General features: G+C 48.2%; 2 protein-coding genes, 1 non-coding gene and 2 pseudogenes across 6 annotated transcripts; 4 read left to right on the forward strand and 1 right to left on the reverse strand.

The window, feature by feature from the left end:
* Window positions 1-14,935: 14,935 nt before the first annotated feature.
* On the forward strand, window positions 14,936-23,054 carry BBC3 (BCL2 binding component 3). Of its 4 annotated transcripts, none has more exons than XM_059666029.1 (4): window positions 14,936-15,219; window positions 17,894-18,182; window positions 19,551-19,744; window positions 21,967-23,054. In XM_059666029.1, the coding sequence occupies exons 2-4, from the start codon at window positions 17,909-17,911 to the stop codon at window positions 22,081-22,083; spliced, it is 585 nt and encodes a 194-aa protein (XP_059522012.1). In that variant the 5' UTR covers window positions 14,936-15,219; window positions 17,894-17,908; the 3' UTR covers window positions 22,084-23,054. The 4 variants fall into 4 exon arrangements, with proteins under 4 accessions (XP_059522012.1, XP_059522011.1, XP_059522009.1 ...); XM_059666028.1 differs by lacking the exon at window positions 14,936-15,219 and adding an exon at window positions 15,792-15,883; XM_059666026.1 differs by lacking the exon at window positions 14,936-15,219 and adding an exon at window positions 16,864-17,690.
* Window positions 23,055-24,573: 1,519 nt separating this feature from the next.
* On the forward strand, window positions 24,574-24,680 carry LOC132217731 (U6 spliceosomal RNA). Its single transcript, XR_009448989.1, has one exon. It is a non-coding gene; the product is annotated as a U6 spliceosomal RNA (small nuclear RNA).
* Window positions 24,681-30,509: 5,829 nt separating this feature from the next.
* On the reverse strand, window positions 30,510-108,777 carry SAE1 (SUMO1 activating enzyme subunit 1). Its single transcript, XM_059666075.1, has 9 exons — window positions 108,609-108,777; window positions 91,055-91,166; window positions 83,036-83,209; window positions 80,810-80,952; window positions 79,437-79,536; window positions 67,200-67,305; window positions 45,364-45,508; window positions 35,365-35,434; window positions 30,510-31,510 (listed from the first exon to the last, which is right to left on the reverse strand). The coding sequence occupies exons 1-9, from the start codon at window positions 108,704-108,706 to the stop codon at window positions 31,418-31,420; spliced, it is 1,041 nt and encodes a 346-aa protein (XP_059522058.1). The 5' UTR covers window positions 108,707-108,777; the 3' UTR covers window positions 30,510-31,417.
* LOC132217168 (small ribosomal subunit protein eS27-like) lies at window positions 55,336-64,506 on the forward strand (annotated as a pseudogene).
* On the forward strand, window positions 64,526-65,244 carry LOC132216697 (large ribosomal subunit protein uL1-like; annotated as a pseudogene).
* Window positions 108,778-109,047: the final 270 nt, after the last annotated feature.

A 109,047-nucleotide genomic window follows, 5' to 3' on the forward strand; every position in this document is an offset into this window, starting at 1 on the left:
ACTCTTTGATGTGACTTTGATGCCGGAAGTGGGGTTGCAGTGGGGACGTGATTATCAAGAAGGGTGAATAACCCCTGGTTGATTTCTGAACAAAACATAGTACAATATTTCCTAGAAAGTAGTTGTGGCCCTGGCCGGGTAGCTCAGTTAGTTAGAGAGTCATCCCCATACGCCAAAATTGTAGGTTCGAGCACCCGTCAGGGCACATACAAGAATTAACCAATGGCCGAAACCGGTTTGGCTCAGTGGATGGAGCGTCGGCCTGCGGACTGAAAGGTCCCAGGTTCGATTACGGTCAAGGGCATGTACCTGTGTTGCGGGCATATCTCCAGTAGGAGATGTGCAGGAGGCAGCTGATCGATGTTTCTCTCTCATCGATGTTTCTAACTCTCTATCTCTCTCCCTTCCTCTCTGTAAAAAATCAATAAAATATATTTAAAAAAAAAAAAAAAAAAAAAGAATTAACCAATGAATGCATAAAGAAGTGGAACAACAAATCGATGTTTCTCCCTTTCTCTCTCTCCCTTCCTCTCTCTAAAAAAAAAAATTTTTTTTTAAGTGCCCAGCCGGCGTGGCTCAATGGTTGAGCGTCAAACTATGAACCAGGAGGTCAGGGTTCCATTCCCGGTCAGGGCACATGCCCAGGTTGCAGGCTCGATCCCCAGTGTGGGGCATGCAGGAGGCAGCCGATCCATGACACTCTCTTCCCCCTCCCTCCTTGAAATCAATTTAAAAAAATTTTTAAATATATTTTATTGATTTTTTACAGAGAGGAAGGGAGAGGGATAGAGAGTTAGAAACATTGATCAGCCGCCTCCTGCACACTCCTTACTGGGTATGTGCCTGCAACCAAGGTACATGCCCTTGACCGGAATCGAACCTGGGACCCTTGAGTCTGCAGGCCGATGCTCTATCCATTGAGCCAAACCGGTTAGGGCTCAATAAAATTATTTTAAAAAAAAAGTAATTGCATCCATGGGAAATTCAGGCTGTATTAAAACCAGGCAAATCATATTTTGTTTACCAACCACAGAACGTCTCAAATTTGAGAGACTGACACTATCAAGAGCTGAGGAGGATTTGGAGCAGCCGGAACTCTCATCCATTTGGGGCCAGGGCATAAAATGCTCCAGCCACACTGAGGGCTCTTTGGCAAGTTCTACTCCAGTTCACACACACACACACACACACACACACACACACACACACACACACCACGTACTCTATGAGCCGGCCAGGCCCCTCTGAGAGACTGGCCAACGGAAATGCACGCACGTGTTCACCAAAAGGCATGTCGCGTGCCAGAATGTCCGCAGCTGCTTTAACATAATAACCCCTCTTATGGGCTGATTTGTGTTCCCCTCCCCCCCCCCCAAAAAAAATCTATATGTTGAAGTCCTAACCCCCTGTGGGAACCACGCCAGAGTCCCCAGATAGTCAAGGCTGATCAGAGTGTAGAGGCCGTGTCGACAGTACGCCCGACAGCCAAGGCCACTCTGAACATGGGGAGCTTAATCAAACGTTCAGGACTGAGGTACCACAAGCAGGTGCAAGGACAACGATGATGGCATGCTGCACAGGCGAGCCTTGCCGATGCCTGATGATCGATGTCACGGCTGGCAACTGGCCTCCTTTGTCTAAGGAGCATGAAAAGTATGTGACTGAGGCCAGAGAGCTCAGACGGAGCAGCCCTGAGGTCGTTACTATGTGAGGCTGGGGACCGGCCAGCATGCGGGGCACGGGGACAGGGGAAGCTGCTGAGCCGGAGCGGCTCGGAGAGGCCACTGAGGCTTTCGCTCGAAGGGAGAGCTCAGCTACAGTTGCTCTGCAAAGCTATAGGTCTAGACCAGCGGTTCTCAACCTTCTGGCCCTTTCAATACAGTTCCTCATGCGGTGACCCAACCATAAAATTATTTCCGTTGCTACTTCATCACTGTCATGTTGCTCCTGTGATGAATCGTCATGTCAATATCTGATCTGCAGGATGGTCGTAGGCGACCCCTGTGAAAGGGCCGTTTGCCCGCCGAAGGGGTCGCGACCCACAGGTTGAGAACCGCTGATCCAGAGGCAGCGTGCGGCTGCTCAGACAACAGCTGTGGGTACAGAGACGAAGGCTACTGTGCAGGGAAGATATGCACTTACCAGCCGATGTGCTGTTGCCTGAATGGGCTTTGCCGTGAAGAGCTGTCTTGTCTAATGGCTTGTGGCCACTGGTTCCTACAATAAGGACTCAGTCTTTTTTTTTTTTTTTTTTTTAAATATATTTTATTGATTTTTTACAGAGAGGAAGGGAGAGAGATAGACAGTTAGAAACATCGATGAGAGAGAAACATCAATCAGCTGCCTCCTGCACATCCCCTACCAGGGATGTGTCCGCAACCCAGGTACATGCCCTTGACCGGAATCGAACCTGGGACCCTTCAGTCCGCAGGCCGACGCTCTATCCACTGAGCCAAACCGGTTCCGGCAGGACTCAGTCTTTTTTACTTTTAATATATTTTTAATGATTTCAGAGAGGGAGAGACAGACAGAAACATCAATGATGACAGAGCCTCATTGACCGGCTGCCTCCTGCATGACCCACACTGGGGATTGAGCCCGCAACCCAGGCATGTGCCCTTGACCGGAATCAAACCTGCGACCCTTCAGTCCACAGGCCAATGCTCTATCCACGGAGCCAAACCAGTTAGGGCACCCACAGTTTCTCATGGCTTCTCCGTCTAAGACCCGGCATCCAAGAAGGTCCAGCCCTAGGCAGAGGGGCTGGGGCCCAACAGTTAGTGCAGTGGGCAGGGTTCAAGAAGGAATCTACCGCTGACACCCCCTGTGCCTCAGAATGTGACCTTATTTGGACACAAGCCTTTTTACAGAAGGAATTAAGTGAAAATGAGGGTGGGCCCTCATCCACTATAAGAAGAGATTAGGCCCGGCCAGCGTGGCTTAGAGGTTGAGCATCGACCTAGGAACCAGGAGGTCACGGTTCAATTCCCAGTCAGGGCACATGCCTGGGTTTCGGGCTCGATCCCCAGCAGAGGTGCAGGAGGCAGCCAATCGATGTTGATGTTTCTCTCTCATCCATGTTTCTATCTCTCCCTTCTTCTCTCTCTAAAATCAATAAAAACATATTTTTTTTATTTGTTGTTAATCCTCACAGGAGGGTATTTTTCCCATGCTTTTCAGAGAAAGTGAAAGGGAGAGAGGAAGGAGGGCGAGAGAAACATCCATGTGAGAGAGATGCATGACTCCCACACGTGCCCTCAACCCTTTGGTGCATGGGCCCGGGGCTCTAACCCCTTGCAACACCAGCCAGGATCATATCTATATCTATCTATATCTATATCTATATCTATATCTATATCTATATCTATATCTATCATCTATATCTATATCTAATCATCTATATCTATATCATCTATATCTATATCTATTCTATCATCTATATCATCTATATCTATATCTATATCTATATCTAATCTATATCTATATCATCTATATCTATATCTATATCATCTATATCTATATCATCTATATATCTATATCTATATCTATATCTATATCTATATCTATATCTATATCTATATCTATATCTATATCTATATCTATATCTATATCTATCATCTTCATCTATATCTATATCATCTATGCCTATATCATCTATATCTATATCATCTATACCTATATCATCTATCTATATCTATATCTATATCTATATCTATATCTATATCTATATCTATATCTAAATCTAAACGTATTTTTTTTCATCTAGAATTAGTCTATAATCATCAGGCTACAACATGAAGATCTGGTAGAAATTTGATAGCCAGGCAGGCTGATTTTCACGGTTCAAGTTTTCCATTCACCACCAGAGGGCGGCATGGCACACTCCCAGCCGCTTTGGCGGTGGGACAGGCATTCATTCAACAAATAGTTCCAGAAACATAAAAGCTACTTTGTATTGTACCGGGCCTCGTTCTAGTTTGTAGATGTGTGCAATGGGGCTTCGAATGTAGAGCTGTGCCGGGGGCACGTCCCTGCCGCCATGGAGCTACTTTCTCCAAGAGGAGGCAGACAGTAAACAGCTGAACAAATTCATATGCAATAGGAGTGATGTGGAGCAAAATAAGGAAGGGTGAGGGGACAGAGATAATCCGGGAAGGCTTCTCCGAGGAGGTGACATTTTGAGCAAAGACCAGAATGAAACGCAGGGGCAAGCTAGGTGAACATGGGGGTGTCCCAGGGGGAGAAAGGGAATATGATGGCTCCATTCACCAGCTGTAAGATGGAAAGGGAGACTGAGGCAGGCCCAGCCAGGCCTAATAGGAGGCAAAGGGCAGCACATATTCTGAGGCCAGCTGCACAGTCCGAGGTAAGGACAAGATAACCTCTTATGCCGAAACCGGTTTGGCTCAGTGGATAGAGCGTCGGCCTGCGGACTGAAAGGTCCCAGGTTCGATTCCGGTCAAGGGCATGTACCTGGGTTGCAGGCACATCTCCAGTGGGAGATGTGCAGGAGGCAGCTGGTCGATGTTTCTCTCTCATCGATGTTTCTGACTCTCTATCTCTCTCCCTTCCTCTCTGTGAAAAATCAATAAAAAATATATTAAAAAAAAAAAAAAGATAACCTCTTATGCGGGAGGGGAGGGGTAGGCAGGGAGGCAATCAGGGGGTGCTGCCTGGAGGAGGCAGCTTAAACATCAAGTAAAGTGCTGAATGATGGTAGGTAAAATGCTGAGAACAGTGCCAGACACACACTACATGTGTTTGCTATTATTGCTATTATCCATTGACTCCACAAATAGCTACTGAGCAAATTAAAAAAAAAAACACCTAAATAAGTAATAAATAAACCTAAATAAATCCAGAATCCTGCCCGACCGGTGTAGCTCAGTGGTTGAACGTTGACCTATGAACTAGGTGGTCACGGTTCGATTCCCGGTCAGAGCACATGCCTGGGTTTCAGGTTTAATCCCCAATGTGGGGCATGCAAGATTGATGTTTCTATCTCTCCCTCTCCCTCTCTGAAATAATAAAATAAAATAAAGTGTGTCTTTGAAAAAAAAATCCAGGATCCTACCACATCTCCCACCTCCACCTCCTGCTTCTCAGAATAGTCAAAAGGATTTAATGAAGTCAGGCACACAGTAGGTGCACAGAATGTGAGAGCTGCCGTTATTATTATTATTACCTCGGCTGACTCATCCTTCCAGCTGCTTAGGTCAAAGGTCAAACTCAGGACCTCCCCAAACTCTTCTTGCCCCCGCCCACATCCACACCCAATGCCTCCACTAATCCCCAACTAATCCACCTTCAATCCGACCTCTCCTCTCTGATTCTGCTCCCTGCTCTCGACTCAGTCTGTTTTCCACTTTGGCCGCCAGGGGGCGCGTTTTAGAACTAAATTTGCTCACGTCCTTTCTCTGCTCAGAACCTTCCTGTGGCTCCCACTTCACTCGGGGTAAAAGTTCAAGTCTTCCCCGTGATCCGACCCCCTCTCGGACCTGCCCCCCCACACCTTCTCCCTCCCCTCAATCCCAGCTCTTTCAGCTGCTCAATAGGTCCTCGCTGTCCTGGACCTGCCTGCTCTGGCCTCAGGACCTTTGCACCTGCCCTGACCTTTGTCTGGGCCGCTCTTTGCTCCCTCACTTCCTTTGGACCTTTACTCAACCATCACTTTCTCAGGAAGACCTTCCTTGGACATCCTAGTGAATAAGACCACCCCCAACACTCTCCAGCCCCCTTCCCTGCTTCCTTTTTCTACTTCAAGACTCACTTCGGCCCTAGCTGGTTTGGCTCAGTGGATAGAGCATCGGCCTGAGGACTGAAGGGTCCCAGGTTCGAATCTGGTCAAGGGCACATGCCCGGGGTTGCGGGCTCAACCCCCGGTTGTGGGTGTGCAGGAGGCAGCTGATCAATGATTCTCTCATCATTGATGTTTCTATCTCTCCCTCTCCCTTTCTCTCTGAAATCAATAAAAATTTTAAAAAAAAGACTCACTTCGTATTGTTGCTTGTGTCTTTCATTGTCTGTCTTCCCCAGACCAGAGTATTAGCGCCATGAGGACAGGGATTCCATCTGTTTTGTTCACTGCTGTATCCCCAGTACCCACAACAGTGCCTGCACAGAGGACGCCCTGGTAAGTCCTTGAATGAATGAATGAATGAATGACCACTGGCCACCTTGTTGGTTACAAACATCCCCTTTTTTCCCCTTGGAAATCCAGAGGCTCCATTGCCCTGCTATGTGACCTTAGGAGGCAGACCTCAATTCTCTGACCTCAGTTTCCCCATTGTAAGCAGGATTTAAAATAGCCTCTATCGCCCTGGCTGGTTTGGCTCAGTGGATAGAGCGTCGGCCTGCGGACTGAAAGGTCCCAGGTTCGGTTCCCGTCAAGGGCATGTACCTGGGTTGCAGGCACATCCCCAGTAGGAGGTGTGCAGGAGGCAGCTGATCAATGTTTCTCTCTCATCGATGTTTCTGGCTCTCTATCCCTCTCCCTTCCTCTCTGTAAAAAAATCAATACAATATATATTTTTGAAAATAGCCTCTATCTCATGGGATTGGGGTGAAGACTAAATGGGTCCAGATTTGCCCCATTTCTGAGCGGGCCCTGAAGAGCAAAGGTGGGCTTTTTTCTTGGCGCCTGCGCTGCCGCCTTTTGCCACGAGGGGGCAGCAGGCGCCCGGCGGATTCGCCCTAGCGGTCCGGCGGGCTGAGTGAGGAGCCGGGGGTAACTCGGCGGAGGAAGCTGATGAAATCCTAGCCAACTCGCAGTGAGCTCATCCCGCCCGGGCGCCTCCGGAAGCCACGGGGCCGCCCGGCCTCCGCCTGGCCCGAGTGATAAAGCCCGGGTGCCGAACGGAGGAGGGAAGTCCTTCCTGAAGTCTGCCCTGCGTGGGGCCTGCGGGAAGGGGCAAGGATGAAACAGAGAGGCCCGGGCAGTGGTTCTCAACCTTCTGGCCCTTTAAATACAGTTCCTCATGTTGTGACCTCCAACCATAAAATTATTTCCGTGGCTACTTCATCACTGTCATGTTGCTACCGTGGTGAATCGTCATGTAAATATCTGATCTGCAGGAGGGTCTTAGGCGACCCCTGTGAAAGGGTCGTTCGACCGCCAAAGGGGTCGCGACCCACAGGTTGAGAACCGCTGAGAGGGGGTCCCCCCTGGCTGTCTCCGCAGAGTGAAAAGTGAATTCTGAGCCTGGCTGTGGGAGTGAGGGCGTAGGGGGAGGGAGGTGGGGAAACTGAGGCAGAAGAAGGGGTGACAGACACAGAGAGGAGAGACAGCCTGGGCAAGGAGATGGAGGGACAGAGATGGAGAGAGGCAGAGACCGGAAGAGAGAGTTGGGGGCGACAAGGAGAGACAGAGATGGTGGAGACAGAGGCACGGAGAGACAGCGATGGGCGGTGGCAGACAGAAACAAAGGTAGCGCGGGGGACAGGGCACAGAGGCGGAGAGACACCCACGGAGAGGCGGAGGGACCTGGCCCAGGGGCCGAGATGGGGCAGCAGGGGCCGAGGTGACCGAGGAGGAGCCGAGGGGAGCGGTGAGAGCAGGGGAAGCCAAGGAGGGGCGTCGGGGTGGGGGGCGCCCACAGGAGCGGCCCGGCGGGAGTTGGGGGCCTCTCCCGCGCAGCCCCAGCCCCAGCCCCGGCCCCGCGGCGCGGCCGAGCCGAGTCACCCAGTTACCGCAGGACTCGCCGGCTTCTCACTGGCGCGGCCGCGGCCAATCAGAGCGCAGCGCCGCTGTTCTCAGGCTGGAGGCTGGAGACGCGCACCTTCCCCGGCACCGCGCGGCACGGACACACACACACACACACACACTCACACACACGCGCACACACACACATACACACACGCACGCACACGCACGGTCCCAGACACGCAGCATCGCCCCCCCCCCCGCAATCACAGTGACACACAGAGTGACATACACACGGTCCCAGGAACACACAGACACACAGACACCCCAAGTCACAGGGACACAAATACAGTCCCGGGTCACACAGCACTGCCCAGACCCACAATCACAATACACAATGACACACACATGCAGTCTTGATGGTTTTAGTCCCCAGAACACACAGTATCAGCTACAAACGTGATCACAGCGACACCCTCATAAACCACAGTTTGTCCCAACACACACTATCACAGTGACACACACAATCACAACAATGGCATGATCACGGTGACTCGCTACACTGCACAGACGCACAATCTCATTAATATGTCCGTGTATATAGTCCCATGGACACACAACATCACTCTGACAAACACAACTACAGTGACACACATTTACAATGACACACAACACTGCAAGATGCACATACTGTATAACACCGTCCCACGGACACACAATATTTCTGATGACAGTTATGCACTCAGTCCCCCTATACACAGCATTGTCCAGACACACACAATAGCTGTGGCACACATGCACATCTACCCCCTGACACACGGCAAAGCACAGGAACACACACCCTCATAATGCACGCAACATAACACAATGTCACTGACCTACACAGCGACCCATGCAATCCCATGGACATATCATACACACACCACCACTACCATGGCATACACACACAACCCCACTGACACACAGCATGACACAGACACAACCATCGTGATACAAGCACATGGACACAGCAATACCCTGGTACATACAACCACACTAATACAATACAATGATACCCCATGTTCACAGGCCTTCCTGCTAACACATCATTGCCACACTTATACAATCCCAATGTCACACCAACACGCTCACATGGACACACACCGTCTCCCCCATGCACGCCAGCACACTGCACAAAACAGCATGCTGACACAAACAACCCACAGACAGACACACCATCGCACTCACACACAGGACTCCAGCACATCACCTGATAGCACACTGACACACAATCACAGTCACAACTGCCCGTGACACAAGGGACGCACGTAACATGCTGACACACAACACCATCCCACTGACACACACAATCAACTGATGCACTGACATGACCACACACACAGCACCCTGACACAACCACCACCCTCCCTGGCATATGCCAACACCCTGACACCCAGCACACCCACTCCACAAACTTACAGAGGACTCTCCAACACCCAAACACAGTCACACAAACACCCCCCGCCCCCCCCCCCCCCGCCCTTGTCCCAGTAAGATGTGTGTGATGGTGATGTGGGATCCTGGGGGAGGGGATGCTGAGTAGACGTGTGTGTGTGTGTATGTGTGTGTGTGTGTGTGTGTGTGTGTGGTGTGCATGTGCTCATGCCTCCCCCTCTCGGCCCTTCTCGGGGGGCGGGGCTGAGCGGCAGCCGCTGTTACCGGGTAAACTTCCCCGCCCCCCCCCAGCGCGGCCATTAGTCAAACCCCCTCCAAGATGATGTCATCGCCTCATTCTGGAGGCTGAGTAATCCTCGGCTCCGCCCCCCCAGGTACCGGGGAAGCAGCGGGCTGCACCTGGGCTCGCCGGGGCCGGGCGCGGGGGGAGCTGGGCGGCTTTGGGTCTCCCTGGCATGGGGACCGAGGAAGTTGAGCCTCCCCGGAGTGGCCCGGGGGCTCACACCAGGGACCCTTGAAGCTGGGGTCCCTGTTGGCCAACTAAAGGTTCTGGGGGGCCGGATCTTCCAGACCCAGGGTCCTGGGCACCCCTGGACACACGTTGGACTGCTATGAGAGGCTGGGTCACCTGGCCAGGTGTCTGGAGGGGGTGGGTGGGGTGGCTCTGAGAGACTCAGGGCTTCGACTCCAGGGTCCTTGGCACTATGAGGCCTGGCACCCTGGGGTGGGGTGGAGGTACGTGCCACGGAGTAAAGGGAGTGGCTGTGGTCAGGCGCCTGGGAGATCAACAAGCTGGACCCTGGGGGAGGGGAGCTGGCGGGTGGGCACCCTGGGCCGGGCAGGTGGTCATCTGAATGAAATGGACTCCTGGGGTCCGGCGATGGCTGGGAGGGGAGGTCGGCGGGGGCGAGGGTCTCCCAGCATAAACACAGCCAGGGCTGGGGTGCCGCTGGGACAGAGCCCGGGGACCCAAAGGCCTGAGTCCTGTTTCCGGTGGAGGCAGGGTGCTTAGTTCTAACTCTCACAGCATCAGACAGGCCTGGGTCCCTTTCTGGGGGCACCCTCAGCCCGTGTGTCCTGGGCTGGCAAGTGAGCACCCCCTGAGGAGGGAACTCACATCGTCTCTGTCACAGGTCAGGGAGGGCCTGGGTTCTTTGGGGAGGGAGGGGCGCCCCTACTTTTATGGGGTCAGGACGCCTGGGTCCTTTTCGGGGGGATCCTCAGTTCCTGTTTTCAAGAGCCACGATGCCTGAATCCTGTTTGGGGGTTCAGCCAGCTCCTGTCTTCATGGGGGTCAGGAGGCCCAGGCCTCCAGGGAGGGGAACGCTGGGTCCCCGTTTTCCCAAGGCCCACCCACCCCAGCGTACCTTCCCGGGGAGCGGGGCGGATATGGAGCCCCTGCTTCCCACCCATCCCCAGTGCCCATCCCCGTCCGACAGTGAGGGGCGGAGGCGGGAGCACCGCAGCCAGTCCGGACTCACTCGGGCCGGCTGCAGGCTTGCAGGCCGTGCGCCTGGCAGCTCCCGGGGGCCCGGCTCCCCGCACCCCCCCTCCCCGCGCCGAGGGCTCCCCCAGATCTGGGCATGCGGGCGGGCGCGGTAGCCACCAATGAGCGCGCTCGCCGTCTCCGGGAGCCGGGCCGGCTCTGCCCGCCTGGCATTGGGCACGCGGTGGGCAGCGGCGGGCGGGGCCTGGGGGGTCCTCGCGCCTGGTTGGGCCAGGCTTGTTGCTGGGTAACGGGGCGGCGAGTTTCCCCTGGCAACGGCGGCGGGTACCGCTCACTGGCTGGCCGGGAAGGAGGGGGGGCTCGGCGCAGGCAGGCCCCGCAGACCCCAGCAACAGCGCGCTGCCCCCGCCCCGCCAGGGAGCGGTAACCTTCACACGCGCCGGCCTCTCGGACCCCGCGGACGCCGGCGCCCCCCGCCCAGCCCCCACCGGCTCCGGTCCAGCCTCCGGGCTTCACAGTGGGGAGGTGGGGGGGACATGCAGGAGACCCCCCCTCCTCTCCGCGGAAAGCCAGGACCCAGGCCCTGCAGTGAAAAGTTAAGTCCTCCCCAACTCCCTCTCGCCGTGCCGAGAAATCCACTTTTCCAGAAGGGCCCGCAGGAGCCTGGGGAGGGGCGCGGGTCTGCAGGGAAGTAGCTGGGACACTTCTGTCTCTAACCAGCACTTGGCACGGAGGCTGCTCCCGCCGGGGCACCGCGCCCCGTGCCTTACACAGGTGCACTCATTTCACCTTCACATTTCAGGTTGGGTCCTATGCTGATCTCCTTTGCACAGATGAAGAAACTGAGGCACAGAGAGGGGAAGCGACTTGATCAAGACCAGCGTTTTGAACCCCCAGTGAGGGCGTTTCATCACCTCGCTGTGCTGTGCACGCCTTTGAGAGACGCTGCTATTCAAAATGAGAAGCTGTGCACTTCAAGCGAAACCCCACCGGTGGCTGGCCCTCGGGCCACTGGTTTGAGACCCCCGCCCCAACCTAAGGGCCATAGTTTAAAGTCCTTGTTAGACGCTCAGAGAGTCAGGAGCCCCCTCTCTGGTAATAGGAATGCTGGGTAACGTGTATGAAGCACCCACTTTATTTTTATGGACCTCCTCACTGCAAAATCCCCCGAGATAGGGCCCTGTGTTGTCCCAATTCACAGATGTGGAAGTTGAGGCACGGAGACAAGGCCACTTGCCCAAGGTCGCACAGCCAGCAGATGACAGAGCTGGGAATTCTAACTCCGGCCATCTAGACCCAGAAGCCTCCTTGGTGAGCTCAGCCTGTCGGCTGTGGGGGACGGGCCACAGCTGTGGGCCTGGTCCCGGAAGATAGTGTATCATCATTTGGAACAGGATCTGGACTAAATAGTGGGAAGGATCGTGACTGGTGACACTGCTTATGGCCTGGTGACTCCTGGCCTTTTCCTGGTCCCCCCCTCCCCCCCTCTCCTACCCACCCAGTCAGATTCCTCCAGTTCTTCACACTTATTTTCTGCTCAGAAAATCATTCCAGTACATCGGGCCTACTGGTGTTTAGTCTTAGACTGGGCAGCTTGAGGGCACTGACCAGTGAGTGAGGGGTACTGGCCGGACCGTGAGCTAGCCCAAGGCTGAGGCCTGCCTCTCTCTTCACTTCATCACTGCCAGGCACAGAGCAAACACAATACCCAGTTGCACGAGTGATAAATGCTAACATTTATTAGGCGCCTACTACATGTCAGACACTGCATTCAGTGACTTCCATGCATGATCTCAGTGGTTGAGCATTGACCTATGAACCAGGAGGTCACAGTTTGGTTCCTGGTCAGGGCACATGCCAAGGGTTGCAGGCTCCATGCAGGAGGCAACCCATCAATGATTCTCTTTCATCACTAATGTTTCTATCTCTCTCTCCCTCTCCCTTCCTCTCTGAAGTCAATAAAAATATATTTTAAATAAATACATAGAGCCGCATTTCTCAAATGCCTTTAAACTCATTCTTTTAAATATATTTTATTGATTTTTTACAGAGAGGAAGGGAGAGGGATAGAGAGTTAGAAACATCGATGAGAGAGAAACATCGATCAGCTGCCTCCTGCACACCCCCCACTGGGGATGTGCCCGCAACCCAGGTACATGCCCTTGACCGGAATCGAACCTGGGACCTTTCAGTCCACAGGCCGACGCTCTATCCACTGAGCCAAATCGGTTTCGGCTAAACTCATTCTTTAAAGTAAAAAATACACTTTCTTTGTGTTCTCTTTCGCAAAACAGTATTTTCCTTTGACTTTATGATTTTTTTTTTTTTAAATGACACTCTATCTCGTATTGTTTTCAGTCTGGTCAAGAGCCATTCAAGTTGCAGGTAGAAGGAACTGACTATTAAAGAGCCCAGGGAAGTATTTGGGGGGATAGACATGCTCTGAATCTTGATTGAGATGGTATACAAGAGTGTCCATTTTTCACGCCTTACCAACTACCCTCTGAAAAAGTGAATTTTGTTGTGTGTACATATATCTCAATAAACTTGAATAAAAACAATAGGATCCACGAAAGTGATTTCACAACCCACGGTTTGCTCATGACCCACAGTTTGAAGGAAGGAGGGAATGAATGCATGAATGAATGAATGAATGAATGAGGAAAGGGAAGGAAGGAGGGAAGTCGAACCAGTCCCCCAAATCTAAAGTTGGGAGAGTTCAAGTGAGGTCTGCACGTCCTGCGTCCCCTGGGAATTTGTAGGATCTGGCCCTGGTGGAAGCGAGCTGGAGCACCTGAGCTCAGGACTGGCACCTCTTCTTGGCCCGCTCAGTGCTAGGCGCTCAGAGGCAACAGCCTGTGGTGACGTGGTTCGGGTAGGGGTGTGGCAGGGAGGGAATGGAGAGTTCGGGGGAGACAGAGCCCAGGGCCCTGGGGGAAGAAAGGACAGGGATGAGCCAGCCAGGCTGGGTGGGAGTGACTATGGGCAACTGAGAAGGAACAGGGAATTGAAACCCACAAGACGGGGTGAGAGTCCGTGCAGGGGCTGCCCGGGCATGTTCGCGCCAGGTGCCTGGGGTTCCGTCTGGCCCTGGGTTCCCTGCCAGACCCGTGGCGAGTGTGACCCCGTGCGCCTGCTCCAGCGTGTGAGCCAGTGAGCAGCCACTTGTCACAGGTTGTGATTGTGACTGTGTGTTGGAGGCCAGTTCGTTTCTTTCCTTTTTAAATACATGTATTTTTTATTGATTTCAGAGAGGAAGGGAGAGGGAGAGAGAGAGAGCTAGAAACATCAATGCTGAGAGAGAATCATTGGTCAGGGATGGAGCCTGCAACCCCGGCATGTGCCCTGACCAGAATCCAACCATGACCTCCTGGTTCATAGGTCATGCTCAACCACTCAGCCACACTGGCCGGGCATGGCCAGTTTCTTTCTGTCTGACTTGATCTATGTCTGTGAGGGTCAACCTTTTTTAAAAAATATATTTTTATTGATTTCAGAGAGGAAGGGAGAGGGAGAGAGAGAGTCACATCAATGATGAGAGAGAATCATTGATCGGCTGCCTCCTGCACGCCCCACACTGTGGATCGGGCCACAACCTGGGCACGTGCCCTTGGCCGGAATGGAACCAGATCCCGCAGGCCGTCGCTCTATCCACTGAGCCACACCAGCCAGGGCTGTGAGGGTCAACCTTGGCCGGCGTTACTGTTGTCAGCTGCGAGCTGGTGTGGCTGTGTCTGTGTGCGTCCCCGGGTGAGTGTCATCTAGGTCACGCTGTATGTCCGGGTATCCATGACAGCTGTGTGCGCGTGGGTGCGCGCGCACTGGCGGGCCCGCTCAGTGGGAATGTCACGAATGTGAACGCGCTCGGTCAGTGTGTGGTCTGGATGCGCTCATCTGGGTGGGTGTCTGTGTGTACATATATCTGTGGGTGTCGTTCCCACTGGGCCCGTCTGCCTGTCCCGCAGGCAACTGTGTCAGAAGTCCGCCTGCGTCCCTGTGCCCGGGGTGTGTGTGGGCACCTGCCCCAGGTGAGTTGTGACTGTGTCTCCGCGCCCCTGTCCACGGTGCGCCCGTGGGAGTCCCGGCCGCGCGTCCGATCGGCTGCTTCCCGCGGCCCTGCCAGCACGTGACTTTGTGTACCCGGAGCGCGGTTCCGGGGTGTGTGTGTGTGTGTGTCTGTGGGTCCCAGTCAGTGTGTCAGTGTGTCAGCGTCCCTGTCCGGCTGTCCCGCCGTCGCCCTGGGCCAGGCCCCGCCCCGCCCCCGCTGCAGGGAAACCCCCCGCGCCGAGATCGGGGGCGCGGCCCGCGCCAGCAAGTCCCGACTTGTCCAGGGCGGGCGGGCGGGGCCGCGGCGTCACGCGGGGGCGGAGCGTGGGACCCGCCGGGCGGGGCGGGGCGGGGCGGGGCGGGGCGGGAGCAGCCGAGCGGCCCAGGATCCGCCGGGCAGCCTGAGACGCGGCGCGAGCCACATGCGAGCGGGCGCCTGGCGGCCGCAGCAACAGGATCGGCAGCGGCGGCCACGACGGGGACGCGCCTGCGGCTCGAGCAGCAGCGGCGACAGCGACAGCAGCAGCCACTGCAGTTAGAGCAGCAGCAGCCGCCGCCGCCGCAGGGAGCGGCGCTTCGCGGGCGCGCCCTCCTGAAGGAAGCCGCCCGCCCCCATCACCGCCCCCTCTGGCGTGTTCATGCCCCCGGGGTGAGTGTGCTCACCTCGAGTCCCCGCGGGCCGCGATTGGCCAGGCCGGGTGGGCTCCCTGGAGGAGGTGGCGGGAGTGCACGCGGAGAGCACTGGGGGCGCACTGCAGCCCCACCGCCTGCCTCCCTCTCTCCCCACCCTCTACCCCCACCTGGGACTCTGGGTTGGGGTCGCTGGGCTGGGCTGGGGTCGCTGGGCTGGGCTGGGATCGCTGGGCTGGAGGCACTAAGGTCCAGGAGCGCAGGTGCCTAAGCGGTCTGGCGGGTTTGTTTACAAACAATGGGGTGCGGGCTCGACAGCGCCCCCTGGCGGTCAGTGCGGCCCCGGGGAAGTGAGTCGACCCCGACTGCCCCGTCCCCCGCAGTCCGCAGTCCGGGAGGGGGGTGGGGGTGGGGGTACGGAATGGAGGGGCGGCCACACCCCGGGCGCGCACCCGCTGGGGGCGGCGACAGGGGGCGGCTTGCGGCCGCGGAGTCTGCGGCTCCTGCGGGCGGGGGCTGCGCCCCAGCAACAGCCGGTTATTGGCCCCGCGCTCGCCTGGCGGGCGGGGCGGGCGCACGTGGCGGCGGCGGGGTTGGGGGGCTGTGACAGCGCAGGGGGGCGTCTGGCCCCGCCGTGGGAGCGCGCGTGTGCGGGGTTGTGGATCTGCAGGTGTCTCGCCTGGGTGTGTGCGTGTGTCTGGCTCCGAGTTTGTTGCTGGGGTCCGCAGGGAGTGGTGGTGTCCGTCCGTCCGTCCGGGGGAATGTTGGGGCTGTGGCCGCTCGGGGTGTGTGTGCGGGTGAGTCCCCCGCATGTGTGTTTGTGTGGAGTGCTGTCTGTGTCCGCCCTGCCTGAGGGGTGGGCTCTGTTTATTGGGGTACCCGTGTGTGTGCTCTGTGAGTGAGAGTTGTCTGTGGATGCTGTTTGGGAGGGATTCTATGGGTCCGTGTGGTGGGGCGTGCTGGGCTGTTGTGTGTTGTTCTGAGTGAGCCGTGTCTGTGTGCTTCTCTGTGTGTCCTGCCCCGTGTGTTGTTTGTGTGTGCTCCTGTGTGGACTGCCTGTGGCTGTGTATGTCTCCGGGGCATGTTTGTGATGAGTGCCTGCTGAATGTGGTGCCTGCTTTCCGTCCAGGTGTCTGTGAGTTCTGCATGGTGTGTGTGTGTGTGTGTGTGTGTGTGTGTGTGTGTGTGGTGGGGGGTTGTCTCCGCCTCTGTTTGGCTTGTATGTCTGGCATCGGTGTCTGGGAATTGAGGACCGCGTCTCTGTGGGGTCTGTGCAGTGCAGTCAGTGGGTGTTGCTGGCAGCCTCTTGCATGGGGCTTGTCTGAGCCCGTGTGTGTGTGTGTGTGTGTGTGTGTGTGTGTGTGTGTGTGTGTGTTGGGTCGGAGGGGTTTGTCTCCGCGATCGGCTGGCTCATGTGTGTCATGTGGGCTGCGTGTGTGTAGTGTTTATGTCGGTCACGTGAGACCACTGTTTTCTGTGGGAGCTTTAGGTGTGCGTGCTGCCAGGGCGGTGCGGGATTAGAGTTGGCTGGTGTGTGTGGTGTGTGTCCGGGACTGACAGTTGGTGATGGTGTTTTGAGGTGAGGGGAGGAGGGTGGGTGGATGTTCTCTTCTGCTGTCGTGTCTGTGTGTCGTTGCTGGGATGTGTGGGGATGCGTCTGGGTCTGCTGACATGTGTCTGTGTGTCCTGGGGTCTAAGAGTTGGTAGGCAAGTAGGCGTGTTTCCGTTGTGTTGGTCTGTGTGAGTCCGTGGGTGTCTGTTCTGTGTTGATATGTGTGTGCGTCCTGAGGTGGGCATGCCTTATCTCTTGGGTGTAGATGTGTTTGAGAAGTGTGTGTTTCTGTCTGTGCTTGTGTTGGCTGCATTGTGTGTGTCAGCGTGCGTGTGTGTCAGTGTGTGTGTGTGTGTCCATGGGCATATCAACAGTGGGTCAGTGTGTGAGATTCCGACTACTTGTGCATGGCGGGGGGATGGGTTGTGCCAGGCAGCATGCATTGTTTGTATAGCTCTTGTGATGGTCTGTGTGTTTACATTTGGTCAGTGTTCCTATGTGTGTGTGTGTGTGTGTGTGTGTGTGTGTGTGCGTCCTGTGTACTGAGTAGCAATGTCCGACACTGGGACCATCTCAATGTTTCTGTGCAAATGGGAGATGAGGTGGGAGGTCAGGCTGGCCAGTCCTGCCTGAGTCCGTGTGTGTGTGTGTGTGTGTGTGTGTGTGTGTGTGTTGGGGGAGCCATCCCAGTGCCTGGCTGCCCTCCGTGTGTGCCCATCACTGTGTCCCAAAAGTGACCCCCCCCCCAGCCCATGTCCTGTTGGGTGAGTTTGTGTTATGGGGCCATCAACCCTCACACTCACACACCCGACAGCCCCCTGCATCTGGGTCCTGCATCTGGCTCTTGAACTTGCTGTGAGAGCCAGCCTGTGCCGCCCTGTCCCTCATGTGTGCCCATCACCATGTGTTTGGGAGGCTGCCGAGCCCTGGGTCCCTCGGTGGGTGTGTATCTTGTGTGACCATCACACATACCTCCCTCTGGGCCCAGTGTGCGTGGAGGGCGCCAGCCCTGCCCTGTGTGTGCTCATCGTGGTGTGCAGGAGTGGAGGTGCCTGTGGACCCTGTAGGGGGTGTGTGTTGTGGGGCCCTGGTGACCCCGGCACTTGCCGGCTGACGGCACCCTTCTCTTCCTGTCCTGCAGGCCCCAGGGAGCACCATGGCCCGAGCACGCCAGGAGGGCAGCTCCCCGGAGCCCGTAGAGGGCCTGGCCCGCGACGGCCCTCGTCCCTTCCCACTCAGCCGCCTGGTGCCCTCAGCTGTGTCCTGCGGCCTCTGTGAGCCCGGCTTGCCGCCTGCCCCTGCCACCCCTGCCCTGCTGCCAGCTGCCTACCTCTGCGCCCCCACTGCCCTGCCCGCTGTCACTGCCGCCCTAGGGGCCCCCCGCTGGCCTGGGGGTCCCCGTAGCCGCCCCCGAGGCCCGCACCCCAACGGTGAGTGCCCACCCCACACCGGGATGTTGAGAGCCGGGAGAGAGACACTGAGAAACTGGCCAAGTGGGAGCGGGTGGGGGGAGGTGGCGAGCTGGCCGGGCCACAGGGAGGGTGTGGCCAGTGTGGTCTTTGTGTTGCAAGAAGCAGGAAGACGGAGTAGGAGGCTGGGGGTGGGGGAGGCCGAGTGGGAAGTCCCTCCTGGAATCTGACTGCAGTCCCTGAGTGGCAGCCCGTGGCCTTTTCTGGGCCTGGGGCGACAGCTGCTTCCCAGCCCCGCTCCCCTCGTCTGGGTGCCCTCAGCCCCCTGGGGTTGCAGTGAGAGAGCGTGTGGGCAGAGAGGGAGGATGGGCACTTCAGGACTTTGGGGAGGGGTCGAGGGTGGCCTTTGGCCATTATCTGGGTCTTTGGGGCCAGGGCCCGCCCTCTATGCGGTCCAGGAGGAAGGAGGGGGGAGGGGCCATTGTGTTGGGAAAGTGGGTCTGTGTGTGGAGGGGTGAGCCTCGGGGCGGGAAGGGTTAAAGGTCCCCTGCCTGATGGGCCTTTAACCCCGTGGTGCCCGGCAGCCCCATCCCACCGGCACTCACTCAGAGGCGAGGGAAGACTGTCCCGGTTTCCCTCCAGCCCCACCCTGTCCCTGGAGCCCGGGGAGGCTCGGGGAGAGAGAGAAACTTCTCCAAACTCAGTTCCCTGGCAGTGAGGCAAGATGGGACTCGATTCCAAGACCAGAGTCTCAGGTGTGGAAACGGAGGCCCTGATGTTTGGCTGTAGGGACCCCCGGGGTCAGGGCCTGGGGTGACAGGAGGAAGAGAGGTCAGAGGAGGGGGTGGGGCAGAAAGGCATCTCCCGCATCCCAGCCCCCCCACCCCCTCCCGGCCGGGGCGCCGAGCAGCCCGCCTGGCCTCTGGTCAGGGCCCTGCCACTTCCGGGGGTGTGGCCTCCCTGCGGTTGGACACCAGAGGGCAGGAGACCTGAGGCTTGTGACTCCGGGTGTAGTCAGTGCCCGTATCCCCGAGTGACCTTGGGCCACTTCTCCGCACGGGCCTCAGTCAGTCCATCTGTGAAATGGAGCAGGCAGTGTCTGCAGTGGAGGTGCTCAGTGGGGATCAGAGGAAGGTCCTCCAGGCCAACCCGGGCGGGACAGGCGCCTCCAGAGAGGCCGCCCCGGGACCTCTTCTCGCCCTATGGTGCCTGGGGAGACACATGTGGCTCTAAGAGCGGGAAACGGAGCCCCTAGAGACGAGCCGGGGGCCGAAGAGAAATCGGGCGGTGGGGAAAGGGAGACGCAGGCCCCGGCTAACCGGTCCCTCGGGTGCACTTCGGGGCCCGCTGAGGTCATGGGCGTTGACCGTACCCCTCGGCTTTTCCCAGGTCCTCAGCCCTCGCTCTCGCCCGCGGAGCAGCACCACCTGGAATCGCCGGTGCCCAGCGCCCCGGGGGCCCTGGCGGGCGGCCCCACCCAGGCGGCCCCGGGCATCCGGGGGGAGGAGGAGCAATGGGCCCGAGAGATCGGGGCCCAGCTGCGGCGAATGGCGGACGACCTCGACGCGCTGTACGAGCGGCGGGTGAGTGCTGGGGGAGGGGTAGACGGCAGGTGGGACTTCCCGCCGGGAGGGGCGGCGGGCGGCCCCGCCAGATGTGCGGCAGCTGTTGCCCTGCGCGGCGGGGTCGCGCCGGGGACAGGCCAGTGGGAGGGGCGGCGTGGCCGCGGGGCTGCCGAGCGCCCGCGCGGCGGCTGGCACAGCCCGGGCCGGGGCGGCGGGAGCGCTGCGGCGCGCCCGGGCCGCGGCCGGGGGACTGAGGGCGGCGCTCGCCCGAGCGGCTCATATATCCCGGGCTATTTATAGCCGGTGAGTCAGCAGCGGCGGCGCGGCCGCGCCCGCCCCGCCCACCCGCCGCGCGGCAGGCGGCGCGCACACCGCTCCCCCGGCCGCTCGGGGGCGGGGCCTAGGGCTCCGCCCCCGCCGGAGGCCCCGCCCCCGAGCCCGCGGCCCCGCCTCTGATGAAAACAAAATATTGGAAGCCTGAAGCCGAGAATAGAGAACACGAAACATCAGGGCGTCCGCACGGTTCTGTCCGGCCCGAACACGACACCCGCACTGCCTGCTTATTCAGAGGAGAACAAACACCGGATGTTGTGAAGCCCCTTGCTCCCTCCTGACCCCGTCTCTTCCCCCGCTCCCCAAGGAAACTCTTAGATTGGGGGTCCCATTCCTCTGCAGGTGTTGATTCTTTTTTTAAAAAAATATGTTTTATTGATTCTAGAGAGGAAGGGAGAGGGAAAGAGATATAGAAACATCAATGATGAGAGAGAATCATTGACTGGCTGCCTCCTGCACATTCCCTACTGGGAATCGAGCCCGCAGCCCAGGCATGTGCCCTTGGGTGGAATCGAACCTGGGACCCTTCAGTCCGCAGGCCAGTGCTCTATCCACCGAGCCAAACCAGCTAGGGACAGGTGTTGATTCTTTACTCCATATTTACCAGGCCACAAATCATGCCTAGGACCGTGGGGTGTTTTTGGCATAATATACGGGGTGTCCCCAAAAAATGTATACACACTTTAACCGCTGATAGCCCCATTTTGAAAGTGAAATGTATTTTAATAAACGCTTCCTTTATAATTATTCAAAGTGTGTGTATACATTTTGGGGGGGATGCCCTGTAGATATAGTGTGTGTTTCTCTCCAAACTTGGTCCCCTCTCCATTTATACATGAGCTTCACCCATATGGGCAGGAGAGCTTTGAGTCCCTCATTTTCCGTGGATCAGCATCTACTGTCCGTGTTCATTTACCCATTGTTGGGTCTTTAGGAATTTTTTAAAATGTTTCAAATTTGATTTATTGGCTTTCTTTTTGGCTGCCCTCCTGTGTCTCCACGGGACATGCCTGGGTGGTCTGCCCACCCTCAGCCTTAGTAAATTGGTGCTTGCTTGCTCACCCAGGTGGCTGTGGCATGGAGCCCCTGGAAGCCGTGTGATGGTGGCAGGCCTTTTAACTGGTGCCAGTCTGAGGTGTTCCCTTTGCTACCTCCTGCCCACAGGAGTTGGTGGGAAGTGATAAGGAGGCAGGTCTGGTACCAGGCACCCTACCCCAGGCCCATTAGGACCATCATTAGGATGGCTTATCTGGCCTCGTTCTCATCTCTGAGATGGGCTTCTCTTCCCAGGTTCGGGGTGGGAGAGTGCTGTAACGTACCTTTCATTTTTACTGGTGGGAGTCTTGTGTCTAGCTTCCTTCTTCCCTAACACGAGCTGGGAGGGTCCTGGAGGCACCCCAAGTCCTCATGCTCTCCCTAGAGAGAGGGCAGGGGTCATGCTCTTCCTAGAGAGAGGGCAGGGGTCAGCTTTGCCTGGACGACTTCTGTGCAGCCTCAGCGCAGGTGGTGAGCTGTTCCCAGCTCTCCTCCGTCCACAGATTGTTCTAGAATCCTTGACTGTGGGCTCCCTGCTCCCTTCTCTCCATCTCGCCAGCCTCTGAGGGGAGGGCAGGATGGGCTGCAATCCAGCCCCGCCGCTCAGCCCCATGGGACTTTGGTTGGGTGACTGTCTCACCCGGCAGTCGGTGACGAGATCACAGCTAATATGCACCGGACACTTGCTGTCCTCCCTCGAGGTGACGACATTGGCCCAGATGGGCAGAGGAGCTGGGATTTGGGCCCGACTGACAATAGCAGCAGCTGCTTCGCAGGGTTGTTTGAGGATGTAGCTCACTCGTAGACCCCCGTGCCGCCCTCCTCCCTGCCCTTGGACCTGACCACTTTCTACCTTCTCTCTCTTTCCCCAGAGGCAAGAGGAGCAGCAGCGACACGGCCCCTCGCCTTGGAGGGTCCTGTACAATCTCCTCCTGGGACTGCTGCCCTTGCCCAGGGGCCGCGGAGCCCCGGAGATGGAGCCCAATTAGGTGCCTGCACCTGCCTGGTGGACGTCGGGGACTTGGGGGGCAGGCCCCTCCCACAGCCTGACGCCCTGGCCAGCACAGGGGACATTTTCTGCACCATGTAGCATACTGGACTACGAGCCCTGCCTGTCCCAGGGGCGGGCCCGGGCAGCCACTCCAGACCCAGCCCCGGCCCAGCCTGGGGTGCACTGTCGGAGATGTGGACTCCTGGGTCCCTGGCCGAGAAGCCAGGGGAGAGAGGGCTGATGGACTCAGCGTCTGAAGGCGGCGGTGACCGAGGGGGTGGGGACTGAGCCGCCCGCCTCTGCCGCCCACCACCATCTCAGGAAAGGCTGCTGGTGCTGGCTGCCCGTTCCAGCTGCAGGGGGGACACTGGGGGGTCCCTCCCAGTGCTCCTTCACTTTGGGCCTGGCCTCAGGCCCCTGGTGCTTCCCCCCCTCCTCTTGGGGAGGGGGCCCGTGAAGAACAAATGAGCCAAACGTGACCACTAGCCTCCTGGAGCCAGAGAATGGGGTGCATCTGACGGCTGCCCCAGCCCGGCGCCCAGCCATCTTCCCTGAGCCAGCCGGCGGGTGGTGGGCATGCCTGCCTCACCTTCATCTGGGGGTGGCCAGGGGGGCCCAGACTGTGAATCCTGTGCTCTGCCCATGACCACCCCCCTCCATCAATCCATTGCATAGGTTTAGAGAGAGCACGTGTGACCACTGGCATTCATTTGGGGGGTGGGATATTTTGGCGGAAACCGCCCCAGCCTTAGTCCCCAGGGCGAAGCGCTGGGGGGAAGAGGGGAGTCAGGGAGGGGGAGTCTCAGAAGAGGGAGGAGTCTGGGAGTGGGGAGGGATGGCCCAGCCTGTAAATTACTGTACATGCGCTGCTGTAGATACCGGAATGGATTTTCTGTACATGTTTGGTTAATTTTTTTTGTACATGATTTTTGTATGTTTCCTTTTCAATAAAATCAGATTGGAACAGTGGATCCTCTCTCTGCTCTCCTTCCCCGCCCGTGACCTGGGCAGAGCTGCTGGGTCCGGCCGGGGCCCACGGGCACCCCTGTCCGCAGCTGCTCCTCAAGGAGCCGGGCGCCCTGTGTGAGCCCAGCCTCCTGGGCGCCTGTGCCGCTCCCACTCAAAGCAAAGTCCCGTGAGGGTGGGGCTTGGGGTACTTTCCCAGTGATCTCCCCCAGATACAGTAGGTCGTGGGGGCTCCGTATTTACTGAGTGAATGAGTGACCTGCAGCTCATTCAGCAGCACCACCGGGAGGAGTCCTGGGGAACTTGTCAGTAATGAGACGCTGTCCCTGCTCTCATGACGGCACTAGGTGACAGGGGAAGCAGCGACATAGCGAGACAATAGCGCTGCCTAAGGCCCAGCACACGGCCTGGCACCAAGAGCTGGTGTGGACTTAATATAAGAAGGCGGCCTGGGTTACCTTCCTGACCGCGGCACTGGCCCATGCTCTTCTGTGTCCTCTCCATGCAGGACTGGCCCACACGTCGATGAGAGAGAATCCTTGATTGGCTGCCTCCCGCAAGCTCCACACTGGGGATCGAGCCTGCAACCTGGGCATGTGCCCTGACGGAGAATCAAACTGTGACCTCCTGGTTCATAGGTCAATGCTCAACCACTGGGCCATGTGGCCGGGCAACATTCGCATTTCTTATAATGTATTTCTGCTGGTGACGAATTCTCTTAGTTTCATCTGAAAATAGTACCTATTTTCACTGGTAATAGACTTCTACATTTGTTTACTTTCAGCATTAAAATTTTTTTTTTTTTTTTTATTTCAGGGAGGAGGGCAGAGGGAGAGAGAGAAACATCAATGATGAGAGAGAACCATTGATTGGCTGCCTCCTGCACACCCGCTACTGGGGATCGAGCCCACAACCCCAGGCATGTGCCCTTGATTGGAATTGAACCCGGGACCCTTCAGTACACAGGCTGACGCTCTATCCCCTGAGCCAAGCCAGCCAGGGCCTTTCAGCATTTTAAAAATGTTGTTTTGGCCGAGACCGGTTTGGCTCAGTGGATGGAGCGTCGGCTTGCGGACTGAGGGGTCCCGAGTTCGATTCCGGTCAGGGGCATGTGCCTGGGTTGTGGGCACATCCCCAGTGGGGGATGTGCAGGAGGCAGCTGGTCGATGTTTCTGGCTCTCTGTCTCTCTCCCTTCCTCTCTGTGAAGAATCAATGAAATATATATATATTTTTAAATATAATTATTTTATTTATTTTTTTCCATATATTTTATTGATTTTTTTACAGAGAGGAAGGGAGAGGGATAGAGAGTTAGAAACATCGATGGGAGAGAAACATCGATCAGCTGCCTCCTGCACATCTCCTACTGGGGATGTGTCCGCAACCCAGGTACATGCCCTTGACCGGAATCGAACCTGGGACCCTTCAGTCCGCAGGCCGACGCTCTATCCACTGAGCCAAACCGGTTTCTGCCAATGAAATATATTAAAAAAATAAAATAAAAATAAAAATGTTGTTTTGGTGCTCGCTCCGGCAGCACATATACTAAAATTGGAACTATACAGAGAAGATTAGCATGGCCCCTGCGCAAGGATGATACGCAAATTCGTGAATCGTTCCATATTTAAAAAAAAAAAAATGTTGTTTTGGACCATGGCCAAGGAGCTCAGTTGGACAGAGCATCATCCTGCTATGTCAAGGTTGTGGGTTTGATCCCTGGTCAAAGCACAATCAAGAATCAACCAATGGCCCTAGTTGGTTTGGCTCAGTGTATAGAGCGTCGGCCTGGGGACTGAAGGGTCCCAGGTTCGATTCCAGTCAAGGGCACATGCCTGGGTTTCGGGTTCGATCCCCAGTAGGGGGCGTGCAGGAGGCAGCCAATCAATGATTCTCTATCATCATTGATGTTTGTATCTCTCTCTCTCTCCCTTCCTCTCTGAAATCAATAAAAATACATTAAAAAAATCAACCAATGAATGCATAAATAAATGGTATAACAAATCAATGTGTCTCTCTCCCCCTCTCCTTCTCTCAAAATCAATAAATACAATAAATAGCACTGGCCAGTGTAGCTCAGTTGGTTGGAGCCTCATCCTGTGCACCAAAAGGTGGCGGGTTTGATTTCTGGTCAGGACACACACCCAGGTTTTGGGTTTTATCCCTGGTTGGGGCCTGTTCAGAAGGCAACTGATCAATGTTTCTTTCTCACGTTGATGTTTCTTTCTCTTCCTCTCTCTAAAATCAATGAAAACCATATTGAGAATTAAAAGTGAAATCGATATATTTAAAAGATGCTGTTTCACTGTCTCCATTTCTGATGAGAAAGCCGGGACCATTTGAATCCTAGTTCCTGACCCCATGTATGTTGGGTCATTTCGGATTGCATCCTGGGAGGTGATGTTGTAGACATTCTGGATCTTTTTTTTTTTTTTTTTTTAAATATATTTTATTGATTTTTTACAGAGAGGAAAGGAGAGAGATAGAGAGTCAGAAATATCGATGAGAGAGAAACATCGATCAGCTGCCCCCTGCACACCTCCCACTGGGGATGTGCCCGCAACCCAGGTACATGCCCTTGACCGGAATCGAACCCGGGACCCTTCAGTCCGCAGGCCAACGCTCCATCCACTGAGCCAAACCGGTTTCGGCGACATTCTGGATCTTGTTATCACCTCCCAAGGATGTGGCTGTTTTAGTTTCAGGGGATATTTGTGTTTGCTAGACTGAAACTGCGGCAGTGGCCACGGCTCACCGTTCACTTCAGCCCTCCTGTCTGCCCCACGCTTCACAGTCCAGGGGTCGGCAGGAGTCCCGGGCTGAGTTTACACACACAACTTGTGTTTCTCCTCCCTTGGCATTTTCCTCCCCAGTAGCTCTGGTGACTCTCCCTCCTCTGGTTCTTCAGGTCAGTAAGACAGCTGGCTTCCTACCGCAGTCCGAGCTGCCTGGCGCAGAGCAGTGCCTCAGGTTAACGCGGTGGGACACACACACACACACACACACACACACACACACACACACCAGAAGACTCACCTTGTGGCCAGCTCTTCCTGCAGTTTTCAATTCCCCCCTCACATCCACCTGCCTTTGGTCACTCTCCAGAGCCATCTAATAGTTGTTCTTGGGTAGGGTTTCTGTTTTTTGCTTTGCATTGTCTAGAATTTACTCACTCACAAGCGGGGTTATCTGTTAGGAACTTACTCCACCGCACAAGAAACAGAACTTTGGTATCTTCTTTGGAATAGAACCAAATCTGTCATATTAGGAGGGAAAGTGGGGAGTCCTGCCCCACCACCCAGGTCAGATGGAAAGAGGCAGACACCCAGGGCCAGAGGCCACTTTTTTTTTTTAAAATACATTTCTTTATTGATTTCTGAGAGGAAGGGAGAAGGAGAGAGAGAAACATCAATGATGAGAGAGAATCACCGATCGGCTGCCTCCTGCACACCCCCCACTGGGATTGAGCCCGCAACCCAGGCATGTGCCCTTGGCTGGAATCGAACCCGGGACCCCTCAGTCCGCAGGCTGATGCTCTATCCACTGAGCCAAGCCAGCTAGGGCCAGAGGCCACATTTTGTTAGCAAAGTCCAAAGGGGTGGGTTGCTCCGGTCTGGGCGGCTTTCTCCCTTGGAACCGAGGTGCAGGCCAGTCCTGCAACTTGGCAGAGCTGAGGCTGAGGACCTTGGCAGTGAGGCCCTCGGCTAAGCCCCTGCCCCTGCCAACTGCAACCTCTAGCAAGCTGACCCCGAACCACCTCCAAATGCTCCCTCCTGCAATGGCTGCTTCTAGAGATTTACTTTTCATTGTTCCTTTTTTTTCTTCCGTAAAAAAAAACATGACCGTGTGCCTTTGTCAAACTTTCAATCCTGTGCTACATGCATGTACTATCTATGCAAACAACAAGTGAGCGGTACAATGCTACCAGCCCACAGCCTTTTGGAAAGAATCACCATCTCAAATGCATTTATATACTCTGTAACCTGAGCATCTGGCTTTGGGCAGTCTTTCCCAAGTGTGTACAATGAAAACAGGCTCAATGTCACTCAACAGCAGCCTGATTAAATAGCTTATGCTTCATCTGTGGTTTTGGAATTTGATGCCTGATGCACTGACAAGGATCTCCAAGGCAATGAGAAAAAGCAAGTTGCAGAAAAACATTTATAAATATGCATAATAGCAGGTAACATAGAGCAATTTCTACTCAGAGAACATAGTAACTCATTTAATTTCCAAATATCAGAGGAATATACAATTACCCCATTTTATAGATGGGGCAACTGAGGTACAAAAAGGTCACTTGCCCAAGGTCACATAGCTAAGTGGTAGAGGCTGGACTTGAACCTGACAGCCTGCCTGTAAGGATTCTCTCAGTGGTTGTGAGGCGTGACCTCTGGGAGCTGGGTATGAAAGGTGACATCCCTAACCGACAAAAAGCAGCTCACGTTTCTCTCCAAAATCCTGAGTTTAGCTGTGAAGTCAGCTGCTCTTGCCACATGGCCAACATTGAGCTGACAGGCTGTGACGCAGGGGGAGGAATCTTTTTTACTCATATGCTGGTATGTATATGTGTGTGTGTATAATTTTTATTGATTTCAAAGAGGAAAGGAGATAGAAACATCAACGATGAGAGAGAATCATCAATTCGCAGCCTCCTGCAGGCCCCCCACTAGGGATTGAGCCCAAAACCCAGGCATGTGTCCTGATGGGGAATCGAACCATGACCTCCTGGTTCATAGACCGATGCTCAACCACTGAGCCGGATGGGCTTATGCTGGTATATTGCTTGACAGTTTTAGTACAAACTTAAAAACAAAATCCACCTGCCCCTCTGGACCCAGCTGAAGGTCCTCCCCTCGCACTGGGGCTGCCCAGTGGTCCTCAGTGGTGACTGCTAGGCCTCAGGAGCTGTGAAGGCAAAGCCCGTCTCCTCGTCCTCACCGAGGTCTTAAGCCAGCCGTGGGCAAACTACGGCCCGCTTGAAATGAATATAACTAAAAAAAAAAAGACCGTACCCTTTTATGTAATGATGTTTACTTTGAATTTATATTAGTTCACACAAACACTCCATCCATGCTTTTGTTCCGGCCCTCCGGTCCAGTTTAAGAACCCATTGTGGCCCTCGAGTCAAAATGTTTGCCCACCCCTGTCTTAAGCGATGCCACGACGTGTTTCCTGCATGTCCCGCACGAAGGCCTTCCCTGCCAGCTGTTTGGGTGAAGCGGGTTCCTCATCTGCAATCTTGTCACAACAGTATCTACCCCCATGGGGCTGCTATGAGGGTTCAATTTAGCTAAAGCACAAGCATTTTGGAAAGCAGCAGGCAGGGCCCTAACCGGTGTGGCTCAGTGGATAGAGCGTCAGCCTGCGGACTGAAGGTTCCCAGGTTCAATTCCGGTCAAGGGCACGTACCTTGGTTGCGAGCACATCCCTAGTCAGGGGTGTGCAGGAGGCAGCTGGTCGACGTTTCTTTCTCATCGATGTTTGTAATTCTCTATCCCTCTCCCTTCCTCTCTGTAAAAAATCAATAAAATATATTAAAAAAAAAAAAAGCAACAGGCAGGTAGTGTGACATGCTAGCATTATCATTAAACTCTTTGACCTGAAGACTACCACCTAAGCTTTCCATTTCACCACCTGTAAAAGGGCGAACAGGACACAGCTCAATAAATAAACACGTATTTACAAAAGAAACTGACCATGGCCTTGCATTGCAAGAACGTGGGGCTGTGACGGAACCCAGAGCTTCCTGCTCTAATCTTTCACCTGGTCCGCTGCCATGTTCCATCTGAGCCCCTCAGCACAGTAAGCACTGACCAGAATCTGGCAACTGCGCAGGCAGAGCGGGGTGTGCAGTGGAGAAACCTGGCCGCCCCGAAGCCAGCCCGTTTCCCTTCACCCGGTAGCTCCGGCACCCCAACATGTGGCACTTTCAGGAGCAGACCCTCCTTCCCACGTGGCTACATAGCTCCTGGAGGCACTAGAAACCACGGATAACCACTGTGCACCTCCTGGAGACTCAGGGAAACCCACTTTATGATAATACTGATGTGTACTATGGGCGAATATGCAATTTGAAGAAACGATAATAAAGACATTTCTTGCCCGGGGCTGGCAGCTGCCAGCACCACCTCCCTGATTCCCGAGGGCTCCCCTCTGGATGACTCAATCTCCGCCACGAGAGGTACCGGGCGGAAAAGTTTGAAAGCCTCAAAGATTCTACAATGACAATTTTGTTTTTATCCATCCGGACCTACCTGCTCCCCCTTGTGACCAAGGCCCCACATTGCAAAGTAAAGGAAATAATTAGCTCAACGTTTCTAACAGGGTGTGAAATTCACGCATCAATAACACCACTGACCTTAGTGCCTGACAGGCATGGGGCCCACAATGGGGCCCCTCCAGAAACGCAGCCCTTGCCTCACCCAGGGCAGGAGCAAAGGGGCAGGACTGAGTTCTACCTCCCAGAGACCAGCTCTCGTTCACCAGTGCAACAGGATTAAAGTAGAAAGGAGCCCTAGCCGGTTTTGCTCAGTGGTTAGAGCGTCGGCCTGCGGACTGAAAGGTCCCGGGTTCGATTCCGGTCGGGGGCATGTACCTGGGTTACGGGCATATCTCCAGTAGGAGATGTTCAGGAGGCAGCTGGTCGATGTTTCTCTCTCATCGATGTTTCTAACTCTCTATCTCTCTCCCTTCCTCTCTGTAAAAAATCAATAAAATATATTTAAAAAAAAATAAAGTAGAAAGGAGCCCTAGCCGGTTTGGCTCAGTGGATAGAGCGTCGGCCCATGGACTGAAGGGTCCCGGGTTCGACATTGGACAAGGGCAAGTACCCCAGTTGCAGGCTTGATTCCCGGCCCTGGTCAGGGAACGTGTGGGTGGCCACCAATCAGTGTTTTTGTCTCCCCCCTTCCCTCCACTCTCTCTAAATATTAATGGAAAAATATCCTTGGGGGAGGATTAACAACAACAAAGGAAAGGAGCCCATTCATTCATTCTAACTGGCCGGGCCCAAACCTCACTCATGTTTACATCGAGGAGGAACCCACTCAGACGTGGTGTTCCGCGGACAGCTCTGACTGGTCCCAGCCGTGGGAGTGGGGCATATTGCTTAAGGTCAATTTCAAAAGGAGGCCATCGCCACGTTCACTCTGTGCAAGGCCTGGCACAGAGGCGCTCCACTACAGGTGGCATCGGTGTCACGCTTCACTCCTTTCCCACTGCCGTTCCTGTCCCTGCGCCCAGCCACTAGCTCGCTGAATTCTCAGCACACAGCTGGAACAGAGGCTTCCATGCGCCTCTTTGCTGTGATACCCAGAAAAAAGGTGGCAGGAACCATGTCGGAGGTGAGAAATCCTAGTCCTGTTAGAGTCTAGTGGAATTTCTTCAGGTTTCAAAAGGCAATTGGGGGATCACTCCCTGTCAGAGGAAGTTTCAAATGTGGAAGAAAAACAAACAGATCCTAAAGCAAATAACTTTATTTCTACCATTCCTTCTTAAAGGACCAAGGGAATCTAGAAAATATAAAAAAAATCAAAACACAAGCAGCTGCCACTCAGGGGTAACGAAGGACGACACAGCCCTTAAATGCAACGGGCTCCCGCGCCACAGCAGCGCCGGCTGTGAACAGCACAGGCTCCTCCCTCCCAGCGGCCCCCACAGATCAGAACCCCAGGGGCGGGGCCTTCAGAACAGGTTTCCTAATATTCAGCCCGAATGCCCTAGAGGACCCGGTGCCGGTTCCTCTGTCCCGCAGCCCAGGCTGGACTCACTAATCCTCAACTAACACTCGGGACCCGCGCACCAGAGGCCACCTGTTGTTTTTCAGGATTTCGAACTCCGGAGGAAATACACCCGCCTGCCATGTTTTTCCTCCCGGGGCACCTGTCTGCATTTGGAACTGCGGTTCCACTCGTGTTTCATGGGGCCTGGGCCTCATTCCCCCGAGGCCATGCTCCCCGCAGTGTGACAGCGGGCGGAGGAGAAGTCCAGGAAGGTGGCGAGAGGCTCCCACGCAACCAGGTGTGCTGGTCCCTGGCGGTACCCAGGGGTGTGGCGATGTCGTGACGGCACCGGGACAGAGAGGCGCTGGAGGGCACCTGCAGGTGCTGCCCGCTCAGCGGAGCTGGCAAACAGTCCTGCGCGGTGCGGGAGGGAGGCCGCCGGGCCCTCCGCCCCCTCATGTGCAGCAGCTGTTGGTGCTCGCGAGGAGCACATCTGCACGACCTCATTGTTCACAGGAAAGGGTTTGCGTTGGTCCAATGACTTCACTCTTCTCTCGCCGAGAGGTGCCGTGGTGGGAGGAAGGGCAGGGAACGCAGGCGGGCACGCTGGGGGTCGGCATCTTCAGGGCTGCCGTGTGGGGGGTTCACTTGGGGCCGAGGCACTCCACAATCCCGTTTCCCTTCATGCCGTCAAAAAAGAAGAAGTTGTTGTGAGGTGGGTCCCTTTGAGACAGGGCCTGGGGAGAAAAACAAGAGGGTTCAGCTCACGTGCTTTAAAAGGGACAAGATGGAGGGAAAAAACCCAGACCAGACCTTCCACCAGCGGTGTGGGCAGCGGTTTCTCAATAGAGGTCGATTTTGCTCCCCAGGGGCCATTTGGCCATGTCTGGAAACTTTTTTTTTTTTTTAAATACAAGCGAAAGTTTATTTAGAGAGTCACAGAGGTAGAAAAAGTGAGCCAGCTGGGCTGCACAGGCTCAGGAAACAAGTTTCAGAGGCCAAAGAAGGGCCCCTGGAGCTTAGGAGAGAGAAGAGAAGGCAGAGGCAAGACGCCCAGGGGAAGGAGCAGGGAAAGGCTCCCGTGAGCTCGAGCACGGAGGCCTTCTGGATGGTCACATTTCTGCGCTGGCCTTTGCCAGCTGTGTGCCCTTGGAGAGGTGACTTAGCTTCTCTGAGCCTTACTTCCCCATGTAAAGCACACATAACAGATGTACTATCCTAGGCACTGAGAGGGGTGAGCCCTGCTAGTATGGCTGAGCGTCAACTCAGGCACCAGGAGGTCCCAGTTTGATTCTTGGTCAGGGCACATGCCCGGGTTGCAGGCTTGATCCCCAGTAGGAGACAATTGATCAATGATTCTCCCCTCTTCCTTCCCCTCTCTCTAAAAAAACAACAACACAACAATAAAAACGTATTTTTTTTTAAAGAAAAAGAGATGAGCTCAATCAAAAAAACTTGTATGCATATATGCATAACCCATGGACACGGGCAATAAATAGTGTGGTGAAGGCCTGGGTCGGGGGTGGGCTAGGTGGTCAATGGGGGGAAAAAGGAGATATCTGTAATACTTTCAACAACAAAGATTAAAAAAAGAAAAGCGAGATGATATACCTCAAACCCCTTCACCAGTGCCTGGCATGAAGGAGCAGCACCTGGCGAGGTGCAGGGGTAATTGTCATGGCTGTGACAGAAGGGCAGCGATTCCCTCCAACACACCTCGCTGCGGCTTCCGGAGCCCTCGCCTCCCGGCCGCAGGACAGGCCTGGGAGCAGCTCTTCAGCCACAGACACGATGACTGTCTCGTGGGGTAAACAGACGGACACGGCACTTTTTTTAATCCTCCCCCGAGGATATTTTTCCCACCAATTTTTAGAGCGAGTGGAAGGGAGGGACCCAGCACTTTTAAGGATAGGGTCAGACAACCTGAATTCACAAGCTGAGTCATGTGTGCACAGCTCTGGGCCCATACGTGCCGGTGATCTAAGAGGTTCTGAACCCAAACAGGGCTACCATCACCTTGGCCAGCTTCTAGGCAGTGGGTCCCAGGGAGCTCCATGGTGTCACTCATAAGGCACGATCTCACTTACAAGGTTAGAAATTGCTCTAAACGTCCTGAACTTCTCCTTGAACTGAGCGCCAATCCCAATCCATTTCCTCATCTGTCAGTGGGACAACTGTACCTACTTTAAGGGGCTATTCAGCCACCTGTCCAAGGAGATGTGTTAGCGTCTAATCGCGTCAGGTGTAGTGCTAGATCCTGAGGAGGGGGCTCGGATCTGACAGGCTCGCTCCTGCCTGCTAGGGTTTCTGGGAGAATGAAATGCGACCAGTCTTGTAATGTACCTGGCACAGCGCAGATGCTCAGTAAGTGGGAGCTGCTACGACTAATGGGGGCCAGCACCCCCTGCCAATGGCTGAGGATCCCAAGCCCTCAGCCGGGTGGAAGGCCCAGGAGCCCACAGCCAGAACTCCTAGAGCCTGGAAGGAACCCAACTTACGGGTTACAATGCGGCCTACCCTGGAGCCCGAGATGGCCACTGTCACGGTCACCTGTACACTGAGTGCAGGGGCCCTACTGTGGACGGGGAAGGAAGGACGACTTCCACCTAAGGGAGCATGGCACCGGAGGACGTGGGCAGAACACATGGTGTCTGAAATGCAGAAGGAAGGAAACAGATGATTCCAAGGGGACAGAGTTTACATTTGTCCCCCACCTCCTAGTGTTCACTTTCTGACGGTCAGATGGCCTCTCAGGAGAGCCTACCGCCAGCTGACTGAAGGCTGACCTGTGTTAAGCAGGGGGAGTGGAGTGAGTGGTGGGGACCAGACAGCAGGGCACGGGGTGAACATGGGGCAAAAGGTAAAGTGCTTCCCAAGCCAGATGGGGGCAGGAGGAGATTCCAGACACGCCCAGCAACCGAGAATGCAGAGCGCTCTGGCTCGCTGGGATAAACAGAAACAAGACGCTGGCAACAGCTGTCCCCAGCAGGCGGCGAGGAGGGGGCTGCATTAGAGGTTAGGACTGGGATGCAGAGAAGCCGCTGCAAGCAATCGGGTCAAGGCCACCTGCTTTGACCCCAAATCTCCATCCCATACGAAAAATCCAGGGAGCGGCTTCTCATGGGATGTGCAGAGTGAGCCTGGGGGTGCAAGGACAGCAGCCCTGGGTCCACACAGACGCAGAGCCGCTGGACTGGGTGTCAGTTTGGGACAGTGCCTGAGGCATGATGACCAAGTGGGGAAGAACACAGGCCCAGAAACCAGACTGCCTAGGCTCGAATCCTGGCTCCCCACTTCCCTGCACCTCCACCCCACTTTATACATCAGGGATCACCACACTTCTACCTCTGCGGCTGCTGGGAGGATAAATTAGTTCATCCATGTAAGGAACAGTCTCTGTATGGCACTGGTTATCTATTACTAGAGGCCCGGTGCATGAAATTTCATGCACTGGGGGGTGGGGGTGGAGGGTGGAGTCCCTCAGCCGGGCATGCACCTCTCGCAGCCCGGGACCCCTGGCTCCTTACCACCCACCGCTGCTGCACTGGCCAACCGTAAGCCCGGCTTCTGGCTGAGTGGTGCTTCCCCTGTGGGAGTGCACTGACCACCAGGAGTCAGTTCCTGCATTGAGCGTCTGCCCCCTGGTGGTCAGTGCACATTATAGCGACTGGTCGTTCTGCTGTTTGGTCGATTTGCACATTAGGGTTTTATTATATAGGATTATATAGGATAGGATTATCACTACAGGCCACAAGAATACCTACATTCCCATTCCCACCTTCTGATTCTCCATCACTGCACTTTGTCATGGACCAGCACAACGCTGCCCACGGAGAGGACAAAACACTGCAAGTCCATGAGCACCGAGACCCTGACAAAGGCCACTCTAACGTCTTTGGGCAAATAGCAAAGTTCCCAGAGGAAGTAAAATTTTTTTGAGGGTATGCTATAGCTTTAGCAGCCCAAATGTTCTTCCAGAAGAAATGAAAAATGCTGCCCTAGCTATGGCCCCAGGTAAGACACTTCCCCTTGGAGAGTGCCAATGACAGCTACCCAACATGTCACAGGCCCCCCTTGCAGCGCCTGTGGGCTCCTGCACAGGCACAGGCACTGGTCCTGGCTGTCCGCCTCCTCTGTAAATACTACGGGTCTACGGGTGGGATTAACAAGAAGGAACTCTGGGGCCATGGTGATGGACAGAGAAACCCTGTCGAGGAGAAGAGCACGGACTGGAGTCCCTCTCAGGGCCTCAGCAGTGTCCTTCCTTAAGAGGGCATCACGACAGCACCCACTTCCTAGAGCCAGGAGAAGCAAATAGTTGGCCAACAGCATCAGCACCAGCCCCCTGGGCAGGTCAGCTGGGATGGGGGGCAGTACTATGTCCAGCTCTGGGCTCAGCACAGAGCGGCACTCAGAGGTCATTTGCTGAATGCCCACCTGGGCTGGAAAAGGGAAGGAAGGGGAAGGGCGGGGCATGAAACAAGGAAGAGCGGGGTCAGAGAAACCAGGGAGCCCAGAGAGCCCAGTGCCCTCTCGGCACATCTACAAGGTGTGCGGGGGATGAACTGTCATCTCCACAGCAACTGCTTACCTTCACGATTTCCTGGGCCAAGACCCCTCCAACCACTGCACACACAGGAGCCATCTCGGAGAAGCAGAACCTAGAAGGGAAGACAAGTGAAATGAACACGGAGGAACAGAAAGGGGGTAGGACATGTAGAAGGGCCAGCAAAGGGCTGCCTGAATGAAACATCTGCCAGGGAGTCAATCCTGACAGCAATGCTAATGCTGGCATCTAGGCGTGAAGGTTAAATCCAGTCCAGGGGTCAGATGGTGGCTGGGAGACCTTTGAACCTTGGCAGGCAGGAGCTGTTTCACAACACTTTTTTTTTTTTTTTTTTAGGTTAAAGGAAAGACTATATCTGTGCATCCTAAAAATAAGGTCCTTCAAATATCAGATGTGTCAGTGCCCCGGTCACATTCTAGCAATTCTATCCTTACCCACAATGGGCGGTGGGTTCCATATGCTATTCCCAGACACAGGTCAGGGAGAAGGCCTGTGGTAACATGCAGGAGGCATGGGAAATTTGGGATCTGATATGAAAGTATGGGGATAGAAAACAGTCTTCACTACCCACATAGATGCCAGCCCTTCTTGGGCCAGAGGACAAATGTTAGCTGATACTGTCATCAACCCTTCAAATCACCCATCCTGGGTAGCTAAACCCTATCTCCCACTACTTCCCCGGTTCCTAGCCCTAAACTCAAAGATATTTCTTAAATGAACAAACTGGGACATAGACAAGTTGCAGCTTCCCAAAGGAACCCTATGGTCAAGAGACCACCTCCAGCCCTGGCTAGTTTGGTTCAGTGGCTAGAGCTCCAGCTTGTGGACTGAAGGGTTCCGGGTTGATTCCAGTCAAGGGCACATGCCCAGGTTGCAGGCTCCATCCCCAATGTGGGGCATGCAGGAGGCAACTGATCGATGATTCTCCTTTTAACATATATACATATTTTTATTTCAGAAATGAAGGGAAAGGAAAAAAGAGATAGAAACAGCAATGATGGGAGAGAATCATTGATTGGCTGCCTCCTGCACGCCCCCCACTGGGACTGAGCCCACAACGCAACCCGGGCAAGTGCCTTGACGAGGAATCAAACCATGACCTCCTGGTGCATAAGTCGACACTCGACCACTGAGCCATGCTGGCAGGGCTAAACATATACTATTTTAAACCCAAATAATATCAACTATTATTCATTCCACACTATAATCTGATGGATATTTAGACTGTTCAACATTGCAATCATACATCTGGGTTCTGATACATTTTGCCCCTTTAAAAAAAGCCCTTTAGAAAGGCTATTATCACAACTTCCACCTTCCACCAACTTCTACCTTCTACCTCCCCACCCCAACCCCAGCAAGGATCAGCACTTCCTCTGTTCAGCCAGAGGTAACTTTTCCTACTGTTTATCAAGGTCTATTATAGAACTATAAGACATAGAGAACTATCACAAAGAAACACTATCACTCAGAATTCTACTATTCAAAGATAATCAAATGCCAGAATTTCGCCGAAACCGGTTTGGCTCAGCGGATAGAGCGTCGGCCTGGGGACTGAAAGGTCCCAGGTTCGATTCTGGTCAAGGGCATGTACCTGGGTTGCGGGCACATCCCCAGTAGGAGATGTGCAGGAGGCAGCTGATCGATGTTTCTCTCTCATCGATGTTTCTAACTCTCTATCTTTCTCCCTTCCTCCCTGTAAAAAATCAATAAAATATATTTAAAAAAAAATGCCAGAATTTCCCCTTTTATTAAAAAACAAAACAAAACAAAACAAAACACGTATTCTCTTGCCAAAACCGGTTTGGCTCAGTGGATAGAATGTCAGCCTACGGACTGAAGGGTCCCAGGTTCGATTCCGGTCAAGGGCATGTACCTTGGTTGCGGGCACATCCCCAGTAGGAGGTGTACAGGAGGCAGCTGATTGATGTTTCTCTCTCATCGATGTTTCTAACTCTCTATCCCTCTCCCTTCCTCTCTGTAAAAAATCAAAACAATATATATATATAAAATAAACAAAAACAAAAAACACACACGTATTCTCTTGTGATCATGCCACACAGTGTAATATTCTGCCTTTTCTCTCTTAAAGTATATTATTGTGTCCTGGCCAGGTAGCTCAGATAGTTAAAATGTCTTCATGATACACCTAGGTTGCAGTTCAATCCCTGGTCAGAGTACATGCAGGAATCAACCAGAGTGCATAAATGAGTGAAACAACAAATCAATGTTTTTCTCTCTCAAACCGATAAATTAAAAAAAAAAAAAAAATCAAATTTAAAAAATTTAAAGTATATTATTATTCTTATTTTTGTTTGTTAATCCTCATCAAAGGCTATTTTTTCCATTTATTTTCAGAGAGTGAGTGGAAGGGAGGAAGGGAGGGGGAGAGAAAGAAAGAGAAACATAGATGTGATAGATGCTTCAACTGGTAGTTTACCCACATGCGCTCCAACCAGGGTCAGGGAGCAAACCTGCAACCCAGGTATGGGCCCTTCACTGGGAATCAAACATGAGACCTTCCGGTGGGCGGGCCAATGCTCTAACCACCAAGAATACTGGCCACAGCTAAGTATATTCTCTCAACTAAATGCTAGCAAACCAAACCAGTAACATATAGGAAAACTTCTGCAACTCGATACAGGGCATCTATGAAAAATTCATAGCTGTCACCTACTCAATGGTGAAAGACTGAAAGCTGCTTTCCCAAGATCAGGAACAAGATACAGATGTCGGCTCTCACCACTTCTACTGGACATTGTACTGAAGTTCTAGCCAGGGCAGTTTAGGAAGGAGAAGAGAAATAAGAGACCACAGATTGGAAAGGAAGAAGCAATACATATTCACAGATAACATGATCTGGTATATAGAAAATACTAAGGAATTCACAGAAAAATTACTTGGATGATTAAATTAATTAGCAAGGCTTACAGGATATAGAATAAACATACAAAAATCAATTGTATTTTTATACATTAGTACTGAACATTGTAAAAATGACGTTAAGAATTCCACTCATAGTAGCATCCAAAATAAAATATTTAGAAATAAATTTAACAACAGAGGTGTAAAACAAATTTTGAAGACTACAATATATACCTGGAGAGTATTATGCTAAGCGAAATAAGCCAGTCTGAGAAAGACAAGTATCACCTGATATCACTCCTATGTGGAATCTAATGTACAAAATAAGTTGATGAACAAAATAGATCCAGAGACACAGAAGCACAGAGCAGACTGTGGAATCTCAGAGGGAAGGTGGGGGCGGGTGGGTGGTAAGTGATCAACCAAAGAACTTCTATGCATATATGCATACCACATGGACACAGACAATAAGGTGGTGAAGGCCTGGGTCGGGGGGCAGGGGCGAGCTAGAAGGGGTCCATGGAGTAAAAAAGGAACATACGTAATACTTTCAACAATAAAGATTTAATTAAAAAAACAACAACTACAATATATTGTTGAAAGAAATAAATGACCTAAATAAATGAAAATATATCTCATGTACATGGATCAGAAGACTTAATAATGTTAAGAGAGCAATACTCCCCAAATTATATATCTGACAGAAATAACTATATCAAAATTCCAGGTGCCTGTTTTGTAGAAATGGCAAAATCCATCCTAATATTCCTATGGGAATACAAGAGATCCAGAATAGCCAAAATAATCTTGCAAAAAGAACAAAGTTGGTCCTGGCCAGATGGCTCAGTTGGATGGAGTGTAGTCCCATATACCAAAAGGTTGCAGGTTCGATTCCCAGTCAGGAAACATATTTAGGTTGCGGGTTTGATGCCCAAAGTGTGTACAGAAGGCAACCAAACGATATTTCTCTTTCACATTGATGTTTCCCTTCCTCTATCTCTAAAATCAGTAAACATGTCATCAGATAAAGATTAAAAAATAAAATAAAATAGAAAGTTGAGGAATTCATGTGTCCCAATTTAAAAACTTACTACTAACAAAGCTATAGTAATCAACATCACATTATATTGGCATAAAAATAGACACACAGCCCTGACCAGTGTGTTCAATGGTTAGAACGCCAGCTTGCTCTCACATCGATGTTTCCTTCCCCCTCTCTCTTCCCCTCAACCTCCTCCCATCCACTCTCTCTAAAAAGCAATGGAAAAATATCCTTGGGTGAAGATTAACAAAAATCAAAAAAAGTAACAAAACAAATCAAACAACAGACATACAGATAAATGAAATAGAACTGAGAGTCCAGAAATAAATACATACATATATGGTCAATTAATTTTTGACCAGCGTGCCTAGACCACTCAAGGGGAATGAAAAAGTCTTTATAACAAATGGTACTGGGACATTTGGGTCTCCACATACAGAAGAATGAAAGGGAGCCCCTACCTCACAGCTTGTACAAAAGTTAACTTGAATATGGATCACAGACCTAAATGTGAAAGTTAAAACTAGAAAACTCTTAGAAGAAAACATACAGGAATAAATCTTTATGACCTTAGATTAGGTGGTGTGATATCAGAAGGATGTGTGAAAAAAGAAAATAGATAAATTGTATTTCATTAAAATTAAACTTCAAAGGATACCATTAAAGCCCCAGCCAGTTTGGCTAAGTGGATAGAGCATCGGCCCATGGACTGAAGGGTCCCGGGTTCAAATCCAATCAAGGGCACGTGTGGGAGGCAACCAATTGATGTGTCTCCCTCACATTGATGTTTCTCTCTGTGTGTCTCTCCCCCTCACTTCCACACACACACACACACTCTCTCTAAAAAAAAAAAAAATAATAATAATAATAATAAAAATTAATGGGAAAATATCCTCGGGTGAGGATTAACCCCCCCCCCCCAAACACACACACAATACCAACTAAAAAAACCCCACACAGGATACCATTAAGAAAGTAAGAAAACAATCCACAAAATGGGATGAAATCTTGTTAGTTATATATGAAAAGAGGACTTATATCTAGAATATATAAAGAACTCTTGTAAGACCCTCCACCAGCAAAAGATTACAACTCACTTACTGTGATACTCAAGTTATTACGGTGGTCTGGAACCCTGAGCTCTCTATCTCTGAGGTATGCCTGTATATTATATTGCTGGGAAAGGCAGGAGTACAGGAATAGAGAATGGATCAGCTACTGCTGGTGGGGAAGGGGCTGACTACAACAAAGCACCACAAGGGAACTTTCTGAGGTGATGAAACTTTCCTGTATCTTGATTGTGGTGATGGGTACCTAACTCTAGGTCTTTGTAAAAATTCATGAAACTGTAAAAATAAAAACAACACACACACACAGCTCTGGCCAGCATGCTCAGCGGTTAGAGCGCCAGCCCATGAACCAAAGGGTCTCGGGTTTGATTTCCGGTTAAGGGCACATACTTGGGTTGCAGGTTTGATCCCCGGCCCTGGTTGGGGTGAGTGTGGGAGGCAACCAATCAATGTGTCTCACACTGATGTTTCTCTCTCTCTCCATTCCCCCCTCAACTTCACACCCTTCATTCTCTCTAAAAATCAATGGGGAAAAATATCCTCAAATGAGGATTAACAATAACAACAAAATACACATGGTTCATAGAACTGTGTAACAAAAATAAATAAATTTTGCTGTATATAAGCTTTAAAAAACATATGAGGAAACAAAAATGAATTTTAGCCCTAGCCAGTTTGGCTCAGTGGATAGAGCGTAGGTCTTCGGACTTAAGGGTCCCGGGTTCAGTTCCCGTCAAGGGCACATGCCTGGGTTGCAGGCTCGGTCCCCATTGCGGGGTGTGCAGGAGGCAGCCAATTAATGATCCTCTCTCATCATTGATGTTTCTATCTCTCCCTCCCTCTCCCTTCTTCTCTGAAAGGAATAAAAAAAAGAAAAATGAATTTTACTGTATGGGAGTCTAAATAATGGAAATTAAATAAGACAAAACAAACATCTCAAGAAGCAACCAGACAAATCCAGAATATGAGATACTCTACAATATAACTGGACCAGACTAATAATAATAATAATAATAATACCAAAAAGTGGTAAACTGTTCTAGATCAAGAGTTGGAAAACTGTGCGTGAAAAATCAGACAGTAAATTTTTTGGATTTATAGGACATATGGTCTGTTTAAACTCTTTAAGTCTGCTGTTGTAAAGTTGTAAAAACTCTACAAAAGCTGTCACAGATAATACACGAGTAGGTATGAAATGAAACATTGTTTACAAAAACAGGTGGCAAGCTATAGTTTGCCAGCCCCTTGATTAAGAGACACAGAACCAAATGCAAGAGATGAATTTGGATGCAGTATATTAAAGCCTCGTGTCTGTATCATGCTCCTCTCCCCCAAAATAAAAGCAAAATATTAGCAACTGAATCTAGCTGAGCGGTATATAGGTATTCACTACTATACTAATCTTTCATTTTTCTGTATGCTTGACATTTTCCATGGTAAATACCATTTTAAAAATTGATTTTAGAGAAAGGAAGGGAGAGGGAGAGACAGAAACAGAGAGAGAGACAGAAACATCAATCGGTTGCCTCTGCATCACAACCAGAGATTGAACCCACAACCTTTGGATGTACGGGACGACACTGCAAGCAACTGAACCACATTGGCCAGGACAAAAAGCATCATTTTAAATCCATGCATAATATTGCATTGTCCTGCATTTCTTTTTTAAAAAAATTATTGACTGATTTTTAGAGAGGGAGGGAGGGAGGGAGAGGGGGGAGGGGGGGGAGAGGGAGAGAGAGAGAGAGAGAGAGAGAGAGAGAGAGAGAGAGAGAGAGAGATTTCTTCTTCCACTTAATTTATGCATTCATTGGTTGATTCTTGTATGTGCCCTGACTGGGGATTGGACCCGCAAACTTGGTGTATCAGGACGATGCTCTAACCAACTGAGCTACTTGGCCAGAGCTATCAATAACTCTTTAATGCTTCTCCAATTTCTCTTTTTTAAAATATAATAAGTATGTTTTGTACATAAAAGTTTGCTCAAATTATTTCTTTAGGGTATAATCTTATTAGTAAGGGGAAGAATTACTGTGTCAAACAGGGAACATTTTAATGATTCTTGATACATATTTCCAAAGTGTTCACTAAAAAGGTTGCAACTTTTCCCACCACCCTTGTTAACAATAAATGAGTCTTAAAAAAAATCTACAAAGGATTTTATTGATTTTACTTATGCTCTGATAGAAAATGTAGAAGACACAGTACCAGTGATCAGTAATTTTCCCTGGGTAATGGAATTACAAGTGATTTTCACGTTCACCTTAGAATTTATTCTGTACTGATTTTTCCATAACATGTATATTATTCTGTATTTTAAAAAAACAGTTAAGTTCACAAAAGGACAAATTCATAAATGTATGAATCCATTTATACGAGATACCTAGAATAGTCAAGTTCATAGAGGTAGAAGACAGAAGTTGCCATGGGCTTGGAGAAGACAGAAAGGGAAGTTAGTGGAAGGTGGTGGTGGTGGTTGTACAGCAATGTGAATGTACTCAATGGTTAAGATGTTATATTTTATTTGTGTGTACTTAACCACAATAAGAATTTTAAACAGTAAAAGTTATATTTACATATATAATTTATGAATGTTCATCATAAACATATATAATAGTGAAAAGCTACAAACAACTTAAATACCCTCTGATAAGGTGATGGCTGAATAAATAACCATGTGTCAGACAAGGACATGGATCTGTATTTTGACATAAATAGGCATGACATGCTGAAAAAAGAGGGTGATTGCATGGAAAATCTGATTTCATTTTGACTTTAGAAAGGAGAACACGTATGGGTAAATATACTCAGAAATCTGTGAGTCTAAACCCCGAAATGTTAGCTGTGGCTACTTCTCAATGTGGGACCGTGGGTGATCCTTTTCTTCCCTTCTACATTTTCTGGCAACAGGCACCTGTGACTTTCCTAATCAGAAAAGCAATAAAGCTCTCTAAAAAGAGAATAAATAAGGTCACATAAAGGACAGCGCAAGCACACCAGGACAGATGAGGGAAACGGAGACTTGTGCACAGCCTTCCCTACTCAAGTGCGCAGCCCTGCTCCGAGCTGGCAGTGGGCAATCTGTGAGGGTGCCTGAGCGGCCAGACACCCCATCCCATGTCAGGCCTCAAAGAGCCACCAAACCCCTCTTACTTATAGAGCAATAGCAAGGGAACACCTGAGCACACGAGGACCCAGACATGGGAAAGTGGTTTCCGCAGAGCAGGTGGGAGGGGGAAGGAAGCACTTGGGAGAGAAAACCAGCCAGCAGCTAGTTAGGCTGTTAGCAGTTAGGTGGTGGCTTTCTCTTCTGCGGAGCAGGGCCGCGGCCACTTTCGCGACAGAGCCATGCCACTCACTCTAAATGCCCAAATTAGTCAGCTGGCTGCATACGCACGGCCAGGCACGGGTCTGCTTGGCGGCCTGGTCTCCCTGGCAGCGTCTCCTGCAAACGGAGCCCTGCATGAGCCAGAGCAGGTACCACTTGCTTTCCACGTACTGTCCTCCCTTTACCAAGACATGCGTGCACGGCTGGGAGCCCAGCCTGCAGTGTCATTAGCCCTGAACTCCCCGTACAACTGACCAAAGCACCCCAAGGCTACTGCTGGTCCTAAACCCGGTGGGGTCTGCTACTGTCTAAACACGGTGCCCAGACACGAGAAAGAAACGACTGGAGAAGGGACTCTGATTCACTTTATTGCTAGAAGAAAACCAAAGAAGCACGCTACGACCAGATTATATGGTGAGACTTGGGTGAGGTCTTGGTTGGCTACTTACTAAAACCTTGAGCAAGTGATAGAGAAATCTTTCTGAGCCTCAGTTTCTTCATTTAAATAATGGGAAAATAATCACACCTCAAGGGGATATTGTGGCAATTAAATGTGGTAATGCATAGAACGTCTTCAATACGTGGTACTGTTGCCATTAGCTATATATATAAACCTTGGATTAGGCACTTAACTTTCCTGAACTTTAACTTTTTCTCACCTATAAAAAGAATTGTTGTGAAGAGAGAACATGTACATAATACATGCTCAATAAATTGCAGCCATTATTACTGCTGCTAAAGGTTAGGCACAGCAAAGCAATTTAGGAACTTTTCCCTAAGACAATGAAAGAAAACAAGAGTGCACTGACGATCTCAGAACTGCCTGGAAGGGGCTCCTGGCCTAGTCACTGTTTGGACTTCTCCAATCAGACTGGTCACCAAGGTGAAAACCTCCAAGTGCCCAAGAGAGAGGATGCTGGGAACACAATTGTCCTTGCTGCTGAGAGTAGACACTGGTGAGCCATCAATGGAGGGCACTGGGGTAATACCTACCAAGTAATAAATCACTCTACTGACTCAGCTACTCCCCGTCTATCAATTTACCCTGCAGGTGCACCTGCACACACAAGGCCATATACTGCAGCATACATGGTAACAAAAGCCTGGCCACAACTCGAGGCTGCAGGGGACTGGTTCAGTGACCGCTACTGCTCCTGTGCTGGAATACTATACAGAGCTGGGAAAACGAGGGAGGAATCTATGTACTGACCGGGAAACACCCCCAGAAGACACTGAAGTGAAAAAGGTAAACAATAGTGCAGTGGTTCTCAACCTTCTGGCCCTTTAAATACAGTTCCTCATGTTGTGACCCAACCATACAATTATTTTCATTGCTACTTCATAACTGTAATGTTGCTACTGTTATGAATCGTCATGTAAATATCTGATATGCAGGATGGTCTTAGGCGACCCCTGTGAAAGGGTCGTTTGACCGCCAAAGGGGTCGCGACCCACAGGTTGAGAACCGCTGCACTAGTGCATACAGATTTTACACTACCTTGAATTTTGAACCATTTAACTACTGAACAAACAATCTGCACGTCTCTTTCTCACACGCTGTGGCTACAGCAACGGAGAGGCAGAGGCCTGCGAAGTTGGCAGAACGTGGCCCAGGAGGCTCCCCTCAGGGCTTTTGGTCTCATAAAGCACCTCCCCAACTTAAGGCAAATACGCAGATGTTTATCAATCCAGGCCAAACTAATAAATGCGAGACCAACCTGACAAAGTCTTCAGGAAGCAGGTCAGGATTAACACCCAGGGAGTCAAGCACATCGTTTCGAATCTGGAGCAACAGCTCAGAATCTTCCCCAAAGGTATCACAACTAGGGTCTCTTCCCTTATCCGTGCGGAACTTCAGGAGCACTGGGGAAGGAAAAAGAAGGAGGTTAAAAAGCAAGTCTTTTCATAATAAATGCCCGTCGATGTGGAGAATTAAGTGGGTTTTTTTTTTCATTCTCTAGGAATTAGACATTAATTAAAATGTGGGCCAAGTGAAAGGGAATACACGTTTCATTTATTCAACAAATACAGTCAGAAAGGCAATCAAATAATTACAAAGATAACTACCATGACTGTGATGAGTGCCAGGACGGTATAGCAGAGGGTCTGTACTACCCACACGGTGGTGCCGGGTAAGGCTTCCCCAAGGAAGCATGACTGAGCGAATGTGTTTGGGGAGAAGCGGGGAACTTCCAGCAGAGGGAAAAGGCCTGACTCTGGCCCAGAAGAGAGGTCAGGGGCGGGAGGCATGCATTCTAGGCATCAGTTCAAAGGGCTGCTTCAGCCAGAAAGGCCAGCCAAACGCTCAGACTCATCAGACAGGCAAGTCATTGCAAACAAAACCTCCCTTAGTACAACAATTCATCAACCTCCAGAAACGAGTGTTTAATTTTGCTTTTGAACCAGAGAGAGGTTGAGAGGATGGCGGCAAATCAGAGCTACTGTGAAACAAGACTCTAACAAGCCTTGAACTTTTAGCACAACCAAAAACACACAGGCAGGAGCATGATAAGGTCCATCAAATGCCAACCCCTTCTACTCCACTGCACTGTCCACAATGTTCACTGCGAGCTGGGCAGGCGGTGTTCTTGTTCCCCACGTGCTCCCCAAGGCAGGCGCACAGCGGTCTCTAGGGCCCTCCTCCATCTCCTCCTTGTCACACAAGAGCGTGTATCAGCGGAGACAGAGACAAGTGGATCCCTGGCTGCTATGAGATAGCACCTCGTATCTGGAGGGGACTTTACAGTTTACAAAGTGCTTCCATTTAAGTTTCATCATTATTTGCGAACTGAAAAAGTGAACTGATTCGGCAAATTATACTCTCCATCAGTACAAGGGGCGCCTCCCTAAAAATAAAGGTGGACTGAAAACCCAGGCAATTGCTGTGAGGCTCTTTAAAAATGCATTTGGAACTCACCCCAGAATAAGAAATGAGTCCTTCTTTCTACTTGTTTTCTTAAGACTCACAGAGTTCTGGTGATGAGCAGCCTGGGTTGAGAACCCGCTCCAAGAAAGAATACACATTCACTCACTCAGCCAGCAAGGCCAAGCACTCACCGTGTGCCCGGCAGACCCAGGCATTAAAGGTGCAAGGGAAGGCGAGTGAGTCTTGGTGTCTGCACATGTGAAGGCGATGGGGAGAGAACAGAGAATTCAGGAGTCACAACAGATGGTCCAAGTCTGAGACGTTCATAAAGGGATTACAAAGTATTCCAAGAAGATCCGAAACCACAGAGGCCCAGGTAGAAGACATGGCCTGCTCCTGAGCTATGCCGTTCTCGGTGCCACAGCCAGAGAAAGGCCCCGGTCTGCTTCTCTGGCAACTTTCTAATGCCCAGGTCGGGCTCTGCACATCGCAGGTTTAAAAACAGGGGCGCGTGTACGTGTGCTCAGGACGCCTGTTTTGGACACGGTTTGCCATCTGGAAACATGACTCTCCTCTTTTCAAGAACACAGCTCCTAGAACCCTCGATTGTACCGAATCACTTGGCAGTCAACTCAAGGCCAATGACCATTTGGATGCTACTAAACTGATCTGCCTTCACCTGAGCTTAGCTTCTACCTCTGCAGATGTGTTGCTGGAATTCCATTTGGAGTAAATAAATGCAATCACAGAAGCTTTTGGGGGAGGGTGGAGGAGACTGCAGAAGAGGCAGTTAATCCCCGTTTAGACCCAACCTCCTGTCCAACAGTGTCCTGTGAAGACAAAGGAATCTGGAAACCTGCTAGTCTAGTCCAGCCAAAGCAGAGGGTACTGGAGCAAACTGCACTGAACGTCAGCGCTGCTCCATCTATCGCTTCTGAGAGGACAGAACCACAAACCCAGAATGAGTGTCAGCGTTGCCTGAGCAGATGACAGACGCAATGCCAAGTACAGCCGCTCATACTGCACAATTCAAGGCTCAGTGGCAACCACGTGGACAGGGAGGCTGCTTAATTTCAGGCCGTCAGGGTGGCGGACAGCAGTGGGGGCCCCACATGGTGCCGCCCATGTGATGCTCTCATTTCTTTGTCACTGGGACAGAAGCATCAACTGTCATACAGAAGGAAGAAGAGAGGGTCATTTTTTCAGCTCTCACCACAATGCTGTTCATCTTTTGGCTAAATATAAGCCCTTGGAGAAAGCTCAAACCATCCTAATAGTAAAACCAACAGTGCCTAGTATGTGCCAAGCATTTTACATAATTAACACTCAGCCACAATAACCTGGTGAGGTAGGGAGGTCCTCTTACTCTCCTTACTTTATAGGTGGGCAGACTGAAGTTCAGAGAGGTTCAGTGGCTTGTTCAATGTAACTGTCAGTAAGCATTAGTGCAGAAATGCCAACTCTGGCAATCAGCCTCTGTGCTTCTTAACCCTAACCGAATCCAGGAGAAACGGCAGGACCATCAGGAATGCAGCCCCAAGGATTCCAAGCGGTCTGGCTCTTTGCCCCTCACCTCAGAGGACTCCCATTCAACCACATTTTTATGCATTTTCCAGATAGGCCCTGCCCTCTCTCAACTGGTCCATTAATTTTAAGTTACTAATTCAGTGGGTGAGAAGTGAAGGCGGACGCCATACGAAACCTTGCCCATCCATCTTCAGAGAGTAAGACCAGTTTCATCTCAGAAAGAAGTAAGATGGCACTAGCAGGAGGAGTGAAGGCGGCCAGCAGTTGGCCCCGCTGTTTCTCTGGTGCAGGCCGCCTGGATGAGGGCCGGCAGGCTGGCACCAGCCAGATACCTCGCTGACCACATCTGAAGTCCTCTCAGGGCCTCTGGGAAGGAGGCCAGTCAGGCCACTTATTTGTAGCAAAGCAAACAGAAGCTGTATTTTTCACTCTTTTTCGAATGTCAGCACTCCAGTTAGCGGGGGTGGGAAGAAGCCCATGTTCTGGACAGGCAGCAGTCTCAGAACTGACCCTAGCCCCTGACGAGTTCTTGCTTATTAAATTCTCCTCTTTGTTCTGCTCTCCACCCTCCCAAATAGCCAGACACACACACACATCAGTGTTGACTCTGCATTTCTGAAGAGCACCTCCCCACCAGCTTCCAGATTATAAAACTGTCCCCATTAAGATCAAACTCAGGAATGGAGAGCTGCTCTGCCAAAAGATGACTCATTGAATCGCATCAAAACAGTGCACAAAATGAGAGTCCCAAACCTGATTAACTTCATCTGAACCTTTTAATTAACTCAGGTTGCTGAAGTCCAGGAAAATGACATTTATTGCTACAGATGACAGGCTTGTGTCTCTGCTGAAGTTCAGGTCTTGCCCATGTAACAAAAAAGACAAGCACCTTTTCATGTACTAAAAGGAAAACTGTGTACATGTGATTAACTACTAATTCTGCAAAAAGAAATGAACTCAAATTCATATTTATTCTGAACCAGAATACCAGATTGCTATGACTACAGGAATTTGGAAAGCAGTATTATTAATCACTGTATTTCTTTAGACAAATATCTTATTGCATTTAAACAGTGTGATTATATTTAGCATAATCACTAAGATCATCGGAAAAAATAGTATTTTTATAGGAAATAAAGTCAATGTTGCAAATAAGCCCCAACTCTATTTCTGTCCCCCAAAACAGCTCAATTAAAGGGGAAAGCTACATCTATATAAAAACCTCATTTGCCTGACTGACAACTAAGGCTTTGTGTGTCAGGTACCCCTGCCTCAGTCTCTGGCGCGCTCCAACCTATCGATAACCCTTCTCCCGTGCACTCTGGAAACGTCCTGGAAACCAGCTCTATTTCTGTGTTACATAAACTTCCAAGAAGATAGTTATCCTCTTAGACAACTGCCTATCTTCTAAGGCAAAACACTAGGTCTGACATGTAGTTAACTGTTCATTCAATAAGTACGTACTAAGCATGGCTTTGTGCCAGGCCCTGAGCTGGGCAGGTGAGAGCACAATGCACACTCTGCCCCCACAGAGCATTTGGTGAGGGTGGCAAATCCAAACTACTTATCCTATCTAATAAAAGAGAAACATGGTAATTAGCGTACGACCGCTACCCTTCCCATTGGCTAATCAGGGCTATATGCAAATTAACTGCCAGCCAAGATGGCGGCCGGCAGCCAGGCAGCTTGAAACTAACATGAGGCTTGCTTGCTTCAGTGACGGAGGACTCCAATGTTCCCCGCCTGCCACTGCAGGCCTCTGAGCTGCAACTCTAAGCAACTATGTAACAAATATAGAAGCTAAACAAAACCCGCCAGGCTTCAGCCAGCAGGATCGCAACATTGTAAGCAAAGGCCAGAAACCTACTTTAAGCAGCGGAGGCTGAAGAGCTGGAGCCAAGCCTCAAAGCTAAAGCTGGCCCAGAATAAAAAAGAAAAAAGAAAAAAAGGAGCGGTTGGGAGCTTCAGTCACCCCCAGCCTGAAAACAGCCCTCAGCCCCTCACCCAGACTGGCCAGGCACTGCAGTGGGGACCCCCACCCTGAAGGGTGTGTGACCAGCTGCAAACAGCCATCATCCCCTCACCCAGGCTGGCCAGGCACCCCAGTGGGGACCCCCACCCTGATCCAGGACACCCTTCAGGGCAAACCAGCCGGCACCCACCCGTGCACCAGGCCTCTACCCTATATAGTAAAAGGGTAATATGCCTCCCGGCACCGGGATCAGCATGACAGGGGGCAGCGCCCAAACCCCCTGATCACCCTGCGGCTCTGTGTGTGACAGGGGGCGGGGCCACAACCTCCCTATCCACCCTGCTCTGTTCGTGACAGGGGAAGGCGCCCCAACCCCCTTATCAGCCCTGCTCTGTGCCTGATAGGGGGGAGCTCCCCAACCCCCTGATCGCCCTGCGGCTCTGTGTGTGACAGGGTGCAGCGCCCCAACCCCCTGATCGGCCCTGCTCTGTGTGTGACAGGGCACGGCGCCCCAACCCCTCCCCCCGACGGGCCCGGCTCTGTGTGTGACGGGGTAGAGCCATAACCTCCCCATCGGCCCTGCCCTGAGTGTGACAGTGGCGGCGCCCCAACCCCCTGATCGGCCCTGCTCTGTGGGTGATAGAGGGCGGCGCCCCAACACCCTGATGGGCCCTGCTCTGTGCGTGACAGGGTACAGAGCCCCAACCCCCCTGATGGGCCCTGCTCTGAGTGACAGGGGGCAGTGCCCCAACCCCCTGATTGGCCCTGCTCTGTGCGTGACAGGGGGTGGCGCCGCAACCTCCCCATCGACCCTGCCTTGAGTGTGACAGGGGATGGTGCCCCAACCCCCCAATCGGCCCTACCCTGAGCATGACTGAGGGTGGCATCACAACCTCCCGATTACCCTGCTCTGAGCCCGACCAGGGGCTGCACCTAGGGATTGGGCCTGCCCTCTGCCACCCGGAAGCAGGCCTAAGTCAGCAGGTCGTTATCTCCCGAGGGGTCCCAGACTGCGAGAGGGCACAGGCCGGGCTGAGGGACCCCCCCCCCCCCCCGCCCGCGAGTGCAAAAATTTTTGTGCACCGGGCCTCTAGTAAGTTTATAAAAGGCGGGAACCAGAAAAGGAGCTCTGAGTTATGAGGGTGGATTGGGGCAGTGTATGTAGCAGCCAGGCTCCCGGCCACGGGGCAGGACCACCTGCTTTTCTCAGGTGCCCCCCGGCCCCCGCCCCCACCAGCCCAAACACCGCTGCCTTCTCTCTGCGAGGTCCTTCCTAGAAATGGGCAGGCAGCAGAGGACAGTAGTGAGGAGCTCGGCTCTGGAGCCAGACTGACTGCCTTGGCTGGATCCCCTACTTTTCCACCTACTGGCACCTTGGGCAAGTGACAATGTCCCTGGGCTTCTATAAAATAAGAATCCTAAGAGCACTTACCTTGCAGGGTTTAAGGATTTCGTGAACTAATCCACGTAGTGCACCTAGGACAGCGCCACGCACAGTGTGAGAATTCAGTAAGTGCCAACACTCCAGGATTGTGGCTACTCTTCCCCAGTCGCCATCAACCCAGCTCACCTGCCCCTTGGAGCTGACATGCTTGTTTATGCGGACCTTCCTCGGTTAACTGAGTTCCCACCACTAATGCAGCTGTGAGCTCTGGAGACGACAGGGACTCTCAATCTCCATTTATCTTACAATCATCTGTGTAAATTCACTTGTACAAGGACTGGCCTGCTTCTCCCCCCTAGATGTTTGCTCTGTGGGGCAGAGACCATTTCTATTTTGTTCACTACTATTTAGTTAATGCCTAACATGAGCGTGCCCCCTGGTAGGCACCAAGAAAGTAGGCTTCATGGGAAGCCTAAATGTTTGGGGAAGGAAGACAGTCACACGTAAGGGGCGAGGGCTCTCAACCAGGCCTGCTCTTTTATTAATCGAATTGAATAGTTTCAGGAAACCCAAGATGGATTTCTTATCAAGTATTTACAAACATGCTAGACATGGAATACCCACCGAGAAACAAAAAAGATACACAGCACACCACGTCTGCCCTCAGGAGGGAAACAAGATGGGAGTCCAGCTTTCAAGGCCATGCCTTTGGTCTAAAGGTACAGAATAGCCAGCCCCCGGGCATGAGCTCAGGGAGGGACAGGGCTGAACTGGGAAGGCGGGAGCACCTCAGGAAGCCGCTTTTCCGGCATCCGGTCATCTGTTCACCCCGGCGCCACAAACTCCCCCCTTCATGTACCTCACCCTTAGTTTTTCTCTTTAAGCCAGAAACTTAAAAGTATGTGTGTGGCCCTGGCCAGGTGGCTCAGTTGGTTGGAGCATTATCCCTTACACTGAAAGGTTGCAGGTTCGATCCCCAAGAGGGGCTGGTATGGGAAGGCAACGGATCTGTTTCTCCCCCCACCCCCCTTCGCTTCCACTCTCTCCAAATTCAATGAGCATGTCCATGGGCAAGGATTTTTTTTTTAAAATGCCAGTGTATTCATTCATTCATTCATTCATTCATTCATTCATTTTCATCCACAAACATGTCTTGAGCACCTGCTCTCCACCCCCACATTCAGTACAGAGCTGTGCTGGGGACCCAGAAGTGACCCAGATGGCACCAGGCCCTGCCCTTGAATGCAGAGCTCAGAATCCACGGAGAGCACACTCTTAGCCCCTGCATCATGGGCTCACAGCACTGGGGTCTCTCTCTCCAGAGCATCACTTCCAGAGTGGCTCCCCCGAAGACTTACTCTGAAATGCCCCCTTGGGCTCCAAGTCCTGGCCACCCTTCAATGCAACCCAACCTATGACCTCATCATATATCAGCTCAAAACAGAGAACGAAAGCTGTCGCTTGTTATTTACATTTCAATCTCTTCTGAAAAGAATTTGAGGCGGGCAGATGAAGTTGTTGATGGGGGAAAGGAGAGTACTTTTTCTCAGAAATGACCTGAAAACAGATGCCAATTTTGCCTACCAAATTAAAGACCAAGATTACTCAACCTAATCAAGAAGGCCGGGGTTCGGCTCTGTCACCCAGAGCTGGTGGAAGTGTGAGTGCTCTGCATACATGTCTTGAGAATGACATGAGAATGTGGTATTGAGGATCTTTATAAAAGGCCATTGCCGCTCTGGCTGATCTAGCTCATTGGATAGAATGTTGGCCTGTGGACTCAAGGGTCAGGGGTTCGATTCCAGTCAAGGGCATATTGCCTGGGTTTCCGGATCGATCCCTAGTGGGAGACATGCAAGAGGCAGCCAATCAATGATTCTCTCTCATCACTGATGTTTCTATCCCTCTCTCCCTCTCCCTTCTGCTCTGAAATTAATAAATACTTTTTTAAAAAGGTCACTGCCGCCCTAACTGGTTTGGCTCAGTGGATAGAGCATCGGCCTGCGGACTGAAAAGGTCCCAGGTTCGATTCCAGTCAAGGGCATGTACCTTGGTTGCGGGCACATCCCCAGTAGGAGGTGTGCAGGAGGCAGCTGATCGATGTTTCTCTCATCGATGTTTCTAACCCTCTATCCCTCTCCCTTCCTCTCTGTAAAAAATCAATAAAATATATATATATTTTTAAAAAAGGTCATTGCCATGTTATTTATACTACAGAAAATATGGAAATAATCTCACATCCAATAATAGGGTGGCTTCATATGATACACTGACAGAATGAATATTATTCAGCTACTAAGATTATGTCTAAGCAGTTTTTAGTCAAGATTTTTGCAACATTTAGTTTCTTAAAAAGGCGTTTGATATCCTACATTCAGAATACTCCTCTATGTATAACTGTTACCATCCCCATTTTAAAGGTGGGAAACTGAGGCTTTGGAGAGGCTCAGGATCACAATGGACTCAAAAGTCACTGCACTGCCAACCTCTATGTTATACTGTCTCCCTAGGAACAGAGACAAGACAGAAAACATGCTTATTGTTAAAAATCACTTCAAACAGGTTTGGCTCTCCACCCTACAGCCCACAAGTTTGGAATAACACAAACTACCCATTAAGACTCTGCAGCCAAATGTTCTATTTCTCCTCTAAAAAGTGTCAAGTGGTTCCTGAGCTTAACTCTCATCTTTCAAGTAGAACATTCTGCCTAGTAAGAAAACACTGCAATTTACAAAAGAAGGGGACAAAAACTCTAAATCGCAGAGGTGAATTATGTAGAGAAGGACAGCGCTCCATGCCCAGTGCAGGGCCCCTCACGGCTCAGCTTGGCCAACTGCACCCCCTACTCAATAACGAGTCTGACAGAGCCCTCTCCATTCAGACCCACCCTGTCCGGTCACAAGCAGCAGGGAGACAGGGTCTTTTCTCCAGCCCAGCACTTGAGTGGCACATGACCTTGACTCTGGGCATCTGCTGCTCTCTGCCAACCACTCTCACCGAGGGAAGATGGCACAGGACATTCCCGTGACAGTTGTCTGACACTCAGAGAAAAGATGTGAGGCTTTAAACAAGAATCGCAGCTGGGCTTGGGGCCCGAGAGCTGCTCAAACAGGCTAAAGCTGGGGGTGGGGGAGATGTGGGCCTGCAGAGAAAAAACAAGGCAGGTTGCTGACAATGTTGCCCATTATTGCAATCTGGTCTCCTTGGGCCTTAGTTTCCCATCTGCAAAAGTGGATTAAGAAAATGTCACAAGGTTCTTGTGAAGTTCAGATTTGAAAAACTGGACATACTGCTATTATTAGTGATGCTAATAATTAAAAGCTGACTGAGCGCTCTGAAATATGCAGTGTTCGGTGATGCTTCAACACTTTCTAAGTGTGGAGAACTTGGACAAATGACTTAACCTCTCCAAGACTCAATTTCTTCTTGTGAAAATGGGATGATCACAATAAGATCTGCTCTCGTGAGGGCGCTGTGAAGATTTAATGTGATCATGATGCACAGAGAGTGCTAATCAACAATTATCAATACCCAATGTGCCAGATCTTCATTCAGTCCCTGTGCCCTATGAGTCGGTGCTCTCACCACTCTACCTGCTGATGGCTGAACAGCACTGTGGGTCACCTCTGCCCTCCCGTCTCTGCATGACAGTGCCTCCTTCCTTTCTGAATGACTGTGGTCTGCCTTCTCTCTACCACTGATAGATAAAGCAGTGGCACCAAAAAAAAAACAAAACAAAAAAAAACCCAAAACCACTGTTTTTTCTTTCTCCCTCCCTACAAATTATTTTTAAACTCTGTGGTCATGACAGCAGCAAATCAACAAGTGCTCAGCTGCTGCCCCATTATCGGAACCCATTTCCCTGTGGCTGTCTCCTCCTCAGCAGTTCTTGTCATTGCTGGGACCAAACACCCCCTGGGGAGCACTAGGTCCAAACGGCAATGGCTGCCTTCGGCCTGGTTTACAAAGGTGACAAGTTCTAAAATAAGAAGTTCCTTCTGAAGAGAACTGATCACCAAATCAAGCTGAGGTCTGGAGACAAAGTCAATTAAAAAAAAATCATAAAAACAGGGAAGTTGGGAGTGTACTGGGGGCAGGCAGATTTGAGGAAGGAGGAATTAAAGAAGTTCCCTAAAGTCTACCTACAACAATTAAAAAATTACAAAGTGTCCGCCGACAGGAAATCTTGCAAAAGAATCCATGCAGTGGTGAGGTATAAAATGCTAGAAAGTTCTGGAAGAATATGCAAGAAATGGCAGTTTCCTCTGAGGTATCTGAATATTTTACTAAGTTGCCTTCCTTACCTTTACTTACAACTTAGAAAAGGAAAAAATAGAACTATTTCTAAGGCTCTCCTGTACATGACCATTGGGAAGAGAGGACTGTCAAAAATCTCCGTTTCTATGAGAAAACAGAAGCCATGAAGTGGGGGGAACTTGCTCAAGGCCAGGAAGTATATGGCAGAGGTGGGACCTAAACTTCTTTCTTCCAAATCCAAATCTGGAGACCTCAAGGCTTTGGTGACTGAGAAGGTTCTACTGGCAGGACAAAGCAGACGTGAACTCCAAACTCATTTGGCTAGATTTATGAACCAAGAACAACCGGTCATCTTAGAAAAGATACAAATTCCCCCCAAGGAGGGCCTAGGCCAGTGATGGCGAACCTTTTGAGCTCGGCGTGTCAGCATTTTGAAAAACCCTAACTTGACTCTGCTGCTGTGTCACATATAGAAATTTTTTGATATTTGCAACCATAGTAAAACAAAGACATATTTTTGATATTTATTTTATATATTTAAATGCCATTTAACAAAGAAAAATCAACCAAAAAAATGAGTTCGCATGTCACCTCTGATACACGTGTCATAGGTTCGCCATCACTGGCCTAGGCTGACCTCGCGAACTCTAGCAGAGATAGGAGCTACTGGTTAGTGACGGGCCCTTGCTGCCTGGAGACAAGGAGTTAAAGGAGAGCAGAAGTGCTCCCCAATCCTGTGGATGGTTTAGGCATAGTCCTGCAGCCAAACCTTGGGGTTTAGAGATACTTCCTGTCTTTCAAGTGTGGCACAGTGGGAAAAGGTCATGGTCAACTATGCAAATGAGCACCACCTAGATGGCTTTACATAGGCCTCAAACCCTATCCTATACAATGAAAGCCTAGTATGCTAAGTGTCCAACCGTTCATTTGACCAGTCGCTACGAAGTGCACTGACCACCAGGGGGCAGACGCTCTGACTGGTAGTTAGCTTGCTGCTGGGGTTGGGCAGATTGGGACTGGGCGAGACAGGCTGGACACACCCTGGAGCCCTCCCATGGTTCCTTCCCGGCCCCAGTTGTGCACTGGGCCTCCAGTCCTATATAATAAAGAGGTAATTAATAAAGAGGTAATATGCAAATTAATCCTCACGCCCTTACAAGATGGCTGCCTACGACCAGGCTGGCAGGAAGGGGGGTGGGGGGACGGACGGGCAGTAAGGGGTGACCAGGGTGGGGGGGGGAAGGCAGTTAGAAGTGACCAGGCCGGCAGGGAGGGGGCAGTTGGGGGCGAACTGGCCAGCAGTGTGGAGCACTTAAGGGCAATCAGGCTGGCACACAGAGGCAGTGAGGGGCGATCAGGCAGCTGAGTGATTAGGAGCCAGTGGTCCAGGATTTTGAGAGGGCAGTCGGACATCCCCCAAGAGGTCCCAGACTGCAGCGGGTGCAGGCTGGGCTGAGGGGACCTTCCTCCCCACCCACCCCTCGTGCATAAATTTCGTGCACCGGGCCTCTAGTAAATTAATAAAGCCTTAAGAATTGGCAAGATTCATCATGGCCAGAGCTGCTTCATGGCTAGTGTCTGCCCAGGCACCAAACATGTACCTGGGTCGTGGGTTCACTCTCCTTCCCCAGTTGGGGCATATGCAGAAGACAACCAGTCAATGTGTCTCTCTCACCCACTCCTTCTCTCCCTCCCACTCTCTCTGAAAAGCCATGGAAAATATTGATTAAAAAAAAAAAATTGGCAAGATTCTCCAAACAGGGCAGGTGATCACAGCAATCAATCAATCTACATCTACCAAGCCCTGTTCTGCGTCAGGCCTGTACTGGACAGTCAAGAGATGAGGAGCTACGGTCCCTGCCCTCAAGTCAGTCCTGTTGTCCAGAGGGTGGGATGGGATTTCAGAGGAAGAAAACCCAACTCAGACAAGTGAGTCAGGTTTTGGAGGTAACACCAGAGCTGAGCAGTAAAGATAAGAGGGAAGGACCAAAGCAGGTATTCCAGGGGGAAGGAATATGAACGTGTATAGAAATGAGATTGACAGCATGAGGTGACAGATGTTTGGGGGATAACAAATAGTCTGACATGAGTGTAGGGTTCAAGGAGGGCAGAAGGCATGGAATGAGAAAGAAAAGTCAGCTGGCCCTAAGTCTGGGATGTTAATCCAGGAAGTCTAAATTGTATTCTGAAGGCAAAATAAAATCATGGAAGGGTTTTAGTTTTTCAGTAGACTAGTCTGGTAACTGAAAATGGAAAATGGGAGGCAGAGGGCAGCTGGGAGGCAATCAATCCTCTGGAACAACTCCGGGCACATGAAGAGGAAGGATGGAGGGGTCTAGGTTGAACTTCATAGAGTGCTACAGACGGTGCTTGCCTAGGACTCTAAATGAACTTGATTAATGGTCTGCAGAAGAGAAGATGGGCAATGGTTGGAAGAAAACTAAGTAACAGCTCAATTTGGAGCATTGGTCCAACAGACTCATCCCAGCTCCAGATGCACACAGGCGGCCCATTAGAACATTTCCTGGTTTATCCTTAATCCTTATCCTTAATCCAATCCACAACCCACCTCAGGGTCAGCAGGAGAAAGTGCCTCACCAAAGGCCACCGCGGGAGGTCCTCTGCCCCTCTAGGACCTGCCTCCAAGCCACTGCTTGTGTTCCTAGTAAGGTCTTACCCAGCTCTAGACAAAAACTGAAGGCCTGTCTGCAGCTGGAAACTTGTTTATATGCAAATACACCCCTACAGTGGGCCTAACACTACTGTGTGCCAGAGGACATACTTTTTGCAGAGCAAGGGCCCAAGGTGGAGGCCATCCCGCCTTGCTTAGCAGTGGGGTTGTACTCACTACACCTCTTGCCTGGTTCATCAAGGCTTTGTGTTTCCACTCGTGGGGCGTGGGATTTCTCCCACGGCAGAGCTCTCTCGGCACCCTGGCAAATCTGGGGAAACCTATATGGCTCCTTTCCAGGAGAACTGTACACAAAGCACACCAGGTTAAGACCCCCCACCCTCTGTAGAAATGATGAGGATACACTGCTAAATGGGTCCCCTTGCCTAACCGGTTTGGCTCAGTGGATAGAGCGTCAGCCTGCCGACTCAAGGGTCCCGGGTTCGATTCCGGTCAAGGGCATGTGCCTTGGTTGCGGGCACATCCCCAGTGGGGGTTTTCGGAAGGCAGCTGATCGATGTTTCTCTCTCACTGATGTTTCTAACTATCTACTCCTCTCCCTTCCTCTCTGTAAAAAATCAATAATTAAAAAAAAATATATTAAATGGGTCCCCTTCCCATGGACCCGGTCCAGATCGGAAAGCCCTTTGCAGGCATTATTCAACCGGTCATCAAATATCAAGGTTGTCCCAGGTGCTGAGAACCGGCTTTTTTTGGTTATTTTAAATTTTATGTTGAATAATTGTAGAATCATAGAAAAATTATACAGAATCCCCAAATAACTGCATTTAGATTCCCCAAATGTAAATATGCTACCACATTTGTCATTATTTCTTTATATTTTTATCTATACATACACATTTTTCCTGAATAATTTGAAATTCACCCCTACATACAAGAACATTCTCTTACATAACCATTATCAAAATTACAAAATCAACACTGATATGAGTATTCTCATCTAATCTACGGACCTTTATCAAATTTGACCAATTGTCCCATTAACGCCCTTGAGAGCATAAAGAAAAATCTTCCCAGCTCTCAGACACACTCCGGGATTCTACATGCCATTTCATTATCATGTCTCTTCATTCGCCTTTTATCTGAAATGGGGTTCCTCAGTCCTTTAGGGTACTTTGAAAAGTACAGGCCATATTTTTGTTTACAGAATATTCTTCAATTCGAGTTTGTCTGATGTCTCTTCATAATAAATTCCGACTACCAACCCTGGACAAGAATTCCTGCGTGGCGCTGTGTCCTTACACACTTGGACAGGAAACCCTGTGTGCGTCTTTCTCAGTGCATACTATCAGCAGGCATGAGATCCATTTGTCCTACTCTTGGAACGCTAACTTTGATCTCTTGGTTGAGGAACAATCTGCCAGTGTTCTCTGAAGCAGCAGTCGCCAACCTTTCAGACCTCACGGACCACCGGTTGGCGACCGCTGCTCCAAAGGTTTCCTTAAACCAGTGGTCGCCAACCTTTCGGACCTCACGGACCACCAGTTGGTGACCGCTGCTCTAAAGTGTCTCTCAGTATTAAAAAGCTTCTTGGGCCTGGCTGGTGTGGCTCAGTGGTTGAGCCAGGAGGTCACAGTTCGATTCCCTGTCAGGGCACATACCCAGGTTGCGAGTTTGATCCCTAGTAGGGGGTGTGCAGGAGGCAGTTGATCGATGATTCTCTCATTGATGTTTTTTTCTCTCCCTCCCTCCTACTCTCTGAAATCAATAAAAAAAATATATGCCCTAGCTGGTTTGTCTCAGTGCATAGAGTGTTGGCCTGCAGACAGAAGGGTCCCAGGTTTGATTCCAGTCAAGGGCACATGCCTGGGTTGTGGGCTCGATCCCCAGTGTGGGGCATGCAGGACGCAGCCGATCAATGATTCTCTCTCATCATTGATGTTTCTTATCTCTCCCTCTCCCTTCCTCTCTGAAATCAATAAAAAGTATATTTAAAAAAGAAATATAAAAATAAATTTTAAAATATGTACTTTTAGCCTTAGCTGGTTTGGCTCAGTGGATAGAGCATCTGCCTGTGGACCAAAGTGTCCTGGGTTTGATTCCGGTCAAGGGCACGTACCTTGGTTGCAGGCTCCTCCTTGGCCCAGGCCCTGGTCAGGGCTCATGCAGGAGGCAACCAATCGATGTCTCTCTCTCACACCAATGTTTCTCTCTTTTCCATCCACCTCCCTCCCTTCCACTATGTCTGAAAATCAATGGAAACAATATCCTTGGTGAGGATTAAAAATAATAAATAAATAAAGCATCGTGGGAGGAGACAACTGTCCTGTTTACAGCACCCTTTCCCATTAGTTTTAGCATCCATCAATGACTCTTGACAAATAATTTTTAGCACTATCGTGAAAATACAGATATTTTATCTGTACCATTCCTGCTTAATTTATTATTCTACTGTAAAACAAAAGAACTTTCTCCTTTTCCCCATTTACTTACTTGTCAGTGTAGACTCATGGGTTCTTATTTTATTCTATGGGTTATAATCTATTACTACCATTATTTATTTGATCCTTTAATTGGCCCAAAAAGCTGGCTCCTGGGTCCTGTTGACACGACCCACCATTCTTTGAGCACTTCCCTATTTTCTGGCATAGCAGATATTCCAAGCTCACCTATAATTTTCTTACCCCAGCCCCAGAATCAACCATTTCTCCAAGGATCCCTGTTTTCTTGGATACTAACAATTATAATCTGGGTATGAAGTAGGTTCATTGCTATTGGAGTGTCTTTGCTTCTAAGCCCTCTCAACAAATGCTAGAAAATATATATGTATAAATGTGAAAACATACATACACACAACAATTTCTATAGCTACAAATAAAAAACCATGGCTTCACCTGATGACTCAAATTCCAATCCAATCCCACAGGGTTCCTTCTAACCTTTTCCACCTTCCGTATTTAGAGAAACTCCTTTTTTTGGTAATAAACAAACAAACATTATCCACAATACACAGGGTTGGGCAAAGTAGGTTTACAGTTGCTCGTATGGAAAATAATAATTAATCACTAAAACAAGAATAAACTGCATTTCGCATACTCACAAGTGTAAACCTACTTTTGCCCCCACCCTGTACTTACCTATTTATTTGCTCAATTCTAGAATACATAGTTTCAGAATTACTAACCCATATCACTGTGAAAAACAAACCTACTAACCAGAATTCAATATTTGTTTATAGTTTTTTTCTCTTTAGTACATGGGTTAGTTCCTTTTTTTCCTGTAGTAATGCCGCCATTTGACACACAGGACTTAATCAGCCCTGGCCGGGAAGCTCAGTTAGAGCATCGTCCCAATACACCAATGTTGTGGATTTGATCCCCAGTCAGGGCATATAGAAGAATTAACCAATGAATGCATAAGTAAGTAGAACAACAAATCGATATTTCAAATTAATTAAAACCCTCTTTTTAAAAGTTGTTTAAGGTATTACATATGTCTCCGTTTTCCCCCAAGTGAACACTCCCCCCCCCCGGCCACTCCCACCCCCAAGGGCAAGCCCCCACCACCCTAGTGTCTGAGTCCACAAAATTTTTTAAAATAGTGAATCAAGGCTTTGACACCAGACGTGAGTTCCCGTTCTCCTGTGGCAATGGTCTGCCGCTAACTGGCTGAACCTTCAGAAACCTGGGGCTTTACAGAAATGAGGCAATGCCAGCCACGCCTAGTTATTCTGATTCAGTCAATCTGAGCGAGAACCAGGGAATCTGCATTTTACAAATGTTCCCAGAGAAGCACTGGCTGTAATATAAAAAGCCCAAAAGCAGGGCCTGATGATCTCCTCTGGCCAGTTCCCACCCAGCTCCAGTCTCACGGGGACATGGTGCTTGCAGTGCTGCCTGCCTTGCCTACACGTCTGCTCCTCTGCCGGCAACGGTCTCGCCTCTCTTCACCGCCTCGCAAATACCGAGCCTTTAACACCCAGCTCAGAAGTCTCCTCCTCTATGAAGACTTTCCAACTTCCCAAACATGGCCACACCCTCAGTTCCCTGAGCTCCCAGAGTTTGCTTTTGATTATGAAATAATCCGCACACTGAAAAACAGACCAGCACAACACGACAGCTTTTTCCATTGCCCTGTTACAGCGCTCCTCAAGAGAAGCAGAATGATCTGTGTTTGTCTTTTCCACTGGCAACAAGAATTCCTCTTCCTCCTCTGATGATTCCCAGGCACGGGATCTGGCACACAAGGTGCTCAAAAATGTTTGGTCTAAGATTATTTGCAGCTTTAACCCTGTGGCTCAAAGATGGCCTAGGTTCTTTTCCATGAGTCTTCAGAACAGAGACAAAGAAGGACTCTGTGCTAAGTAATTCTCATTTTGAGATGAAGTCGATTTCTTCCTGCTCTGGACTAAACCTGCCTGTTATTGTTCATGCTGGTAACTGAATGCTGTTTCCATACCAGACCTGATATTTTTAGCACTCCTGTTATGATAAACTCACACTAACCTCAAAAAGAACAAATCAAAGTCAACTTTTTGCCACAGGAAACCAACTCATGCTTAATGTTTTGCAACATGCCATGGGAGAATAATAAAAAGATGAGACCTTTTGCTCACAGATGGCGAGGCCAACGCTCAAGATAGTGGAAAAATGCAGCAGGAAGCGCTCAGTCTGGCCACTATCTTATTAAGTAAACTGGAAAAACACTCAGCACCCAAACAAGGCAAACACACGCACATGGAAGGCAGGACAGCTGCTTCCCCAGACGCTGAATCGTATACGGGGCAGTAAGAACCATCCACATGTGAGGCAGGCTGGGGCCAGGACGGCACTGGAATCCAAAGCCTGCTGGGTGCCCGGGGCAGCAGACAGGTGAGAGGATCCTGCGGGGTCACCAGTGGGCCGGCTGCTCTCCCTCCAGAGTGGAGTAAATGACCAGATAAGCAATACCATCACTCATGCCAAAAATACTTATCAAGCACCTACTATGTCCTCCAATGGTGAAACCAAGTCAGGTTCCCTGTAAGGTATTCTCAGGTGCGCATCACAGCCAAACACCTGTCCTCACTAGGAATTCCTGAGGCAGGTGGATCAGTCACATTCCTAGAAAGGTCTGGGGAACAAATTCCAAGGACTGGGAAAAACTAAAAACGATTTATGTGACTTTCAGGATGAGACTGGTCACAAAACCTGTCTGTACACTTAAAATGGGTAAACTTTCTGTTTATTTATCATACCTCAATAAAGTTGTTAAAAGCATAAAAATAAAAAATACAGAAAAACAAGACACACTTTCACTGACTATTTAGAATGAGAAGAGATTTCAGAGAGGCTGGCTAACATAGTCCTCCCACTTCTATAGGCGAGGAAATAAAATCCTAAAGAGGCAAACTGACTTATCTATGCCCAAGGTCACAAAAACAGATGATGGCAAGTGTATTTGGCAGAAGGCAAGTTCACCTGTGGAAGCTGCTATGTCCTGCATAAGTCCAACAAGGTCAAATTACAGGAGAATCTCAGTTCTATGAATGGCTGAGTAGAAAACTGAAATAAGTATTTCTCTGAACATGAGAATAAGGTGCCCGACCAGCGTGGCTCAGTGTTTGAGTGTAAACCTATGAATCAGAAGGTCATGGTTCGATTCCTGGTCAGGACACATGCCTGGGTTGCGGGCTTGATCCCCAGTGTGGGATGTGCAGGAGGCAGCCGATCAATGATTCTCTCATCATTAATGTTTCTATCTCTCTCCCTCTCCTTCCTGCTCTGAAATCAGTAAAAATTAAAAAATTAAAAAGAGGGGACGGGCTGTGCCTGTGAGAGGATCAACATGCCTTTGGCGAGATTTACTACACCCGACCTTGGAAGAGGAAAAGAAAAAACATAAAAAGAAACGGCTAGTTCAAAGTCCAAATTCCTCTTTTATGGATGTAAAATGTGCAGGTTGCTACAAGATCACCACGGTTTTCAGCCACGCTCAGACGGTGGTTGTGCCAGCCGACAGGAGGAAAGGCTAGACTCACGGAAGGATGTTCATTTAGAAGAAAGCAACACTAATGACCCACACAGCTTCCTGAATTTGGGTTGTATCACAAAAAGCCTGATCAGTTTAGTAATTCTAGTTAACCTACCAGGATAATGTAATTACATTTAATTTTGTAAGTATACAACAGTGATCTCCTATTTTGGTATCAATTTTTCAATAAAGTTTTGATTATGGAAAAAAATTTTTTTAAAGAGCTCTTTTCCGGTTTTTGCAGCGCGAGGAACCATGAGCAGCAAAGTCTCCCGCGACACCCTTTACGAGACAGTGCGGGAGGTCCTGCACGGGAACCAGCGCAAGCGCCGGAAGTTTCTGGAGCCAGTGGAGCTGCAGATCAGCCTGAAGAACTATGACCCTCAGAAGGACAAACGCTTCTCGGGCACCGTCAGGCTTAAGTCCACGCCCTCCCCCAACTTCTCCGTGTGTGTGCTGGGGGACCAGCAGCACTGTGATGAGGCCAAGGCCGTGGACATCCCACACATGGACATCGAGGCGCTGAAGAAACTCAACAAGAATAAGAAACTGGTCAAGAAGCTGGCCAAGAAGTACGATGCCTTTTTGGCTTCGGAGTCTCTGATCAAGCAGAGCTCACGAATCCTGGGCCCGGGCCTGAATAAGGCTGGCAAGTTCCCTTCCTTGTTGACCCACAATGAGAACATGGTGGCCAAAGTCGATGAAGTGAAAACCACAATCAAGTTCCAGATGAAGAGGTGCTGTGTCTGGCAGGGGCTGCTGGCCATTTGAAGATGACGGATGATGAGCTTGTGTACAAGATCCACTTAGCTGTCAATTTCCTGGTGTCATTGCTCAAAAAGAACTGGCAGAACGTTCAGGCTTTGTACATGAAGAGCACCAGGGGCAAGCCCCAGCGCCTGCACTAAGGCCCCGCTTAATAAACCATACTGCCACCGTTAAAAAAGAATGAGTTGCCGAAACCGGTTTGGCTCAGTGGATAGAGCGTCGGCCTGCGGACTGAAAGGTCCCAGGTTCGATTCCGGTCAAGGGCATGTACCTGGGTTGCGGGCACTTCCCCAGTGGGGGATGTGCAGGAGGCAGCTGATCGATGTTTCTCTCTCATCGATGTTTCTAACTATCTCTCTCCCTTCCTCTCTGTAAAAAATCAATAAAATATATTTTAAAAAAATGATTTAAAAAAAAGAATGAGCTGATGTGCTCACAGAGTCAGCTTAATGCTTACAAGCTGAGGGCTCTAAGCTGCTGGCAGGAACCAGGGGATGAGAACATAAGAGCATGTCGCTTTACTTCCAGAACTTTACTTAGTCCACCAAGCAGCCTGGCAGGCAAAACTGCCCCTGGTTGGGAATCACCACATCATGGTAAACTCAAATACCAGTTGACCAGCATGACTAATTTATAAGCAGCAGCTATACCCAAAACCTTTGCAAAAGGACAACTACTATTTACTGAGGCTTTCTATGCGCCTGGCACTGAGGAATTAGCTTCTCCCAGAGGGCTGACCCGCTGCTCTCTCTGAACTCCAGGCAGGAGGGTGCTGCTGTGACTCCAGTTAGCACTTCCTTGCTGAACTGCCCCAGTCCTTAAAGGGGCTATTTTCTGAGTCCTACACTCACATGCAAAGACTCATTCCTACTTAACCCATTTCATTATTTCTATACAAATGGATATTAAGTGCTTCAAAATAGTTCATCCCCCAACTTTCCTTGTCCCCAATTGGGTCAACACCATTAATTACTATGGGAAGAGCTTTACTCATAAATAATGTAAAGATAAACTTCAGCCCTGTCTGATCTCCTTACTAGTTTATTAAGGAGGCTTTATACAGCTTTATGTATTTCCCTTTGGAGAGCTAGCACGCACTTCGTCTGTGCTGACTTGGAGGGGGAGTTCCTGGAGTCTGCACAGACCAAGGGAAGGAAGGAGGAGGGATGCAGCTTCCCTCTCTTCCCTGGGGAAAGAAGACCAAATACTGTCTAAATGCAACCAAAAATGCTTGGCAGATTTTACAAAGAAAAGCTACATCTCCACCTCAGAGTCTCCCTGCAAAAGGGTGATGGTTCTGCAGAGATACTGACTCGTGCAGGCCTGGGTGAAGACATGGCGCCTGGGACAGGTGACCGAGGGCCTCCAATACCGTAGCTGTGCTACATGAACTGGGGCGTGGAAAAGGATGGAAGTTGGGAAGCACATCCCCAGAAGGTCAAGGTGATTTTTTTCTCTCTACTTTTCTGGCATTTTCTGCAGTAAATATGAGTTATTTTTACACTAATTAACAAACTGGTATTTTTACACGTGCTTACAGTGTAACGGAGAATGAGTTACCTTTCTCTCTCTGTGCCTCAGTTTCTTTGTCTGTAAAAAAGGGTTAATAATAGTATCTAGCCCCACAGCTTGTGCTAAGCACTCAATGTTAGTGATTATTTTTAAAACAACATTAAAAAAAATTACTTAAAAGTGCCAAGCAGAAGGAGCCAAACAATACTTAGCTAACAGCCCCTGCCGCCCCCCTACCCTCCGCCCCAGTAAGGAGGGAGGAAGGGAGAGAGGGAGACCTTACAGGAGAGGAAAACTGGTTTGGGGGCCAAGGAAGAGCTCTGTAGAGGGAAAAGTGGTGCTGAGAAAATGTCTGATTTGACACTGTTATCTCAGGATCAACTTTAGAGGGTAGGTCACTTCAACAAATAAAAAAAGAGATTTGAAAAAAGCAAAAATCATTAAGAAACCAGAGCTCCATGATGGTCCTCGTCTCCATTCACTCAGATGTGTGGCCCCTGAGAATCAACTAATGAGGAACCTAACTCGGGGCAAACATCAAGAAACCATCTGGACTCTGCAGCCACATGTGCAGAAATCAAAGCCCAAGGCGCTCCCGGCTCACCGGGAGCCTCGAGCCCTCACCTTGAAGGAGAAAGTAATCCGAAGTTGTGCGCTTCAGCGCGGCCTTTGCTTTGTCGCTGCTCCAGTCCACTTCCAGGGCTTCTTTAATGGAGCAGAAGACCACTTTCTGTTGGAAAAAAGGCAAAACAGCTCAGGGGTACACTATGCTCGGCTTTAACTCACAAGGCAGTACAGCTCTTCACCATTGAGAGAAATGTCATTATCTAAGGTTTACTGTTCATTAAAGGAAGCTGAGGCCACTCAAATCCAATAAACGTTTATTAAGCACTTACTGAGTGCTCCTCTGGGCACTGGGACACAGCAATGAATAACATACTCCCTGCCTTGAAGGAAGACAGAGCAAAGCGAAAGCCCTAATACCATTCTGGTTCTTTCTTTAACTGGGTGTATTTACACTACAGAAATAAAAGCGAAGAAAATATGTGTCTAGAGATATTCAATAAAAGTTTTTTTTAATAGTAAATAAAAACAAACAAAAATTAATAAATGTTTCTCAGTAGAGGAATGTTTGCTGCTGATGATGGATGACAATACTAATAAGTAACAGCAAGAAAAAGAATAATGGGCCCTGGCTGGTTTGGCCCATTGGATAGAGCGTTGGCCTGGGGACTGAAGGGTCCCAGGTTTGATTCTGGCCAAGGGCACATGCCTGGGTTGCGATCCCCAGTGGGGGGCATGCAGGAGGCAGCCAATCAATGATTCTCTATCATCACTGATGTTTCTATCTCTCTCTTCCTCTCCCTTCCTCTCTAAAATCAATAATATATATATATATATATTTTTTTAAATATATTTTATTGATTTTTTACAGAGAGGAAGGGAGAGGGATAGAGAGTTCGAAACATCGATGAGAGAGAAACATCGATCAGCTGCCTCCTGCACATCTCCTATTGGGGATGTGCCCACAACCCAGGTACATGCCCTTGACCGGAATCGAACCTGGGACCTTTCAGTCCGCAGGCCGACGCTCTATCCACTGAGGCAAACCGGTTTCGGCCAATAAAATACATTTTGAAAAAAAGCTATAAAAAGAAAAAAGAACAACGGGGATGAAACGAAAGCTGCAGGCTATGGAAATGGAAATGGCATTGGCAAAAGCTCTGTGGTAGAAGAAGTATGGCTAAAACCTATTAAACTAAACCAAATAACCTTGGAAAATGCCATAATATATACTTTAAAATGTAAACAATTAAATATGAATGAGAAAATGGTTTCCCTTTCCTGAACAATTCCATCCAAAGTCATGTACTGGGACTGAGGAAGGGCAGGAAAGAGTGAGTGTGTGTGTAGAGGAGCTGGGGGCCTGCCTGGAGGAGACAGAGTATGATAAGAAGGGCTTCCCCAGGGACAGCAGAGAGAGAATGACTATATCCACAGACTGGCTGCAACTAGTAAATATACTGAGAATCTGGGAAGCCAGGCTTCTCAATGTCAGAGAAGAGAATTGGAAATATGGGGAGAAAACTAGAACGAAGTCTGTGGTTTTGGGGATAAACTCATTTTCAATGTATGGACAGATAAAGAAATAAATGTAGATGCAATTCCCTGAAACAAGGAAGTGCTCAAAGAATGATGGGGACATGAAACAGAAAACAGGACACAGCTTAAGGAAGTGCCCACTGGTCAAATCTGGAACAATTTGAGGGTAAGAAGAAATAATAGATTGCAACACTTAAAATAAACTAGAATCCATTAGTCCACAGACCTAAAATTAATCAAGTTTAATGAGGAATGGGGATATTTACATATTTTCAAAATACCTCTCTATAAAATACATATTAGTCACACAGGGAAAAGAGGAATTGTATTCAAAGAAGTCTGGCAGACATAATCTCACTCAAATGATGAAAGTGAACATTAGCAGTAAAGGGCATATGGAAATCATGCGCCAGACCACAGAACGTGATGAGAAGCATCCGTACCATGATATTTTTGCCAAAATGTGTAGCTGGAATCTAATCGTAAGGGAACATCAGATGAACCCAAACTAAGGGACATTTTACAGGCTAACTGGCTTGTAATCTTTAAAAGTGCCATGAAAATCTAGATGCACGCATGATCCTGAACTGGACCCTTTGCCAAAGGGACATGACTGGGGCAACTGGCAACACTTGAATGGGGTCTGAGGATTAGACAGTAATGATGTAACTGGATGAGTTTCCTAATTTTGATGGTTGGGTTGTGGTTATGAAGGATGACTTGTTTGAGAAAATACAAACTGAAATATCTGGGAATGATGGTTGGGGCATTATGTTGGCATCTTACTCTCTGACAGTTCAGGAAAAAATGGTTCTCAGTACTGGTTACTTTTACTGGGTTTAAGATGGATGTGTATAAATAATTTCAAACTTACAAAGGTATGGGTCCTCTCTTCTCTTTCTCTACACACACACACCCCGGCATCGTACAAATCCCCTCCCCCCTCGATATTTAAAACACACACACAGAGAGAGAGAGAGAGAGAGAGAGACTGACTGACTCAAAACAAGAGTATAATTTAGGAGGCTTACTGAACCAAGATCTATCAGCTACCAGGCAATTTACATAGCTTATTAAGGACCAAAATGGATATTATAAATGAAATTCCAAATTGTTAATGAAGATTAAACACACTCGAAGTTTACTTTTCCTTTTAATCCTCACCTGAGAACATGCTTAGAGAGGAAGCGGGGGTGAGAGGAGAGAGAGAGAGAGAGAGAGAGAGAGAGAGAGAGAGAGAGAGAGAGAGAGAGAGAGAGAGAGACATCAATGGGTTGCCTTCCATATATGCCCCGACCTGGGATGGAACCCACAATCCAGGTATGTGCCCCAACCGGGAATCTAACCAACAACTTTTCGGTGCATAGGATGACCAACTGACCCATATCAGCCAGGGCAAAACAGCCAAGGTTTTTTTAAAAAAGTGTTTTTATTGATTTCAGAGACAAGAAGGGAGAGAGTGAGAGAGAATCACTGATTGGCTGCCTCCTGCATGCCCCCTACTAGGGCTCAAGCCCGAAACCTGGGCAGGTGCCCTGACCAGGAACTGAACCATGATCTCCTAGTTCAGTGATGGCGAACCTATGACACGTGTGTCAGAGGTGACATGCGAACTCATTTTTTTGGTTGATTTTTCTTTGTTAAATGGCATTTAAATATATAAAACAAATATCAAAAGTATAAAGCTTTGTTTTACTATGGTTGCAAAAATAAAAAAATTTCTATATGTGACACAGCACCAGAGTTAAGTTAGGGTTTTTCAAAATGCTGACACGCCGAGCTCAAAAGGTTCGCCATCATTGTCCTAGTTCATGAGTCCATGCTCAACCACTGAGCCACACTGGCCAGGCAATAGTCAAGGTTTTAAGATGGCTTTCTGCCTCTGAGTTGGTAAACAAGATGTCTACGGTGCCCTCAAACCTTTGGGTCAATGGGTCTGTTTGACCTCAAAAGGTAAGTCATGTAGTCAGCCTACTGACCTTTAGTGCCTTATACAGGCTGCCAGACCCTTCTTAATGAGCTTTAAACACAGATCAAGCCATCAGCAGTATGCTGGGAATGCTATCATAATGAGGAAACAAAGTTTTATCAGGTTTTAAAAACTACCAAGACCTTAATTCAGAGGTTCTGTAGTTTGCCTCACCAGGAAAAATGCTAACAATCCACTGGTCCGTTAAGCCACTATTGGATAATGAATGAGAAAAAAAGAAGTTGTGTTTTAGTCTCAGCCCCACCTCTAACAATGGGACAAGAGTACAAATGAAAACCCATATGTCACGTCTACATGTTTAGTTATAAATCAAACTAGCAAGCTACTAAGTCAAAGATATTGTATTCTCCTGCCTGAATAAATATACCTTCTCCACAGCCACCTTGGAAGATCAGGTTCAAATTTGGGATTCTCACACTCCTTGGGGTTCTCTGCCAGGACGAGGTGCACCGGGAAAGCTGTCCCCCAGTTTTCCCTTCTCTTTTAGCTTTGTCCTCTAAGCTCGTCCTTTCCCACCAAATCCCCTCCCGGGGCGTAGGCATGTAGACAACTGTGGTAAAGTCAGCACTCCAGAGGCAGATCAGGGAGGAAGCCCAAAAAACGCCTGGGAAGCAAGCCTGGGTTGTCTGGGTAGAAAATTCCAGGGTCCCAGGCGTCCAGAATGTGGTCTAGAACTGAGGGCAAAAGCTATGGGCTCCAGTGGACACATCTCCTTGATGCCATGGAATCCTCACGCTATGAGAGGAAGGGCTGGAAGGAGGACAAACTGGGCCCTTCTAGAGCACTAGGGCCAAGGACAGAGGCCCTTTACCTCCCAAAGTCTAAGGACAGAACCATCCCAGTTTTGACACTAAGTTGTGACCCCAGGCAAATGAATTTACCTCAGGCCTGACTGTGGCAGACAACTTTTAGGAAGTTCCCTGGTATCTGGGGAGGAGGCCCACAGTGGCCCTATCTGTAATATGTACTAGCCCTCCAGCCACAGGTGACAGCCAGTGGAGGGCCCATGGCCCAAGACTGACCAATCGGAGTCTTTATCCGGGGAAGTGAGAATTTGAAAGTTGGAAGCGGAGCCATATTAATGGCAGGGCTCTTAAGAGACGGGCCAAATTCCTTCCACCAGCTGCCTGGTTTTTTACCCTCCTCAGATCACAGCAGTTATTCAATGCTTCTTGTGTTACTCCAGCCTGCCTCCAATTAATGCCCCCCCCCCCGTTGTTGTTAATCCTCACCTGAGAATATTTTTTCCACTGCTTTTCAGACAGAGTGGAAAGGAAAAAAGGAGGGAAGGGGGGAGAGAGAGAAGGAGAGAGAGAGATAAACATCAACACATAGATGTGAGAGACACATTGACTGGCTGCCTCCTGCAGGCACCCTTACTGGGGGTGGGAAGGGAAGGGCTCCTGCAACCCAGGTACGTGCCCTTGACCGGGAATCAAACCTGCAACCCTTCGGCGCAGAGGCTGACACTCTAACCATTAGCCCTGGCCAGGGCTAATGTCCGTTTTTGTTTTCCAAATTACCAAAAGTCTACTATCGACTTTCACAACAATTAAAAATAAAACAAAACTTAACCAAGTCACCTAATTTGTAGTAGGACAGGTGCAAGAGGCGATGCCTGTGTGACTCAGCTCACCGGCACTGGATTTATAGAGGAAACACTCGACAATGCTCTCAGGGAATGAAGGCTCTTTCAGGTGAAGCGCCCAGGACAGTGTCTGCTGAGCAGTAGCATCCATCTCCCTGAATGAACACACTAAGACGGTAACTTCCACATCTCATGTGGCCCTTCCACTTCTCCTCCCTTGGCTCCTGGACCCCTCTGACTAGAATGCTTAACGCTTCCCCTCTGCTATCCACTTCTTCATGGGAAATCCTGAGCCTTAAGGATTTCAATCGCATAGTTCAGTTAAGACTACTGACAAGCCCTCTTACACTCACTCTTATAGCTTCCCGAGGTAGGGACCACAGTGAAAGACACAGCACCGAATAGATTAGATTTTCAATAAATACTTGTGAGCCGCTTCTCATTTGCCAAAAATCCCAACAGTAAATATAAAAGGTGAATTCTCCATATGGCCTATCAGCCATCAAGTTGTGCCAGGCCATTCAGAAGTGTGGGAAACTGCAGTGACCTTGCCCATGTAAGAGGAGACTGGTTCAACAGATCACAGCAAGGCAATGTACACCTGCTCTAAGTAGATGTAAGTCGGGAGTGCTCCCAAAACACAGTGAATAAAAAAAGCAAAACACAATACACGTCATACATTAGGTCATTATATGCCGAATAAGTATTCATACATATTAATTAGTACTCCAACTTTATTAAGTACACATGCACAGAAAGTGTTCTGAGAAGAATGTTACAGTCCTTCCGGGGGAACAGGGTTCACGTTCTCTCAGCTTGTTCTGTGTTTTCCCTGCCTGGGATTGTGAATAAATTTTACTTTTTAAATCAGGCTGAACATCTGTAACATGATATATAGTTCTGGATATAAAATAAAGTTGAATGTAAATTAGCATCAAAACAACTTTTAAAACTACAGGCTTCACCTGGCCAGTTTGGCTCAACTATGAACCAGGAGGTCACAGTTTGATTCCTGGTCAGGGCACATGTCCAGGTTGCAGGCTCAGTCCCCAGTGTAGGAGGCAGCCAATCAATGATTCTCTCTCATCATTGATGTTTCTATCTCTCTCTCCCTCTCCCTTCCTCTCTGAAACCAATAAAAATATCTTTAAAAAAAGAAACATATGCATACCTTATTTAAAAAACAATACACTACAGGTTTCTAGGTCTAATTTCCATATCTATTAATGGAAGACTGTAGTTTTTAAAAAGCACTCTAACAGCAGATTTTTGTGGATGACCTGCTGCTCTCCCATGCTGCCAGCAGTATTTGAATAAACGGCTCATATGATTCAAAACACACAAACAAACAAACAAACAAACAAACAAACAAACAAAGCATTCTAACAAATGACAACCACAACCGGGGACAGTTTTCACACTTCACAGAGTGGCAAAAGGGCCTGAAGCTAGCACACGTTACTGTTCTACATTGCTGGCTTTGAAAGGTAAACGGATAAAACTACTCGGGAGTAATTTAGCAGGCAGGGTCTGGTGAAGTTGAAGATGTACACATCCCAATTTTCACCCTAAGTATCTGCCCTGGAGAAAGCACACAGGTGCCAAAAGAGGTTAGCTACGCTACACCCACGAAACACTGACTGTGGCCACCCAATTTGTAACAGCAAAACTTACAGATTGAATGCCCCTCAAACGGCAGAATAAATAGTGATGTATTCACACAACAAATACCCTACAGGAGGGGGAGAGAGAGAGAGAGAGAGAGAGAGAGAGAGAGAGAGAGAGAGAGAGAGAGAGAGAGAGAGAGAGACACACCTGCAGTGCTGTCCAAGAGAACTTGCTGTGAGGATGAAACATCTTCTGTCTTTGCAATACGGATGCCAATAGCCACGTGTAGTTACCAAGCGTGTGAAATATAGTTAGAGAGGCTGAAGAAGCAAATTTTTTATTTTATTTAATTTTAACTAATTTCAATAGCCACATGTAGCCAGTGGCTACCAACATGGACAGGGAAGCCCGGGAACTCAGAGATATAACACTGCTCTTAAAAGGCAGGTGGCAGCATTCCAGAATATGAATCAATCCTTAAAGAGTTAAAAAGCACACCAAACAATTCTATATTGCTGGGCAATACATATGTAGGAGAAGAAATGCATGGGAGGGAGAACCACGATGGAGGACAGTGGTTAATTACGTTGGGAGAGACCGTCAGGGGTGAGCCCGCACCACAGTGGTAATGCTTTATGCTCTAAGTTGGGTGACGGGCACATGGTTAGCTATATCCTTCTTGATTTATACCTACAACATCACACAATAAGTTCTATTCTACTAGTTAGACTTACAAACACATGATAAAACACCATGCCAAGCAGGGCTATATCCGCCCTTTCAGGTACATTAAGTCCACACAAATGCCTGCAAGCCAGGTGAGGAGAGAGAAGCACACAGATTAGTACAATAGTACTGGAAATGTTTTTGTTTTTAAGTTGAATAGTGTTTTATTGTTATGTCCCAAAACTTGCATTGATGTGGCATGATTTTTATGCATCTCTCTTTCTCTCTCTCTCTCTCTCTCTCTCTCTCTCTCTCTCTCTCTCTCTCACACACACACACACACACACACACACACACACGATTGTGCTGGATTCTAGGAAGACAGGGCACCACCAGCACCCACCCCACACTTTACAACCATCAGACTTAAAAAAAACCTGCTATCTGAATTCCACCAACCTTTCTGCAGTTTGCACCCTGCCTTTCCCTGCCACCCCTCCCCCAAACCAAGTGATTCTGACAATTAGCAGCATTTGGACCTGAAGGCTCTGGTCTAGGCAACTCAATGACTTCTACGGATTTCTAGCTAAGTCCCTTGTCCTGTTTGGAATTTTGTTCTTGGCTTAGCTCAGAAACCTAAACTGCCCTGACTCGTTTGGCTCAGTGGATAGAGCATCGGCTTATGAACTGAAGGGCCCCAGGTTCGATTCCGGTCAAGGGCATGTGACTTGGTTGCGGGCACATCCCCAGTAGGAGATGTGCAGGAGGCAGCTGATCAATGTTTCTCTCTCATCAATGTTTCTAACTCTCTATCCCTCTCCCTTCCTCTCTGTAAAAAATCAATATTATGAAACCTCATGTACTACAAAGTTAATCCATTTAGTTGATCACAAAGAAAGTTAATTCAATAATTCCTTTTTAAATGGCAATAATCTGCTCTAAAGCTATCGTATTGTACTGCAGGAAGCACAGACATTTCCTGGATATGACCGTACCAGGCACTGTCTCGGAGTACAGCAGTGGACAAAACTGCCCCTATGGAGGTTAAACTCTAATGGGAGAGACACTGACAAGTGATTTGAAGAGTAATCATGGTTACAAATCAAGATGCCACATAAAGAGGAGGAATGAAGCTAGTCAGTCATGAGGAATGTTTCTTTAAGGATGGCAGTGAGAGGAGGATGACTGAGCTGTCAACAAACTGCTCAGGAAGGGGGAATCAAAATAATGAATCACTTCTCCACCGTGGAATTTCACAACTAATTCATGAGAGGAGTATTAACAGTGCCCAAATTAGTCACCCTCTATTTTCAGAAGCAGAGGTAAAACTAAATCTGCATTTCTTAGCATGTCATGAACAAATCCTACTTTATGATTAGTTTTTAAAGTGCGACTAGGGCAAATAACCACCATCGGGCATCTACTGCTGTCTGGCAACCCCTAATAATAAAGAAACATGGGCAGCAAATGGGAATGTGGCCATGGCTTCTCCCAAAGGTTTTTCCGGAATGATCCCCATGGTAACAATACTGTATCCCACCATCCTCATAACAGTTCCCATTATCCTAGACACTCCCAGGGGAATCACCTTGTAAGTCCTAGGGTGAGCCAGTGCCCTTAGCCTCTGTCTGCGCTCTCCCACCTGCTGCTCTCACAGAGCTGTGTGACCTTGGCAGGTCATTTAACTTTTCTTAGCTTCAGCATCATCTGTGAATGGTGACAACAGGACTGTGATTCCCTGCACCCAAAACACTGCCTTGCACACAGTAGGCATTTTGCAACTCAAAGATACAGAAAGAGCTGGCTGTTCTGGAGTGAGGAAAGCCCGAGTCACTCTGGCTCACATCTGTGCTTTTGGTTGATGCTGCTTCCTAGGACTGGTCCTGGCTTCAGCGCCTGGCAAACCGGCCTTCACATGCCAATTCTAACAACTCTTTCTCTGGGAAACTTTCTTAACACTTCCTCGCCACAAAACCATTACTGTACTCTCTCCTTCGTCCACTGTGCATCAGGTTTGTGCCCAAGACCCAATTCTGATTAAATCTATTGCACGACTTCTCCTGGGCAGCAAAGGAAGCAAACAAACTACTGAGCACCCGTCTCCGGGCCATGGACTTCCCTGCTGCTGTATATATCATGATGGCACATGTGCTAGAAAGGCCCCCTGTCTTCCTAGACGGTGTGAAAACCACAACCTCTGTTTTCCCTCTTTGTTTTTTAACTGTTTCTAATTTAGGAGCACAATGCGTACCTTGAAGCAAAAGTGGCTTTACAACATTTGGACCCTAACCAGAAACCTTTCACAGGAAACAGGAAGTGGCTGCTTCCCCACCCCCATCCTGCACTCTGAGCATAACCCAACTAGTGATTCCATACAATTTAGGCAAAAGGACAGAATCTGAATCAAAGGATTTTTGAGTTGGAGGAAAACTTCCACTCCTCAGAGCGGTCTCTGCCAAAATGGAGGATACTTGTCAGTACAGGGTGGCGAAGTCCTGGCCCAGACCGTGCGGCCCGGTCCTTCCACCGCGCTCGTGGGGAGGCCGCACAAAGGCAAGGTCTGGAATCCCGGGGATTGTCATGAGGAATGCACTGAATGCCGCGCAACCTCAAGGGCTCGAGGTTGGAATCCCGGCCTGAATTGTCCAAGGGAAACAGCTGACTAACAATGTCAGCTGGGCATATTTTGATACCTTCAACTTCGGCCCCATGTAGGAAGGCGCTGCACAAAGAGCTCTGTGACTGAAGAGCCCTAGGAATGGTACGCGAAGGCCTCCCAGCGCCTGCCAGGGCTGCCGCATTCTCCTCATAGCTAGATAAAGTGGCTCCCAAAAGAGGTTTCCAGATCAGCCCCAGTGGGCACCATCAGAAGTGACTCCCGGGAAACTTCCAGCTGTGAAGGGCTAACAAAGCCAGGCACTCTCTATTTGAATGTGAAAGACCCGCCTCAATCAAAGAAGCCCTTAAGCCATAAAACCCTTCACACCAAGGCCAAGTGTCACACTTGTAAGAGGGTGTGATTTATAAATTGACAGCACCCACAAAGCTGCTTTTGTACTCCTCCCTTAGTTAACAATTTATCTCCCCCCACCAAACTCACGGCGCTATTCAGATAAGGCTTGACTGGGCCTCAAGAAGAAAGGAAGGAAGAAAGAAAAGGACCCAAGTTTTGGCCCAAACACCAATGTTCACTCAGGATAATTATGGTCCTGTGAATAGACACTAAAATTAGGGCTTAATAATTCCTCTGTATCACACTCACAGCATCGAACTATTCCAGTACAAACATAAAGAGCAAGAAAGAGAAAATCTCCAGCGAAGCCTTGCTGGAAACTTGAAGAGTTCCACTTCTGTGGTTTCTGCAGTCTCTTTTGTGGTTTCTGTGCTCTTAGAATCCCCCCTTTAGAGCAATTTTAACTCAATGCTCTGACCAGCTGTTTTTCTTTCTCAACATTTAAATCTACAAAGCAAAGAGTAAATATGGGCTTGGTCGTATCTTTCCTCTCAGTTCGACAAAACCAATTCTGACCACTTCACCTGGTTTTCCCACCACAAGATTCCTTCTCAGATTCCACCAACTAGAAACCAGCGTCTCTGAGTCCCTTTCCACTCCTCTTCTTAGAAAATGTATTTAAATTACCGCACCAATTCCAAGTAGAATCTAAGTATAAATTTAAAAGTATACACCTGATAACATTGGCCAACCTTGAGGCCTTTGTTCTTGAAAGATTTGGTGAAATCAAAACAAAGCTTTAAAAAAAAAACACAATTCAAGTTTAAACTGTCTCCTGCCCACTTAGGATCTGACTAAATTGTCTACCAATCTCACCTTTCTTTAAAATTAAAAAAAAAACCAGACAAAACAAAAGTAATGCTCTTTGGCTCTGGCTGGGTAGCTCAGTTGGTTGGAGGGTTGTCCAGATACACCAAGGTTGCGGGCTCCATCCCCAGTAAGGACACATATAAGAACCAACCAATGAATGCATAAATAAGTGGAACAACAAACTGATGTTTCTCTTTCTAAAATCAATTAAAAAAAATTCATGGCCTTTGCTCAAAAACAGTCTTTCTGATATTACTACACACACCAGGAGTCGTATTGGTGGCCCACAGACCATGTAAGTCCTGCAAACATGTTCTCTTTAGCCTCTGCTGTTGACAAGAACAGCACTGGTGACTAGGTTGCCAGTATTAAAAAGTTTGAGACAGAGCATTAAAAAAAAAAATCTATGTTTTTTTTAAAGTATATTTTTATTGATTTCAGAGAGGAAGGGAAAAGGAGAGAGATATAGAAACATCAATGATGAAAGAGAATCACTGATTGGCTGCCTCCTGCACGCCCCACACTAGGGATTGAGCCCGCAACCTGGGCATGTGCCCCTAACCGGGAATCGAACTGTGATCTTATGGTTCATAGGTCAATGCTCAACTACTGAGCCACATTTCTAATTGTCTTAAAAATCACGCCCTATGCCGAAACCTGTTTGGCTCAGTGGATAGAGCATCGGCCTGCGGACTGAAGGGTCCCAGGTTCGATTCCGGTCAAGGACATGTACCTTGCTTGCGGGCACATCCCCAGTGGGGGGTGTGCAGGAGGCAGCTGATTGATGTTTCTCTCTCATCGATGTTTCTAACTCTCTATCCCTCTCCCTTCCTCTCTGTAAAAATCAGTAAAATATATATTTTTTTAAAAATCACATCTGGCATCCTGGATCCACACATCCCCTCATAGCTCAGCTGGTTGGCACTAAGCAGCAGCTACCCCCCTTTAAATGGGACAAGCACTGGCCCAGTCTCCCCAGACCCTCCCTCCAAGCCCCCCATGCTGGCTTCCCTCCTATGCCATTGTAACTGCCTGTTCCCATGAGGCTCAGTGTTCATGACCCTCCCCCCACAGTACACATACCTTTTTGACCATAGTTGTCTCAGATGAATCCAGTTTTGCTCTCTTGGTATCAGGGCCATCTTCTACTCCTTGGCTAACCTTGGCAACTTTGGTCTTCTCCCTAGAGGGTGACAAGGGAGAGAATCCAGTTCTACTCTATGAATCATGCCGTTAGAACAAATAGAGCATTACCAGCTCACAGAATGGGATGTTGGTTAAGAGCCAAAGTTTTGGAGTCAAACAGATCTGGGTTCAAATCACAGGTTGGCCACCGAATACCTGACGAGCCAGTCACCCACTATGTGGGAGTAACAACTGCTAACAAAAGATTCTTGTAAGACGAGAAATAACATACATTTCTTAGCATACTGCCTAGTAAGCTCTCAATAAACTTTGTGAACGTACCACTTGAATCATGAATTACTCTAACTGAATCCCTCCCCTCTGCCATGGGGAACTCACATTAAAATAATCTGGACTGCTTTCCTCTGTGACTTCTTTATCCATTTATAATGTGCCCAAAGAACTAGATTTTCTAAAGCCACAAAACGTTGCAGTTATGGGAGATCCTGAACATGTTTGTCCTTCCCCCATGTCAGTTTTACAGGCAAGAAACCTGCAGACCAGAGAAATTTCAGTGACTTGCCTGGGAAGCTGAACTAAAGAAAGTTCTTGACTTGATAGGAAGCTCACCTGCACACAGCAGGGACTCTCTTTACCTCTCAATCTTTACATCTCATGGCGGAGAGGGGGTGTCAGTGGTCAGAAAATTACAACCAAAAAAACCCCAACTCATGTAGTTTTACAACACTGGTACCATCTTTCATCTGGAAGATACAAGTTCAAAACACGGCAGGTCCCATCATGTGAGAATCACCACGGTCTGCAACCGCAGTGTTCAAAATGAGAGGACAGGGCTGCTGGTTGCACAGAGCAGTCTTTGGACCATGGAGCCTTTTATTTCCAAGGCAGGTTTTGGCTGAGTGTGCCTCCAGAGTTGCCCATCTAACATGTTTTGTACTAATTTTACTATCTCTCAACCTGAAAAGTTTGACCTGCTAAGCTGGACAAAAATGTTTACAATCCAAAGAAGCCTTCCCTAAAAGCGTGCTTCACCCCCTGAAATCCAGAGTGATCCAATCCCCAGGTGATGTACTTCAATTGCCTCGAACACTGCTTTCTTTATGCTTTAAATTAGACCATCATTGTGGAAGGCAAGGTCCCCATCTCCTACAATGCTGAACACACAATCTATGTATCAGAAGCTGTTAATGAATTGGCTTCCCAATGTTCTAAGTGTTACAGTAAAAGACTTTCCTTAATGGTTCATTTTCTAGCAGTGAGTAAAATGACACTGAAAATGTTATATTCTCTCCTCCTCTCTCAACACTTACTCTACAAATTCATGCTCTCCAAGATTGGCAAATGTGTATCCGTGGTAGCCAAAAACATCTCCTGTAAAGAACTTGATGCTATTTTTGTGGCAGATCTGGTCAACTTTAATTATGACATCCCTGGAGCAGCAAGTCAGGCATACCTGCAGAAAGAAAGAAATTGGCTGGGTGTGAGTTCTGCAAACCGTGAATCATTGTCCTGATGTCTAAATAAATCTTAATGAACAGTCTCACTAGGCATGTCTAAAGCCAGTTTCAAACTGGTACAACAGGTTCCTTGGATCCTATGGCTAGAAGACAAAAGAAAAGTTGCAGGTTTCAGTGCGTAGAAAATGTAAATTATGAGACGGTTACTTTCTGCAACCAAAATGAAATGTGTTTAACTAGAAAGTAAAAGCCATTTAATGAATTTGTTTCCCCTGATCCATGAACACATATAAACCACATTTCATGGTTTTCATGAAAAGAAAAAGACACTAATAACCCAAGTGTAAGTTATTTCTAAGTGATTAAATATATTAAAATCTGAATAAGCTACAACAAGGAGCAAAACCAGTTTTTAAAATTGACCCCTAGTCACGTTTAAATACAAGGGCACTTTTCCCCCTTCTTTTGATTAATGTGTTAAGATAAAAAAGATAACCAAGTCCTGTTGAGATTATTTTTCTGAATTTATCTGAATTTAAGGACAAAAAAAAAAAAAAAGGGTTATAGACCAAGTGATCTTCCATTCAGACTTAGACAATGAACTGGTGATTCACTCAGTGGAATTATCAATGCTGCTCTGAGGCCTGTAGGTTCTATTCCAATAAGTTAAGGGATTGGAAATGGCTAAATTTCATGGCATAAAACACCATCATTTCTGGAGAAGCTTTGTGATCACGGCCAAGAAGATAACTTCTAATGTAGACCTTTTTCATCTGAACATAGAAAGCTGGAGAATAAATTACAAAAGGATATTTTCATTTGATAGAACCTCTCTGCTGTTGTCTGGCAGGCAGACTACTGAAATAACACTCATGGAGAAATACGTGCGTCTAGTGTCATTCAGAGGACACAGCCTCCCAAGGAAAAATCAAATCTAAAAAGGTGAGATGACCATGACTACGACTAAACAGGCAATCAACTGACCAAATGGAAACATACAGAGTCACAAGTGGCTAAACCCAATTCCGGACCAGTCAAACATGGCCCGTGAGGCAGTCTCGCCTGCCCCATGCACATGCATTATACAAGCAACTGGCCCCACACTTCAGTTCTAACAAAGCTTCTAGTTGCTAGAAGGTTGAGGGACACCTAGAATAAATCAAATGTGGTTGCTATGAATAAAGGAATGAAGAGAAGACCTTCATCCACATGGAAAATGTTCCAATATCTGGAGTTATGAAACAGAATGAATTAAAAAGAAAAAAAGGACAAAATGCACAGATGATCCATCATTTCAAGCCCATATTTGAACAGATGCGCATATGAAATATAACAGCATGAAAAACAAACTACTCAACCCGAATTCTAACCTCTCGTATAATGGGCCTTTCATTTAAAAAACAAGTAGATCATCTGTGACTATTTCACAATTTTTCAAGCTTCTTGCAGGGTACAAGGAACCATGTCTGAAAGGTCACAGGCACTGAAACAGAATTTAACTTATCCTTTCACCTCTGCAGAGATTTGGCAGAGAAACCAAGTAAGGTTGGATATGCCTCATTTGGCTTATGACTATAGTGATTTTGTCTAGATATCCATGGCAACATGGTCAAAGTGGCTGTGTGAGAGAGACAGACCAAGATCAGGTGTGCTCTTTTTAAAGACAAAACACAAGCTGTAGTTTGGTATTTCTAACCAAAAAAATGACTCTGCTACAGAAATTAATCACCAACTTGTTAAGTTTTCAGGAGAAAACATTTGCAATAATATGTATCAAAGCCGTGTGCAAAGATTCTGGAAGGAAGACAAACACCAAGGATGGAACCTGGTCTAGGGGGACATATGCCCAAAGAAGAAACCAAAAGACAGCAACTCAGCTATAGCAGACCCAACATGCTGGATCCGCCTGGCAGCACATTCAATCTACTGAGGCAGTACAGTAAACCTACAGAACAGGACAGCTTATAAACTTACGTGGGAAAAAGCTCAGAATTCGAGATTCTAATGCTTTAGTGTACCTAGAACACACACCATTAGTGCTTTAATTTCCCCAGATCAGACACTCTCTATGAAACTTACAGCATCAAACTGAGTGAAAAATGACTCGGGCTTCTTTTCTATATTCTCAGTGTCCACCTTCACTTCCACCATGGGGTTGAGATTCTGAGCTCGCTCCAAACAGGCTTCGGCCCTGTTTCGGCCAAGAGACCCAGTACGGATCAAGAACTGAGCTCCAAGGTCTTCTGGCGATACCTAGGAAGAAATTTTTCTTAAATACTTAAATTTGGAGAAAATCGTATCTTAAAGACAATGAACCTTTCCCTTTTAAAGGATAACTAAAATACCTACCATTTGATTGCATTACTGTTCCTACAGGACTCTGCCTAATGCAGACGCCCTATACTCTTTGCTTCTGAGGCTTTGAAATAGACATTTAACTTTTCCTGGGCATTGATGGTTAAAGAGCACCCCCTTGTGTTTATAAAGAAAATTCACACTAAACAGAAAAGTCCATGCTTTCTTCTTCAACTTAGGTTTGTAACTGCTATCAAAATGATGTAATTATTAGTGGTAAGCATTTACCAGATACCTACCATGTGCCCCACTCTAAGCATTCAGAAAGAAACACAGTAGTTTAAAGGATGAAGTCCCTTTCTACAGTGGTTTAAAATTAGATCAGTGCAAATTTCAGACACAATTAAGAATGCTTGAGCCCTAAGCGGTTTGGCTCAGTGGATAGAGCGTTGGCCTGTGAACTGAAGGGTCCCGGGTTCGATTCTGGTCAAGGGCATGTACCTTGGTTGCGGGCACATCCCCAGTGGGAGGTGTGTAGGAGGCAGCTGATCAATGTTTCTCTCTCATCGATGTTTCTAACTTTCTATCCCTCTCCCTTCCTCTCTGTAAAAAAATCAATAACATATATTTAAAAAAAAAAAAAAGTATGCTTGAAATGAACTCTTAAATTCAATGAAAACTCAGAGGAGGAAAGATGAGTGGGGACTGGAGCAGAGAGATGATTTCACCCATAAGGCTGGATGTACCGCAGAGAGCCTCAAAGCCAGGTAACATAATCACAGGACAGTTCCCACTGGGATTACAGACTCCATGTTGTTCACAAAGCATCTCTCCCCAAATCAAACATCTAATTTAACCATTAATCTCTAGATGTGACTTCGTCACCTTCACCAAGACTGGGTTCCCTCCTCCCCTCCTGCCAAGTTCTCGCAGGACTACCTCACTACCTTTCCTTCAAGAAAATGAGCTGGTCCTTCCATTCAAGGCCAGCCCCCTAACAGGACCCCTGACCCCTCCCATCCCACTTCAGAGATCTCATTACATTACGAGAAGCCACCCACCAGGGTGGGAAACCTTTTTTCTGCCAGGGGCCATTTGGATATTTAGAACATCATTCATAGGCCACACAAAATTTTCAACTTTAACATTAGCCGGCTGCATTTGGTCAAACATTTAATTAATTCACCCCCAATGCTTGGCAGAGCCAGACCAAATGATTTTGAGAGTTTTATACGACGAACAGGCCAGACCCCTGCTATACACCATAGTGGCTAAGGGCAAGGCTCTGAAATAATTCAGGCAGGATTCAAATCTTTTGTTCAAATGTGACTCAACCACTTACTGTGTGACCTTGGGTAAGTATGAGGGAATCACAGGTCAAATGCAGATGTTAATAAAAACAATGCACTTACTAATTACTCCAATACTAATTATTACTATCCATGCTCTGCCCCCTTGGCCTCTCAGACCCTGGCTCTCCTCCTTCCTCCACAGACAGTCCAGCCTCTACATGGGTCCCAAGATTCCATCTCAGAATCATTCATCTTTTCACTCTGTATACCACCATAAACCAACTCAATGCTTCTTTTAATTTCTACCAGAATTTTCTGGTATTTCTTAAATCACTCTTACCGGTACAGATTTCTTCCTGATCTGAGCCTTGTATTAAACTAACTGCCCAACAGATACTTTCTCCTGGATATCCCACAGGCCCTTCATATTTGACTCTTGTATTTGTCTCTGTTGATAAGCCCACCAAACTGCCCATCCAGTCATCCGAACCAGAAACCTGGTGTTCAAATCCTTGGTATTTCCTCGATAGCCGTCATCTGCTAAGGTGGCTAAGAGCAAGGGCTCTGCCAGGAGTCCGACTGACTGGGTCATTGTCTCCCACTAACTAATGTGACCTTGAGTGGGCCAGGACTTCACTTCCTTTTCTCAGTTTTCTTACAGGTAAAATAGGGATGATAAACTCTACAAGTCAAAGTTTTGCGGACTAAATGACACTATAGCCACAGCTCTTAGGACAGTGTCCAGCACCTTCAGTAAGTGTCCGCTATTGCAAGATATTTGTTTTTCCTTACGAGCTCATATACAATCCTATCAATTCTACTAAGTTTTTCTCACCTCTGTGTGCTTCCTGCCCTATCACCAATAATCACTCATATCCTTTTCATCTCACCGAAACGACTAAAGCAACCTTCTAAGTGGTCTTTTACTCTTTATCTTGTGCCAACCTAAGTAGATACAGTAATTAGTCATCTACCCAAAGTCCAAAGCTGACCAGGTCACTCCTCCCCACATTGGAAACTCCTCAATGAATCCTTATCACCCAGGGGTGTAAGTAAAAGCTCACAGCGGGGCTTGCCAGCAAGCTCTTCAGGACTTGGACCTTACCTGCAACCTGGTCCCACCTCCCACCATTTTGAGCTTCACACTCTAAACATTCCACACTGCTTTCTATAGTCTATTTCTCCCCTGCTGTTTTGTGCCACTACTAATGGCCCCTGCCTCAGATACAACCCCTTGACTTGATCAATCTCTACTGTTCTTTAATACTCAGCTCAGATCAGAACTCCAGGAAGACTTTTATGTCCCCCTATCACAACCTGAGTCAGGGAGCCCACTCTGGTTTCTGGGGAAAAATTGAGAATGGGAAGCAAATACCTATAATACCTCAGGGTAGCAGAAGGGGATCTTGGATGCTTACTGATGTAAACAAAATGAAAACCTCTAAGGGGCAGAAAATAACATCCTCATTTTCTAGATGAGCAAACTGAGTCTCTGAAAGGTTAAGTCCTTCGCTCACCTCAAGGAGGGAGGATCTGAACTCAAGTTTGATGATTCCAAAGCTTTTGCAGTATGTAGCACTGTCTGCCTGGGATTTTTCTCGTCGTGGGGAGGGGGGGAAGAAATGGGGGATATAAGCAAATTGCAAGAGGGCAGAGGAACCACAGTGTTTGTGAGCTATTAGATTTATGAGATGGGGGTCAGGGAGGGTAACTTGACTGGGACCAGGTTACATGAAGCCAGAGGTTCTCTACCCTCCCTGACTGTCAGGCTCACCTGGAGACCTTTTATTTTAAAACTAGAGGCCCGTTGCACGAAGAGATTCATGCAATAGGCCTTCCCTTTCCCTGGCTGCCGGCACCGGTTTTCCTCTGGCACCCGGCACCCAGGCCTTCGCTCCGGCCCGGAGCCTTCAGTCTTCACTCTGCCACTTTGCCCCTACGTATGCAAATTAACTGCCATCTTTTTGGCTTAACTTGCATACTCTCCTGATTGGCTGGTGAGTGTAGCAGAGGGACGGTTACTTTACATGTTTGTCTATTATTAGTAAGATAACCCCCCAAAGATTCTAAAGCACAGGTGGGACTGAGGACCTCTGTGTGAAGCCTTGAAACCAGTCAGAGGAGTCAGGCCCTGCAGTGGAAGGCAGTAGAAGGCGCTCCAAGTCCTCAAAGTGAAGAGGGAGGGACGACAATCAGCCTGTTCACGTCAGCACTGGGTGGCCTTCATCACTGGACTGAAGCAGTGACAGGGCCATAGCACACACCCCTTGCTGTGAGATTATCGTTCCCCATTCTTGGATTTCTCCGACCAGATGAGGAAGTCAGCATCCCCGTGTGGTTTCATTTATTCCACACCAAGGCCTCCAAGTTTGGGAACCATCCTTCCTTGAGTCTCTAACTCTTAACTTCTCTCGACCTTACACATTAGTCTAGATGAGGTGTTCCTGCCTCTAGGGGGCACTGTGGTTGGGGAGATGTCAAAGCAGCAGGTCCTCAGACTGTTAAATAACCGGACGTTTGCTTGCTGGAATTTTCCTTCCTTAGGTTTTATTTTTATTTATTTTTTTAACCTTCATCTGAGGATATTTTTCCATTGATTTTTAGAGAGAGTACAAGAGAGAGTATAAGAGAGAGAGAAATATCGATGTGAGAGAAACACATCAATTGATTATCACCCCGACCAGGGCCCAGGCTGGGGAGGAGCCTGCAACCAAGGTATGTATCATTGACCAGTATCGAACCCAGGACCCTTGGTCTGCAGGCCAACGCTCTATCCACTGAGCAAAACCGGCTAGGGCTTAAAAGATTTTAAATTCAAGTCAAAGATCAATATATGACTGTGATATTAAGAAAGCCAACACACACCCTAGCTGGTTTGGCTCAGTAGATAGAGTGTCAGCCTGTAGACTGAAGGGTCCCAGGTTCGATTTCAGTCAAGGGCACTGTGGCTGGGTTGTGGGCTCGATCCCCAGTAGGGGGCGTGCAGGAGGCAGGCGATCAATGATTCTCTCTCATCACTGATGTTTCTCTGTCTCCCTCTCCCTTCCTCTCTGAAATCAATAAAAATATATTATTAATTAAAAAAAAGAAAGCCAACTCATGTTTCTTTTCATATTGCAGTAAATTTTTTTTTAAATATATTTTATTGATTTTTTTACAGAGAGGAAGGGAGAGAGATAGAGAGCTAGAAACATCGATGAGAGAGAAACATCAATCAGCCGCCTCCTGCACATCTCCTACTGGGGATGTGCCCGCAACCCAGGTACATGCCCTTGACCGGAATCGAACCTGGGACCTTTCAGTCCGCAGGCTGACGCTCTATCCACTGAGCCAAACCGGTTTCGGCAAATTTTTAAAAATTAATGATTGTAGCCCTGGCCAGGTGGCTCAATTGATTGAAGCGTCATCCAGTGCACAAAAAGGTGGCAGATTCCATTCCCAGCCAGGGCACATACCCAGGTTTGGGGTCAATTCCCTCTCAGGGAGTGAACAGGGGGCAAACGATCAGTGTTTCTCTCTCACATCATGTTTCTCTCTCCCTTCCTCTCTTGCTAAAATCAATAAAAACAGTGCTAGCTGGTTTGGCTCAGTGAAAAGAGCATTGGCCTGTGGACTAAAGGGTCCCAGATTCCATTCCAGTCAAGGGCACATGCCCAGGTTGCAGACTTGATCCCCAGTTGGGGCATACAGGAGGCAGCCAATAATTCTCTCTCATCATTGATGTTTCCACCTCTCTTTCCCTCTCCCTTCCTCTCTAAAGTCAATAAGAAAAAATATTTTTTTTAAAAAATCAATAAAAACATATCATTGGGTGAGGATTAAAAAAAGGTATCCGAGCCGAAACCGGTTTGGCTCAGTGGATAGAGTGTCGGCCTGCAGACTGAGGGGTCCCGGGTTTGATTCCGGTCAAGGGCATGTAGCTGGGTTGTGGGCACATCCCCAGTGGGAGATGTGCAGGAGGCAGCTGATCGATGTTTCTCTCTCATCGATGTTGCTAACTCTCTATCCCGCTCCCTTCCTCTCTGTAAAAAATCAATAAAATATATTTTTTTAAAAAAAGGTATTTGAAAAAAAAAAATTCATTAACATTTATTTTTGTCCATAGAGGCTATACCTCACACTGCACTAGTTATATAGTGTGAGACAGGACCCCTCTTCATTGCCCACAAATTATAGGATGGGACAACACAATCTTTAAAGTATTTTACCTAAAAAGACATGATTCCTGGAATTTGCTTTAAAATACTGTCAATCTCTGACTGGTTTGGCTCAGTGGATAGAGCATAAGCCTGCGGAATGAAAGGTCCCAGGTTCGATTCCAGTCAAGGGCATTTACCATGGTTGCAGGTATATCCCCAGTAGGGGGTGTGCAGGAGGCAGCTGATTGATGTTTCTCTCTTATCGATGTTTCTTTTTTTTTTTTTTAATATATTTTATTGATTTTTTTACAGAGAGGAAGGGAGATGGATAGAGAGTTAGAAACATCGATGAGAGAGAAACATCGGCCAGCTGCCTCTTGCACACCCCTTACTGGGGATGTGCCTGCAACCAAGGTACATGCCCTTGACCGGAATCAAACCTGGGACCTTTCAGTCCGCAGGCCGACGCTCTATCCACTAAGCAAGACCGGTTAGGGCATCTCATCAATGTTTCTATCTCTCTATCCCTCTCCCTTCCTCTCTGTAAAAAATCAATAAAATATATATATATAAAATAAAATAAAATAAAACACTGTCAAAAGCCCAGCCTGTGTGGCTCAGTGGTTGAGTGTTGACCTATGAACCAGGAGGCATAGGTTTGATACCCAGTGAGGCACATGCCCGGATTACTGGTTCAATCTCCAGTATGGGGCGTGCAGGAGGTGATCAATGATTCTCTCATCATTGATGTTTATGTTTGTCTCTCCCTCTCCCTTCTTCTCTGAAAGCCGTAAAAATATTTTTTAAATATATATATAGTAATAAAATAACATACTGTCAAAAAATAGGGTGAAAGATACTAGTAAATTTATTTAAAAATATTGTTATCTGGAGAAGCCAGGTAGATGGGATGTCAAATATTATTCTCTCTACTTTTATATATATTTGAAAATTTCTATTTAAAAAAAACTAAAATGCCACTGAGGCATGAGAATGTAGAGTAAGCAGCAGTTATTTTCACTTTAGATAAAAGACAAGTCAGAGGAAAGCTACACTGGAGCTGGGCACTATTATTTTATCATCAACTAAATCATATCATTCTAGAGGCCGGTGCACAATCAGGGCCAGCGGGCTGGGGGAAGGGACCACGGGAGGTTGGCTGTGGGAGCGCACTGACCACCAGGGGGCAGCTCCTGTGTTAAGCATCTGCCCCCTGGTGGTCAGTGCGCATCATAGCTACCAGCCAGTTGTCTAGTCGTTAATGGTCGCTTAGGCTTTTATATATATAGATAATTACTAATTATTGGATGCTTTGCTTGTTATGTGCAGACACTATGCTAAGCAGTCCAAATACATCCTCTCTGACCCAATGTTTCCCAAAGTAATGTTTGCGAACCATCTACAACAAGATCTCCTAGGATAACTTTATTTTTTTGAATTTTTTTTAAAAAAGTATTTTCATAGATTTCAGAGAGGAGGGGAGAGGGAGATAAAAACATCAGTGATGAACCCCTAGCTGGTTTTGCGCAGTGGAGAGAGCATCAGCCTGTGGACTGATGGGTCCTGGGTTTGATTCTGGTCAGAAATACATGCCTGGGTTGTGGGCTCGATCCCCAGTGGAGGGTGTCCAGGAGGCAGCCGATCAATGATTCTCTTTCATCATTAATGTTTCTATCTCTCTCTCCCTCTCCCTTCCTCTCTGAAATCAATAAAAATATATTAATACTTGCCTGTCAAAAAAAAAAAAAAAAGAAGAAGAAGAAGAAGAAACCATCACTAATGAGAGAGAATCATCTATTGGCTGCCTCTTACACAACCCCTACTGGGGATCAAGCCCACAACCGGGGCATGTGCCCTGACTGGGAATCGAATCTTGACCTCCTGGTTCATAGGCTGACACTCAACCACTAAGCCATACTAGCCGGCTATTTTTTTAATTTTTAAAAATTGAGTTGAGATACCTTTTAAATGTATTTATTCCTGAGCCTCATCTCAGACTTTTTTTCTAAAGTAGAATTGGTGGAGGGTGAAGGACTATGCCATGACAAAGTCCCCAGGCAATTCTATATTTTTAATTATTCAGGTGATTTATAAGCACAAATTGGAAAGCTACTCCTCTACCCCTCAGGATCACTCTCCAAGAGAGAACTTAACTCCACGTGCAGATAAACAAGCTCAACAAGGAGACAGGAGTGGTGGTGCTGAAATAAAACACAGTGCTAGCACCATCAGTCTCCAAAGGCTACAGTTCCATGCATGCCAGCCCTCCTTTCACAGCCCTGAAAGGGCAAGTAGGAACTCCCCAAATCCCCAAGTGTTTATAGCTAAGAGGGGAGACTGCTTTGGAGTGATGAGGTGGCTGCACATCTCACCTGTTCATGATCCAGCATGGTCAGTCCTTTCACTCCTGCCAGGATGAGATTCTTGGCAATTTCAGCCCCAAGCCCTTTCATGCCGACAAGAAGTACCCGGGAGGCCCGCAGCCTGTAACACAAACATTGTTAACTGGATTACAGAACAGCAGAAACTCGCCAAATCATTGAAGAACAAAACAGGGCTATAATTTTAGTTTTCATTCACTGCACTGAAGCAGCACAGCCTCAAAACTAGAAAAGAGATGCTCCAATCCATCCTGCAGAGCACATTCATTCAACAAATATTTGTTGAGCACCTATGCCAGGCACCTCTCTAAGGTGTGGAAATAAATCAAACATAATCCTTGCCCTTCTGTAACTTATACTTTGTGAAGAAAGCAGATAAATAAGAGAGTATATAGGGTGGGACAAAAGTAGGTTTTACAGTTGTTCATATGGAAAATAATACAAAATTAATAAGTAATAATACAAGAATAAACTGTTTCAGGTACTCACACTGTAAATATACTTCTGCCTCACCCTGTATATTATGCCAAAAAGTGATGAAAATCAAGCATGATGTGATCAAGACTGACGGAGGATGTTATTTTAGTCAAACTCATTGAAAAGGCCTTTCTGAGGAGGTGCTGAGCACAAATGAAAATGATATAAAGGATGAATATATAGATATTTGGGAGAACAGCATTCCAGGCAGAGAAAACAGCAAGAGCAAAAGCCCTGAGGCAGAAGTTCATGGCATGTTTCAGGGAGAGGAAGAGCAGTGAGCAATGGGGAAACTGGTAGGAAATTAGGTTGTAGACAGAACCAGGGGCTACATCATGAAGGCTCTCACAGGCATTGTAAGGTTTCTGGATTTTATTCTAAGCCTGATGAAAAGCCATGGGGTAGTGGGGTCTGGAGGGGAAGGGTATCACAGTTAAGGTGAGAGGATGAGGGCTTAGACTAGTATGATAGCAGAAGAAGAGGTGGGAAGGGGTACTATTTAAGCCATAACAAGCAAAAACGTGGCAGCATGAAAGAGGGTGTACCGAGGAAATGTTTGGATCATTCTATGTATAATGTGACAGAAGACACAGCTAACAGAAGGTAGTCAGAGGTTGGGCTATCCCAAGAAGTCTAGACTTAACTCTGAAGTCAGTGGCAGACAGTATATAGGTCTACAATATCTTATTTGAATTCCCTTGGAGGGGAGGAAAACATACAAAATTCCCATATATAGTGACAAATAAAGGCACAAGTTCTTTTCAATGAGGAAAGAAAGAAAAAATCCCTTGAAGCACAAATGTTTCAGAATCACAATTTTTGATTTGAAACAGGAATAAAGAGTATGATGTCATATAGGTCCTAAACTAATGGAGTCATCACTTTGTAAGGTATATAAACGTCTAGTACTGTTATACACCTGAAACTAACACAAACTTTTATGTCAACTGTAACTGAACACTAAATTTTTTAAAGATACAAGATAAAAAAATAAAGTGCTCATTCATTGACATTATAAAAAGGAAATAAAAGAGTTTACATCATATATTATGAAACAACCCCATCAGGATCTTTTACAGCGCTCTGTAATTAAACGCCTTAATATTTCTGCAGCGAATATATGATTATTCACACTGAAAAGGATAAATAAGAACTAAGAACAGCCTCACATAAATTCAAGTTCCTTCTGCTGGACAATGAGTTTGCTCTTAATTTATGAAATGAGTCCATTCTCAACAAGTATTGGGAAGAACATGCAGAAACTATGTTCCAATAGTTCTAATAATTATGGATGCTGCATGCAGACTAGAAGTCTTTAATGAGAATGGTGGCTAAGTCCTGTGCTGGTTCTTGGTGCTAGCAGATTTTGCATTTTCTTCGCTGAGACAGTCAAAGGATAAGATGGGGAAAGAGGGAGAATATTGACAATATTTCCCTCAAAGATATATGTCTGGGTCTCAGTTTCTCCATTATTGCTTTCAATCTATGGGCCCTTTCACTGCCAATCACAGGAGAGCAGACAGGACTTTCAAGTGACAATTCCACTTCACCAGAACAGGAGACAGCTGAGAAGGGTACCAACGGATGGGAAGAGGAAGGAAAACTATTTGGCTTTCCAGAGGAACCCTAATCCCTCAAGAATCAGCAAATATAATAAGCAATGTTTCCTAAAAGAATATAGTACACGGCAAACCAGCCTTCTACCTGGCCTCCTTGCGCAGAAAGGTTGAGCACCCTTGCATTTAGCTGTACTTTCCAAGTCTCTGCTATCACTGTGAGTCTACGAGCCCTCCCAGCACCGGGCCCTGACTCTGCTGCACCTGGAACTCCAGGCTCTACGTTCCCTTCCAGTCGGAGTGAGTGGGCTTTCTGCTGTCTGACTGCTCCAGTACCGCAAAGATACAGCCCTGCTCTCGTCTAGGAATCCGTATCTTCAAATATTACCAATGGCCTCCTAATCTCCACACCTACTAACTTCTCAGGCTCTGTTCTCCTTGATATTCCTTCAGCAACAGGCATTACCAATCACTCATGCCTCTATGTGTGAAGACTTGGGTTTAAATTCTGGCTCTGTGAGTTCCTACCTGGCTGACCTAGACAATCTCTCTAAACTTCAGTTTATCCACCTGTAAAATGGGGATACTAATTCTGACTTAATGGTTTTTAATCTCAACAACCTGGTAAAATGTGTATGCAAAGCCATCTAGCATAATCCTTGGCATGTAACAGATGCTCAGTTTATGTTACTTGAATTTATTAAAATTCTCCCCAATCCCATTGCCTTAATTACAAATGGCTCAGTAAAGGATTCATTCTGATTAAAAAACAAACAAACAAAACACACACACACACACACACACACACACACACACACAAAATAAAACTCACAAAGAAATCTAAAGCTGGCATTTAAAGCCATTCCGTTATTGGCTAGCTCTGACTTCTCCAGCCTTACCTCCTACTACCACCAAATTACTCAATCCCAAACATGCCCTCAGTTTTCCACCTGCAAACTTTATTTTTTTATATGCCTATATTTTTATTGATTTCTGAAAGGGAGAGGAGAGACAGAAACTTCAATAATGAGAGGGAATCACTGATTGGCTGCCTCCTGCATGCCGCTCCACTGGGGATCTAGCCCCCAACCTGGGCATGTGCCCTGACCGGGAATTGAACCGTGACCTCCTGGTTCATAGGTCGATGCTCAACCACTGACCCAAACCAGTCGGGCCACCACCTGCAAACTTTAAATCACAATATTCCACACACCTGAAATGCACCTGTTCTTACTCTCTACACCCAGTCAAGCCTTTCCCCAGACTTCAAACCCCAACTTGAGTGCCATTTCCTCAGCAAGTCTTTTCTTATGACAGACTCGAATACTCTCTCCTCTGAATTCAGAGCAAATGTCACGTATAAATGCCTCTGATAAGTCACATTATAGCCATGTGTCCTCTCCATGATCCCTACATCCTGTGGAGCTCTTCAAACTCTGTGAGTTTTTTTATTCAAGTGGCACCACCCCTGACCTTCATGCTTATGTTGTTAATCCTTAACCATGCCAGGGGCCCCAAGATTACAGCTTACTTATGGCTCAATTACATGAAAAGCACCTAAAATAGTACCTGGCATAGAGTCAGCATTTAATGAATGTCAGCTATTACTATTCATACTCTGACACAGCAATTCCCCTTCTAGGAATCAAGCCTACAGAAATATTCAAGTGGTCACAAAAGTCATGTACAAATATATTCACAGCAACACCGTCCACTTGCTTCCCCCTACCTCCACAGTGTCTGGTCTGAGCCACCATCATTTCTCGCCTACAAAACTCAACAGTCTCCTACCCGGCCTCCCTGTTCACACTGTCCCCATCTCAGGCAGAGATAGGGCTCTGGCATTAGTTGTTCTCTCCAAACTTTTCACATGACCCATCCTTTAGGTTTCAGCTCAACTGTCACTGGTCACCTAATCCAAAATATGTCCACTCCCTCTTCAATCTGGAATTATGCTAATTGCTTATGTTCATTGCCTGTTCTTCCATTAAAATGTTCACTCCAGCCTAGATAATAGTGACAATTATAAAATGTAAACTCCAGAAACCACTACATTCCTAGCAGTTATGACTATGCTTGGCACTTACACTGTTACTCAAATAGCTGTTGAATTAATAGATATACCAAAACAAGCCCAAGTGGCCATCAGCAGAAATACATGTCTGGCATGTAACTGAACACTCACTATGGCCAAGCACTGTTCCAATCTCTTTATGTTGTTTAATCCTCATGACAATCTTATCAGCTGGTACCTTGTTATCACTATTTTACAGCCGAGAAAACAGACACAAAGTCAACTAGCTTAACCAAGGTTACACAAGTAGAAGTGGCTAATATGAGCTAGCAGGTAAGGGCAACAATAAGGTAGAGCTATTAAGATGGTAGCTCTGGATAGATTAAGAAGATGGTGGCATAGGTAAACACCTACACTTGTTGCCTCTCACAACACATCAAAATTACAAAAGGCAGAACAACTATCGTCCAGAACCGCGGGAAAGCTGGCTGAGTGGAAGTTCCACAGCTAGAGGTGAAGAAAGCGCATTGAGACTCGTAGGGGGTGCGGAGGTGCGGAAAGGGCTGGCTATGCCGCTTTTTTAATCGGGAGGGAGATACAAGCTCCCCGCTTGTTCTGAACTCCAGTTCCAGGCGAGACTCTGGGGGACCCAGACACATATGGGGAGCAACTGGACTGTCTGGCATCAGGACAGGAACGCGAGGGTGGCTTTCTTTCAGAGGTGCTCTCAGCGATCATTGTTCCTGCGCAGGGACGGGAGGATGCAGGGACCTCTTCAGTGCAGGGTTGACTGGCAGCCATTGCTGTATGCTCCGCCCTGGTGATTCCCTGAGAACCTACCCCACCCAATTTACAACCCCAACCAAGCTGTTCGAAGCAGCTTTTGCATATTAATAGCCTGTCCTTTCTCAGCCTAAAACCTGTCAAACAGGCAGCAGCTGGGTCAGGGAGCCCCACAGCAATCAATCCAGCAGCAGCAGCCTGCCTTGCTGCACAGCTAAGCCTCGTCTGGCCACTTGCAAACCCTTGCAAACCCGATACAAAGAGGAGGAATCTGTAGATCTCTCTGTAGCTCTTGCTGGGCGGCCCCAGGCAGTGGCTGACTTTGCACCTCCTTGGAGATCCAAGAGCCATTGTACCCAGTGGTCAGTGTGAGACCATACCTGATTACAACTCTTCACATCCATGAGACACTCTCAAGGGGCAGACTCAGTGAGCACCAAAGCCCCACTGAAGCAAGTCCTGCCCCATAAGGGTGTCTCCTGCACAGCAGCTCTTCCTTTGTAGATACAGCTGGTCCTCACAGCCAATTGGCCTGGAGGTCAATTCCTCCCAGTGATACCAACAGCAATCAAGGCTTAACTACAACAAGACTGTGCACACAGCCCACAAAGGGGTGCACCAAGAGTGTCCACCTCAGGTGACTGGGAAGGCTGAGCCACTGGGCCCTACAGGGCACCTACCACACAAGGCCACTCTATCAACTCAAGGAGACTTAGCAGCTACCCAATACATAAAAACAACCACAGGGAAGCAGCCAGAATGTGGAGACAAAGAAACATGTCACAAATGAAAGAAATGGATGAAAGCAAACTATTGGATATAGAGTTCAAAACCACAGTTATAAGGTTACTCAAGAAACCTCTGAGGAACTTAGTGAGACCTTCAAGGATCTTAGTGAGAATGCCAAAAAAATGGAAAAGGACCAGTCAGAAATTAAGCATACACTGACTGAAATAAAGAATAATATACAGAGATTCAACAGTAGATTAGAGGATCACAAGAATCAAGTCAAAGATTTGAAATACAAGGAAGCAAAAAAACACCCAACCAAAAAAGAAAAAAGAATCCAAAAATATGAAGTAGTGTAAGGAGCCTCTGGGACAACTTCAAACGTACCAACATCCAAATTATGGGTGTGCCAGAAGAGAGAGAACAAGATATTGAAAACCTATTTGAAGAAATAATGACAGAAAACTTCCCCCACCTGGTGAAAGAAATAGACTTACAGGTCCAGGAAGCGCAGAGAACCCCAAACAAGAGGAATCCAAAGAGGACCACACCAAAACACATCATAATTAAATGCCAAGGGCAAAAGAGGGAAAATCTTAAAAGTAGCAAGAGAAAAACAGTTAGTTACCTACAAAAGAGAACCCATACAAGTGTCAGTTGATTTCTCAACGGAAACTATGCAGGACAGAAGGTAGTGGCAAGAAATATTCAAAGTGATGAATAGCAAGAACCTACAACCAAGAATACTCTACCCAGCAAAGCTATCATTTAGAATTGAAGATCAGATAAAGAGCTTCAAAGACAAGAAAAAGCTAAAGGAGTTCATCACCACCAAACCAGTATTATATGAAATGCTGAAGGGTATTCTCTAAGAAGAGGAAGAAAAAGAAAAAGGAAAAGATAAAAAATTATGAACAATAAAGTGACAACAAATATATATCTATCAACAAGTGGATCTCAAAATCAAATGAATAAAAAATCTGATGAACAGAACTGGTGAATGTAATATAATCAGGGGCATGGAAAGGGGGCGGACTGACAATTCTCACGGGGGAGGGGGTGTGGGGGGTGTGGGAAGAGATTGGACAAAGAGCTTACACCTATGGATGAAGACAGTGGGGGGGGGGGGCGAAGGCCTGGAGTGGAGTGGGAACCAGGTGGAGGGGAGCTATGGGGGGGGGGGGGGGGGAGAGGAACATCTGTAATAATCTGAACAATAAAGATTTAAAAAAAAAAGATGGTAGCTCTGAGGCCATTCAGCCCTGGTGCATGTGTGCGCGCACGCATACACGCACACGCGCACACACACACAGAAAATGGAAAACTAAGCAGCCATTATAAAGAATGAGAGAGACCTGGCTGGTGTTGCTCAGTAGTTAGAGGATCATCACATGCACCTAATGGTCTTGGGTTCCATCTCCATTGGGGGTATGTATGGGAGGCAGCCAATTGAGGTTTCTCTCACATCAATGTTTCTCCCTTCCTCTCTCTCTAGAATCAATGAAAAAAACAAACGTATCCTCAGGTGAGGATTTAAAAAAGAATAAGATAGCCCTAACCGGTTTGACTCAGTGGATAGTGTTGGCCTGCGGACTGAAGGTTCCCAGGTTCGATTCCAGGCAAGGGCATGTACCTTGGTTGTGGGCACATCCACAGTGGGGGGTGTGCAGGAGGCAGCTGATCGATGTTTCTCTCTCTTCAATGTAACTCTCTATCCCTCTCCCTTCCACTCTGTAAAATATCAATAAAAAAAATTTTTTTTTAAAGAATAAGATAATGATGGCAGCCTGACTGGTGTGGCTCAATGGTTGAGCATCAACCCAGGAACCAAGAGGTCATGGTTTGATTCTCAGTAAAGGCACTGAGTTATGGACCCAATCCCCAGTAGAGGGTATGCAGGAGGCAGCCAATTGATGTTTCTTTCTCGTCGATGTTTCTATCCTTCTCCCTTTCTCTCTCTATAAAAAAAGAGATAGAATGATGGCTATTAACACTTATTAAACAGTGACTGTATGCCAGGCACTATTCAAAGCAACTTATATGTGTTAACTCTGAACATAGGTGCTATTGTTATTCTCATTTTACAGATAAGAAAGCCAAAGTGTGATAGACAAAATAGTGCCCCAATCCCTGGGACCTGTGGATAAGTTACTGTACATGACAAAAAGAACTGAACTGATATTGTGATTAAATGAAGGGCTTTGAGATGGAAGATGATCCCGGATTATTGGAGTGGGCCTAAGTAATCATAAGAGTCCTTATAAGAGAGAGGCAGAAGTCAGGCAGAGGAGATGTGGTGACAAAAGCAGGGGCCATAGTCAGAGAAGAGAGATTTGAAGATGCTACACTGCTGGCTTTGAAGATGAAGGAAGGGGCCACGAGACAAGGGAAGCAGTGACTTCTAGACACTAGAAAAGTCAAGCACACAGACTCTTCCCTAAAGCCTCCACAGGGAGCAGAACCCTGCACACACCTTGATTTTAAGCCCACCACTGAAAATGGTTTCACACTCTGACTGCCAGAACTGTAAGATAATTTGTGTTAAGCCACCAAATTCGTGGCAACTGCTACAGCAGCAACAGAAAATACATGGAGCCCTGGCCGGTTTGGCTCAGTGGATAGAGCATCAGCCTGCGAACTGAAGAGTCCCAGGTTTGATTCCGGTCAAGGGCAGGTACCTTGGTTGCGGGCACGTCCCCAGTGGGGAGTGTGCAGGAGGCAGCTGATCAATGTTTCTCTCTCATCGATGTTTCTAGCTCTCTACCTCTCTCCCTTCCTCTCTGCAAAAAATCAATAAAAATATTTTAAAAAACACATTCTTTGTAATATTTTAAAAAAAAAGAAAATACATGGAGGCACATTGAGGAACTTGCTGAAGATCACACAAGTACTAAAAGACAAAGCAGTCTGGCCGGTGTTGCTCTGTTGGTTGAGTATCATCCCATGCCCCAGGAGATTGCTGATTCCATTCCCAGTCAGGGCACATGACCCGGGTTGTGGGCCTGATCCCCAGTAGGGGGTGTGCAGGAAGCAGCCAATCGATGTTTCTCTCTCATTGATGTTTCTCTTTCTCCCTCTCCCTTTCTCTGAAATCAATAAAAACATATATTTTTTAAAAAGGCAAAGTAGATGTCAACTCAGGCAACATGTGCTCTTAAAGGTATATTGCCTCTCAATATCACAAATAAATGTAAAATTACATTGTGACATATTGTATATATACGTAGTCCACTGGTAACACAGTGGCAGTAATTACCATCCACAGAGGACTCATTAAGTATCAGGCACTGAGCTAGGTCCATTACATGTAGAACCTGAAACCTTGACTAGTTCTTCAGCATTTTTCTCTCTCCAATAAAAGCATACATGCTCTAAACCAGGGGTCTTCAAACTTTTTAAACAGGGGGCCAGTTCACTGTCCCTCAGACCGTTGGAGGGCCTGACTATAGTTTAAAAAAAAACTATGAACAAATTCCTATGCACACTGCACATATCTTATTTTGAAGTAAAAAAACAAAACAGGAACAAATACAGTATTTGTATTTGCATGTGGCCCGCGGGCCGTAGTTTGAGGACCCCTGCTCTAAACATTGCACAACATTTCTCTTCCTAAGAGTCCAAAGGGACTCCACAGACCTCGTGGGGAAGGCCATCACATTTCCATAGGAAAGGATCCATGTCTGCCTTGAGAAAGGAAAAAACTAAGGCTCAGAAAAGGTGTCCAAGCTCTCACAGCTAATGGGTGATCTGAGTTAGGATCAGAATTCAGTTCTGTGCCAAAACCGGTTTGGCTCGGTGGATAGAGCGTCAGCCTGCGGACTGAAGGGTCCCAGGTTCGATTCCGGTCAAGGGCATGTACCTTGGTTGCGGGCACATCCCCAGTAGGAGGTGTGCAGGAGGCAGCTGGTCGATGTTTCTAACTCTCTATCCCTCTCCCTTCCTCTCTGTAAAAAAATCAATAAAAAATATATTTAAAAAAAAATTAAAAAAAAAAAAGAATTCAGTTCTGACCATGATCTATGACTTTTTTCTCTCAATGTCTCTCCCATGCTCCCTGTATACAGTTGGTTCTAAATAAATATATGACTTACTCTCCTTTCTTTGACTTCTGCTCCCATATGAATATCTTTTAAATTTCTGGGAAGGCAGGAACCAGAGCCTTTATATATAATCTTTGAATTCACACACTTCAAGTTAAGTCAAGTAAGTGAATTCCATTCATGATTAAAAACTCTTAAGACCATCAAATTCACATTCAAACCACCCTTATTGAGAGTCTAATATGTGAGCGAGTCACGCAAAGACCTGGTGGCATGAGGCTATTTCAAACAGGGTAAGCACAAAGCCCCTGAGGACACAAAGAGCTCTAGCATATTTGAGGAACAGAAAGATTCAAGTAGCTTTCATGGAATGTAGGCAAGGTCTGACAAGCCAGAGCATGAAAGGCAATGGATTTTTTAAAGCTTTGGATTTTACTCTGAGTGAACCAGAAAATATCACTGGAAGGCTTTAAGCAGGACCCCTAATTTAAATTCATTTGGCAGCTGCGTAAAGAGTACATTATAGCCCTAGTCCAGTGATCAGCAAACTGCGGCCCCTTGAGTGTGGCTCTTCCACAAAATACCACGTGCAGGTGTGCACGTACAGTGCGACGGAAACTTCGTGGCCACACTCAAGGGGCCAAAGAGCCACATGTGGCTCGCGAGCCGCAGCTTGCCGACCACTGCCCTAGTCGGTTTGGCTCAGTGGATAGAGAACCAGGCTGCGGACCAAAGGGTCCCAGGTTCGATTCCAAGCAATGGCACATACCCAAGTTGCGTGCAGGAGGCAGCCAATCAATGATGCTCTCTGACCATTGATGTTTCTATCTCTCTTTCCCTCTCCCTTCCGCTCTGAAATCAATAAAAATTAAAATAAAATAGAAGAAAGAGAGAGAGAGAACAGGGGAGACCAGTGAAGAGAATGCTGAGGTGATCTGAGATGATGGGTGTGGCTTAGACTAAAAAATGAAGGGCCCTGGCTGGTGTTACTCAGTGGTTAGAGTGTCAGCCACGCAACAAAGGGTCTCAGGTTCAATTCCCAATCGAGGGCACGTACCTGGGTAGCAGGTTCAATCCTGTATGTGGGAGGCAACCAATTGCTGTGTCTCTCTCCCACTGATGTCTCTTGCTCTCTTTCAAACCCCCCTTTGTCCCTCCCTTTCACTCTCTCTAAAAATCAATGGAAAAATATCCTCAGGTGAGGATTAAGCAAAAAATAAAAGGAGAAAAAGTTAAGAAAGGTAGATGAGATAAAGTTTGAAGCAGAGCCAGCAGGACTTCCCAATACATTGGATGTGAGTATAAGGGACAACGAGAAACCAAGAAGTAGGTTTCTGGTCTGTGCTACAGGAAATGGTAGAGCCATTGGCATTTGGCAAATTTGACCACTTTCTCCTTCTAAAAATAGCCCCTTCTTCATTTAACAGTATGGCACTTTTCATTTAAATCTACAATCCTGCTCCATCCAACTGCCCACTCAGCATATGTACCTATACGTCTTGTCATAATCCATAACCTAAGACTGCTCCCCACTGTGAGCCGCTTCAGCAAATCTGTTCCTCCCAGTCTTCCTCATCCTTCCGAAGTCCCCACTCAATCCAATGACTCTTGCTTCACACGTGCCTTATTTATCTCAAGCTATTTCCTATGTAGTTTCCCTCCTTTGTTGCTGGTAATTTATACTTGTCAAATAACTGTAACTATAATTTACTAACTCCTTTCTGTGCTTAGGCACTACTCATGCATTATCTCATTTAGTTCTCCATAACCTTTAAAGTAAATTATATTATCTCTACTTGATAAATGGCAAAACTGAAGCATAGAGAAGAGATGTATCCAAGGTTACCTAGGGGGAAGGAGGGATGCTGGGAGGAGGAGGTAAAGGGGGATAAAATGGGAGATATCTGTAATATTATCCTATGTAATAAAAGCCTAACATGCAAATTGTCCCCTCGACCTGGAGTTCAACCAGGAATTCGACCGCTTGCTATGACGTGCGCTGACCACCAGGTGGTCACTGACATGGCGGGCATGACTGACGTGGCTGCCAGCCTAATGGGCACGGAGGAGAGCAGGGCCGTGGAGGGATGGTGGAGCAGGTGAGTGGGCGGTGCCATGCCAAGGCGGGTGTGAGCAGGGCCAGATCGCCCGCCAATATGCCCTGCAGATGGTTCCCAGCAGCGCTAGCGGGGAGGGGGAGAGGGGACAAGGGGAAGGGGGGGGTGCCTCCTCCTAGCTCCCAGGCACTGAGTGAGCCAGGCGGGGAGGCCTGGCCCCAACTGATCACCCAGCAGACAGTGACCACCCGTGAGGATCCCGTCCCACACCCATGCGGCCTCTTCTGGGTGAGTCGGGCCACAGTGCTGAGACCACAGGGGCCAGTCGGCTCCCCTTGGGTTCACACAGGAGCTGGTCTGTGAGGCCAGCCGGAAAAGAGCGCACTGCCCGCCCGGCTTCTGTGTCGCGCCGCTGGGCAGCCTAGAGGCCCAAGCTGCACCCCGGTCTACAGCGTCCTGCACGCTCATTGCATCTCCGTGTGGGGACTCGGGTGCCGTGACTCAGGTGGAGGGGGGCACACAGTGGCCCAGGTGCTGCTCAGGGCCCAGAGGTCAGCTGGGACCTGACCTTCCACACCAGATGCACGCCGACCAGGCCTAGGGACCGCACCATGCTTGAATTTCGTGCACCTGGCCTCTCGTCCACAATAAAAAATATATTGCCCTAACTGGTTTGGCTCAGAGAATAGAACGTTGGACTGCGGACTGGAAGGTCCCGGGTTTAATTCCGGTCAAGGGCACATGCTCGGGTTGCGAACTCTATACCCAGTGGGGGGCATGCAAGAGGCAGCCAATCAATGATGCTCTCTGATCATTGATGTTTCTACTCTCTCTCTCCCTCTCCCCCTTCCTCTCTGTAATCAATAAAAATATATTAAAATATATACATATTTTAAAAATAAAGAAAGGTATTCAAGGTTAAATAACTAAGATGTTCTTGAGCTGAGATTCAAACTCACCACTATCAACCACTAGAATAAATTAGTCTTTATATGAAACAACCAGGGGGGTAGGGGAGGCCAGGGGATTGTCAAGGGCGGGGGGAAAAAAAGGACACATATGTAATACCCTTTGTAATACTTTAAGCAATAAAAAAAGAAAAGAAAAAAGAAACAACCAGTACCCAGTACATGTTCAGTCGCTTTAATGGCAAATATGTGCCTATGGAACCAAATGAAGTTCCTCTGAACAGCCAGCAGCGTAGGGTAATTAGTGATTGAAAATAGGCAAGTTTTCCTAGTCCCTTTCTCGTAAAATCAAAATTTCACAGTTAAAAAAGCCTTAAAGGTGTCACACTCATCCCTCCTTTTGCAGATGTGGAGCCAAGAAATTGTGTGACTCACCCAAGAGCAAAGAGCTGTTTAGCAGAGATGAGGATTGAAGGCAGGTCTTTTGACTTCTTGGTCAGTGATAGCGAACCTATGACACGCGTGTCAGAGGTGACACACGAACTCATTTTTTTGGTTGATTTTTCTTTGTTAAATGGCAATTAAATATATAAAATAAATATCAAAAATTTAAGTCATGCCGAAACCGGTTTGGCTCAGTGGATAGAGCGTCGGCCTGCGGACTGAAAGGTCCCGGGTTCGATTCCGGTCAAGGGCATGTACTTGGGTTGCGGGCATATCCCCAGTGGGAGATGTGCAGGAGGCAGCTGATCGATGTTTCTCTCTCATCGATGTTTCTAACTCTCTATCTCTCTCCCTTTCTCTCTGTAAAAAATCAATAAAATATATTTTTTAAAAAAAAATTAAAAAAAAAAATTTAAGTCTTTGTTTTACTGTGGTTGCAAATATCAAAAAATTTCTATATGTGACACAGCACCAGAGTTAAGTTAGGGTTTTTCAAAATGCTGACATGCCGAGCTCAAAAGGTTCGCCATCACTGTCCTAGGTCTTTGCAATGTATAGTCATTTCATTCACTCGACAAGTATCTAAATATCTACACACTTGTAAGCACTGGAAATTTAAGAGACCAGTAAAAACCCACATTCTAATTATTGGACATTTATAAATTGCTTGCCGTAATGGAGTTTATAATCTACTTCCCTCTTTCCAGTCACCCTCCCTTCCTCTCTTAGATATGGGGATAAATCACTGTTGAGTGGGAGAATCAGACATGCCTTTGTTGTGAAAGGCAATGCCAAAACTGTGGAAGCACATATTCTGAGAGCATACACAGCTGCTAGCTTTAGCATTCCCCTTTATGTTAATTTGATTGAAAGAATGAGCCCCTATGGTGGAAAATGAGCTGCCATGGGAATAGCAGTGAGTCTGAAGTTAGAGGTTACGAATCCAATCCTATGCCTATTTACTTGAGTGTGACATTGGAAGAGTTGTCTCCCTTCTTTGAAACTCATTCATAAGATGGGCTATGCGCCACAGCAAGATGCAAACTCACGTGCAAACTGCCAGGCAATGGTGGAGGACAGCAAAGTAGAGAACCCATGCTGGGTAAAAGAGGCGGCCTCAGCCCTAGCCGGTTTGGCTCAATGGATAGAGCATTAGCCTGTGCACTGAAGGGTCCCGGGTTCGATTCTGGTCAAAGGCATGTACCTCGGTTGCAGGATTAATCCCCAGCCCTGGTCAGGGGCCATGCAGGAGCAACCAATCGGTGTTTCTCTCTCTCTGTCTCTTCCCCTCCCTTCCACACTCTCTAAAAATCAATAGAAAAATATCCTTGGGTGAGCATTAACCAAAAAAAAAAAAAGATTTTCCTATTTTTCAAAAGAAAGAAATCTGCCCAGCCAGTGTGGTTCAGTGGTTGCACATTAACCTATGAACCAGAATGTCACGGTTCAATTCCCAGTCAAGGTACATGCCTGGATTGCAGGCTCAATCCTCAGTAGGGGGCTTTCGGGAGATAGCTAATTGATGATTCTCTCTCATCATTGATGTTTCTATCTCTTTTTCCCTCTCCTTTCCTCCCTGAAATCAACAAAAATGTATTTTTTAAAATAAAGCAATAAAAGTTCATCATTCTAAAAAAAAGCTGATAAGGTCAGAAGTAGGACCTAACTAGAAAACCTTATTAAAAAAAATAAAAATTTTAAAATGACAGAAATCAGAAACTCTATATGAAATCTCCAGATGGGAGGGGGGAGGGTCACATTTCCCCCCAACTTTCATTATTAAAAATTTCAAACATAAAAAAGTAGAAAATAGTAACATTTTGCTCTATAGCAGTGGTTCTCAACCTTCCTAATGCCGAAACCCTTTAATACAGTTCCTCATGTTGTGGTGACCCCCAACCATAAAATTATTTTCGTTGCTACTTCATCACTGTAATTTTGCTACTGTTATGAATCGTAATGTAAATATCTGATATGCAGGATGTATTTTCATTGTTACAAATTGAACATAATTAAAGCATAGTGGTTAATCACAAAAACAGTATGTAATTATATTTGTGTTTTCCGATGGTCTTAGGAGACCCCTGTGAAAGGGTGGTTCGACCCCCAAAGGGTCGCGACCCACAGGTTGAGAACCGCTGCCTTAGAGGCAAGTCAATCTGCTTTGTGGAGCATCCTCCCTCTCTATACAAGGCCCTTTCCACTCCAGAGCCTTGCTATGAGACTCAGTTGAAAAATGGCCATGAGAGCACTTTAATAAGTCTGTAAGGTTGTCTCCAAATAGCTTCCTAATTATAGATAACCCCTTCCTTCCCAGGACCCTCAGCCAACCCTTTCCACATTCTTCACAGGCTTCAGTACATCTCCACTCCTTCAGAATAACTCCCACTACCAAGAATTCCATATCCTTCAAAGAGCAGTCCCTAAAACCAATCAACCCACCTGTCTTCAGGCCCAGCCTCAGTCATCCCGGAGTTCTGCCTCTCACAACCCACACTGACTCCTTCAGCAAGTCCTTTCCCCTCTGTCCTCAAAGATGTCCAGAATATATATCTGACCCTTCTCTAAAGTTCCAAGCCCCATTACTTATGTCTCCAGCGGATTATTGTAGTAAATATTGCAGTAGTCTCCCAACTGGAACCCTTTTTTTTTTTTTTAAACAGTTGTTTTTATTTTTTTTTTAATATATTTTATTGATTTTTTACAGAGAGGAAGGGAGAGAGATAGATAGTCAGAAACATCGATGAGAGAGAAACATCGATCAGCTGCCTCCTGCACATCTCCTACTGGGGATATGCCCGCAACCAAGGCACATGCCCTTGACCTGAATCGAACCTGGGACCTTTCAGTCCGCAGGCCGACGCTCTATCCACTGAGCCAAACCGGTTTCAGCCCAACTGGAACCCTTATTTCCACGTCTGCCCACTTCAACCTCTTCCCCACACAGCAAGAATGGTCCTTTTAAAAAATCAGATCATGCCACACCTATTCAAAACTCCCCAACACAGAATAATAAAAAATACAAAAGCTAGTCACTCATTTGGTTCCAGCCATCCTGTGTGACTTGCCAAGCGTGCGCTGGCCCCAGGATGTCACACTTGCCGTTCTGTGGCAGGAAGATCCTTCCAGGTGGCTCTTCCCTTTCATACCTGTCAGAGGCCTTCCCTGGCCACCCTATCCAAACAGCTCTCCGCTTCACCATCCTTTATTGAGCCTCTTATCCTGCTTTATTCTTCTCCCTTGCTCTTGCATTACCTAACAGTAGATTTTTTTTTTTTTAATATTTTTACTGATTTCAGAGAGGAAAGGAGAGGGAGAATCACCAATGGGCTGCCTCCTGCACACCCCCACTGGGGGCAGAGCCCGCAACCCGGGCATGTGCCCTTGACTGGAACCGAACCCGGGACCCTTCAGTCCGCAGGCCAACGCTCTATCCACTGAGCCAAACCAGCTAGGACCTAACATTATTTATGTTTGTTGCCAACACTAGAGTGTAAGTTTCATGTGAGCAAGGAGTTTGTTGTTCAGGGATATATGCTCTATGCCTAAAACAGTGATTGCGGAAGGTGCTCAATAATTATTTGATCAAATCAATCACCTCTTCCGAAGACCTCATCTCTGGTACCTACTCCTCAGCACCCCAGGGATGTATGCCCAACCTCCGCGTCCTGTCCTCTCGGGACACATCCCCATACCTCGACACGAGCCACCTCTGCAGGTGCCTCCAGCCCCCCTGGACTCCTAGAGCCTCTCACGACTCCCACTAAAAGCCCTGGCCGTTTGGCTCAGTGGGTAGAGCGTGGACCTGCGGACTGCAAGGTCCGGGTTCGATTCCCATAAAGGGCACGTGCCTGGGTTGCAGGCTCCATCCCCAGTAGGGGGCGTGCAGGAGGCAGCCCATCAATGAGTGTCTGTCCTCACTGATGTTTCTCTCTCTCTCCCTCTCCCTTCCGCTCTCTGAAATCAATAAAAATAAATAAAAAGACTCCCACTAAAAATAACCCCAAACGCTCAAAAACCCCCATTCTCCCAGATGGGCCCACCCACCCCTTAGAGGCCACGAGCATGTAGGGTGCACGTTAGGTTCGCCTGTCTCCCCAGCGTCCAGGTCCCCACGATCTCGTAATGAATGAACACGCCGCTCCTTTCACCCTTTCCAGCCATTCCCGGCCCCTCCTAGTTCCCAGCCCCCACCCCCGACCTAAACTCCAGCATCACCCCCTTTCGGGCTGCTGAGTCCCTAAGTTCGAATCCTCCTGTTCCCTTAGGACTCCCCCATCACCCCCTCCCCGCCCCCCAAAGGCCTCCAATCCCTCAGAACCGCCCTCTCACCCCCTGGGAAGTCCTGGCTTCCCATACCTTCCAGAAATATTCCCAAATCCACCCTCCCAGCCCTCTCAGGCCGGCTACCCTCCCCGGGTACAGAATTCCCGCCTCCCCTCTTCAAATTAGACCCTCCCTCTCCCTGAGGGCCGCGAACGCCTCAGGCCAGACGCCCCCTCCAGACCCTCAGCCGCACAGGCTGCACCAGTCTGACCGTTTCTGGGCCTCCAATCCCCAGAGACGGATCTGCCGGTCATACTGCGCCGCTTCCTCCTCGCTGATGCCGCCGCCAGCCTCCTCCTTCTCCACCATGGCGCCGGCTCTCGCCGCCCGAGCGCAGGCTCTGCTCTCGCCAACCGCCAACCGCCGCGCGCCGGGACGCGTCTGCGCCTGCGCTGGAGACCGCGCCTGCGCAGTAGCTGCTCTCCCCCGCCGGTCCCTGCGACCACGTGGACCGCCCCAGCTTCAAAGGCAGGCCGGCCACAGCCGGTCACGTGACTGAGTCTCCAGCCCAGCGGTTCTCAACCTGTGGGTCGCGACCCTTTGGGAGTCAAACGACCCTTTCACCGGGGTCGCCTGAGACCATGGGAAAACACATATATAATTACATATTGTTTTTGTGATTAATCACTATGCTTTATGTACCATTTGTA

Source organism: Myotis daubentonii, chromosome 15 (assembly GCF_963259705.1).
Source record: "Myotis daubentonii chromosome 15, mMyoDau2.1, whole genome shotgun sequence".
In the NCBI taxonomy this organism is placed as follows: Eukaryota; Metazoa; Chordata; class Mammalia; order Chiroptera; family Vespertilionidae; genus Myotis; species Myotis daubentonii.

Bases quoted from the DNA above. Each gene is read 5' to 3' on its own strand.
- SAE1 (XM_059666075.1), bottom strand. From the start codon at position 108,706: ATGGTGGAGAAGGAGGAGGCTGGCGGCGGCATCAGCGAGGAGGAAGCG. The intron at 83,210-91,054 runs GTGAGATGTGCA...ATTTCTTCCTAG, and splicing joins CCATGCTGGATCATGAACAG to GTATCGCCAGAAGACCTTGG. The intron at 67,306-79,436 runs GTATGTGTACTG...TTTTTCCAACAG, and splicing joins AGACAACTATGGTCAAAAAG to AAAGTGGTCTTCTGCTCCAT.
- BBC3 (XM_059666026.1), top strand. From the start codon at position 17,655: ATGTGTTTGGGAGGCTGCCGAGCCCTGGGTCCCTCG. The intron at 17,691-17,893 runs GTGGGTGTGTAT...CCTGTCCTGCAG, and splicing joins GCCGAGCCCTGGGTCCCTCG to GCCCCAGGGAGCACCATGGC. The intron at 18,183-19,550 runs GTGAGTGCCCAC...GGCTTTTCCCAG, and splicing joins CCGAGGCCCGCACCCCAACG to GTCCTCAGCCCTCGCTCTCG.